Consider the following 144179-nt stretch of genomic DNA (forward strand, 5'->3'; position numbering starts at 1 on the left):
CACCCTGGGGCATGAATCATCTCTGTTCTGCGAGGGAGCATTTCTTTCATTCAGATGGACTATGCACAGCTGAAAGAGTGATTATCATTCTCAGGTTGTGTGTGCCATTGTTATTGTTGAACAGTAACTTCTCCGGGCTATACAGTTGGCGCCAGTGCTCCTCTCCCTAATGACAGAGCGTTTTTTTCAAGAGCTTGTATCTTGGCAACATAGGATTGTTGACTTGGAAGCTCACTGTTTAAAATAAGGCTACATTCATTTCAGCAACTCTGCTGAATCCTGCATCCGTTGCCATGGTAGGACTGGGATGGGAAGCTAACCCTCAGGGCAAGTACCATGTGCTTGCTTCTATTATCAGCATTCTTCCAGTGTGCTCCTTTACTGCCTGCCATTCTGAAGTCTCTAGCAGTATTCCTCCACTCCTATCTCCCCAGAACTATCTTCATGCCCAAGAGAAGCAAGCTGCGACTCCACCCATAAGCAGCTCTTGGTAAGAGGATGCAAAGCGGGACCATGGTACTGAAAGTTAGCCTTGTAATCCTTCCACGATCATAATTCCTTCCTTTGCAGAATGGAGACCAGTGTTTCAGCAAGGCCAGATTGAGGTTGGCATTAAAAGTGCCCTTTGGGGTGACTGGGAATAAAGATTTTTCAGTTTTAAAAGGCCTTCCATCTCCTATCCCTGCAAAGACAGCAATGGCCAAGATTCTCAAACTTGACAAGTCATTTTCGATTGCTTGAATTTTTAGGTGCCCAACTTGAGACATCTTTACAGGGCCTGACATTCAGGCCAGAGCTGAGCTCCCACTTTTGGAAAATCAGGCCCCTTTAAAACGTCTCAAGTTGGGCACCTAAAAATTCAAGCAATCCAAAATCGCAAGTCACTTTTGAGAATCGTAACCTTTTTTGTTAGTCAATAGCTTATGCTGATGTCGCGCTTTTCATTCAGAAAGAGCTCACAGCCCTTCATGTCCCACGCTGTATACATGCAGCACCATTTCTGTGTGGGAGGTGGTAATATGGCAACCAAGTGCTCCAGTCATTCAGGTGCCTATCCTAGGACCTGATCCTGAAACTCTTGCTCAGGCGAGTAAACTTTGCTCAATTGAATCATCTTATTGGCTTCTAACATGGTTAAGAATTATTTATGTGAATAAGGGTGTCACAGGGTGGCTGGCCCCAGTAAATGAAGTCATCTAGCACTTCTGTGCTAGAACAGGTGCTCTCATTTGGCCAATTCAGAGGCAGGGACAGCACCTAGGGGCTACAAAAGATCAGTGAAAGAATGACCCAGTGAAGGGAGGCTTGGTGAATCAGTCAGGAAGGGCAGATGAGAGCTGCCAGAGACCAGGGGGACTGGAGGAATCTTGGAGGGAGGCAGAAGGTGGTTCCTAGGGGAAGACTGGAGGCAAGAGAGCAACAAGAGGAATATGTTGGCTAGTATCCCCCAAGCCAGAGAGGGCTTGAGGGCTGAAGGCTAGGGAGCAGAGGAGGACCTTATCAGCTGAGATCTCCAGAGCTGGACCCAGAGGAACCATGAGAAGGCCAAACTTCATGTTTGGGATTTTTGTTGTGGGCTATTTGAACTATTCTGTTTATAATAAACCAGCCTCAAAGAGGGGTACTAATAAGACAAGAAAGCCTGAAGTGAAGTTATTGGGTCACCTGAGAGAGGAAACTGAAGAAGGGATGCCTGTCATGCTACAGCCTGTCACAGGAGGGTGCTCCAGATGGGACTACTCTATGACAAAGGGTTGCAAGATCACGCCTGTAGTAAGTGCAGTGGGACAGAAACCAAATTTTCCAACTTGGATGGCTAAAGTCAGTCACCTACATCAACAGAAACGCTCTGAAAAAAAGTGGCATGGTTTTCAAAGATGCTGACACCTGCAATTTCAAACCGAAGCCAGTGGAACTAAGCTGGAAGCACTTGTGGCCTCTGAAAAAAAGGTTGGAACAGTGCACCTATATTCCCCCTCTGCGGTCACTTGAGGGCACCCACCCTAGGTTTCTGGTTCTTCAGCTATCACCTCTCTTGGGCAGAGATCCACATCTCTCTCCCTCCTGATCGGGGGTTTTTCCAGGCTGCACAATTCCCTGTCTATACTGTGATATCCCCAGCAAGCCAGACGGCCTAAACAGGCCAACATCTGCACTTTCCTTTCTCTCCAGAGGCTCTGAACAGCATAACTGCCAGCAGTTACAAGTTAGCACACAGCTCATTCTATGCAAGCACATTTATTCTTAAGGTAAACGCATTACAGAGAATGCATATTAAAAACAATAAAAGAACCTACACACATTCTAAAAAACAGAGATTCCCCCCAACTCCAGCCCCGGGCTCTGGTAGGTGTTAGTCCTTCAAGCCCCACAACTAGCTTTTCCCTGTGGTTACAAGTTCACAACTGTATTGGATTCAGAACCAGAACAACCATCAAGAGCTCAGTCTTTTCTTTATACAGCTTGGGCCTTTAAACTGACATCTTGACAATGACCCAACCCCCTAGGGCGTAGCTTCTAAAGGGCTAAGGTTTGCATAACCAGAGGTGGGGAATTTGCATTCACCTCCCCACAGATATTCCCCAGGAAAACTACTTAGTATATTTTGTTCCAAAAATCCATGCTTGTCTGGCACATTGTTCACTATAGTCATGTGAACTCCCAGATCTCACATCTCACAACCCTCTCCAGAAGTTACATATAACTGCAGCCCATAATAATACATAAACCATTCATTTAAGACAATGGACCTCAAAGATACATCAACTTAATTCAGTAAGGTCTCCCTGGGATATTGCAGGAATTTGCCATGTTTGCCACACAGTTCACTTTTATTTAGGAGCGTAAGTGTAGCTTTCGGTGCATGTCTTTAAGTATCAAAGTTAGAAAGCGTTGCCCTGTGTCATTTATCTGTCTGAGAAGCTCACAGCACAGCTGGGGCCGTAACAATGAACCACCTGCTCATCAAGGTTCCTGGCCTGGATTATGGAGCAATTTTAGGGAAATGACTGGCTTTGGGCAAAGTAACTAGATCTGCTAACGCTAACAGCTGATCTCTTTATCTGTACCTGGGATACAGCATGGTTACCACTGTGGCCACAGAAAAGGACTGATTTTTAGCCCTCCTTAGAGTGCAAAGCTTTCAGTTGCTATAAAGACCTTTAATGAGGGAGAAGTAATGCGGGGTCTGTGCTGAAGGGAACGATGTGCTTGGCTGTTCAAACTGAGAGGGAACTGTTCTAACCTGTATTTGTTGACTCGGTGGGTGCAGAAGTGAAGGAGGTTTGGTTAGCACCTGATGTCTATTGTACAAGTCTGTCAGGCAGCCTGCTCAGAGATGACAGTGGCATTCTGGGCAGGATCTGTAGAGTCAAAAGCTGGCTTTCCCTTTTATTATCTCTCTATGAGGCTGTCTAAATTGTCAGGCGCCTACAGGAATGAGTCTCCACGGTATTCAGACTGACACTGGTGACTGCATCTCACTCTTGTAAGATGACAAGACATCAGATACAAACAGGCTGCTCCATCTACAGGCAAGCCAGGCACCTAAAGTGGCAGATTTCCAGGCAGATTTGGCCCCGCCATCCCTCTGTCATGGTTGCAATGTCACTTGTTCAGATTTGCCCTTGCTACACCATTCCCCCGCCCCCATCACGATGAAAGGGTGGCTGGACCAAATTTGAGTGGTGTGAGGGACAGCGTGGAAGATTGTGTTGAGCAGCCTCTGCATACAAAGCAGGGCCAAATCTGTAAAATGTAGAGTTTAGTAGTATGGGAACACCTAGAGGCCCCATTGTGCTAGGTACAGTACAGATACAGAGTAAGAGAACAGTTTTTCCCAAAGAGCTTACATTCTAAACAGAGAGACAGACAAAGAGTGGGAGAAAAGAGGCATAGATCATTTTATAGATAGGAAGCTGGGGCACAGAGATGATTTGGCTAAGATCACATAAGGGATCTGTGGCAAATTGGGGAATTGAACCCAGATCTCCTGAGGTGCAGTCCAATGCCTTCAACACAAGATCATAAGCCATAAAATTCAAATCCAGATCCAAGCTCTGAATGCTCCAAAATTCAGGCATGGTAGGACCCAGGGTTTTGGTTTCATCCATTATAAAGACTGGAGCCAGATCTGGGTTTGCTTATCAAACATCCCCAAAGTTTGGGGACGTTTCGATACCGGATTTAGATTTGAGACCGTCACTAGTAAAATTAGAACCCTGCCTTTTTCCCAAGGTCTGTCTAGTAAGTATGTATGAGGCTGAAACATTGATTAATATGCAGCTCTGATGTAGGTGGGTATAACTCCACTGACATCAAAGGAGTTTTATCGTCCATTTGCTGCAGAGCTGAATTTGACCTGTTAGCTCGGGGTAGGCAACCTCTGGCACGCATGCCGAAGGTGGCACACGAGCTGATTTTCAGTGGCACTCACACTGCCTGGGTCCTGGCGGCTCTGCATTTTAATTTAATTTTAAATGAAGCTTCTTAAACATTTAAAAAAACGTATTTACTTTACATACAACAATAGTTTAGTTATATATTCTAGACTTATATAAAGAGACCTTCTAAAAACGTTAAAATGTATTACTGGCACCCGCAAAACCTTAAATGAGAGTGAATAAATGAAGAGTCAGCATGTCGCTTCTGAAAGTTGCTGACCCCTGTGGTGGGGGGAGGCCTGGTCTACACTACGCAGTTAAACCAATTTTTACACTACGCAGTTAAACCGATTTAAAGCTGTACCCGTCCACACTACAATGCACTTTATATTGATTTAAAGGGCTCTTTAAATCGATTTCTGTACTCCTCCCCAACGAGAGGAGTATCGCTAAAATCGATATTAACATATCGGTTTAAGGTTAGTGTGGCCGCAAATCAATGTTATTGGCCTCTGGGCGGTATCCCACAGTGCACCACTGTGACCACTCTGGACAGCAATCAGAACTCAGAGGCACTGGCCAGGTATACAGGAAAAGCCCCGTGAATTTTTGAATTGCATTTCCTGTTTGGCCAGCGTGGAGCTTTCATCAGCACAGGTGACAACGCAGAGCTCATCAGCACAGGTAACAATGCAGTCTCCTGAGAATAGAAAAAGAGCACCAGCATGGACCGCACAAGAGGTACTGGATCTTATCGCTATATGGGGAGAGGATTCAGTGCTAACAGAACTCCGTGCCAAAAGACGAAATGAAAAAATATTTGAAAAAATTTCCAAGGCTATGATGGGAAAAGGCCACACCAGGGACTCAGTGCAGTGCAGAGTGAAAGTTAAGGAGCTCAGACAAGCCTACCAGAAAACCAAAGCAGCAAACGGAAGATCTGGATCAGGGCTGAAAACATGCCGTTTCTACTCTGAGCTGCATGCAATTTTAGGGGGCTGCGCCATCACTACCCCCCCCCTTGTCCGTGGATTCCGAGGTGAGGTTATAATCTCAACCATGGCTGAGGATTCAGCGGAGGGGGAAGATGAGGAGGAGGATGAGGAAGAGGAGGACGACCTTGCAGCGAGCACACAGCACTCTGTTAGCCCCAACAGCCAGGAGCTTTTTGTGACCCAGACGGATTTACCCTCCCAAGCCACTAGCCCAGACAGTGAAGCCATAGAAGCGACCTCTGGCGAGTGTACCTTTGTAAATATAAAACATGGTTTAGAAGCAAGCGTTTTTTAATGATTGATTTGCTATGAGGGCTTGGGATGCATTCGCTGCCAGTAAAGTTACTGGAAAATTTTGTTAACATGTCTGGGGATAGAGCGGAAATCCTCCAGGGACATTTCCATGAAGCGCTCCTGGAGGTACTCCAAAAGCCTTTGCAGAAGGTTTCTGGGAAAAGCAGCCTTGTTCCGTCCACCACGGTAGGAAGCTTTACCACGCCATGCATGTAGCAAGCAATTGGGTATCATTGCATGACAAAGCATAGCTGCGTATGGTCCCGGTGATTGCTGGCATTCAAGAAACATCCGTTCTTTATCTCGCTCTGTTATCCTCAGCAGAGTGATATTGTTCATGGTAACCTGGTTGAAATTAATGAATTTAATTAAGGGGACAGAGATGGACATTTTCCTACTGGGCTGTTGCTTAAAAGAAAGCCTTCCTTGCACGTAGCAAAGCGGGGGGCGGGGAGGAAGGATAGCGCTGAGCTTTTTAGCGTTTGGCCAGCAGGAATCTTCCCAGCTAGCAGTCACGCGGTGGGGGGGCGGAAAGGGGGGTGATTAGCACTGATCTTCCATGATACCAGCCATGCGGTGGGGGGAGGGATAAAGCAATCCTAGAGAATTGGATTGGGGAGGGGAGGGGTTGGCATCTGCTGCTGCTTGTTAACAGGAAAGAAGCATCAGAGGGCACTGTATATATGAAGGCTGGAGAAGCTGAAAGACAGTGTCTTACCATGGCCGCATGCAAGCTGAATTGTGATGCCCGGACCTGCATTTATGAGATCTGTAACACCAGAGCCGCAGGCACTCAATATTAAAAGATGCAAAATGCGACCTTGTAGTGAAATCACATGTGCTATGTAAGGTGAATAGTGTTGTTCACTGTGAAAGAGTATAACCATTGTTCGGTAAAATGTATCTTTTTAAATACTTCTCTCCCTTTTTTCCCTCCCTCATGCAGCTGCACATTTTTCAAGCCTCCCTACTCCATCCCGAAGGCTAGCTCAGATAAGGCGGAGGAAGAGGACACGAGATGAAATGTTCTCTGAAATCATGGAAGTAACCCACAATCAAAGAGCTCATCTGAAGGAGTGGAAGGACGTGGTAGTAAAGTACAGGAAAGATGCCAGTGAACATGAGGACAGGAGGGACCAACGTGAGGATAGGAGGGACGAACGTGAGGATAGGAGAGACGCTCGAGATGAGAGGTGGCGGCAGGAAGATCAGAGGTGTAGGCAGGAAGATCAGCGGTAGCGGGATGCAACGCTGGAGCTGCTGCGTGATCAAACTGACATCCTCCGACGTCTGGTGGAGCTTCAGGAACAGCAGCAGGGTCACAGAGTGCTGCTGCAGCCCATGTTTAACCCACCCTCAGTACTCACCATGTTGCATATCTTCCTCACCCAGACGTGTAAGAACGCGTGGGGAAAGGCTTTGTGCACCCGCCCACTCCACCCCCATGGACAGTCCAACCAAAAGGCTGTCATTACTTTGAAATGTGCTTAATGGCCTTTTCCTTCCCTCCTATCCTCCTCCCAAACCATACCCGGGATACCTTGTTAATTCTCTGCCTCTTTTTATAATTACTTTTTAATAAAGAATACATGCTTTTTAAACAATAATGACTTTACTTCCTTAAGCAAGCTGTAATCGAAGGGGGAGGGTGGGTTGCTTACAGGGAATGACTTTTAATAAAGAATACATGACTTTTAAATGATAGTGACTTTATTTCCTTAAGCAAGCTGTAATCGAAGGGGGAGGGTGGGTTGTTTACAGGGAAAGAGTCAATGTGGGGGAGGCGTTCATGAAGGGGAAACAAACACAGCTGTCACACCGTACCCTGGCCCGTGTTGAAACTCGTTTTCAAGGCTTCTCTGATGCGCACCGCTTCCTGGTGAGCTCTTCTAATCGCCCTGGTGTCTGGCTGCGTGTAATCAGCAACCAGGTGATTTGCCTCAGCCTCCCACCCTGCCATAAAGGTCTCCCCCTTACTCTCACAGAGACTGTGGAGCACACAGCAAGCAGCAATAACAAAGGGGACATTGGTTTGGCTGAGGTCTGTGCGAGTGAGTAATGTGCGCCAGCGAGCCTTTAAACGGCCAAATGCACATTCTACCACCATCCTGCACTTGCTCAGCCTGTAGTTGAACAGCTCCTGACCACTGTCCAAGCTGCCTGTGTATGGCTTCATGAGCCATGGCATCAAGGGGTAGGCTGTGTCACCCAGGATAACGACAGGCATTTCAACATCCCCAACTGTTATTTTCTGGTCTGGGAAGTAATTCCCTTGCTGCAGCAGTTTAAACAGAGCAGTGCTTCTGAAGACGCGAGCGTCATGAACCCTTCCTGGTTATCCCACATGGATGTTGGTGAAACGTCCCTTGTGATCCACCAGTGCTTGCAGCACCATTGAAAAGTACCCCTTGCGGTTTATGTACTGGGTGCCCTGGTGCTCCGGTGCCAAGATAGGGATATGGGTTCCATCTATGGCCCCCCCACAGTTAGGGAATCCCATTGCAGCAAAGCCATCCACTATGACCTGCACGTTTCCCAGAGTCACAACCTTTCGTAGCAGCAGCTTAATGATTGCTTTGGCTACTTGCATCACAGCAGCCCCCACAGTAGATTTTCCCACTCCAAATTGATTCCCAACTGACTGGTAGCTGTCTGGTGTTGCAAGCTTCCAGAGGGCTATTGCCACTCGCTTCTCCACTGTGAGGGCTGCTCTCATCTTGGTATTATGGCGTTTCAGGGCAGGGGAAAGCAAGTCACAAAGTTCAAAGAAAGTGCTCTTACGCATGTGAAAGTTTCGCAGCCACTGCGAATCGTCCCACACCTGCAAAACTATGTGGGCCTGTCATAACATTTTTTCCCAGATCTGGACCTTAGCGTCCAAAATATGGGTGTTAGCATGAAAACCTCCAAGCTTAGTTACCAGCTTGGACCTGATAACGCTGCCACCAGCCAGGGATTTATACAGTGCCTAGCTCACTGTGGTCTCCCCAAAACCTTCCCTGGGAGACCCCCAGACTCAGATGCCTTGAGTCTTACAACAAAGGGAAATAACCCTCTCCCCTAGTTTCCTGGTTACTTCCTCCCAGGCTCCCCTCCCTGGACGACTCTAGGAGATTCCCTGCTTCCAGTCCTGGAAACACAAGTACCGAGAGAGCTAATCTCTCTTTCCCCTTACCCAGAGGGTATGCAAAGTCAGGCTTAGTAAACCTAACACAAAGAGATTTTCCCCCTGACTTCTTCCTCCCACCAATTCCCTGGTGAGCTGCAGACTCAATTCCCTGGAGTCCCCACTAAAGAAAAGCTCCAACAGCTCTTAAAAAGAAAGCTTTATAAAAAGAAAGAAAAATACATTAAAAATAGTCTCTGTATAAGGTGAAAATATACAGGGTCAATTGCTTAAGAAAAAAAGTAAATAAACAGACTTATCCAAAAAGAATACAATTAAAAACACTCCAGCAACTACACACATGTAAATACAAAAAAACAATATAAACCTATTGTCTTACTATCTTTGTACTTACAACTTGGAAACAGAAGATTAGAAAGGCAGGAGATAGAAAAATCACTCTCAGAGCCGAGAGGGCACAGACCCAAGACAAAGAACAAAGAACTCACACCCCAAAACTTCCCTCCACCCAGATTTGAAAAAGTCTTGTTTCCTGATTGGTCCTCTGGTCAGGTGTTTCAGGTTACTCCTTTCCAAGTGAAAGAGATATTAACCCTTAGCTATCTGTTTATGACAGGTCCCACCAGTCTGTGCTTGTTTCCCAGGCCCAAAATCAGCGTTCAGTGGGTAGAACCTCCCCCATTACCAGCAGGAGCTCCAAAGCGCAGGGGCCCGCGGTTAGGGAGAATTCATTGTCCATGTCCTCATCACCCTCGTCGCTGCGCTGACGTAGCTGCCTCCTCCTCGCCTGCCTTTGCAGTTCATGGTTCACCATAGACTGCACGAGAATGCGCGAGGTGTTTACAATGTCCACGATTGCGCTATTGATCTGAGCAGGGTCCACGCTTGCTGTGCTATGGCGTTTGCTCAGTTCACCCAGGAAAAAAGGCGCAAAACGGTTGTCTGCTGCTTTCACAAAGGGAGGGGTGAGGCTGTACCCAGAACCACCCGCGACAATGATTTTTGCCCCATCAGGCACTGGGATCTCAACCCAGAATTCCAAGGGGCAGGGGAGACTGCGGGAACTATGGGATAGCTATGGAATGGCTACCCACAGTGCAACGCTCCGGAAATCGATGCTAGCCTTGGACCATGGACGCACACCGCCGAATTAATGTGCCTAGTGTGGCCACGTACAATCGACTTTATAATATCTGTTTTATAAAACCGGTTTATGTTAATTTGAAATTACTCGTAGTGTAGACATAGCCTTAGTTCTCTTCTATTTGCTGTGCATCTCAGTGAGTCCAAACAGGCACATCGGTGCTCCTAGCCAGATTGTTCCACCACCATTCTCATGAGCTTCCACAGGGGTACGCCATGGTTGCACACATGGTCGGGAGAGATCCAAATCCAGTTCAAAGGTTGCATGGCAGTGCTGGATACCACAATGCAGCAGCAAACTGATACCCAGAATGTTTTCCAGTTCAAGGCTCTTTCTTAGCAATGCTGATATCTGAGCTCATGGAACAAACTCACTGAGGTGTGTGAATGTGTGAATATTCTTTTCCATGTGTTTAATACCAAGCCAGGACCATATGAGGCTTTCCTCACTTTTAGCCTCTATTCCTTCTATTCAGTTTGGGATTTTAATTGATATTGTTTATACTGATTTCTTAACCATTGTTCCCTGATGATATTTTACACAGACTGTAAAGTCACATAGCACTGGCATAAATCAGGAGTAACTCCACTGACACAAATGCAGTTATTCCAGATTTATTTTATTGTAACTCAGAGCAAAATCCAGCTGCTTGAGTATATGAAAACCTTAGCCAAGCTAAAAGAGACTCTTTATTGGGTCAGAAGCAGACAACATGTAGACAACCATCATGCCTTCTAAGTGATCAGGGAAGAGACTAACTCCAAGAATGGAGAGCATATGAGCAGAAAACGTGTAAGCATGTTCTTAAATCCTTCTAATATTCATTGTTGCTGTAACTTAATGTGCAAAAATGGTGTGTCTTGCACTGATTGGTGGAGACAGAGGGAGTTATGTGCGTTCATTAAAGGGGCAAAGATTTCATCTCCTCATACCACAATTTGCATGACTGAAAGCTGAGAAACAGCTACCGATTTCATGCAAAGTAGGAGAGCAGCAATGTGTGTCTGGTTTCCTGGCAGGAACAGGAGTGATGCTATAGCAGGGACTATTGGCAATTTAACTGTCAATACTGAGAAACTGAAGGAGTTAATGAAATGATATTTGCTTGAAGTTAAATAATTCACCCACTAGATGTCTCTATCTGTTGTACAGCGTTCCAGGCACAGTGTGGCCACTGATGGTAAACAAAGCTAGATCACACTGAACTGGAGCAGTGTGGAAGCCTGTTCCTTAAGTGTCTGTGTAGAGTTACCTTGTTCAGGACCGGCTCCGGTGGACCTCCCGCAGGCATGCCTGCAGATGCTCCACCGGAGCCGCAGGACCAGCGGACCGTCCGCAGGGGCGCCTGCAGAAGGTCCACCGGAGCCACCTGCCGCCTTCCCGGCAACCTGCAGAGCGCCCCCCGCGGAATGCCGCCCCAAGCACGCTTGGCGTGCTGGGGCCTGCAGCCGGCCCTGATCTTGTTTAAGATGATCTGTGATTCCATACATCACAGCATTTCATAAATAAGAGATAAGCTTCTCACCTGATCTGTAGGAAGACCTCTCTACATTTGATTCCCTCTCTGCAAAGCCATCCCTATAAGTATCTAGGTAGATGCCAAGTACTGAACTCTGTTTGACTCCATTTAAAATTCTTACCTGCTCCAGTGTCTGGGAGACCATGTAAAGATTCACAAGGGAGGTAGCACCATAACTAAACAATTACATGTGTGCAAGTGGCTGTGCATCTACCAGTGTGTGAGCGCATCAGTGTGGGTATTGCCCAAGTGTGTGCATACAAGTGAATGAGTGGGAAAGTGTGTGGGTGTGGGCATGCAAGGGGGTGTGCATACCAGTGGAGGTAGGGGGATCTGTGCATGCAGGGGTGTGTGTTGTGTGTGCATGCGAGTGAATGAGTGTGAAAACGTGTGGGTGGGTGCACGCAAGGGGGGTGATTACGAATGCAAGTGTGTACTCGTGCGGGTGTGTGCATGCAAGGGGGTGTGCATATAAGTGGAGGTACGGGGGATCTGTGCATGCGAGTGAATGAGCGTGGAAACGTGTGGAAGTGTGTGCGCGTGTGGCCACACGAGGGCGCCCCGGGCTGCAGCTCCCAGCGAGCAGGGCGGCACCACGGGACTACAATTCCCAGAGCGCACCGGGGCACCCGCCGGAAGAGCTGGGCCGCCGCCGCCGGCTGGAGGGTGCCCGCGGCTCTGCTGCCCGCGCGCCCCGCACGGCGGAGGAGGCGGATGAGGGGCAGCGGGCTGGGCCGGAGGCTCCTGGCCTCGGGGGGCGGCTCGCGGCCGGGCGCGCCCTGGGGCGCTGCGCTGCCGGCCCTAAGGAGAGGTGAGAGGCGCCTCTGCCCGCCCCCGCGGTGAGGGGCCCCCCCATTATCTGCCCCGCCGAGGGGGGTTGGAGTCGCCCCCACTCTGGACGGTGTGCGGCCCGGGGGTGGGGGTTCATTACCCTGAGCTGATAGCCGCCCCCCCCCGTGTCATTGTTTATCTCCGTGCCAAGGGGCTCCCCCACCACGGACCAGGGTCCCAGCAGGGTGCTAGGCGCTGTACCAAAGAACAAAAACCCAGCCCCTCCCCCAGAGAGCTTGGGATCCGAGTCTAAGGGAAGAGTCAATAGGAGGTTGGGGCGAGGGAGGTGCACAGCGAGGCCTTGACACTGCCACTTTACAGCGCTGAAACGTTCTCGCTCAGGAGTGTGAAAAAACACCACCCTGAGTGATGCCCGTTTCAGCGCTGTGATGTGGCAGTGTAGACAGTGCACCAGGTAGCTACTCCCCTCGTGGGGTGGGTGTTTTACAACGCTAGGAGAGCTCTCTGGTGCGAGACTACACAGCCCCATTAAAGAGTTTTAAAATTGGTAGTCAAGTATCAGAGGGGTAGCCATGTTAGTCTGGATCTGTAAAAGCAGCAAAGAATCCTGTGGCATCTTATAGACTAACAGACGTTTTGGAGCATGAGCTTTCGTGGGTGAATGAGGAAGTGGGTATTCACCCACGAAAGCTCATGCTCCAAAACGTCTGTTAGTCTATAAGGTGCCACAGGATTCTTTGCTGCTTTTAAAATTGGTAGTGAAGACACACTGAGACAATACTGGTCAGCATTATTGGCAGTAGTCACTGCCCACCCTGTGTCAAACTGCAGTCTAGGTGGTGGTGTTTTTTTTGGTGGCATCACAGCAAAGAAGGGATTTGAAGGAGGACAATGAGATGGATTTGCAGATTTTTATGAGACTTTCCTTGTAGACATGAGGGGTAATGAGTGAGAAAGCAGGAAAGTGCTCATTTGAAAATATAAGTGGTTGACCGAGAAGACTGGGCTTACTGGCAGACAGAGGTGGGAGTCAAGAGGTCAGTAGTGTATGAGAATTGATAAGTGGCATGTGGGGTGATGTTCAAGCATGTTGGAGGACAGGGTTAGAATTCAAAATTACTTTGACAAACTCGGGAATTGATCTGAATTCAACAAGATGAAGTTCCATAAACATGAATGCAAAGTATTACACTTAGGAAGGACAAATCAACTACAGAATGGATTATAACTGGCTAATTGGTAGTACCACTAAAAAGGATCTGCAAGTTATAGTGAAAATCACAAATTGAATGTGCACGAACAATGTGATGTAGCTGCAGAAAAGGGCCACGTTAACAGGAGTGTTGTAGGTAAGGTCTCAGCTGGAGTACTCTCTCCAGTTTTGTATTCCACACTTTAAGAAAAATGTGGACAAAATAGAGAGTCCAGAAGAGAGCTACAGAAATGATGAAAGATTTAGAAACCAGACCTTTGATGAAAGATTAAAACGAGCGTGTTTAGTTTTGACAAAGGAAGACACAACAATAACCGATTTCAAATATGTTAGAGACTGTTATAAAGAAGATGATGATCAGTTATTCTCTATGTCCACAAGAAGTAATGAGCTTGATCTGCAGCAAGAGAGATTCAGGTTAGATGTTAGGAAAAGAAACCTTTTCAACTATAAGGATAATTAAGCTCTGGAATAGGCTTCTAAGGGAGGTTACAGCATTCCCCTGACAGGCCTTTAAAGTGAAAGTAAATAGCCTACATTTGAAATGATAGAGAAGAGGGAGCTACTGGAGGGAGGCAAAGAGAGAGAGGGGTGAAGTACTCAGTGTGGTGAGCTAGGGAAATGATCTTCATAGGAACATTTTGAATGGCTGTAAGCAGGGCAAGAATGTCAAGGCCAGCAAAGAGGATGTTGCAGTAATGGTGATGTGAACTGAGAGCCTGGATGAGGTTTTTAGCTGTGTGGGTGAATAGGAAAGGCTGTATCTTGGAGCTGTTGTGCAGAAAGAATTAGCAAGATATAGCTGGAGCAGGGAAGCGAGGAGATAGAGTGGGGACTTGTGCAGGGGTCCTGTGGCAAAAATAGTATGCGATCACACAATCTTTATTTATCATAATGCACACAGGCAACCTTAATTCTGACATTTCCTAACTTTTGAGTGCTTGACTTTGCAACCTTAACGTTCTCTTAATAGTTTGGGGGGTGGTTGTTTTTTTTTTTTCATGTAATATTGTATGTTCAGTCCTGGTCAAGAAAAAAAAGCACTGCAAGATCAGAGGGGACTGAGTGAGATAGGCCTGTATAATTAATAGGCTGACCCCCATCCCCATGCTGCCTGGGGCTGGGGCTGACCCCCATGCTGCCTGGGGCTGGGGCTGACCCCCAATCCCCGTGCTGCCTGCTGCAGGGTCTGCTGCCCACAGCTGATGCTGATCTTCCCCTCCCCGAGCTCCATGCCTCCCATGTCTGAGGCTGATCAGCCCGCCCCGCCCCAGCTCTGTGCTGCCTGGGGGTTAGCTCTGAAGCCAGCAAATTTCTCGACTTTCCTGCTGGCAGGCAGTGCTGCCTTCAGCTGATGCCCAGGTAGCAGCCTCCACTCTCTTCTCTGCCTTGCAGCTGGTACAAATGCCCAGTTTTGGCGAAGAATTAGGGCTGGCCAGGACAGAGCTGAAAAAGGGGACTGTCATGGCCAAAATGGGATGTATCAGCACCTTAGCCAGCCCAGGCCCTATTGTTCCTAGTCGGCCCCTCACTCCCAGGACCAGTCCCTGTCATAAACAGATAGCTAAGGGTTAATGTTTCTTTCACCTAAAAAAGGATTAACAAGCAGTGACCTAAAACAGCTGACCAGAGGACCAATCAGAAAACAAGACTTTTTCAAATCTGGGTGGAGGGAAGTTTTGGGTGTGAGTTCTTTGTTCTTTGTCTTGTGTCTGTGCCCTCTCGGCTATGAGAGTGATTTTTCTATCTCCTGGCTTTCTAATCTTCTGTTTCCAAGCTGTAAGTACAAGAATAGTAAGACCATAGGTTTATATTGTTTTCCTTTGTATTTACATGTGTGTAGTTGCTGGAATGTGTTAAATTGTATTCTTTTTGGATAAGGCTGTTTATTCCTTTTTCTTTTAAGCAATTGACCCTGTATATTGTCAACTTGATACAGAGCCTATTTTTAATGTCTTTTTTCTTTCTTTTTATATAAAGCTTTCTTTTTAAGAGCTGTTGGAGTTTTTCTTTAGTGGGGACTCCAGGGAATTGAGTCTGCAGCTCACCAGGGAACTGGTGGGAGGAAGAAGTCAGGAGGAAAATCTCTTTGTGTTAGATTTACTAAGCCTGACTTTGCATACCCTCTGGGTGAGGGGGAGAGATTAGATCTCTCGGTACTTGTGTTTCCAGGACTGGAAGCAGGGAATCTCCTAGGGTCGTCCAGGGAGGGGAGCCTGGGAGGAGGTAACAAGGAAACAAGGGGAGGGGGTTATTTCCCTTTGTTGTAGGACTCAAGGCATCTGGGTCTGGGGGTCCCCCAGGGAAGGTTTTGGGGAGACCACAGTGAGCTAGGCACTGTATAATTCCTGGCTGGTGGCAGCTTTACCAGGTCCAAGCTGGTAACTAAGCTTGGAGGTTTTCATGCTAACACCCATATTCTGGACGCTAAGGTCCAGAGTGCCCCATTGCCCCTAACCGGCTGTTCGCTGTGGGGTTACTCATAGAGAACATGGGGCTGGCGAGCTCAAGCCTCTCCTCCCCTGCAGTATGATGAGTGCCTGAGGTAAAATCCATCCTCCCTTGCAAACAAGGGCTCACTTAGCTGAAGGAAGCCCACCTAGCTCAGTAAAAGGAGGGGAGCCTGGCGAGACCAGTACCAGAAGCCACCCTTCCAGAAGCAGCAGCAAGACACCTTCCTCCTGCGCAAGTTATTGCTTTCTCCTCCCTATTGTCACCCCCTGTCCTCCCAGGCTCTCCTGTCATATCTTACTTCCCACCTCCCCGTCCTTCCCCAACACTGAATGCTTGTTTGTCTGAGTGACTGGCTGAACAAGGAGGCGGACTGAGTGGACTTGTAGGCTCTAAAGTTTTACATTGTTTTATTGTTAAGTGCAGTTATTCTCTTTTAGATACTTCTACATTTGTAAGTTTAACTTTCATGAGAAAGAGATTGCATTACAGTACTTCAATGAGGTGAATTGAAATGTTTTTTACAGTGCAACTGTTTGTAATAAAAAATAAAGTGAACACTGTGCACTATGTATTTTATTGTAATTGAAATCAATATATTTGAAAATATAGAAAACATCCAAAATATTTAAATAAATGGTATTCTATTATTGTTTAACAGCGTGATTAATCGAGATTTTTTTTTAATTGCTTGATAGCCCTAGTTAGAAATGAATGTTTTATAGCATTGGAAAGTTGGGAATTATTAAACTTAAATATTGTATACAGCCACATATGCAATTCACATGCATTTCTTAAATAGAACAATACCTTTTCTCTATCCCAATCATCTTAAATTTAATATAGGCTTTGTATAGATTAGGAAATGAGGTCAGGATTAATTAACCAAAACTCGTTTCCTAGTGTAGATGCAGATTAACATTGACTTTGATTTAGCTGGAGGAGGTTGACCCTATGTCAAATGCTGATCTGACCTCTATTTCTTTTCCTAATCAAAGCCGTGACAAGACTGGGACAACAGTTTGGTGAAGGGAGAGAGTTAGTGGTAGGTAGTAAGGAAGGATTTGTACAAGAAATGGGTTTTCAGCAGGGATTTAGATGTGAAAGACAGGTTTTGCTGGATAGCAATTAGGAGACTATGTGAAACAGGTTGGAGAAGGAGATGCACAGAGGAGTGAAAGAACTTGTAGGAAGTTAGAGGTGCAGGCATGGGTAAATCACAAGAACTGTTAAAACTTCAGATCCCAGTTCTTTATGTCCTCTGGGATGTCGTCTTTCACACAGTAAAATCAATAGTTTTTAACTCAACAAATCTGTGATATTAGGTGTTAAAATCATGTGTCAAAGTCTGTTACCTAATTGGTTAGTTGGTAAACCAGTAAATTCTTCCCAAGCCCTGGCACTACATAATCACTGGTGATTTATTGACATAGCACCCCTGTTTTGTGTGTCACTAGAAGATGCAATACCTTTGCCGATAGGGTGCTGGGAAAGAAGTTGGTGTGAAGAATGCAGCTGGTGGTTGTGTAGTTTTCTGGCAGAGGACCCTCAGAACGATGCTGGTTGTACAACCGCTTCCTTGTTGGCTACATTAGAACAGTTACAGTTTTAAAAGTAGAAACATAATTTAAATACCTTCCTTTTAATAGTTAATATGTTACTCAAAATCATCAAATTATTCAGTCACAGTATTTTGAGCTTTGGTATACCCAGAGTCTTGGCTGTAGCACAAGTCTCTACCTTGGATACCTGAATTTGGGATTGTTTGGGTCCTAGTGGTGGAGCAAATATTTGTAGAGACAGTGAGAACAATGATTAGATTTAGAACATTTAGGGGCAGGAGAAAATGCTGGTTAGACTACTTCCCTCTGCTTTATAATCAAGCTATTGAAGGAGGACCAACGCTCTTTGTTGTACACATATTAGTGCGCTGGGGTCCTCCTTTCCACAATGAAAGATTATGCAGCAAAAACTCTTTAATGTTGTTGATTCCAGGATAAAATTAACAAGGAAACAAATGAGTAAACAGCTTCTTAATGGCTTCTTGCCGTTTTCAGGTTTTGCTGCCACAGCCCCTGTGAAGTCATATGACATGAGAAGAGTTGAAATAACCCCACTGGAACAGAGAAAGTTAACCTTTGATACCCATGCATTGGTACGAGAGCTGGAAGTTCATGGTGAGCAATACCTATTAAGTAACTCAAGTGAAATCAAACTGCTACTTTCCCAAAAGTATTAAGGGGTTCTTATTTGTCATGCTTGTCTGTTTGTAGCTGCTACAGTGTAAATGGAAGCATCCCATGTAGATTGTTGTCTATATGGTCATAAAAATAAACTCAGTAAGGTAACATTTACTTAGCTTGTAGGTTTGTGGAAGCTTATATATAGTGCCTTCCATCAGAGAAATTTAATACACTCTGTAACTGTAAAGTATCACTAAAATATAAAGAATAACTGTGATAGTTGTGTTAAAATATAGATTCCTTCTGCCAGTTACTAATAAACCATTAATTTTATTAAAATTGAAATTTTTAAAAAATCTCATTGACTTTTCCCCCACTTGCTTTTGGTTTATGTTTTTTCATTTCACTCAGCTTAAACAACATAGAAACACAGTTGGTTGTTTGTTTGTTTTAAAAAACAATCCATTTCTAATTCACTAGTATGATAGTGCAGTGTTGGGGATTCAAACACTTCAGAGGAATGCTTAAATCCAAGTGATACAACAGTTGTATTGGAATTTAAAAAAAAGAAAATGTCATAGAAACACTATGATTTTAGGTTTTGTTAAATTTTGCTTACGTCATGTAAGGCCCCAAATTTAGGTTATGTAAAAACAATGTTACTTTAAAAGGTTTGAATAACAAAGGTGGGAGACTGAATATATTGTAGCACCTGCCCTGTTACACATTGGTATCATATCTCGTATAGCCCTCCTCTGAGCTCAAAAGTGATTCATCTTGCATATCACCTGTGCTGCACTGCTTGGGTGCAGTCTTCTAAGATTTAGCTGAACACTTAACATGAGAGAGAAAATGTAAAGTTCATTTGTCTCATCTTTGATGTCTGTTTGTTTTTTTTATGTAAGACAAAACCATATTACAGTGATCAAGCTGTAACATAGAAGTCATCGGCATTAGAGGAGGGAAGAGACCTATTGAGTCCAGCCTCCTTCCAATGTAAAGTATTTACAGTACAAATAGATTTCTTGACATTTCTCAGAACTTCCATGCAGCTTGGGTGTGGATTGGGCTGGTAATTAGAAAAATTAGCTAGTTTTTTAAAAAATTGAGACTCCAGGGAAGCTAAAGCTTTAGAACCATACCAGATTACACACAAAGTATTCGCACTGGTAAGTAGAAGTCCTAACGGCCCAATTTTGATCTGGTGTAAACAGGTGCAATGTTCTTGAAGTCAACAGTGTTTCTAATGCATATGCCCAGTCTGAATTTGCCCCAAAGGATGTGGAGCAATTTCAATTTATGTAGCATTTCCTTATTAATTTCAGTCTTTTTTCCCCTCTAGGATGCACACTCTGTAGCAAAGGATAAACTTGTTTTTTTAAATAGTGTTTGTGAGAAAATACTATACATTAGAAAAAACTAAAGAGCCCATGGCAGTTGAACAGGTTGCAGATTATGTTCCTATTGCATGTAGCACCTGCGGAAAGGTTTTTGTATGTTCAAAATATAATGGATGCGCTTCAGATTCAAAGCTGAAAAAGTTCAGAATTTTGAAAAGTTAGTGATCTTAAACGTTTTGGTAGCTTGGTGGTTGAATCCATGTCACTGGCAGTGTGACCTGTAACTTACCTTTGCACTTGCGTACTGAGCTTTATGCTTATTGTGTAGCTTTTGCTTGCCTGTCCATACAATTTTTCATTTCATCTTAACCTGTCATCTTTCAACTGTCTTCCAGGTTTTGGTAAAGAACAAGCAGAGACCATTGTATCAGCGTTAACAACTTTGTCAAATGTTAGCCTAGACACAGTCTACAAGGATATGGTGACCCAAGCTCAGCAGGTAACAAATCAATGATTTGTTGTATCCTTGTCATTTTATCTGTCCGTGAAGCATCATAAACACAAATGGTGCTTTATAAAATATAGTAGTTTATACATTTTAGTGATACTACTAGTATAATGGATACTTTACTGAGGCAGATTGTCCTAAAATCCTAGCTGAGCTTAAATTAGAGAGGGATAAGTGATATCTTGCATTTACTATAGCACCTTTCATCCCATAGGAACCAAAAGTTCTCCCTTTCCAAAAGTAAGAATGATCTACAAATGCTATGCAGGGATCGCTTCATCTGCTACTGAAAGGCAGCCTGTGGGGTGAGACAGCAACTGTTTAACAACACACAGCAACACTGCACCACAGTTTAGGACAGGAAGTGAATTTCAAGGAAGATTATCCTGATTGTTAATCATGATTTGGATGCTTTAGGTAGGGGAAAGTAGCCTGTGTCTTTTATTTAACAGCAGCATAGATTTACAGCATTGGTCTTGGTTGGTTTCTTTTTGCTAAATTAAAAACCACCAAAACTGGTTCATGATGATCTTGACTCTTTCTGCATATTTGGTTCATGGAACTGGTCTGTTATACAGTTCAAACATACACTGATGCTTCATGCAAAGAATCATATTGATTGTCTTCTTCCACTTGTAGGTTTAAGCTAGTTTTGTAAAATTATGTGATTGTAGTTAGCCAGTAAAATAATCTGGTGTGTCTGGGTGTACAGGGGAGGATAATTAATTTCATCATAACAAATGTGTGAAATTGAAAGGATCTAAGAATTTTACTTTCTTTGCGCAGTAGACAGTTGGGCCAGTGTAACTAGACTCTGATACAAAATAATAGTTTGTTTAATCAAGGAGACACTAGGCTGAGAATTATGTGCCACTAATGTTCAGTGAGAATATGCAGTTAAGCACAAATTACTTCTCCATTATTAAGCCATGGAGTTTTATTGCCAACAGATTTTTTCCCTTAGTTATTTTTTTAATTTTTGAGAACTTTTACCATGATAACTAAATTATGGCAGTAGAGGAGAATCCAGGAACTTGTGTTTTTCCTGTTGTGTTTTTTTTTTTAATCTTTTCATTTAATATGGAAACCCTACTGGCTTTGAGACCCTGCTGTGTCTAAGAAGCATAAATGTCCATTGTCTAACACCTTGATCCCAAATGTAGCTTCCTTGTAATAATGTGGTGTAGCTTAGTGAATGTTCTATTCAGTCTCAGAATTTAAAAATTTTTTAACTTGGCATGTGAAGATAATAGATCCAAACATAAGCACAGCCAAAGTACTGTAAGGAATTGTAAGAAACTAACACTGTGTGTGTATTCAACACAGTAGGGATCAGACCTGATTTTTCCATTGGCTTCAATGGGAGTGGGCTCAGGCTAAACTGTAGGTACAGTAGAACCTCAGAGTTACGAACAAAACATTCTGGTTGTTCTTTCACAAGCTTACAACTGAACGTTGACTTAATACAGCTTTGAAATGTACTATGCAGAAGAAAAATGCTGCTTTCCCTTTATTTTTTTAGTAGTTTACATGTAGCACAGTACTGTATTTGCTCTTTTTTTATCATCATTTTTGTGTGTGTGTGTCTGTCTCTCTGCTGCTGCTGCCTGATTGTGTACTTCCAGTTCCAAATGAGGTGTATGGTTGACTGGTCAGTTCGTAACTCTGGTGTTCATAACTCTGAGTTTCTACTGTAATTTTGAATTGGAACTGAGGAGTACTAACTCCCTTGAATCCTGAATTGGGGCTGGGCATTTTCCTTCTCACTAAACCCAATAGCCTCAAAAGCAGGCTCCTGCATAATTCCATGTCACTAACATTTAAAGGAACAGTATGATAAAACTGTCTAGGACCTTGAAGTATCATAAGATCCTGGGGTCAATTATGTTTTTTGCGCACTTCAAATCTAAGGGTTCCTATTATTTTTTAAAATTCTAAGTTGAAGTGAATGTAGTGCTTGTGAAAGTGGCAGCTTAGCAGTGCTGGAAGCTGAACTCTGTCCACACAATAGTTACGTCAGTGAGATTTCCCACAATGCCTTGCCAATGTGCCTCATCACATTGGGGTGAGAGGGTAATTGGGTATCCATAACCATTCAGTCCTTGGCCTCTTACCCAGCCCTTATAGCAAGGAGGACTCATTAGTGCTAAATATGATGGTATCCACTAGAAAGTGGACTGAGACCATCAGCACATTTCATATGGGCATCAAAAGTAAGTGGTGACTGAAGGTTCAACCAGGGAATTCAGGTCTATTTTATTGACCAACTGTGTGGACCTGTGGCTTTTCTACCTTAGTTTTAGAATAGTTCTATAAAACAGCAAGAGTAATGGTTCTGAATCCCTTGAACAAACTCCAGCTTTTCATTGTCTGTTACTGTATGACTTCTATTTTTTTGTTTTTTTATGCTCGACAGTCACCAGTTAATGATTTCATGCACAACAAGACTTTGCTTTCTGTGACCTAAGCATCTCTCTTTCTTCCTGTTGAAATGCAATGCTTGTAAAGGTCTTAGCATTTCTTAGCAGTTCTGAGTGATTACTGTATTATTTCTTAGGAAATAACTCTGCAGCAAATAATGGCGCATTTGGACTCTATTCGGAAAGATATGGTAATCCTAGAGAAAAGTGAATTTGCAAACCTGAGAGCAGAAAATGAGGTACTACTGAATCTTTGTAACTGAACAGATAAATTGCAAAATATGTTGAGAAGTATTCTTTTGGAACAAACTATTTAGATATAAGCAAGCACTGTACTTTCACCAGTACTGAAAGCTTAGTTGTATTGTCCTTTAAAAATCAACAATCTGTCTGTGACTCTGCCTTGTAAGTGACATTTGTTCATATAAACGTGAGTTTGGGATACAGATTCACATAATTCCCGCAGAAAAAAACAAACCCAAATTTAAATCCCTGAATGGCCTGATGTACTTTCATCTAAGGCCTATTACCATTATTTAATGCTGGAAAAGTGTGTAGGTCTTTGAGACACAGAATTCAACAAAACTTTGTGACTCTAGATATTTTTACTTCACTTTCCTTTTCCTGAGAGCATTTTGTATATTCATGGATGTATTTCCACTATTCTTAGGACATATGAGTCCACATTCAGAATGACAAGATGCTTAGGTGCACTATTCATAGACATTGATCCACTTGGTTTTATCAAATTTCAAATAGATCTAGATATCAGACATAATTGATATTAGAAATTTGACTAATATTGGCATGTCTAATCTGAGACACAGGTCCATCCATAAAAAGATTTTTTCCTGAAATACCATAATTTTCAGTGATCCAGTTCAGTCAGTTTAACAGATAATATGTGATAGCAATGATCTGACTATCCAACTAAAATGGTTAGTCATTTACTAATTCTGTAAAACTGTCTTTTTTTTTTCTTTGTACCTAGAAAATGAAAATTGAGTTGGATCAAGTTAAACAGCAGCTAATGGTAAGTAAACAGCAAGTACCATATTATAGAGTCTAATATTCAGGGAAGTGTGTAATTAGTTTATTTTATCTTTGCTTGTCTTGAAGAATGAAACCAGTAAAATCAGAGCTGATAATAAGCTGGACATAAATCTGGAAAGGAGCAGAGTGACAGATATGGTAAGCTCTTTGTTTTTAAAAGATGTCTCTATCAATTATTTGCCATATTCCATTACTGAGATTGTTATTTCTCCCTTCTTCTTAATCTGTAGTTCACAGATCAGGAAAAGAATCTAATGGAAGCAACTACAGAGTTTCATAAAAAAGTGAGTAAGAGCTGTTCTATAATAATAATCGACAATTTTATATTATGGACTCAGTCCTGCCTTCGTCATGTACCCACAATTCTGACTGGAGTTAGCAGGATTTTGTCTGTACAAGAAATGAAAGATACCATGTGACTTAAACCTGTGTTTCTTAAGCACACATTAAAATATTCATATATACATGTACAAGTAGGAATATCATAAACTGGATCTTGTTCTAATGCATCCAATCTGCTTCCTTTGAAATAAACTCTTTGCATAAAATTTTAAAACATTATTCGACTTTTTAACGCTGGTAAATGTGTGTATTTTAGCTGTATTCTGTATTAACATTTCTAGCACAAATAACTCTCTACAGTTTATATTTATTTTAATGAAGACTTGTACTCTCAACAAACATCAGGAACCTAGGTCCTTCACACTTGGTCAGAATTTTCAAACCTGCTCTCTACCGTGTTCTGTCCTTGGCCACCATCCTTCTCACTCTTTATGCTTCAGTCACTCACGTGGTTGCATCTCCCATCAGTACACCGTTGGTTCACAGGTCTGCCTCTCCACTCCTGACTTGTCTCCCTTCATTCAGTCCTTCCTCCTGTTTTATTAGTTTCTCCTCAGATGTCTGATCATCAAACTCCACACAACCAAAACTGCTCCTGACCTTTCCTCTCAAACCCTCCCCATTCTCTAAGTTCTCTGGAACTGCTAACAACGCTAGCATTCTCCATGTCACTCAGGTCTTTGACTCCTCACTCTTTTGCCTTGCACATTAGCACTGTCTAAATTCCCACTTCATCCATAATATTTCTCATGGAATTTGTGAGTACTTGACACTTGAGAGAAAATCAGACCACTTTTATTTAGGTGCTTAAACATGGTCAGCATTGCAGTTAAACTGATACAGGACTTACTGTACCATGTTTCCACAGTAAAATATACAGGAATTTAATTAATTAAACTCTCTAGACAAAATAAATGGCTGTTATTTCCCTTCCTGCCATGTGTTGTGTATGTTTTATAGCCAGTAACTGCTCTGTGGAAGGTCTTAAATATGCTGTTTGAGCGATGAAACAGGTCTCTCTGCTGAATGAAGGTTAGAAGAAGTGTAATGTTCTAAATCAAGGTCACTGCTAGGTAGACAGTATAACATAAGATACAAACCCTTAAGTTTCTGGACATAGCCAATTGCGACCTGACTGCGGTTAGGAAGAAATTTCCTCTTTTGGACAGATTTCTTAACTATCCGCTGTAGAGTTTCTTATACCTTTCTCTGAAGAATGTTACTGGCCATTGTCAGGGCAGGATGCAGACAAAATGGAGCGTGGGTCTGAATTCATAAGGCAGTTCATGGAAGGGGAGGGGAATATTTTTTTTTCAAGTTAATCAAAATATACATCTATGTTGAATGTGCCTCCTAGACAGATTAGTTGGGGCATTTGATGTGCACATCACGTTGAACTCAATTTTAGCTTTTTCTTTGCTATTCCCCTTTCAGAAGCACTCTTCAGTTGCATTACATACTGCTCTGCTTATCTTGTAAATTTGACATCATCAGCTCAGGATTAAACAAAGACTGTGAATGGCTAGACAACTACAAAAACAGTTTCTCCTCCCTTGATTTTCACACCTCAACTGCTAGAAGAGGACCTCATCTTCCCTGATTGAACTAACCTCATTATCTCTAGCCTGATTCTGGCTTGCATATATATACCTGCCTCTGGAAATTTCCACTACATGCATCTGATGAAGTGGGTATTCACCCACGAAAGCTCATGCTCTAGAATGTCTGTTAGTCTATAAGGTGCCACGGGACTCTTTGCTGCTTTTACAGATCCAGACTAACACGGCTACCCCTCTGATACTCATCTTGTAAGTTCACTTATAGGCTACACATCTTAATTCAACAAGGGTTTTGAGATTCCGCATTTAAATGGATTTTTCTCTTTATGTAGTATAGCTGACAACATTGCCGTATGTTTTTTGTTTTGTTTTTTTAAGTTAAGGGAGCAGGAGATGAGACCCATACATATGCCATGTCTTGTAATGTATTTCAGGATTCGAGTACCAACAGTGCTATTGCAGAAATCAGTAATAAGATTGATACACAAATAGCCTCCTTAAAAACTCTCATGGAATCGAATAAACTGGAGACGATACGTTATTTGGCAGGTACGTTGGTGGGGAGGGGCATTAATACTGTAGTGTGTTTCAGAAACGTAAAATTTGATTCAAAGTGCAAGTTTTAGGAAGCTCAGTTATTGGAAAGCTCCTTTGGTAGCCTGGTCGTAGTTCCCGAGTTCATTCACATTAAAACATGCGCAGCAAACAAAATGAGTATGTGTATATACATAATTATGAAGAAAAGACCATAGATGTACCTCGCAAGAGGACAAATTAAAGATATGGTCTCTAGGCTGAAGAGTTTAGTCTCAGTTTGGGTGTGGCAAGGGATCAAGTAAATGATGGGAAAGATTGAAGCAAAAAGAGGTGAACATCTCTTGTTTAGCTTAATTTACAAAAGGATTATTTGACATAAATCATGGGTCAGCAGAACACTTGAGGGAGTTTGTCGCCAACTTCAGTGAGATCACAATTAGGCCCAAAATTGGGATAGGAGGGACATGAGTACAGGATATAAAAACTGCTTCCAAGGACATTCATCCTTGCCACAGTTAGCAAGCCCCTGCTGCAGAGGTGCCCCAGTGAAAACCATCCTGGGCCCCCCTCAGCCACCAAAGAATTGTTCTGAGTCTTAAAGCTCATCTGTAGGGAATGAAGTGGTATATTTACATATCCATATTGTCAGATGTGGTAGTAGTTTGAGTTAGCTTGCTCTAAAAAGTCTTAAAAGCTTATGACTTCTATTGCAGGGACGTACTGATATGTAGGGAGATTTTGACCTCAATCAGCGTACCTTAACCACAGCAGCAGTAAACTTCCCAGTTAAGTTTTCAAAAAAACATACTTTCAATTTGGTAATTTATGTAAGCTTTAAAGAAAACAAATTGAGCTCAGATGAGATTGGCAAATGAATCTGTCTGTAGACAGGGAAAATTACACAAAATTGGAGGTGGGTGAAAGGGGAATAACCAAACAATTGTGGTAATGAGAAAGCAAGTCCAACACTAAGAACTGAATATCTTAACATAAGAACGGCCATACTGAGTCAGACCAAAGGTCCATCCAGCCCAGTATCCTGTCTGCTGACAGTGGCCAAAGTCAGGTGCCCCAGAGAACCTAACAGGTAATGATTAAGTGTTTTTTCTCCTTCCATCCATCTCTACCCTCTGAAAAACAGAGGCTAGGGACACCATTCCTTACCCATCCTGGCTAATAGCCATTAATGGACTTAACCTCCATGAATTCATCTAGTTCTCTTTTAAACCCTGTTATAGTCCTAGCCTTCACAATCCCCTCAGGCAAGGAGTTCCACAGTTGACTGTGCGCTGTGTGAAGAAGAACTTCCTTTATTTGTTTTAAACCTGCTGCCTATTAATTTCATTTGGTGACCCCTAGTTCTTATATTATGGGAACAAATAAATAACTTTTCCTTATTCACTTTCTCCACATCACTCATGATTTTATATACTGCTATCATATCCCTCCTTGGTCTCCTCTTTTCTAAGCTGAGAAGTCCCAACCTCTTTAATCTCTCCTCATGTGGGACCCGTTCCAAACCCCTACTCATTTTAGTTGCCCTTCTCTGAACCTTTGCTAAACTGCTGGTTCAACTAGTATAGAAAGAGTTGTTGAGATTTCATGCATTCTGCTCTTAGGTACCCTGACATTGTACCAGTTATGTGTATTATTAACTGAGTTCTCTCTCTTGGTTTGAAACTTTTTTTTTTTGTTTAATAAAAATTTGTCATAACTGCCCCAACCCCTAAAATAGTTTTTGTACCGAAAGGGTTGAAACTTAGAAGCACTTTTAAAATGTCTCGGATCATGTAGAGTTCTATGCATTCTTCTGTCTGTGGCAAAAATGAATTCCTTGCATGTAACACAAGGCGATATTGAGTGTTACATTAATTATTTCCTTTCTTTTTACAGCTTCTGTTTTCACTTGCCTAGCAATAGCACTGGGATTTTATAGGTTTTGGAAATAGACCCAGAGGAACTACTGCGCTACAAATAGAGGAAGAAAAGGCTGCTCGCATCATGGAACATCTATTAGGTCATATTGTGTTCGCTACTGCGGGTATTCTTAGTGCCTTTGTTTTTAGATTGATTCTTAATACATACTAAAAAATATTCTCTTCGATAATAAAGGTCATAATAGTTAGGGGCAATAATAGGAACCTTTCCTTAACTTATGGATTCTTCAGTGGCCTTTTTTCAAAAACCTCATACAGAAGAAACACTGAATCTGTGTTTTATATAAAACCAGAAAGTTCTTTGGTATAGGAACCAAAGAACATGTCCAGTGATTAATTTCGGAAAGGTTATGTTCTCACGTCCCTGCCAAAGAAAAGTGGTTACCATCTGATGTGACCAAATGCAAGGAGCTATCCTACTCTGAAACATCTGTGCATCTTAAACTACGGGAGCTGCATGTTTGTGTTCCATCCCAATTCTCCTCTCCCCCACTGGCTGAGGTATGTCCATCTTTATAAAATAAAGCCTTTTCAAAAGGATCCCTTTCACAACATAAAGCTGAATCATATGGATTAAAAATGACCAGTACTGTAAGACTAATATGCCCACCCCTTCTTTGACCGTTTCCTCCACCCATACAACCAAACAATTTTTTAATTCCCTTGTGTAAGGGGAAATGTCACATTGGCAATGTGTGTATAACTCCCTGAGCAAGACAAAGGTGGTCTTTTTGACTCCTTTCCATTGCTGGAGATACAGAACTCACCTATATGGTCCATATCCTTTACCTGAAAGCAGAATCTGCCTTGAAATGTGGAAATGTTACATTTCTTGCATGAAACTGCTGATGCTCCTGCCCTCAGATCCCTATGGAAAGCAGTTGAGCACCACAATCCTTGGGAAATAAATTGGTCCCATTGACTGTCCTAAACCAAACTCAGATCGTGATCTCTTTACCTTCTGCCAATGGCTAATAAATTTCAACATTAAGACATGGCAGGATGGGATGATATTTTTGCAGCGTTTAAGCAACCAATCATATTTTATTTAAGTCCTTGTCACAAGAGAGAATTTTTCGTCACAAGTGTAATCAACAGTGTCGATGCTTAGTTCCGTTCATTACAGGTAACCGTGTTCCTATTGAGCAAATTTTAACTCTGAGTAGTCTCTGTACAGGGGGAAGAGGTTTTGTATATAGTACAGTATAGAGGCATGTTCAGGTGACTGTGTCTTACTGTTTACAAATTGAATTTGCTAGTGTCCTGTGAATTTTACATTCTCTGTATGAAATTCTGGATTTAAACAGTCCCTTGTAGCATAATAAAATTGTTACATTGCTGTCCAAGAACTCTGAGTACAATTTACCAATTTGTAAAACTGAGAACCTCTTACAGTAAGAATAGTTATTCTCCTAAGAGCTTAGGCGACTTTATGTATTTTCCTTGTATGTGTTCTGTACCAAGAGAATTAATTACTTTTTCACCCCTTTGTATGATGGGTTTAGATGTGTTACAAGTAAAGATTTTAGAGAATCACTTGAGCCTATTCTAAACACCATATTTATAGTTAGAGGGTCTACGTAAATCACAGAACAGTCACATTTTTCGCAGGTTGGTCATGGCATAAATAGCAAATTTCACAGATGTTTATGCCGTGACCAACATATAGCGGGTTTCTCCGCAGTGTTTCTCAAACTGGGGGCCCTTGCAAGCCTGTTGTAGGGGGCTTATGGTACTGCCACCCTTACTCCGCAGCTATGCCGCCTGAAGCTGGGCGGCGGGAAAGTGGCAGCTGCTGACTGGGTGCCCAGCTCTGAAGGCAGCTCCCTCACCAGCAGCAGCAGAGAAATAAGGGTGACATGGCATTGCCAGCCTTCTGTGCTCCTGCTGGTGGTGGCGGCACTGCCTTCAGAGCTGGGTGCCCGGCCAGCAGCCACTGCTCTCCACTCTCCCTTAAGACTGTGCAGCCAGAGACTGGATTTCATGATACATGACTTGATTTTCATGGCCGTGAATTTGGTAGACCCCTATTGATAGTATTCATCTTCCAGTGTACCTCAACCATTCCGTTTGCAGCATCCACCTCTAACTGATCCATATAGGGTTCTTTGCAGTGATGAATACTACACAAATATTTGACACCAAAAATGGCTGTGGGCGTATCTGGTGATCACATCTGCGGTTCTCTTCCACAGATCATGATTCATTTGCTCTCAATAGGTAGAACCCAGGAGTTGCATTTCCCCCTGCTATTATCTGCTCCTCAGTAATGGCTAATCAGCTTTAAGATTTGGTATCTGCCAAATACACACTGTAAGGAAAGATAGTTACATGTCTGAATTGGGCATAAGGGAATCTGAATTTAAGGCATCTGGAAGAAAGGGCAAGTTACTCCAAGTTAGACTCTTCTCTGAAATTGGCCCATAATCTTTATTACCCAAAGAATCCTCAAAATAGAGGAATCACCACCCCCTGTTCCTTAAACGTTTCTCCCCCCGTACGTGACTGTTTCTTACGTGAAAGGCAACACTTTTATTTAATTCTTTGATTTCCCCCTTCATAATCATTTGTTAGTCTTCCCTATTGGCATGGAATTGAGTAAATTCCTACTCTGGGAGTATAGGTTTGTTGAATGGAATATGTCATTTCCATGTGCAGTACTCTCATTAAAACCAATGTAAGTTTTGAGAACAGTCTGATGGCAAGCTTGGGCTTAATGGCTGCAGAGGTAAATTGGGATCTAGGGAGCATTAGCTGTTTGGAACTTTGTCTGCTTATTGTATGTTTTCTGTCATAGAACTTTTATTTTATTCACCAGCTTCCCTGAGCTTTCAGAGTTGTCTTCTTCGCTTATTTCTTCCTTGATTCTGCAGAATCTTTGTATATGGAGGGCTTGAGTTAAATTTAAAAGGTCTTTCTCCACTGCTCATCCTACTTTTGCAAAATAAATGGCCATTCCACCAAAGTGGAAGCCAACATGAGTCATTGGGCAGCAAGTTGTATGCTTGGGGCCCATGTTTTATGGTGTATTTTCCTGACATGCTGCTGCTGTGTGCCACAAGGGCCTCTCCCCAAAACTTCCCCTTAGGCTGTGATGAACCTTGCATCCAGGGCAAGTATATCCTCAGACATTAGGGACTGGAGCCTATACATTTGTTTTCCCATTCAAACAAAGCTGATTTCTCCTAACTGTAACTATGGGAGGAGGCAGCACTGCAGTATTAAATGGATTTGCTGGGTGCTTGTGTGTGTGTGTGTGTAGTTTATATATTCCTGAAAACTATTCTAAGTATATTAGTAATAGTATAAGAAGCGAAAAACTGGACACTAAGTTTGGGTGAGGGGGCTATAGGTTGTAGAGTTGCTAGAGGGTTGCAGGAAATATTTTGGAAAATACCTGCCCTTTGATGTATAAAATGTTCAAAAGGCAAAAAAATTTCTCTTTTGAAAGTATTTTGATGACCCCTCAGGAAAAGTAATGTCAACCCCGGGTGATCAGTCAGAAAAGTGAACTGCCTCGAATGCAGGGAAATCACCCTAACTTTCCATTCAGTTTGATGGGAGGATTTTCACAAGAGATCGTGAGGAAGAGCCTCTTTGACCATATTCCTCCTACAATTTAATTCATTTGTAGAGTGAAATCTGAGCTTATATTTAATACCTCTGTACAGACCAGCCAAAAGTCATGATTGTTCCATGAATGTTTTGATTTATTTGGAAGTATAGCTACTTTATGTGACACTTGGGTTATAAAGTATTGCAAATGCAGCACAGTCACAACTAAGGGCCAAATTCTCCTTCCTCAGACTGATCTGGTCTTGTTGGTATCAGTGTTTTTTACACAGCTGTAATTTGGTTCTGAGTGGTCTGGATAGTAAAACTGTCAACTCCTTTGTTCCCCTTTAACTGAAACCTTATTCCTCATGCAGTGAAATCAGCATAAGGAAGTTTGCTGTTAAGTGATGACCATGTGAGGAGTTGGCACAGCCTGATTATTTACACAAGCAGATATTTGTAGCGTGTATATATTGTCCTTAAGTTGCCCCATCTCTTTTCCTTCTGTCATTTGAATTATTTTCATATAAATGACATATGAAAGATGTCAATGTCCATGTCTCAGTGAAGGACATGGAAGAGTTCGGATAAACAAGAATACTTGGTCTGGAGGTTCAGTTAGAGCAACTCTCTGCAAAAGTACTTAAGTCTCTATCTTCTGAGTATATGATGAAAATATGGGTAAAATTTTCAAAAGTGATTTAGGCACTCAAGTGCATAATTTTCATTGAAAGTCAAGGGGACTTAGGAGCCTAGCTCACTTCTGAAAACTGAACTTAAATGCTTTTGAAAACTTTACTCTCTATGACTAGCTAACCAGTCACTACCATGTGCCAATACAGAAAGGAAAAAATCATTCACCATTTCAGAAAACGGAGTGTGTCTCCACACCAAGATTTATCTTTAAGCAAAGAACCCGGTACATAGCTAGTTAAAACTACAAGGATCAGAAACCATACGTGGTATACAACATTAAGCTGCAAATATACTATATGCACACTTCTGTAGTATCTTGAGGCTTGCCTTCTACCAGTGCTATTACATAACATTTCCACTCCCTCTAGTGAAATATCAGAATGTGACTTATATAGAGAACTTTCAGACAGGAATAAAAGATAACCCTTGTTTGGCATGAGTTTAGCTCATGGCAATATTGTCTGAGATGTCCCTGTTCTGTCACTGTTAGAGAGCACTGCATTTCCTGTGCGATCGCCCTTCTTTCCTGTGCGATCGCCCTTCTCTAACACTCAGTCTGACAAGATGGATGTAAAAAAACCAGCAACGCTCCTTTCACGCCTCAGTATCGTCTCACAAACACTCCACCTGGGCTGCCTGGTGGCTTTTTCTTCATTTTCTTTTTCTCTTTGCCTAAATCAGAGGCAGCCTCACCTTCCTAAAAAAAGAATATAAAAGCCATTAAATTGCAGTCACTCACCTACACCTGCTTCCCTAGCAAGGAAGGATTTTAAACCACAAGCTCCTTTGAACAGTCCCAAAATGCTGTCTTACAGGATAAGAGATATAGTAATAGCCAGGATCATGGCTTATTCTAACACCCAGTTATTTTGCCTGTCGTTTAGAAAACAAGCCACTGGAATGACCCGTTTCTTATATCTCACTTTTCTTTCCTTCTTTCCCTCCAGCCATCCTGCCAGCAATGTCTTCACCACTAACTAGCTTATGTGATCTGCCTGCACCCTGCTATTTGCCTAAGGTGAGGAATGAAGCAGATAGAGGTGCCACCTCCCTATTAGACAACACTCCCTTTCTGGGATAGATGCACCTACAACTCATAGATGATCAGCTTTCTGCTCCTGTCATGTGTTTTGAGAGGGCTGAAGACTTGAAAAAGTGTAGTGATGCTAACTGAACAGAACTTTTGTTTCAGCTATGGTATGGTTCAGTGCTGACTGCAGGGCACCAAGAAGGCTGCAGAGTATACTGTAAGTGCCACAGATATAACACTTCATTCTGAACATCATTAATACTTTGGTGTTTGTCCTTAACAACCAAGTCTGTTTCAAACCCAAGCTTGTTCTTTTCATTAGAGGCACTTAAAATATTATAGGCATTTGGGAATTTCCTCAAAAATTACCTTTTTTTTTTTTGGTGTTTTTTTTTTTCATCTTTAAGCGAGAAGGTCTATTGCTGAGTGGGGGCAACAGGGATGTTTGTGTGGCGCTCAGAGATTGCATTATCTCTGCGTATCCCAGAGACTGAAATAGAACTGGGGCCTTAAGCCGTTTTTATTAAACCAGCGCATTCACCCAGCCCCTCAGAGTTAGTGGAGCGTGAAATACCCCTGAAAGTTGAGTCAGGTCTATATCAAAATGAAATATTAGCAAGAATATCAATTTCATGGGTAGCGTTTTGACATTTTGATTCATGAGGCTATGGATAATACAAATGTGGTACTTTAGTCAGGGTACAGCATGTCAAGATTTATAGGGTCGGAATACGCTGTCCTGGTTTACTGCTGTACTTGGGACTGTCTCAGTTGCTTTCTACATTGGTTTAATTCTGGAGACAAGCAGGAGGAGATGAAAGCTCAATCACTCACCTCCGATGTAGGTTAGAGGCAGAGTCATAGCAGTGTAAAACCAGAAAGGACCCCTTGCTCTGGTACAGAGGTGGATTTAAAAATGTATCTGCCTCAGTCGAATAAGTTCCCGCTCCCCTGTCTGAGAAGCTGTTGAAGTGGCTCCCCCTGTTAAACTGCAGCTCAATTGTGCCCTTTCAGAGAACTGATATAAGAGAGTAAAATACACCCCTCATGTAGCTGCGTTGAGTTAAATGGACTGAAACAGCTGCTAGAGTAGCCCCAGGTTTTCCAAAACTCCCTGGTGAGCTGGTGTCCTAGCCCATGCCCCAGGGTTGTGTCATGGAAGCAGAAAGTGGTGGCTTTTCAGGAGCACTGTGGAGAGGGGGCAGCAGGCAAGGAGAAGAGCTTAGATGGGATGCAAAGATTGGGGCAGTGTGTGGGAGCAGCCATGGGTGAGGGAGAGAAGTGGGGAAGCAGCCATGAAGAAGAAGGCACAGGGGGAGGGCATGAGGGGAGTAGAAGAAGTCATGAAGAGAGTAGGGTTGAGAGAAGCTAGTTGAAGAGATGTGGGATTCTCTATGAGATAGAAAGTATGGTGGTTAGCGAGAAATGGGACAGTTATGAATGCAGGTTATGCAGTGGGGTGAATTTAGTTACCAATGGGGCCTGTGGCATAGTGAGATTGAAAGGGACATAGAGTTGGGCACAGACATGGAGCAATTTTATAGCCATTGGTGGCTATGGCATGAGTGGGATTTCCAGGTGAGAGTATACTGTGACATGGTCAGGCCAGCTAGCTACAGGAGAGTGATCAAAGGCAGATATATTAGCCCCAGGTTAAGTAGGTCCCCTTTTCCTGGGTAAGGTAACAGGAAAGGTTCCAGAACAATGAGGGAGCTTTCTGGAAACAATTAAGGCAGACAGGCTGATTAGAACACCTGCAGCCAATCAAGAAGCTGCTAGAATTAATCAAGGCAGGCTAATCAGGGCACCTGGGTTTAAAAAGGAGCTCACTTCAGTTTGTGGTGTGTGTGTGCAGAGCTGGGAGCAAGAGGTGTAAGGAGATGTGAGGGTGCTGCTGGAGGACTGAGGAGTACAAGCATGATCAGACACCAAGAGGAAGGTCCTGTAGTGAGGATAAAGGTGTTTGGAGGAGGCCATGGTGAAGTAGCCCAGGGAGTTGTAGCTGTCATGCAGCTGTTACAGGAGGCACTGTAGACAGCTGCAATCCACAGGGCCCTGGGCTGGAACCCAGAATAGAGGGTGGGCCTGGGTTCCTCCCAAAACTCCCAACTCCTGATCAGATACAGAAGGAATTGACCTGGACTGTGGTTTCTACCAGAGGGGAAGGTCTCTAGGCTGTTTCCTGACCCACATGGTGAATGTGTGAGGTGAGAAAATTCACCAATAAGCGCAGGACCCACCAAAGTAGAGGAGGAATGTTGTCACAGTACCCACATAAAACCCACTCCTTCTTAATTGCGTAGTCTTGCTGTCAGTCTCAACAGAGGCCCATGGAGACTCAGCTAACGTCTCACCATGAGAAACAGTGGGCAGCTCCAAGTTAGGGCTGAGGCCCGGGACAGAGCAGTGTGGGAAAGCTGCTGCTGCTGCTGCTGCAGTCTGTGCAATATCTGCCTTGCGAGTAAATGAAGAACTTGGTCTCTAATGCTGTTAATCAGGCACCAGCATGAAATTGCATATTGATGCTTGACAAAGATTAGGGTGCTGGTGAGTTGAGACCACTCGCTACCATGTAGACAAAAACTGTCTCATTGTTTCCTTGTGTTCCCCATCTGTCTGGATCCACCTGTTGTGTGTCTCTTATAGATAGATTATAAGCTCTTTTGGGCAGGGACTGTCTTTGTTCTATGTCTGTGCAGTGCCTAGCACCACAGGGTCCTGATCCATGCCTCAGAAGCCTAGGTGCTATAATATACAAATAATATTATAGAAGCCATAATGAATTAAATGTGACACAGAAAATAACTGAACATTCTGAACTGCAATTGTGATGTAATATTAGCCTCTGGCCAGAAGATGGCAGTGGAAGAATTAAACCAGGGGTTCATTGATATATGTGGAACTCTGCTGGCAAGTTTCAGGCAAGGCTATGTACACACAAAACAATAGTGAGTAGTACTTAGCCCTTCCGTCCCTGGGGATGAGAGCACTTTATTCGCCGTAGCCAAACAGCAGAGGTGGGAGCTGGGCATGTGGCTGTGGTCTATTTAGTTTACCCTATTCCTGACCCTTCAGTTCTCATTGCTTTGCCGAATGTTGCATTGAAAATGCATAACTCCTCTTAGCTGGTGGGAGGAAGCTGGGGATTTAAGCTGCCCGAATGGGGAGTGCTGGGGCTTTGGCTACCTGAGAAGGCAGATTTGGGATTGTGCAGTAAACACATTATCTTGTTTTTTCTGGTACACTAACCACTAGTGAAATAGTTAATGTGAAATTTAAATCGCCCTAATTGGCTTCAGAGTTAAGACATGGGAGCAGTTCACACGTGACTTAGCTAGTGTAGCAGGCTGTCTACGTGCTCCAGAATACAACACTGCATTGATTTATACCAGAGGTGGGCAAACTACAGCCCGCAGGACTGTCCTGCCTGGCCCTTGAGCTCCCAGTCCCTCCCCTGCTGTACCCCCGCCCCTGCAGCCTCAGCTCACTGTGCCACCAGCACTCTGGTGAGGAGCAGGGCGGTTGAATAAGGGGCAGGGGGTTCCGGGAGGCAGTCAGGGGATGGGAAAGGGGGGAGTTGGATAGGTGTGGGAGTCTGGGGGGGCCTGGTGGGGGTGTGGATAGGGGTTGGGGAAGTCAGTGGACAGGGAGCAGGGGGGATTGGATAGGGGGTGGGGTACCAGGGGGGTGATTAGAGGCAGGGAGTCCCAGGAGGGGGCGGTTGGGGTGGGGAGTGGGATGCGGGGTGGGGGGAAGGCTGTTTAGGGAGGCACAGCCTTCCCTACCCAGCCCTCCATACAGTTTCAGAACCCCAATGTGGCCCTCGGGCCAAAAAGTTTACCCACCCCTGATTTATACTGTTTTTGTGGGAAAGATTTTCTTTGCCTGCAGGGCTAGAAACTAGGGGGAAGAGCGAGAAGAAAGCAGGGATTGTTGACCAGAGTTCTGTAGCAAGGGATGGATTCTGTGGTATATGCCAGGGCTCCCACATAATTGTCTGTTGTTGAGGAGGAGGGGAGTTGGCTTTTTTTCCCTGCACTTTCTGAAGCAGCCTGTGGGGCAATTATCATGTACCAGAGTTCCATGTTGTTCATATCTAGGGTTTGGGTCCAGGCCTATGGCCAATACTAACATCAAGGCAGATAGCTGTGCGCCTGTCCGGCTACAAATGGTGGCTGTAAGGAAGAGCAATCCTTTCTGTCTGAGCATCCTCTTTGCTCTTCGGAGGTGCTGACCCAGGTGGACACAACAGATGCTGCTGGTGTCTTTAGGCAACTGAGCTATATGTTGCTAATGAACCTTGTACCTTTTCATGTTTTCACACATTCCCCAAAGCAGTCACCTGAGGGCAGACACTCACCCCAAAGATGGTGGGTGTGAGCTGCAGTTTCTCCAGACACTCTTTGAGGTGGCTTGTCTCTGCTCGGTATTCATCCAGCTGACACTCCAGCTTCTCTCGACGGACTCGCTCGTATTCTAGCTGGGCCTCCAGCTCTCTAATCATCCTGCCAAATGCAAAAATCAGGCAAGCCAAGTCTGATGAAATGCTGTTAACTATGTCAGTTCTTGCCTCTGTTACTCTGTGGTGGCCCAAAAGGAGGGTGCAGGCACTATCCTGCTGCTACAGGGCAAGATAGCTTATGGGGGCCAGGGGGTGATACACCTGAAACTGCCCTTCTTGCTGGGTCCCCAGCATCTGCTGCCAACACCAGCATAAATACAGGAAGGCCACAGTCCAACCCTTGGTGGCCTTTTATCAGCGAAGATGATTATTTAAGCACCAATAGCATGTTCTGTGTTGTAAAAAAATTTGAGGGAGACATGTTCCCTGCTCTGAGTGTGAAACCTCTTTGGGACTATGGAGAAACACTACACACATTAGCCAGTGCCTGACCTCGCAGTACGGGGAACTCTACATTGGAATCCTACTCAGCTACAGCACTAGGTGGGGAGAAGAGAGAGAGAAGCTCTTTGCTGCTGTAAGAAGCCAGGTCTACATAGATGTAAGCTGGGTCTGAATGAACTCTCCCCTGACATCTAGTGATGAGCTGGGGGGAGAAGACTTCAGGAACAGACTGTATTTGCATAGACGCACTACTCCTAGGTATGCAGCCAAGGCAAAGTGATCACTTTTAAGCAGCGGTGTGTTACAAATCACTTTACATAAGAACGGCCATACTGGGTCAGACCAAAGGTCCAGCTAGCCCAGTATCCTGTCTTCCAACAGTGGTCAATGCCAGGTGCCCCAGAGGGAATGAACAGAACAGGTAATCACCAAGTGATCCATCCCGTTGCCCATTCCCAGCTTCTGGCAAACAGAGGCTCGGGACGCTTCAGATCAAGGCTTTGCATCTCTGCCCATCCTGGCTAATAGCCATTGATGGACCTATCCTCCAGGAACTTACCTAAGTTGGGGTGGTTGGGTTTTTTTTTAAACCCTGTTATAGTCTTGGCCTTCACAACATCCTCTAATGAGTTCCACAGATTGAATGTGCATTGTGTGGAAAAAATACTTCCTTTTGTTCTTTTTAACCTGCTGCCTCTTAATTTCATTTGATGACCCCTGTTTTTTGTGTTATGTGAAGGGGTAAATACACTTTCTTATTTACTTTCTCCACATGACTCATGATTTTATAGACCTCTATCGTATCTTCCCTTAGTCATCTCTTTTGCGAGCTAAGAAATCCCAGTCTTATTAATCTCTCCTCATATAGCAGCTGTTCTGTTCACCTAATCAATTTTGTTGCCCTTTCCTGAACCTTTTCCAATTCCAATATATTTTTTTTGAGATGGGGTGACCAGATCTGCACACAGTATTCAAGATGTGAGTGTACCATGGATTTATGTAGCAAGCATATATTTATATTGAAAGCACTGAAGTATTGAAAGCAGGAGTAATGAAATGTTGTTATTGTACTAGTAAAGGGCAGCAGAACTGTACTTAACCTGCCCTTGATTGAGGGAGTTACCCTAAATTGAACCTCACTCGCTAAGCAGGAGGTAGGGATGATAAATCCCAGTGAAGTAGAGAAAGAGTTGGGATGGGTGTTTCTACCTGGTAATGTTGGCTGTCCCTCAGGAGTTTTAGACACCAGTTGACCCTCCTCTCATCTCTCCACTGTTTAAAGATAGAACTGATTTGACTCCGTTGAGAATCCTTGTTTTGTTCTGTGATCACTGGAGCTGAAATCATTTAGGCTGTGTCTACTCTAGAGACCTTACAGCATCACAGCTGAACCAATACAGGTGCACTGCTGTCAGATCTCTCATGCAGCCACTCCATGTTGACAGGAAAGAGCTCTCCTGTTGACATAATAAAACCACCCCCAACGAGCGGCTGTAGCTACGTCGTCAGAAGAAGCTCTCCCACCAACACAGCGCTGTGCACAGTACCACTTACGTCGGCGAAACTTATGTTGCTTGGGGATGTTTTTTCCCACACCCTTGAGCGACGTAAGTTTTGCCAACATAAGTGATAGTATAGACATAGCCTTAGTCGGGCTGTGGGACAATGGGTGTGGTGGAAGACAGCCTGCTCTAGCAGTGTGATTCTCCACTACCTGCTGCCATCACGGAGAGCTGGGTTGAGTGGTGGAACCTCAGACCATGACGAGGCAGTGGAGAGCGGTGGCAGCAGGATGTTGGCCAGCAGAGGCAGAGACTGACAGTGGTGACAGAGAGTAGCCAACAGCAGGAGGCAGTGACAGCAGAGTGAACCGTGGCCATGTCAGCACAGAGGCACCGCTCCATACCTTCCCCTCACCCCACCCCAGGGTGGGAGGTGAACTCACATGAACACACCGCTGAACTCTGGGTCTTTGCTGACCAAGGATAGCAACTGTGGGTGGGGTGCAGGGAGACGGGAGTGGCATGTTAGAGGAACATTTGGATGTCAGACTTTCACACCACAAGGTGAGAGACTGAGGCAAAGGACACCACCCAACGTAGTCTGGGTGAGTGTTTGCCTAGGGCCATGGGGTTTTGAATTGTGATTGTGGGGTTCTCTCAAATTAATGCTGGGTTCCTTTTCCCTTTTTATTAAAAGTTTTCTTTGCTATACACAGACTCCGTGCCTGTGAGAGGGGAAGTACTAACGCTTAGAGGCAGCTGGGGGTTGTGGTTGGTTTTCCAGATTGCTGGGTGGGGGCTCAAGCCGGTTCTATTTTCTGTGGTTAGGAGAAATGCCTAGACATTGAACCTGGCCCTTGTTGCTACCAGTGCCACCTGGCAGAAGCGTTACATATGTAAAGACTAAATCACGTTCATGGGTGATAAGTCACTGAGAACCTATGGCTGTCATCACAGGCCCGAGCTGAAGGACAATAGCCCTCACCTGGCAGCAGACTAGTACTAAAGTTTATACTCAGCAAAGACCAACCACTAGAGGGCACCATCATCCCACACACTGGAGCAGACCTGACAGCCTGTAGAGCAGTGTTACCCAAACAGTAGATTGTAGGAGGGGTCTAGGTCAGGAGTGGCCAAACTTACTAACCCTCTGTGCTGCATACAACAATCTTCAGAAGTTCAAGAGCCTGCAGGGTTTTGGGGCTTCAACCCTGCACCTGCTGAAGTACCAAGCCCCGGACCATGCACCCTATGGGGCAGAAGCCCCGAGCCCGCCCTCTTGGCTCAGCAAAAGCCCCTACCCCACCACCCCACTGCAAGGCAGAGGTCCTGAGTTTCCTCCCGCCAGTCTGGGAGGTGGAGAGTTGGGGGTGCGTGGGGTGGCTCTGCGAGCCGCACTTTAACAGTAAAAGAGCCGTCTGTGGCTCACAAGCCACAGTTTGGCCAGCCCTGGCCTAAGTGTTGCTCTCCCTGTGTGCTCTCACTTCGTGTGGGGCGTTGGACTGAGCAGCAGGAGTGCGGAGGAAGTGCCTCCAAGGCATGCACAGGGCAGAGCTAGGCTGCTGACTCTGGCCCCTTCCTCTGCGCAGCTGCTGCCTGCATCCCACTGCTCTCACTTCCCCTGGGCAGCAACAGCAGGGAGGAAGCAGCTGGAGCCAGGGAGTGAAGAGTCACAATCATGACCCAGCTGCAGGAGGAGGGGGACCACAGGAACAGGTGGGGCTGGGGGAAGCCAAGCAGAGGCTTGGCTGGAGTAGGAGGCTAGGCTGGAGTAGGAGGGAAACAGAGGTAATGATGGATCCCCAAAAGAGACAAAATGCCATTGATAGGTTGTCTTAGTAAAAAGTTTAGGAGCCTTACAAGTATGTGCCAGGCTGCATGCTCAGCTCCTGGCCACAACTAACAAGACAAGAAAAACAACTGCAGACCCCAAGGGTTAGCACAAAATGCTGAAGGTTCTTCCAAACCGGTTCCTTAACAATGGGCGCTCAGGTGGCAGATCTCGCATGGCAGTAGATGGTTCCCTTAAACTGTTTCCAAGCCTAAAGCTAAACCCCAAATAAGAAAGAGATTCAAAGCTGAACCACAATGTGTGTGTGGTTTACTATTGGTGAAGCTGCAGCAAGAGCTACTCAGCAATCCCTTTTTCAGTTTAGACATTCACATTTCATATCCTAGCGTTCTCATTGTGACCAGCTGTCTAATGTCAAACTGAAACGTCCGTGTCTGAAGTCTGTTCTCCCTCACGCCACCATGAATCAACACAATCACGCTGGGGTAAGTTAGAAACACACAGGCTCTGTAAATTTAAATGGAAGAAATATAGTAAGTATTATCCCCAGTTTATAGAAGGAAGTACTGAGAGTTTGCCTGCCTGTCAGGTATGCTGAGCATCCAGAGCTCCCACTGAAATCAAGTGAAGTGCAGATACTCAGCACGTCTGAAAATCAGGCCATAAGTGACTTGCTCTGCCACTGTGATATTTGGGTCTGGGGACCTGGGGCAGGTATCCTGATGCCAAGTGCCTTGCTGACAAGTGTTGAACAGAAGGAGCCAGATTGTTACCAAGCCCATATGCTGACAAGGGGAAACTATGAGCTTTAGGATGAACTATGGCCTGAGTGGCTCCTTTGCTGGCCTATTTCACCCCAACTATTGAACACTGACTTAGAGCTGAAAGGGACCTTGTTCGCAGTCTCTTGAGTCATATTTCTAATCTCACTGGTGACATCTTTTGCTCCCCACAAAGCAACAGAGTCTCTGCCAGCCCTGCTGTCCACCTGCTGTAAGTTAGTTCCTTTCCAAACACACAGCTTTTATCAGTGACTAACGATGCATTGGCTTGGGGATGCCAACAGACTGTAACAGAAAGAGAGAGAGAGAAGCTCCGCAGGGACTCAGGCCCAGACTTTAGAGATAATTAGGCACTGCTTCCCACCTGGGACATAGGATCCTAAGAGCCTACGTCATTTTTGACAATGACACTGAGTGGAGCAATGCATAACCACCTTTAAAACTCTGGGTGAGTAACCAGGTGTCCAGGAGTAAGTTGAAATAACCTATAAAAAGAGACACCGCCATTTAATATTTCAAAATCATAGCAAGACAGTATTGCACTTCCTTTAAACTCTGGACATTTAACAGAACATTTCTGTACAGTAATGAGACACTGGGGAATTAGGTAAACATTATGGAAGTGGCTATAAGCCCACATATGCCTTTGCTGAGGTTTTTTAGACCTAGTAGCCATCTGATAAGTTTTTTTAACCATAGCTGCTGCATTTGAAACATAATAAATAAATACAATAATAAGTAACACTAATACGTTGCACTCTTCTAGCTCCTTCCATCCATGGATCTCCACAGATTTTACAAACGTTACAGAGTTAATTGAATCTTACTTTTCAGCCTCCCTTTCTTCTTTCTTCTTCTTCCTCTCCTCTATAGTTATTCCTCCCAGCTGTTTGTAGTTGCTGTAGGCAATTTCTAGAAGTTGCCGAAGTTCTTCAATCTTTTGGTAGGCTCTTACTGCAAGACAGACGGTTCTCTGGGTAGCTAACATGAGTATGTGCATGAAGATGCTGGGTTTTCTGAATGTTGGGAGATGTTTTTTGGCAGTGGGATCGATTAGACTGTCGAACAGTCTCTCATAGAAATATAGTTTTAAATGTATCTGACACATCACTCAAAAAAAAGGGGGGAGGGTAGCTTAGTGGAGGGAGGAATAGCACAGTGGCTACTTAAACCCTAGGTTGTGAGTTCAATCCTTGAGCAGGCCATTTAGGGATCTGGGGCAAAAATCTGTCTGGGGATTAGCTCTGCTTCAAGCAGGGAGTTGGACTAGATGACCTCCTGAGGTCCCTTCCAACCCTGGTATTCTAATACTATAAGGAACAATCCTGTTCTGGCTTTCCAGAGAGAATCTAGTCTATCTCCTGTTCTAACTTCCATGATTAAAATATTTTTCTTGATTTCCACAATATATTTTAAAGCTCATTGGTACTGACAAAAGATTCTGCAGCAGTAGGCAGAAACTCTGCAACTAAAAATATTTTGTTCTACGATTCTCATTCCTTCCCACCTGTTCAAGAAACAGTAAAGAGAGAGAGAACTTACTGCGGGCGTCTCTTTTTTTTGCTTCATCCAGAATTAAATCTTCCGTGGTGTCTGTGCTCCCTTCCACGCCATGTCTGTCAAAAAACCTTACATCGTTGTCATCTAATTCTTCATCAGAATCGTCTCCCATTGCCTGTCTCAAAAGCTCCACAGCTGCCAGCTGGGCAAATCTGCACAACACAGTCAATAGTTCATATCCAGTGAAATACACACGCACCTCTGAAAAAGCAGCCCAAGTTCCACTGCTGATTAGAACGCACACACTTGAATATATGTCAAATAGCAGCAGCCCCCTCGTGTTCTAAAATGTTTTTTGCACCATTTTGATAAGGCTACACTTCTGCCTCAGTAATATCCTGTGGTGGTTAGTTGCACAGTTTAATACGTTGGTCAAAATTGTATTTCCTTTTTGTTATTTTAAATTTATTTTGCCTTTTAATTTAATCAAATAAGCACCTGTGTTATATTTAAGGGTAAACAGGAGTGCCCAGCTGGCTGCCTGCAGTATCATTTTTTTGTATACCTCTATCGTGTCTCCTCTCAATCTTCTCTTTTCTAAACTAAACAGGTCTCATTTTGCCTTATACAGAATTTGACCCATCTCTAGTTACAATAGGTATATAAATACCCTCAATAAAACCCTTTGCAACAGCAATAGAGCCAAAAGGCTGTTATAACACAAAGTTGAAATTCATGGGCTTGATTCTGCTCTCATCTACACCAATGCAAATCAGGAGTAATACTACCTGACAGGGGCAGCTCTAGGCATTTTGCCGCCCCAAGCACGGCAGGCAGGCTGCCTTCGGCGGCTTGCCTGTGGACGGTCTGCTGGTCCAGCGGCTTCAGCGGACCACCCACAGGCAAGCCGCGGGACCAGCGGACCCTCCGCAGCCAAGCCGCCGAAGGCAGCCTGCCTGCCGCCCTCATGGCAACCAGCAGAGCGCCCCCAGTGGCTTGCCACCCCAAGCACGCACTTGGTGTGCTGGTGCCTGGAGTCGCCCCTGCTACCTGAAGTCAACAGAGTTACAGTGGTATAAAAGCAGTGAGTGCAGAATCAGTCCCTATACAAATAAATTACAGCTCAGAGATCTGAACTGCTACCTCTTGGCTACATCCTTTGGAGTCTCTCCAGCTTCATTTGTAATGTCACAATCAGCTCCCATTTCAATCAACCATTGCAGGCAGCTTATGTGGCCTTGTCCAGCAGCTAAGGAAAAAGAATATGTACTAAAGTCAATAATACACTCTTTTATTTAAAAATGTCTTTTCCCTAACATGACATGACACGCCCTAAAGTATGAAATAGTTTATACATGTCACTAGGGACCTATGATGGAAATACCAGTTTATAATGGGTCAAATTCTACCGCAGAGTATAAGCCTGTTTTTATTTTCATTTCCTCGTTTATGTAAAATAAATGTTATGGGCCGATCCTCAGTTCTGTAAGTGGTGCAGCTGTACTGAAGTCAGGCGAAAGTTCTGGCCCTATAGCTATCAGCCTGGAGTCTGATCTCAGGATGCCTCCTGAAGGTACAGTATCTAAGCTCATCCACTACAGGCTGGTCTGTTTGGTCCTTATTATCTGGTGTCCCCAGGTATGTTCTCAGCTGCATGAAGTGCTATGCCTCCTGGTTATAGAATAGAATATCAGGGTTGGAAGGGACCTCAGGCGGTCATCTAGTCCAACCCCCTGCTCAAAGCAGAACCAATCCCCAAACAGATTTTTACCCCAGTTCCCTAAATGGCCCCTGCAAGGATTGAATTCACACCCCTGGGTTTAGCAGGCCAATGCTCAAAACCTATGATTAGGCCCAGATTCTCAAAGACAGTGAGATGCCTAACTCCTATTAATTTCAATAAGTTAGGCACCAAAATTGTTCTTGGGATCTGGGCAAATGCTTTTCACAAATGCCAATACAACCCCTAAGAAAGCACCAAACAGCTGCCACATGCATGTTCATTTTATCTGGGTAGAGGCTTTTGGAGAGAGAGTGTGAAGTGCCAAGCAGTTCCATTCTTTTTGGTCCTCCCCAGCCATAGCTTTGTAACCCTACAATATTTCTCTTTTCACAGTTCTTCTAGCCATCAAATTCATGGGATACCATATGTTTGCTCCTTCTGTTGGCTTTCCTTCACCCATCTAGAGCTCATACAAACACTTGACCTGAAATGTTAACACCATTTACAACTTTCTCTTGCTCCTGTTTATGAAGTAACATGTTGGCATCAGGGTGAGGGGAGGAAAGCTTTGTTGGTTCCCTTTGAGAATTACAGCATTGACAGTTATCAGAAGTAGAGAATCTGACTCATAATAAACAGTGCTGCAAAAGGGATGAATCTGAATCAAGCACGTGGTAATGTTCTAGTATATAATAGAAGGAAAGCATTTGCCCTAGTGATAGCATCAGTCTGAGGAGTTACAAACTTAAACATTGTACGACTGGAGAATAATTCCTAGAAAAGATTAAACGTATTTTTAAAAGAAAGTGACAGATTTTATGATTGATATAGAACAATTTATAACAATAAAAACTACTATTGTTCCAATCCTAGGGGCCACAGAAAGGAAAACACAGAGTAGGGTCCTGATTCAGCAAACCACTTAAACCCTTGTTTATCCTTAAGCACATGAATAGTTTCATTGGAAGTCAACAGACCAAGTGCTTTGTTGACTCAGGGAAGGGAAAATGTGTAATGGAAGTTTGTTTGTGTAGACTATACTGGTTGGGGTGTCTGTTTTAGAGCCTTAACCCACTCTGTGCTTCCCTCTAGCTCCACGAGTATATAGGCAACTCCTCCTGGACAGCTGTGACCTAAGCTTAGGATGACCATACGTCCCGTTTTGGCCAGAACAGTCCCTTTCTTAAACTCTGTCCCAGCCACCCTGACTTTTTTGGCAAAAGTGGGCATTTGTTCCGTTTGCTCCTGCCAACTTGCAAGCAAATGGGACAAATGCCCACTTTTGTCAAAAAAGTGTGTAGAGGAACACGTCGGGGGGCGGAGTGGTGATGCCAGCCTCGCACACTGGGGGAGGCAGGGCTCAAATGGGCAGGTAGGGCTCAGGTGAGCAGCAACGCCAGCCCTGCGTGGGCATGGAGGGCTGGGCTCCGGCAAACAGCTTAGGCCAGCCCCACACAGGGGAGGCAATGTGCTTGGGCAAGCCCCATGTGGTGTCCCATTTTCCCTTTGGGAAATATGGTCACCCTTCCTAAGCTGGGTGTCTAACACTGAATAAACCTAGTTATCATTAGCTGCACCTGGTTCTATGGTATATCTGCTTGCCTGCTGACACAACAACTGATGCGCCTTATGCATCTTCAGTGACGTCAGAGGGTTTAACACCTTCGCTTGTGTCTCTGCCAGCTCATAAGCACCGCTCCAGGCAGAGTTGTTCCTGTCTCCCTCTTCACCCTCATTTGCAGTCACTCCATTTGGTCCTTTTGGTCAGTTAGCCCCTATATCTGTGTGACCATAAATCCCCTCCACCCCACACATGCACCACTCCTCCCTCCCCCTCTCCCTCAGCCAAACGATTGAGGAAGGGTGGGAATGTAGCAAGGGAGAGCACGGCACATCTCCACCTTGAGTGCCTATCTTCTGCGTTCAGTTTGGCAGTTGACAAAGAGGTGAATGCAGTCTGTACCGATGCAAACAAAGGCCATGTCTACACTGTGAGTGCTGCAGGAGCATAGCTGCAGTGCTGCAGTGATGCTGCTCTAGCGCCCATGGTGTACAAGCAGACTACAGTGACACAAGGGGATTTTCCATTGCTGTAGAAACTCCACCTCCCTAAGCAAAGGTAGCTAGGGTCGAGAGAATACTTCTGTTGACCTAGCTGCAGCTATACTGGAGTTTATGTCTGTGCAGTTAGAGCAATCAGGTGTGGATTTGTCACATCCCTAAGTGTGTTAGCTATAACACAAGACCTAGGGATCACCAAATGAAATCGGTAGGCAGCAGGTTTAAAACAAATAAAAGGAAGTATTTCTTCACACAACGCACAGTTGACCTGTGGAACTCCTTGCCAGAGGATGTTGTGAAGGCCAAGGCCATAACAGGGTTCAAAAAAGAACTAGATAAATTCATGGAGGATAGGTCCATCAATGGCTATTAGCCAGGTTGGGCAGGGAAGGTGTCCCTAGCCTCTGTTTGCCAGAAGCTGGGAATGGGCGACAGGGGATGGATCACTTGATGATTACCTGTTCTGTTCATTCCCTCTGGGGCACCTGCCACTGGCCACTGTCAGAATACAGGATACTGGGCTAGATGGATCTTTGGTCTGACCCAGAAGGGCTGTTCTTATGTTCTTATAACAAATACAACACGGTGGACCAAACTATTTCCCATAACTTCAGTATCAGACGTAATGCTCGGTGAGGAAATGATACAGTCTGCCAGTATTCAAAAACTGGAGGGGAAATGGTGACAACTTGTTTTATATTTTTCCCAATTTTTAAAAAAAAACTTTAATTACTTTTCTACCAACCTTATAAAGGTTAAAAAAGGGAGGGAAATTATGGGAGTCTTACAGAAAGAATTCCCTTTGTCTTCAAATTTCAAAATTAGAAAAATTTTGATGAGCTCTAATGGCAAACTGCAAAAAATAGCTCACACCTCCTGCATCACTCTGCTACAAAGCAATGTGTTAGATAGTCCTGAATATACGGCATCATAATCCTCTACAGTGTGCTACCGCATGTCTATCCTGTGTTTTGTATAATGCACATCACCATAGTGTCCAAGTGCTTAGAGAGTAACAATGCAGTTCACAGTTCTGTACAGGTCCATAGCTACATACACAATAGTTCTACAGGTTGCATCTAAACGGATTAGAGTTGTTGGGGTTTTTTTTTTTTTTTTTTGACTTCAACTTGATTATTCTCATTTTTAAGCAATTCCCACCTATGCATGCACCACCAAAAATGGATGTAACTTACTGTGGGAGAATGCACTCCGGTATTCACACCCTACACAGTATTGTAATAATCCTTGTACAAAGTATGCCTTATGAGGTATCATTTGAAACTCATAATTTGCTGGTCATTATTGTCCTGATAAAATGTGTATGGCCACATTATATGTGAAGTTATAAGATTCCACTATATGGTGTTAACCCTTGTTCCATACTGAGGTTGGCAAATAGGTCTGTCTCAAAGAAAGGAATGTGTGCTCTGTTTAATTTGCATTTAAGCAGTAAACAGAGTCCTGAAGCAGGAAGGGAAACAAAGGTGAGGAAAAAGCAGCTGGGAACATTCTTTCCCATAGGCTTTTTGTATCTTGGTACCCAGCTGGAAATGTTTTTCAAGAGGGGGACAGAAACTGTAAAAAGGAGGGACAAATATCTCAAGGACCCCCCCTCTCTCCCTCTCTGCATGTCTCATTGATGGCATCTGAAGCAACAAAGGAAGCATTCATTGGCTACAGGGAGAAGGGGTCCTGACCTGAGAAGTTTGGACTGCTGAAAGCATGTGCTGAGAAAACTGTGCTTTGAATTTAACATAGTTTGTTAAGTTAGACCTCAGCACTTTATCTTTGTTTCTTGTAACCATTTCTGACTTTTATGCCTCATTACTTGTACTCACTTAAAATTTCTCTCTTTGAAGTTAATAAATTTGTTCTGTTGTTTCATGTAATCCAGTGTGTTTAAACTGAAGTGTTTGGGAACCTCTGTTTTGAGTGGTAAGTTGTATACATATTATTTTTATTACAAAAATAACAAACTTTATATAAACTTGTATTGCCCAGGAGAAAGTTGAAATTTCCTGGGTGGAAATCTAAGACTGGGAGTTTGTTGGGGTCATCCTGCAGTATAATCCAGGCTGGTGAGAGCCAAATGTGCTGCAGTTACACACAAACACTCAGGTGTGGCTTGCATGCTGGAAGGCTTTGTGAGAAGCCCATGTGGGAACTCCTTCATCAAGGCATTTTAAGGCACCCCAGGTTGCAGGGCAAGGGTGGCACAGCTGCTCATATAGTCTAGATTGTACCCAGATATATCACACTTACATCCAGCTGTTTGCAACCTGAGATGCAGATCTTGGACTAGGCGTAATAGGCTGCTGACTGGAATGGCCAGAGTGGCTGCCACAATGCAGAAATTTGGCTTACTTCAATCTTCACAACTGACTGCAGGGCAACGATGAAGATGATCAAACATGTTAAGGAAATGCATGATGAGGAGATTGGAGGGTGCAATGCACCATCTTGCTATCCTCGGTGATGCAGCAGGAACAATCTAGACATTAACTTGTGACGCATACAAAAGTTGATGACCAGCAAATATTTATTTTTGTCTGCATAATCTCTGCTGGCTGCCCTTTGGAGCCCTTAGGAAAATGAGATGCTGTAGTTCATGAAGCTTAACTGATGAGCAGCCACTTAAATAAGTAAGTGAACAAGTTAATAACAAACAGTAAGGACAGTTACCTGTTCCGTAACTGGCATTCTTCGAGATGTGTTGCTCAGGTGTATTCCACAGTAGGTGTGCGTGCTCGCCACGTGCACTGGTGCCGGAAGTTTTTCCCTTAGCAGTACCCATAGGGGAGTGCTGCTGTGACCCCTGGAGTGGTGCCACTACAGCGCTATAAGGGGAGCTGCGCACTTCCCCCATGCTCGGTTCCTTCTTGCCGGACAACTCCAACAGAGGGGAAGAAGGGTGGGATGTGGAATACACCTGAGCAATACATCTCAAAGAATGCCAGTTACGGAACAGGTAACTGTCCTTTCTTCTTCAAGTAATTGCACATGTGTATTCCACAGTAGGTGACTCAAAGCTATATAGGATGGAGGTGGGTAGGAGTTTATGGGTTTCCGGGACACAGTACCGCCCTACAGAACCCGGCATCATCCCTAGCCTGGGAGATAATCGCATAATGCAAAGAAAACATGTGGACCAAGGACCGTGTGGCAGCCCTACAAACATCCTGGATCGGGACGTGGGCTACATGAGCAGCCGACAAAGCTTGAGCCCTTTTTGAGTGTGCTCTGACGATCGGTGGTGGGGGAACCCCTGCCAGATCAGAACACGTGCGTTTGCACGAGGTGATCCAGAGAGAAAGTCGCTGGGTAGAAATTGGTTGCCCCTTAAAGCTCGGCCGAGACAACAAACAGTTGTGCAGATTTCCAGAACAGCTTGGTCTGGTCTAGACAGAAGGCCAGAGCTATACACACATCGAGCTTGCGAAGACGACATTCCTTGTTGGAGGAATGGGGCTTGGGACAGAGTACCGGAAGGAAAATGTCCTGTTCCATATGGAAGGCGGAGACCACCTTCGGGAAGAATGCGGGATGTGGGTGAAGCTGGACCTTATCCTTGTGGAAGACTGTATACGAGGGTTCCGAGGTCAAGGCCCGGAGCTCCGAGACACTTCGGGCCAACATGATAGCTACCAGGAATGCTACCTTCCATAAGAGGTGAGACCAGGAACACGTGGCCAAGGGCTTGAAGGGAGGTCCCATAAGACAGGTCAACACTAGGATTAGGTCCCATTGCGGAATGGGGGGCCTAGCATATGGGAATGACTGGTCCAGACCGCTCAGAAAGCGGAAGGTCACAGCATGGGAGAAGAATGATTGGCTTTGCACCGGCTGGTAGAAGGCCGATATGGCAGCCAAATGTACCCTGACAGAGGTGGGAGCCAGCCCTTGGGTCCTAAGGGACAGGAGGTACTCGAGGACGAGCTGGAGCGTTGTGGGCAATGGGGAGATTCCCCACTCCCCCACCCACCTAGAGAACCTGGACCACTTAGCCAGGTACGTCCTTCATGTGGACGGTTTCCTGCTTTCCAGCAGGACCCGTCTGACTTCCTCTGAACATTTCCCCTCCTTCTCGTCTAGCCACTGAGCAACCACGCCATCTGGTGGAGTGCTGCTAGATTGAGATGGAGGAGACAGCCCGTGTCCTGGGAGAGGAGGTCCAGGCGAAGCAGTAACCTTCATGGGGGGGCCATTAGTAGGTGCAGGAGGGTCCCGTACCAGTATTGACGGGCCCAGTCTGGGGCTATGAGGATGACACGCGTCCTGTCTACTTTTACTTTTTGCAGGACCTTACCGATGGGGGGAAAGGGCAGGAAGGCGTAGAAAAGCTGGCCTGACCACTGCAGGAGGAAGGCATCCGAGATTGCCCCCCTCCCTAACTCCCCCCTGGAGCAAAACCGGGGACAATGCTGGTTCTGACGGGTTGCGAAGAGGTCGACATGGGGAACTCCCCAGCCTTGGAAGAGCTGGAGAGTGACCTCTGAGTGGAGCGACCACTCATACTGGTGGGAGAAAATCCTGCTGAGGCCATCGGCTTGCACATTGCGGACACCGGGAAGATAAAAAACCCCAAGGGAGATATCTTGGGCTATACAGAACTCCCATAGGCTCTGAGCTTCCAGGCAGAGGGCCAAGGAACGAGTCCCTTGCCTGTTGATATAGTACACCGCGGCAGTGTTGTCCATGAGGACTCTGACCACCTTCCCGCGAAGGTGTGTGCTGAAAACTACGTATGCCAAGTGTATCGCCCTTTGCCCTCTGACATTTATGTGGAGGGACAGATCTGAGACCGACCATCTTCTCTGGATTTGCATGTTCCTTATGCGGGCTCCCCAGCCCAAGTCCGATGCATCAGACACCAGGTCTAATGACGGGGACACTTCCCGGAAGGGGAACCCTCGCAGCATGTTGTTCGGGAGCGACCACCATTGTAGGGAGGCAACTATCAGGGACAGTACTGTGAGGACTTTGTCCAGCCCGTCCCAAGCCTGGGAGAACTGGAAGGCTAGCCAGAGCTGGAGGGGACTCATTTGGAGCCTAGCATGGCAGACCACGTACATGCATGCCGCCATGTGCCCCAAGATCTGAAGGCACACTCTTGTCGTTGTCACCGGGAAAGCCATGACTGAGGCGATGAGATCTTTGAGGGTCTCAAACCTGCCCAGAGGGAGAGAGGCTGTGGCCCTTAGGGAATCCAGCAGCACCCCTATGAATTCTATGCACTCCACTGGAACTAACATTAATTTGTTTTCATTTACCACTAGGCCGAGATCTGCACATGTGGACAGGAGCAGTTCCACGTGGGCCTGTACCTTGGACCAAGAGTTGCCCTTGAGAAGCCAATCATCCAGGTATGGGAAGATCTGCACACCTTCCCTTTGGAGGTAGCCCATTACCACCGCCATACATTTGGTAAAGACCTTTGGCGCTATGGACAAGCCAAACAGGAGGACCGTAAACTAGTAGTGGTCCAACCCCACCAGGAATCGGAGGAAGATTCTGTGCCCCTCAAATATATGTATGTGGAAAAACACGTCCTGGAGGTCCAGGGGCGCGTACCAATCCTCCCCTTCCCCCCCAGTCCACAGCAGGAATAATAGAGGTTAGGGACATCATGCGGAACTTGGAGCGGACCAGAAACCTGTTGAGGGCCCGCAGGTCCAGGATGGGCCTGAGACCGCCCTTCGTCTTGGGGATCAGGAAATATCTGGACTAGAAGCCTCTGCCCTGGAGTTCTACTGGTACTCTTTCGACCACCACCAGGTGCATCAGATGCACCACCTCCCGTCCTAGGAGGTCAGCCTGCTCCGGGTCCCCTGGGCCCAGCCGGGACTAGGGGTGGGAGGGTGGGGGTGAACTGAACTGCAACATGTAGCCCTTTGAAATGGTGTTGAGGACCCATTGGTCTGATGTTACCCGGGACCACACCACTCAGAAGGCAGACAATTGGTTGCAGAACACAAACTTTATTAATTGGGGGGGGTCTCCCTGGCAACAGGTCTGGTGCCCCCCTGCAGACAGTCAAAACCGCCTCTTTCCCTGCCTCTTGCCCTTGGAGGGCCCGGGCTGTGGGACTGAGTGGGACCGATGTTGAGACTGATGCCTCTGGTCTCTCGGTCTCTTAGATGGGGGCTCGTATCTGCTTCACGCAGGCGAAGCTGAAGCTTGCAGCCTGGGCTTGTCCTTAGCCGGAGAGACACCGAGGCCCAAGGTTTGCAGGGAGGTACGGGAATCCTTCATCCCATGCAGACGGACATCCGTCTGGTCGGCAAACAGCGCTTTCCCATCAAAGGGCAGGTCCTACATAAGGGACTGGGTCTCTGCCGATAGCCCGGACAGGAGGAACCACGACACCCTGCACATGGAAATCGCGGAAGCCATTGAATGGGCTGCCGTATCTGCAGTGTCCGATGCCACCTGGAGGGTCACTTTTGCCTTCGCCGCTGCCCCTTCCTCTACCAGAGCCTTGAAGTCCTTTTTGTCCCGCTCTGGGAGGAGAGGTTCATACTTGGATAGGGACCCCAATACGTTAAAGTCACTGGCTCAGCAGGGCCTGATGGCTGGCCACCCTGAGCTGGAAGCTTGCCGAAGAATAAACCTTCTTTCCAAATGTGTCTAGTCTCCTGGCATCCTTATCCTTGGGTGGGCACGAGCTGACCATGTCATTCCCGGTGGTTTACAGGTTCCACCACGAGTGAGTTGGGTGCCAGGTGGGAATAAAGGTATTCATGGTCCTTAGCCAGCACAAAGTACTTCCTCTCCGCCTTTTTGGAAATAGGGGCCAAGGAAGCGGGAGTCTGCCACAAGGTATTAGAGATGTTGGCCACTCCCTGGTGCAAGGGAAGAGCCACGTGGCCCGGTGCTGAGGATGACAGCACATTAAAAAGTCAGTCAGACGGACCTTCCATCTCCTCAGCTTGGAGTTGGAGGTTGGACCCCACTCTTTTCAGGAGGTCTTGATGTGCCTTGAAATCCTCCTGTGGAATAGCGGGCGGCGGTGCCACTATGGTGTTGTCCAGTACTGGGGAAAGGGCCAGCATGGAGCTGAGGGCCTTGGGCAGTACCAGGGGGTCGACTCCCAGGTCAGAGTCTGGGCGTGGAGCCGCCAACCCAGGGCCTGCTGAACTGTCCCTCTGTCGGGAAGGGGAAGCCGACGGAGCCTGGGATGCCCTGGCTACCAAGCGGGTTCCCATCTGGGCGGGCATCTGCAGTCACAGTGCCCCCTGTCACTGACCAAGTTGGGGGCCTTGTGGCAGCAGCTGTTCTGGCTGAGCCACATGACCCGGAGATGGGCAACTGTGTGCCGATGCTGAGGTCACCGTCAAGCGCACGGTCCCATAGGAATGGCGAATATGACGGTGCCCTGGTGCCTTCCATGGGACCGGGACCTACACATTGAGGAGCAGTACCCTGCAGACGTGCTGCTCCAGTACTTGCCCCAGCATCTGGAGCTATGGTGATCCGGTGCCGGTGAATGGTGAGGGGAGCCCCGCGTGCGACATCTAGCCAAGAGGGAACTCGAACATGAGCGTCGATGTCGATGATGGTGGGACCGGCTGCGGTAGCTGCGACGCAAAGAGGAAGGTCTATGGTGCCTGTCCCAGTGCCTGCACCCATCACGGTGTGGCGTGGAAGGGCCTCAAGACTCTCGTTCCAGCGGCAAGCCTGTTGGCCTGACAGGTGTGGACAGTTGAAGCGAGCTGCGAGATGACTGCACCAAACAAAGCAAGGAGCGGGTCTCAGAGTGAGGATTGTGCCACTCCGGGGATGTCTGAGGAGCACCCAGCGGCGGCTTGCCGTGGAACTGGGGGCCTGTTGCCAGCAGTGCCCTAGGTACTGGTAAGCTCATGATGTCTCGCGCAGCCTGTAGGGCCTCTGGCATCGATGTCATCCTGACGTCAGGAGAGGCACCCGTGGACAGTACCGGGCTGCTCCGCTCAACACACGTCAGAGACCTTGTGCCCAGGAGGGGGATCGAGGGCTGCCTGGTGCAGGACCAGCCTCACCCCTCTCTTTCTCTCAGTGCCGCTGTGACATGGACATCTTCCCCTGCTTCTTGGAAGGGGAGCGGTGCCAGCTACTGGAGGGGACCTCGCTACGCACCAAGGACGTGGTGCACGGTGCTGAGTCCGTTTGGTGTGCCGGAGTTGGGGCCAGCGCCGATTCCATCAAGAGACCGCAAAGCCTGATGGCTCTCTCCTTCTTAATCCGCAGCTTGAATGACCTGCAGACCTTGCAGTGATCACTCATGTGAGTGTCTCCCAAACAGCAGAGACACTAAGCATGCGGATCACTTCTTGGCATAGAACGGCAACAGAAGTTGCAGGACTTGAAGCCTGGGGCAGGGGGCATGCCCCGAGCCCACTTTAACAACTGAAACTATTAACAAAACTAAACTAATGGTACCACTAGGGTCAACTAGAAAGGCTGCAGCAAAGCTGGAACAGAAGTTCTGACTACCTTCACTGGCGGCAAGAAGGAACTGAGGGCAGGGGGAGTGCACAGCTCCCCTTATAGCACGGTATAGAGGCGCCGCTCCAGGGAGCGCAGCAGTGCTCCCCCCATACGGGTACTGCTAAGGGAAAAACTTCCAACACCGGTGCACATGGCGAGCATGCGCACCTACTGTGAAATAGACACGAGCAATCACTCGAAGAAGAATGAGCTGCAATGCAGTTCCTAACTACTGACCTTTGTGCATGAGAGTGGATCCCTTTTCATCCCGTTCATTAATATTGATGACTCCACTTTCCACTAATCTTCTAAGCATCACCAAGTCCCCTTTGAAGGCAGCCACATGGGCTGGAAATGCTAAATCTGAAAAATGAAACAGACATGATTCCAAGCAAATGCCAATAATTCCAATAAGCAGGCAAACAAGCTATTTTTTCACCTCACTTTTCATAGTTTCTCTCTCCAAATAATAATTTAAACATGGAAATGTCATACTTGTTAGTGAGGTTAATGCACCCTTAATTGGTTGAAACACGGCTGCAGAACATAGCATTATCATCACAGGCTTCGCGAAGCATGTCTTGGCTACTGGCTACAGGCATCTTATAGTTCTACAGAGAGGAGATTCACTTCATATTTCTGTAGTAATAAATAGACCTTTGGTTGACATTCAATGGACTAATAATGCTGGAAACTGAAGCTGTCTCCTTATTTTCAAGTCAATGGTCCTAGGTAGGATATACAATATTTTAATTTATCTTGGTGGAAAAATTATCTATTGAGGCACTTTGATTTTTCTTGTTAGTTGATATGATTATTAGTAAGAAAAGACTAATAGATATGGAATGAATGCTTGAAAAATCAAGTAAGTCTTCCCTTCAGAATAATCATAATGGGGCAGCTTCTGCTATCCTTTCTCTTGAATAATACCTTACTTATCAATAGTAAGTCCTATTGATTTCAGTGGGACTATTGCCAGAGTAAGGTATAACTCAACATGAATAAGGGAATCAAAATCTGGTCCTAAATATGTAACTGCCTGAAAATTTGTGGACATTACAATATGTGTCAGATTCTAAGAGGAACATGAGCAGCTTTGTATAACTAAAGCAAAAGGACTGCATGGCATGGTGTTGCTGTTTTGTTTTCATTATGAGAAAATCAGAGACATGACATATATGTAAGATCACAATCGGAAATCTAGGCCTTTAAATATCAGTAAAGGTAACAACTATTGGAATCTTCAGCTGATTCTCACACTGATTATACACACTGCTCCACTTGAAAGTTAGAACCACCTGCTGTTCGTTAGAATCACCTGCTGTTCAGGTAATTTGTATCAATCATTTCTACAGAGTTATTGTTGCGTTGTGGCATTTTCTGTTTTACAAGCTAGTATCTTGGAAGCTTTTCAGGCTCCTACTCACTTTCCTGTTCTTCTGGATGATTTCTCTCATGTTCCACGCTGTCGATATACTGCACAATATTATCCTTATAGAACCTCTGTGCCAAGTCCTTTGGGGTCTCCCCATGGTCATTCCTGGCTTTCAAGGTGTGAGACACACTGGCCATTTTACTAACCAAGAACTTAAAACAATGCAGGTGGCCCTCCATTGCTGCCAGATGAGCTATTGCACAAAGGAAGAACATGGCAATATTAAACCTGAGCACAGCCACCTGCCAAATGAAGAGCTACTCTGCCAAGTTGTTGTTACTGTTCAAAGCCTACTGTTAGAGTCTGATTTGATTAGATGTCAGATAACCAAGGGTTATTCAGGTTTTATTAGTCAAAGACAAAACAGCACAGTACAAAAATGTGAGGATTAATATCTCACCAGTCCAGAGAGCAGCTTCTAAGCAGCTTCAAACCTGCTCCAACGTGTGAGCTTAATTCATCTTATTTATATTTTACATACATAGTGTAGTTATTTACAACAAGCAGAAGATTGATCTAATTTCATATCTATTTTTCTAAAAACATCTAAGCCCAACCATAAAAAATAACACTGTTATTCGATCGAAGAGTACAAATAGTGTCAGACCATAGTGCCACAGTTTGTCCTAATGTACCTAGCAGCAATTCACATGTAACATTCCTTAACAGAACATACATCTTGTTTCTGACAGTTCCCACATGTAAAGGAACAAAGGTTTGGAACAGTTTAACTACTAGTAGTAGATTTCCACAATAAAGCGTCGCATGAGTTACACAGCATCCACAGTTCATAGTTATTCTGGTTCAGATATATTTGCTAATACCACTGAGACCCGAATCCTGCCCTGTTCCCACCACACACACAGCTAGGGAGGCTCTCCAGGCAGGTACCACTGCTTGAGAAGTGGGGGCAGGACTCCAAGAGGCTGGACTAGAGATGTTCACACCTTGCCCAGTGCAGAGCTCAGCACCACAGTGTAAAGGAGGCAGAAGGGGGCTGGCTAGGGACAGAGAGAAATGGAAGATCCACTGCTGAGATGATCCAGCCATCGTTCCCTCCCCACAGGGCTGGGGCATATGAGCAATCAGACAGGTTACTTCAGCCACTGCGACAATGTGTTGTCAGGGATGCCATCTTTTGGATGAACACCAGCCTGAATCCTGAGCACCTATGGCTGTTCAAGATCCCCTAGCACTTTTTGTAAAAGTATAAGTTTAACCTTGTTATCCTAGCTCAAGGGTGGCCAACCTGTGGCTCCAGAGCCACATGCGACTCTTCAGAAGTTAATATGTGGATCCTTGTATAGGCCACCGCTGTCCTAGCCTGTAAGAGAGGGGACTCACCCCTGCGGCACCTCCTGCTGGTCGTCCATGGGAATTAGCTCTTTTTCCAGCCCGGAGCGCCCTCTGCAGGCTGGTGATCCACTACTGCTTCGCCCCTGTGTCCATCTCTGGACTCTGGTGCCCTGTTAGTTAGGGAATCTGCCTCAGGCTGATTTTTGTTGTTGTCATTTAATTTCAGCCAAATTATGTTGGTTTGTCCATTTAAAAAATTCTGTTAAGGTTTTCTTTGAAAAGGCCTAGCACTCCCACACTTTGGAGCAGGGATTTGAAATTAGGCAGGTGGGTTGCCTTTGTGTCAGGGATATGCCTTTTGCCATCCCTGCCTTGTTCTAACCACTCCCCTTTCCCCCGCCGCCCCCTGAATTTGGCCAAGTTACAAGCCTCTGAAAAATCGCAGTTTGCACATGTAGAGACTTCTTAGATTTTAGCAGCTAAATTCCCTGAAGATTCCGTCCGTACTGGGCATGCTCCCATCCAGGGCTGAGCAGGACTTTCCCGGCACCTGCAGTTGCAGCTCTGGGCTGCTGCAGGCCATGCTGATTCTGGCTCCAGATACCTGAACTGAGAACTGGGAGACTGTTTCTCCTGTGCTCTCAGTGACTCCCCATCATTGGGCCAAGGCAATGTACATGAGGAAGCTGCCTGATTCAAATGCAGAAGGCACAAGAACAAGATCTGCAGAAGGGCAGGAGGAGTAGACTGGGACAAGGAGCCCGAAAGGGAAGACAAAGATTGGCTGGGCCAAGAGACTGGGAAAAGGAGCTGGCAGGGGGTGACACTGATATTTGATAAGGCGCCTGGGGAGGGAGACTGGGGCTAAGAGCAGGGAGCCAGTGGGAATGTGTGTGGGGTGGGTGAGTGCAGGTTTGGGTGGGGAGAGAGACAGATCAGAGGAAGACCAGGTGATGGAAGACCGGGAGTAGCTGGACAAGGGGACTGGACATTGTGGGGAAGCTGGGACAGGTATTTGGAGGGGGTGAGACTTGGAGCTTTTATAGACAAATAGTGTGGGACAAGATGGAGCATAAATCTACTTCGCGCTTGCCTGCCATGCACGAACTCTCTGTGTGAGCCCTGCCACCACGCACTAAAAAGTTCCTAATGCGCTTTGTTCTACTTCTGTTTCAAAGCAGAGTAGATCATAGTGCACTAGGGAACTTTTAGTGCATAGCTGCAGAGTCTATATGGGCAGTTAGTATGCAACATGCTAGTGCAAAGCAGATTTACACCCCAGCATACTGTGCATTAAATGTTCATCTGGACAAGTTCTAGGACCTGCTGGGCAAGGAGACTGGTGCTAGGATGAGACACCTGAGAAATGGAGACTGAAACTTCGTACTTGATGAGAATGGGACTTGGATGAAGAGACAGAACTGGGACAAAAAGCAGATGGGCCGGAATCTGATCTCAGTCAAATGTAAATCTGAAATAACTCCGCTGAAGTCATTGGGGTACTCCAGATTTATTCCAGTGCCACCGAGTTCAGAATATGACTCAATAGTTGCAACTTGGGCTATAGGAATGGGAAAGTGCCATAGAATGTGTTTGATGAAACTCATCACTGGCTACCATTACAAAAAGTCAGCATTAGCTAACAGTTCCCAGGCATCAGTGTTACAGATAATAAAAATTCCCCCAATTCTTAGAAGGTAACTGTGGCAACTGTGTGAAATCTGTTAGCAAATATTGCTAGTGTATATGACTTGTCATTAGCTAAATATTCACATAACCGAACAACTAAAAGCCAAAAGTTAGAGCTGTAGACTCCCCCTGACCCCAAGGTACCTGGAAGATTTCCATTGTTATCCACGTCATTTATAGTAGCTCCCCATCTAATAAGAAGCTGCAAACAACCCAAGCGGCCATGAAAAGCAGCATAATGAACTGGCTCCCAGTTATTCTTATCTGAAAAGTTTGCGTCCTAGAATGAAAGAAGCAGGTTCATTAGTTTAGTTCCTTTATGTTTCAGTGGAAACAACATGTACATCAGAGATCACATCTGTAAATAGAAATCAGGTATTTATAGCAGGTGACCAAAACAGTTATGAAAACCTATATAACTTTTAAGTTACTTTAAACAAAGATGCTATGAACAAATGTTTCCCATTTATAGGCATATAGAGACATACTTTCCCCGATGTTTTTTTGTTTTATTTCAAAAATTAAAACACATACACATTAGATATATAACATTTTTGACGTACTCTGGCCATGTTGCTGCTCACAATATGTTAGATATACATTTGCATTTTTTTAAGCTAAAAAAAAATCAAGATTGAAAAAGATCATGATAATAAAAGCTTCTGATCTCTATTTAACTGTCACATCAGCTAATGAAATGTTCTACTTTTCCAAAATATTCATTCTCTCTAAATTCTTCTATCATTTTCCTTATGTGTCCAATAATAAATAACATTAATTTAAACTAAGTTTGCTCTCACCAATAGCACACAGCTAATAACTAAACTACATGTCAAATCCTACAAAGTCCCATCAAATCAATGGAAGTTTTTGTTTGCAAAAGTATAACATGATTTGGCCCTACTGTAGGGAGTTGTAATGATATAATGCAAGTGTACTGTGTCCCCAAAAAAAGAAAAAAAAAACCCTCAGAAGACAAAATTTCCTCACCATTCCACTCCGCAGGATGGTTTGTAAAGTGTAGGATTGTCCATGGGCTGCAGCTAGGTGTGACGGAGTGCATCCTCGGTCATCTTGAGCTGTTAAGTTTACTCCATTCATTACAAGGGCCTAAATAAATAGAAAGCAGAAATTCAGTTTACAAAATTAAAGAGCAAATGTCGCCTGGGAGAATTACTTTATACTGACAGCAGGGTAACTTCTGAGTGAAGTAGGAAGGAGTTCATGGATGTTGTCTTTTCTCATAGTGATGAGTGCAGTATGTTGTGTGCCCCAGCTTTCTGTCTTATATCTGCCTGTTGTGTCTTGCCTTACATTTAGATCATAAGCTTTTTGAGGTACAGACCATCTTTGCATTCTAGGTTTCTACAGCAGCTAGTATAATGGGGTCCTGGTCCCTGACTGGGGCTTCTAGGCATTGTCACTATGCAAACAATGAAGAACATAATAATAACGTGTAGGTAGATCTATCTTGTGTGTTATTTACAATCAGACATGTTTCTAATTCTGAAAATATCTAGCTGAGGTTTCCAAAGCCATCTAAGGCAGGAGTTCTCAACCTTTTTCTTTTTTAACCTCCCCCCACCCCCCACCACCACCATCACCACCACCCAAAAGTGCGATAAAAACTCCATGATCCAAACATGGTACAACAGCTGGTTTTCTGCATATAAAAGCCAGGGCTGGCATTAGGGGGCAGCAAGCAGGGCAACTGCCTGGGGCCTCATGCCACAGTGGCCCCCGTGAAGCTAAGCTGCTTATGCTTTGGCTTCAGCCCCGGGTGGTGGGGCTCAAGGCCTCGGGCTTCAGCCCCGTGCGGCGGGGCTTCAGCTTTCTGAGCTGAGCCCCAGCGAGTCTAATGCTGGCCCTGCTTGGAGGATCCCTGGTTGAGAAACACTGATCTAAGGGATACAGACGTCCAGTTGGCATCTAAATATCTTATACAGCTTTGAAAACCCCAACATAGTGTACAGTATGAATCTTGTTATAACTTCTTTTCAGGACACTGGAGTAAATCCTCAGCTGGTGTGAACTGTCACCGTTCCACAATCGGGGAGGATCTGCCCTATTTACTTTTGATATAAATATTTACTCTTACCTGCATACAAGCATCATGACCTCTGATAGCAGCAAGGTGAGCAGCTGTCCAGTCTCTTATAGCTAAAGCTGTTATATCAGCCCCATGCCAGAGCAGCCAGTGAAGACACTACCAATCAAATCAAAGACAAAGACATTAACATTTGTTTTAAATATAGGTAATTATCATGGACCCAGTATACAGCTCTAAGAGAGAATTCACTGCAAATTGTCAGTTGATTTTACGTTTTGAAGCATTATCGGAATTCTTCATTGTTACAATAAGCCACAACGGGGAATGTATTAGTAAGTTGTTGCTGCATTAGTAAACTACAGCTTTCTTCATTCCTTCATCCATCCAAGAAATGTACCAATAGCCTACTAAAGCAGACCCAAGCACACCTTACTGATCTTACAGTATGGCTTATGTCATTTTACATTTCAATTTTAAAAGATTTAAGATGTAAACTATAGGGCTATTTGTGTAATGTATCTTTCCACTATGAAAGTGGAAGGATACATTTAAAAATTGGAGAAATGGGCACAAACATCCTTCTGTACAATTCTAATTGTGTTTATTGCAAACAAAGAAAACAAAATCAACTCTTTGTCTTCCTACATTTTTCTATTTAGACTCCCTAGACTTGTGGTACCCTTTCTCTCCTCCCATCCTCCCACAACCAAGCCTCACTTTCAGAGGTATTTTGTGCTCTAGTGGTCACTTCTGGCAGCTCTAGGTGCTCTCCAGAGCATCAGATAAAACTTTCTTTGTGAGGTATACCACATTTTCTCCAGCGGCAGTTTAAGCCAGACTCCATCACTGGTTCCTCTGTTGTCTCTATAACTAGGGCATTGGTGAAGGTTGGCTAGATGAGACTCAACCCAAACAAGACCACAACCTGACTTACAGGGTGGGGGAATCATTGGAAAAATCACAGAAGTTATAGGAACAGCCCAGACTGATGGGATATGAGCACAGTTTGTTTCTAAAGACCAAAATCTGGGGGGGTCTTGTTAGCTCCCTGGTGGTTTCTGGACACGTGGAAAGCAGCGATGTATTTCTTATTACTTGCATTTAGCAAGAAGTTTGCTTTGGCATATGGCTGTTACCATACTTACCCATGCATTTGTCGCTTCAAGGTTAGATTGCTACGGTGCATTCCACATGAGGTTACAACATGATACAGCAGCTTGCTCGGAATGTGGCAGCCCAGTTTTTAATCTCTGGAAGTTCATAACACTGGTGCAGGGGTTGTCAAATGAATTACAGGTAAATAGTTAAGGTGTTGATTTTGACCAGTAAACTCTAAATGGTTACAGTACTCTCAAGTCCTTCTTCAGTCACCTGATGTACTCAGACTAAGATTCCATCGGTATCAGAGAGAACTGGGCTGGTGGCACACTTCTCAGTTGGAATCAATGGCTCTTAAATTCACTTTTCATCTAGTTGGCCAGAGCTCAGATTTGATTACCTTTAGGACCTGCTGTAAATGTTATATATGTCCCTGGGCTTTCCCTGAAGTGACAGGGAGGTGGACTGAACAGGGTTGCTTGAGGGATGGAGGAAGGCATGAGTCTGTAAGACTATAAATGGAGCCTATATTAGGACTGGGAAAGTCTCCTCTGGGTTGTTCTGTAATGTACTAGGAAATCCTGCGACGCTGAATACATGTAACATGCCTAAGGCATGGAAAAGGCACAATAAGTCTAGAAAACTGAAAAATAAGATATTAATTTCTGCATCATATATAAATTGTATATTCATCATGATAAGTGTAGAACTGATAAATGAAATTGTTTTTAATTTATTAATGTAACTTCTGTTCACCATCCACACTACACTTGCCTGCACTGTAACTTCTGTTCCATATTGTAATTCAAACCCCATTTTAAAACGCTCACTCCATTTTGTAAAAGCTTCCTCCAACCTTCATTTTTGCAAACCCTGCTGTAATCTTATTAGTTTAGTTTAGATGTGTGAATGAGGTATGTATGGATGACAGAATCAACCTCCAGCCCCAGCCTGTCCTGATGAGATAAAGTTCAAATACCAACAGCTGAAGACCTAGACAACAGCCCTAAAAAAAGTAAGAAGCATCCACCCTAAAAAGAAAAGGACAACAGAACAACAGAAGGAAGATCAAAGCCAGGTTCAAGGCTGAAAGTCACGCCTGCAATTGGTGGGTGATCAATCCAAACCCAGAGGCAGCGTGACACAGCAAGACCTATAGACTTTGAATCCAAACTAAAAGCCTATAAAAAAGAAGGGTGAGATGAGAGACTCTGGGTAACATTCTGCTGCCAACATGGAAGGACATCAGTGCCTGCCCAACAGAGATCCAGCTTGTCCTTGTACCCGGCTTTCCTGGCCAGTTAGCCGCCACAAGCTACGAACCCAAGCTACAAAATCAAGCTATGAACTTAAGCTATCTTCAGGACTGGTAACTATGCAGCAGCTGCAGAACATCTGATGGATATGTGTGTGTGTGTGAATGTGTGTGTGTGTGCGTGTGTGTGTGTGTGTGTATAGGTATTAGGTATAATGTGTGTGTATAAGAATTAAGATATTAGTTATTAGTCATAAATCAAATTGTTATCATAATAAATGTGGTATCTTTGTCTTGCCCCTGAAAAGATCCTGTGTGGTTTTGTCTGTACAACATAAGTCCCTGCTTTACTAGTGCTGAATGGATTTACTAAGCAATAAATAGACAAAGCGATTATTGATTCAGCCAGATCAGCATGAGTTTGCAAACCTGTGTTCAGTCCCCTGAGAAGGAAAGCACTGATCCATAGGAACCTTGTTGTGTCCTAGATCTAAAAAAATTTTTTACCTCCAGGCTTCCAGAGTGTGCTGCACAGTGCAAAGGTGTAAATTTATGGACTAAATCCACCTCATTAATACTGGCTCCACTTTTTACCATTGATGCAAGTTGTTCTACATCACCAGCTTTCACTGCCTCATGTAGGTTAGCATAATTTGGCTTCTTCTTGACAGCTGTTGAAGAATAACAAAGGGTCATTAACCAAGTGGATACATTGTGGGGACATGAACCATGGAATGAATCAGAAGATGCTGATATGGAAAGGTATATTAGTTTTGAAGATGCTTAACAGCAATATGATGAACCTGATCTTTACTCTGACGGAACTCCCCATCCCTAGTAGCCAATATGAACTTTTTCAGAATACAGGCTGTAGGACTGGACGCTATGTCTGTGAGAATCTTTATCACACCGTCAAACCTACTGAAACATCAAGTTATCCTTTAGTACATTTTTATACCAGAATGACGACTACTGTAGAGAGTGATTCTTTGTCCAGTAATAATGCTTAGCTCTTACATAGTGTTTGTCATTAGCAACTCTCCAAACACTTTGCAAAGGAGGTAAGCATCATTATCCCCATTTTTCAGATGGAGAAGCTGAGACACAGAGACAAAACCAAGGTCACCCAGCAGGGGAGCCAGGAATAGAACCCAGTTCAGTGCAGAATCCATTAGGCTACATTTACTTTATTAATCATCCTGTGTGGCTTGCTATTATTAATACCTATGGCATTTCTTAGGTAGCCATCAGCTTGTTATTATGACCTGACATCCTGCTCCCATTGATGTCTGTGACACCACTCTAAGAACATAAGAACGGCCATACCAAAGGTCCAACTAGCCCAGTATCCTGTCTTCTGACAATGGCCAATGCCAGGTGCTTCAGAGGAAATGAACTGAACAGGTAATCATCAAGTGATCCATCCTCTGTCATCCATTCCCAGCTTCTGGCAAACAGTCTCAATGACTTTGGTGCTGCAGGATCAGGCTGTAAATTTACAAACAGCATCATCCAGAGAATCTGGCAGTGGAGTGGGAATCAGGCAACATCAGTTCTCTTCTGGGATTTTCCACAAACTAGTTGTGTGACCTTGGGCAAGTCACTTAGGGGCAAAATTTGCAAACCTAAATAAATGGCCTGGTCTGAGCCCACGTATGGTTTTAGATAGTTAACTTCAGACAGCTAAGTTTAAAAGTAACCCAAAATGGCTAATAAGTTGTCAACAAAGAACCATCTTCCACAGCAGTGGTATCAGAGTGCACTATTGTGTTACTTCATTAGGTCTGCCAAGGTGATGAGGATCCTCACAGATACAGGGTCTAATACTACAGATCACACAAGTTTCAGAATGTGGGCCTTGACTTATTTGTACCTCAAATTCTCCCTATGCAAAGTAGGAATAATAATGCTTAGTCTACACTGTAAAGCAATCTGAGATGTGAAAGAGTATACATGCTAAGTAGTATTAGGAAAAGCACCAAGCAATTTATGTAAAAAGTGCATGAATGTCCTTAACATGGGAGGAGGGATAGTTCAGTGATTTGAGCATTGGCCTACTAAACCTAGGATTGTGAGCTCAATCCTTGAGGGAGCCATTGAGGGGTCTGGGGCAAAAATCTGTCTGGGGATTGGTCCTGCTTTGAGCAGGAGGTTGAACTAGTTGACCTCCTGAGGTCCCTTACAACCCTGATATTCTATTCTAACCAGTGTTCTCCTCTCACTAGCTCCCCATATTATTGCTATTTCGTTATTTGTATTGCAGTGGCACTGAGAAGTCTCAGCTGTGAACCCAGAGCTACACTGTGTTAGGTGCTGTACAAGCACAGAAGAAAAAGATGGCTTAGGCCTCAAAGATCTTGAGGGGTTATTTTTGGCTGGTGGTTTTAGGGGATTATTTGTTTTGTTTTGGAGAGGGGTTATTTGTTTTTGTTTGTTTATTTTCAGAAACAGTGTCAGCAGTATCATTAGGACAGTAACCCAACAGACCTCAATGGAACTATACTGATTTACATCAGTTCAGAATCTGACTTACTGTATTCACTGAGAAGAACATGTAGGCACTTTGACAATGTTAATGCAATGAGTTTGGGTTAAATAATCTTTTCCATAACAAACACACACAGAAGGGCTGGAAAACATGGTGAATTTTGACTTGTGGCATTTCCATGGAAACACCTAATTGGTAAAGAGGGAGAGGTTTGCACTCCCCATTTTCTATGGAATGGACAGTGACGCTCTAAAACTGCAGATATACAGAGATCCACAACCTGAAAGAGTAAAGACATTCCAGATGCCCAATACCTCTGTACTACATCCCAGCTGCCCTCCCAATTTGTCACATTTTATTGAATTTTTTACTGAAACCATTATCAAAGAAATTATTCATTAACAGAAAACCAAGTTTTCAGCAAACAAAAAAATCAGTAACTAATTTGGTGAAAATTTCAATACCATTCTTGAGGTTAAAAAAAAAATCAGAAAACAAAAATCAAAAAATGAAAAATAGTTTCATTCCTAATCCTAAAAAGAACAGGAGTACTTGTGGCACCTTAGAGACTAACACATTTATTTGAGCATAAGCTTTCGTGGGCTACGGCCCACTTCATCGGATGCAACCACCAAAGCTTGTGCTCAAAAAATGTGTTAGTCTCTAAGGTGCCACAAGTACTACTCTTCTTTTTGCGAATACAGACTAACACGGCTGCTATTCTGATTCCTAGCCCTGTGAAGGAGAAACAATGCTGATACTTCAATTTTTTTGTTAATTAGTTAAAAAAAATTAAAATCAGCCACACACTGAACCTCTAAGGGGGTATTTCTGAGTGCACAGAAGGAAAGATCTTATGATAACAGCAACCACAGCCTCTGTGTCTGAGCCACTCGCAGACTTTAATCAGGAACCTCACTGAGCCATCAATGGCACAGCCAGGATTAGAACCCTCCATGCCACCCCCCAAAGTCATTAACCCTTTGGCTCCAGCCCTTGATGAAGCAGCATCGTATGTGCTGGGAAGGGGCAGGAGCTGAGCCAGGCTCACCAGCTGGAGTGGCAGAAGCAGAAGCAGCAGCAGCGTTGGTAGGCATGTTGGTTACTCAGGCAGGAGGGAGCCTTTCCACACTCATCCCCTCCTCCTCCTCGTCTCTGTGCCTGCCTTGGTGGCTGCAGCAGAAGGGTTGCTATAGAAACAGTGTACACTTCCTGTGCTGATCACTTCCTCCCTTTGGGGCCAGGGGGGCTGGGTGTCTATGCAGCATGGCTGGGGAGGGGGGCCTAGGGCCAATGTCACACGGGGGAGGGAAATGTCGGGCTGGGCTGTGCGTGGCTGAGGGGAGGCGAGGTGCAGGTCTGGGGTCTCTCAGTGGGAGGAAGACTGTCTTCTGGGGAGTATTAGGAGTTTGTGAGGAAGAGAGTAGGGCAGTGTCAGCGTGTCTGTGAGGGGTGTAGGTACCCTGGGTCTGTGAGCAGAGGAGGGCAGCATCAGGGTGTCTGTGAGGGGTGTAGGTACCCGGGGTCTGTGAGCCAGGGAGGGCAGCGTCAGGGTGTCTGTGAAGGATGTAGGGTACCCAGGGTCTGTGAGCCAGGGAGGGCAGTGTCAGGGTGTCTGTGAAGGATGTAGGTACCCAGGGACTGTGAGCAGGGGAATAGGGCAGTGTCAGGGTGTCTGTGAAGGATGTAGGTACCCAGGGACTGTGAGCAGGGGAATAGGGCAGTGTCAGGGTGTCTATGAAGGGTGTAGGTACCTGGAGTCTGTGAACCAGGGAGGAGGGCAGTGTCAGCGTGTCTGTGAGGGGTGTAGGTACCCAGGGTCTGTGAGCCTGGGAGGGCAGTGTCAGCGTGTCTGTGAGGGGTGTAGGTACCCGGGTCTGTGAGCCGGGGAGGGCAGTGTCAGCATGTCTGTGAGGGGTGTAGGTATCCAGGGTCTGTGAGCCAGGGAGGGCAGTGTCAGCGTGTCTGTGAGGGGTGTAGGTACCCGGGTCTGTGAACCGGGGAGGGCAGTGTCAGCATGTCTGTGAGGGGTGTAGGTATCCAGGGTCTGTGAGCCAGGGAGGGCAGTGTCAGCGTGTCTGTGAGGGGTGTAGGTACCTGGGGTCGGGGAGGAGGGCAGTGTCAGCATGTCTGTGAAGGGTGTAGGTTGAAGGATGGCTACTTTTAAATCTGTTATGGAATGTCCGGGGAGATTGAAGTGTTCTCCTGATGGCTTTTGGATATTATCATTCCTGATATCTCATTTGTGTCCATTTATTCTTTTACGTAGAGACTGTCCAGTTTGGCCAATGTACAATACGTGGCCTCCATAGACACATAAGAAATCATCACTGTGTTCATCAGTTAAAACATTTACTTAACACTAATATTTAACATTTAACATCCTGTGAATGATCGGCCAGTCACAGGATGGGTAGGAGAGATTTCACTCAAGACACAGGCATCCAGCTTTATTGACAGACACGCCAAGCATTTCTTAATAAGAAATGGAAAATTAGACTTACACTCTCTTCACAATCCCTCAGATTCCTCTATAGAAAGGTATACTTCTGCTCTGTCACAGGAAAGCTGGTGTCAATGTTGTCCCAGGGGGTTGCGGATTCTGCAGCCATTATCTGCCAGATCTAAGTTGGTTAACTGCTTGTTCATTGCTGCTGCTAAAGTAGCTTGGTGGAAAGCAGTTGATCATTGCTACGGCAACCTTCGAATTCTGCTGCTGCTCCTGCTGCTTTTCCAGGTATCTGCTTCTTCTTGCAGGTATCCAGGGCTGTCCTTAGCCATAGGCAAAACAGGCAGCCACCTAGGGCACCACTAGGTCTGAGGGCACAGACAGGAAGCAGTGGAGCATGTAAGAGAAGGGCTGCTGGGTCCTAGAAAGAGCTGAATGCAGCACAGTCTGAGGTGGGGGATTGGCTGCTGGGGTCTCTGGAAAGGGGTGGGGGAAGGAACTCACCTGTAGGGTGTCCAGATGTCCCGATTTTATAGGGACAGTCCTGATTTTTTTATCTTTTTCTTATATAGGCTCCTATTCCCCCCCCCCCCCCTGTCCCGATTTTTCACACTTGCTGTCTGGTCACCCTAGGTGGGGTTAATTGGTACCTACATAAGACAAAGCCTCAAATATCGGGACTGGCCGTATAAAATCAGGACATCTGGATCTGGTCACCCTAGCTGGGGAGCGTGTCTGTCCCCCGAGCTGGCAGTGATCCATCTCATCCGAGGGGAGCTGCACAGGGCAGGATGAGCTGCTGTGGCTCCATGGGTGCCCCGTCCCTGAGATCAGATGCTGTGCTAACTTCACCGTGGTCCATTGGGCTGGCGGTGGTGCCCATTGACGTGTGATCGGAGCTGAAGGTTTGCTGCTACTGTTGCCACTCTGCACCCCAAGAGGTGGATTTTGGGATCCTGCAGTTTTCCACCTATCTCCTTCTCTACTGCAGCTCTTGGTCCAGCAGGCTGGGGGGTGAGCCAAGCATGGAAGCAAATTTGTTCGCCAAAAATGCTTGCTAACAATCCTGAATTCAATTTCAATATTTAAAAAAAAAAACAGAAAAAACAGAAAATTAAGTTGTTGACAATTATTTGTGACAAGTTTGGTATGAGGAAGGGAGTGGGCCAGTTTTCATCAGAGAAACAAAAAATGTTGACTGACTTTCCTATAGCCCCGTTACTGCTAAATAGAGCCCTCCAACAACTGTAATATGCTCATCTTCTTAATAGTGTATAGAGCAGGGGTCAGCAACCTATAGCACACGTGCCAAAGGTGGCACGCGAACTGATTTTTGATGGCATGCGGCGGTGGACTGAGCGGCTTAGCCCACCGCTGCTCTGGGGTTCCGGCTGCTGCCTCATTGCCACCCAGCATCCCAGCCGCCAGCCCCACTCAGCACCCATTGCTGATCTGGGGACCCCCAAGGAACCCCTGGCTGGCAGTGGGCTGAGCAGGCCGGTGGCTGAGATCGTGGCTGAGCCACTCAACCTGCTGTCGGCCTGGGGTTCCATTCACTCAGCTGGTAGCGGGCTGAGCAGGACTAAATTCAACGAAATAGGAAACAAGTTCTACTAATGACAAAGTGCAAGAACCTAGAGCAGTGGACGAAGGACCGTAGTAGTGGACAAGCATCCGCCGAAATGCCACCAAAATTCGGTGGCATTTCAGTGGCGATGCCTCTGAATGACACTGCTTATCGGTGGCAAGCGGTGTCATCCAGAGGCGTCGCTGCCAAAATGCCGCCGAATTTTGCCGGCATTTCGGCAGATGCTCATCCGCCAGCCAGTACGCAGGTGCACTGAGAGTCCCCTGTGGGCGCCATGGCACCCTCGGGCACCACGTTGAGGACCCCTGACCTAGAGAGCCTCCTGAAGCACGGCAATCGTTTTGATTTAAATGGACTTGAACTGTATGAAGAATTGAGTACGCTGTCATCAGTGTTGCCACGTGCAAAATCGATGATGGACTTTGTACAGTTTACTCATACCAGCAAACTTGTTGACATATATCCTAATGTGTACGTTGCCACTCGTATTCTGCTGACAATTCCTGTAACAGTAGCATCAGGAGAATGGAGTTTCTCAAAACTAAAGCTCATTAAAAACTATCTCCACTCTACAATGAGTCAGGAACACTTGACTGGTCTTGCTATTCTTGCAATCAAACAAGACATCACTTTGTCTTTGTCATACGATGACATTATTACTGATTTTGCAGCCAAAAAAGCCAGAACGATTGCTTTTAATTAAAAACAAATCCTTGTTTCAATACCTCTTCATAGAAATTTCCAATAAAATGTTGACAAATTAGAAAAATTATATTATTTGCATCATTCTGTCAAATCAGAATTTTTTCTGTAGCACTATTTCTTTAGTGTTAGTCCATCAGTATTACAGTGTGCTTCATTAAGTTAAACTGGTTTTAATAACATGCATGTGGCAAGTTTTCCAGTAGTGTAAGCCTATGTTTGTGTTGCTAAGAGCAAGACAGGCACAGGGGCACCAATTTAATAATCCCGCCTAGGGCACTATAAATCTTAAGGACGGCCCTGCAGGTATCTTGTGGTTTCTGTTCTCTACAAAACCCCAAACCCCAACAAGTTCTAGCCTGCTGGCTGTTAGCCTGATATACTGGTTGCTCTCTGAAGATCAGCCAATCAGCTTTCAGAAATTAGCATATTTCTAGATTTTTCCCAGTTTATTAGCATATGTCACTCCTAGGCAGTGCTCTTCCCTCATGTCATCCTCCTTATTTTTAGGTAGGAAAGTCTCTCCCAATCTTGGATTCTAGAATTTTCTACGACATAAATTTAGACTTCGTCATCCTCATTGCCACCATTTTGGTCAGCCATGTTTGATTTTCTAAATTTAAACTATCATTAATTTCTACTTAATTAAAGCCCCAATCTTAAAACTACTTACTATTTTATGCAAACCAAAGTGTTCTGATACTGTCACCACCTTAATTATGTTAATGGAGTGAATTTTTGCAATATTTAAACCCCTTCTAAGGTTTTTCTGTGAGCCTTTATTAAGGTGCTGTGAGGTATTTCAGAACATTCAGAGCAAAAATCTTTCATTACAGAGATACAATGACAAGTTGTGACTTGCAGGATACAAGCATTGTCCTCCATGCAACAATCCCCTTCTAAAGTTCTACAATCAATGAATCTTGTTGATTTCAGATCAATTCTCCTATTTGTCAAGGGCATTTTGAATTCTAATCCTGTGCTCCAAAGTGCTTAGTGTCAGCTACAAATTTTATAAGCATACTCTCCACTCCATTATCTAAATCATTTATGAAAATATCAAATAGTGCTGGACCCAGACTGACCCCTGCAGAATCCCACTAGATACGCTCTTTCATTTTGACAGCCAAACATTGGTACCTACTCTTGGAGTATGGTCTTTCAACCTGTTGTGCACTCATATTATAGTCATTTCATCTAGGCCACATTTGCCCAGTTTGCTTATGACACTGTCACATACGACTGTGTCAAAAGCCCTATTAACACCAAGATATATCATGTCTATTGCTTCCCCACATTCACTAGGCCAGTTACCCTGACAAAGAAGGAAATGGGGTTGGTTTGGAATGATTTTGTCTTGGCAAATCCATGCCTACTAGTCCTTATAGCCCTATGTGCTTACAAACTGATTGTTTAATAATTTGTTCCAGTATCTTGCCAGGTATCGAAGTGAGGCTGACTAGTCTGAATGTCCCCAGCTCCTCTTTGTTCTCCTTTGTTCCCCTTTTTAAACATAGATACTATCTTGTTAATGGATGTGGAGATATTCTTTTTCTAGGATCTCAGAAGAGAACTGCTGTATAGCACTTGGTTTGTTAAGGCAACAAATGCTGAGCCAGGAACCAATGGTTAAAATTTGTCCCTGACCATTTCTTGTTCCTCTAGACAAGATATTTTAGCAAATTTTATAATGCCTTGGTGCTCAATACCTTGAAACAACCCTTTCTCCTCCACAAAATGCTTTATGCCCATTATCTCACCCAGACTCACTACTGCCAGGAGTTAGAGAAGTGTCTCTCTTCCCATTGGACAGATTGGGACCCTGAGGTACACAGAGAAGGGAGATGACCTGCACAGCAAGGCGATGGCACAGCCAGAGAGAAAAGTCAACTGTTATCACTCTTGCTCTAACCAACAGATAACAAACCCAGCAGAGGCAGGGATAAAGCCGAGGAATTGAGATGGTGGGAAATTTTTCATCGAAACATTTTTCTGTTGAAAAATCCATTAAGATTAAATAAATATGTTTTTTTAAATCATAAATCAATTTGGATGAAATTTCTTTGCAAAATTTTTTTTTGCAAAACAAAAACATCTCCTATTTGTCACATACTGTTAAATTGTCTCATTGCACACAAAGAGGAGACACTTGGATCTAAAAAAACTAGATGAGATGGGCTAAGAAGTTGCTCCTCTTAATGATTTAAAATAATAAAATACAAATAAAATATAATATTTCTGCTATTATACAGCAGAACCCCGTTTATTGAATCTAATTGGAACTGGGGCCGGATCATATAATCAAAAATTCAAATAATCTGCAGAATGGGAAGGTGTGAGACTTTGGCTCCATCTAGTGGCCACAGGAGAAATCGCCTAATTCTGGACCTGTGTGTTCTGGTTATTCAGTTAATATGTAAAGCTGGATAATGGAGGGTTGGATAAATGGGGTTCTACGGCATTACGTCATAATCTGCCATGACTCAATATAAGACATCTCATATTAGACACTGCTACTAGTGACACTCTCAAATAGATTTTCACAGCTTCCCAGCCTCCACTCACCATGAGGTAGGTATAAGAGGATTGTTATCCCTAATTGACAGAGGGAGAAACTAAAGCTGAGAAAAGTGAAAGGACTTGTCTTATGTCACACTGCCAGTGACAGAGTTGGGAATAGGACCCAGTAGTCCTGACTTTGAAACTAACCATCAGTCTTGAATTTCATATACTGGATGAACAGAATAAAGTGATCTCAAATGAGATTCAGACCAATACCTGTTCATAGTTATTATTCAGCAAGTATTTTAGAGGAACTAGAGTATTAAAGAGAATCATGAACTGCTCAGAGACAATTAATGGAGAGAAGCAGCAAAACTCATCAAGCATCTGATTGATTATGACTTATTTCCTTGATCTTAAAAGAGAACAACAAAGTCCTGAGTCTCCTCCTGTCACTAGACCCCTAGTTCAGCCAATCACTGTTGCGATTCTGAGGGGCAGGAGGCTGAGGGTTCTCACCAGCTGGCCCAAAGGATGGCCAAGGTCACCAGGGGGAATCACGGTCAGAGCACTCTTTCAGTCCTGGCTCTTTCTGAGGGCCTCCCACAATGAGGGCTGGAGAGCAACCCCCTCCTCACCAGTGGCAGGAAGGAAGAAAGGAAAAGGGAAACCAAAAAAAGACAAACCCCAGTGTTCCCAGTGATTCTAAAGGACAATGGCCTATGTGGGCAAAAAAATTCTCCCATCTTCCCCTGGTGTTTTCCATGCTGGCCAGGACCAGATGGATCAGGTTGAATAGCTAGCAGACTTCTTTGAGGCTCTTACCTTCTCAACAGGGATGTCTGTTTTCTAGCAAAATTAGTAGTGGGAAAGGGAAAAACTCCAAAGGGGCTCCTCCTCGCGCTCACGTATGTGCACCTGAATTCTCTCTCAGTCCTCAAGGAGAGACCTTGAGAAGGAGACATGCTGCAGCAAAGCCATGGGGCTCTCTGAGATCGCCCCTTCCCTGCAGCCTGTCCTGCCTGGCCACTGTTAGGGTCTCTCTGTGAGGTCACCACCTCCATACTATTTTGACCAATAAGCTGAGGTCCTACAAAAGGCACTTGTGATGTCACTGCCACACCCACCCTGCCCTACGGGGCTCACATGTTGCTCCTAGCCAGCCCCTTTGGATGTTTGAGCTGCTCCCTCTGCATCAACCCACTCACTCGCTGTTAGTTCTGGGGATCAAACAGGGTACACAAGAAAACATCAGAAGCTGCTCAATAGGCCACACTCATTTTTTCAGAGACTTGTACACTTTAAGACCAGAAGAGACCGTCAGATCATCTAATCTGACCCCCTGCATATCACAGGCCTCTGTTATAGCACAGGAGCTAGTTTTTGACCAAAGCACACTCCAGAAAGGCATTTAGTCATCTTTGGAAGACATCAAGAGATGTAAAAGCACCATTTCCCTTGGCAATTTCTAAGGAACTGATGCATTGTGGGGAAGAGAATTGACTTCAAGGCCACATTTGTGAGTCTTAATACCTATATACACACAGTGGCGAATTAACAAATTTGCAGCCCCTAGGCCCTCAAAAAATTCCTGTGGCAGCTCACCTCGACTCCCCCACGGCAAGCCTGGGAGGGAGGGGGGAGAAGGGGAGTTGTGGCCCTCAGGGGATGGCGTAGGTGGAGTGATTGTGAGGTGGGGCAGGGAGCAGTTCCCTGCCCCCCTACCCCGAAGAGTTACTCCCCGTGCCCACTGGCCCCAGTCACGTCCGTTATGTCCTGAGCACCTCGCTACTCACTTCTCCCTCCCTCCCAGCGCTTTTGCGCAGCAAGCCTGGGAGGGAGCAGGGAGAAGGGGAGTTGTGCCACTCAGGGGATGGCAGCAGTGGAGCAGAGATGAGCTGGGGCGGAGAGCGGTTCCCGGCCCCCACCCCGGGTTACACCCTGCACCCACGAGCCCCAGCTAACCTCTGCTCTGCCTCCTCCGAGTGCACTGCTACTCACTTCTCCCTCCCTCCCAGCGCTTTCACACAGCAAGCGTGGGAGGGAGGTGGAAGAAGGGAAGCGTGGCCCGCCTGGAGGAGGCGGCGGGCTGGAGATTTGGGGACAGGGTGGAGTTGGGGAGGAGGTGTGAGCAAATTTACATCCCTGCAAATTTGCCACCCTAGCCTAGGCCTTGTTGGCCTAGGCGATAATACGACGCTGTATGTGCAATAGAACTGCACTAAGGTTGTACAAGCAACCCTAATTCTGGTGTTTCCTAACATTTAAAAGCCTGATCTACACATCGTTCTTTGTACGTATATAGTTATTTTGGGTAGGAATGCATTAATTTATTTATTTTTAACCTAAATAGTTGTCCCAGCACAACCTCTAGTGTGGACACAGATATAGCTTTATAAAAGTGCCATACACCAATATATAGCTTATTCCCCTCCCTGTACTAAAATAGCTACACTGGTAAAAGCACCTTTACACTGACATGACTGTGTCCACACTAGGGGGATTGTACTTCTTTAACTATACTAATAGAGCTCAAGCAGCACAACTTTCTAGTGGGAACAAGCCCCTGCTCACCAACACTCATGCACCTTTATGTTGAATTAAAACAAAATGTCAAGCTCTTAAGAGAGAGGAGATATTGCCTCTCACAGGAAAAATGACACTCAGATACTTCACCCTCAGACACTGTGGTGATGGGGACCAACTGAAAAACCTAGATAAATCGCTCCCATATTCCATGTAGACTAAGGAATGTCAGCGCAGAGGTGTCATGTGGTTGCTGGTCCCTTTAAGGGGAGCCAGGGCCCAGGCTACATGTGGGAAGCTAATTTAAAAGGAAAGACAATCAACCGCCTACATGGGCTCTATCAAGCACCTGGCCCTTACCAAAGGCCATCAGGACTAAGTTGCAAGGAGGTGCTTTTGGGGACATGAGCTCTCTGTAGCTGCAGGAGAAGGAGACTTACAAGCTGTTAAACTCTTTAAGCTGTCAGGTAAAATGATATAGTAGAAAGGGCACAGCTTTAGCCCCCAGCTCAGCCAATCAGCATTGAGACTCTGAGGGGCAGGAAGCAGACAGTTCTCACCAGCTGGCCCAAAGGATGGCCAAGGTCATCAGTGAGGAATCACCGTCAGAGCACTCTTCCAGTCCCGGCTCTTTCTGAGGGCCTCCCACAATGAGGTCTGGAGGGAGGGAAGCAGAGAAAAGGGAAACCAAAAAAGACAAACCCCAATGTCCCAGGGACAAAGATCTAGGTGGGAAAAAAATTCTCTCACTTTCACTTAGTGTTTTCCATGCCTAGAATTTGAGGGGCACCAGATGAATCAGGCTGAATAGATACCAAACTTCTCTGAGGCTCTTACCTTCTCAACAGGGACATCTGTTTTCTAGCAAAATATGCATGGGGAAAGGAGAAAACTCTGAAGATGCTCTTCCTTGCGCCCATGTACGTGAACCTGAATTCTCTCAGTCCTCAAGGAGAGACCTCGAGAAGGTGATGCACTGCAGCAAAGCCATGAGGGTCTCTGAGATTGCTCCTATGCTGTAACCTGTCCTGCCTAGCCGTTGTCAGGGTCTCTCAGTGAGGTCATCACCTCCCAACCTCCTTTGACCTACAAAAGGGTCTTGTGATGTCACTGCCACACCCACCCCGCCCTGCAGGGCTAATGTTCTGTCCCTGTCCAGCCCCTTTAGATGTTTGAGCTGCTCTCCCTGTATCACTCCACTCATTCATTGTTACTTCTGGGGATCAAGCAGGCTACATGTGAAAACATCAGCCGCTTCTCAATGTGACACTCAGTTTTTCAGAGATTTGTAGACTTTAAGGACAGAGGAGACCATTAGCTGATCTAATCTGACTCTCTGCATATCTCAGGCCTCCTATATAGCACAGGAGCTAGTTTTTGACCAAAACACACTCCAGAAAGGCATTTAGTTTTTATTAGAAAACATTAGGAGATGGAGAAACCATTACTTCCTTTTGTAGGTTGGAGGAAATTGATACAGTGAGGGAGAGGAAATTGACCTCATGACCACACTTGTGAGTCTGTATCATAATACGTATGCACAGTGGAACTGCACTAAAGTTGTACAAGCTGCCTTAATTCTAGTGTTTCCTAATGTTTAGAGGCCTACAGCGTCTTTTGTACTTATATAACTATTTTGGGTAGGGATGCATTAATTTAGTTCTCCTAGCACAACTTCTAGTGTGGACACAGTTATATCTTCACAAAAGTTCCTTACACCGATATAGATTATTCCACTAGCTGGACTGGTATAAAGCACCTTTACACTGATATGACCATGTCCATACTAGGGGGATTGTACCACTTTAACAATACTAGTGAAATTCAAGCAGTACAGCTTTCTATTGGAAACAAGCCCCCTGCTCATCAACACTCATGCACCTTTATGTTGAATTAAAACAAAAAAAAGTCAGGCTCCTGTTAAGAAGAGAGATTGGCTCCCCACAGGAAAAATGACACTTAAATACTATGGTGATGGGGACCAACTAAAAACCTAGATAAATAGCTCTCGTATTCCATGTAAACTAATGAATGTCAGTGCAGAGATGTCATGGGGTTGCTGGTTCCTTTAAGGGGAGCCAGGGCCCAGGCTGCGTGTGGGAAGCTAATTTAAAAGGAAAGAGCCCCTGTAGGCAGTTGATTGTCTATTAAGCACCTGACTCTGATCAAAGGCCATCAGGACTCAGTTACAAGGAGTGCTCCCAGGAACAGGAGTTTCTGTTGCTGCAGGAGAAGGAGAGCAGCCTTAGCCCTTAGCTCAGCCAATCAGTGTTGAGACTCCAAGAGGCTGGAAGCTGAAGGTTCTCACCAGTAAGTCAAGTCATCAGAAGATCTGATAATGAAATGAACATATCATGGATTAGCTTTGGCTGTAATGCTAGCATTTAGATGCATCATTTATAAGCACAATAATCAGAAATGTAGTCACTTCAAAGGACTTAGAATAACCTACTGAATTGCATTCACTATAGTTAGTTTATGTTGTTTTCCGGAGTTGAAGGGCACTCTGCCTCATCTCCTTTTTTGCAGTTTAAATTAAAAGGTCAGACAGCCCAAGTTTTAAAAAGCTGTAGTCCTCGTTGCTTTAGCCTATTGGTCATCCTACTCTGAAATTGTATTTTGGAACAATTCATTCCCTAGAGATATTATAATCATTTTTCAGCTACAACCACTTTTCATTCATTTCCTTTGGAACTTCTTGGTTCACTTTCAGCCTGCCAAGTACACATGTAAGATTCCTTTTCAAAGAGGCATGTAGCCCCTTGAGGAAATGCCCGGTCATGGCATGGGAGAAAACTGAGCAGCCCTGGACCGGCAGATGGAACGCCCAAATAGCCGCCAAGTGCACCCTGATGAGGAAGGGGCCAGGCCTTGAGTTCTAAGGTGAAGCAGGTACTCAAGGATAAGTTGGAGTGGGGAAGACGTTGGGGAGACACCCCGCTCACCCGCCCACCTGGAGAATCGGGACCCCTTTGCCAGGTAGGCACGGCACGTGGATGGCCTCCTACTTTTGAGGACATGCCTGACCCCCTCCGAACATGTTCTCTCCTCTGCATCTAGGCACTGATCAACCACGCTGTCAGATGGAAGCTGGCCAGATTGGAGTGGAGGAGATGGCCCTGGTCCTGGGAGAGTAGGTCCAGGCGAGCAGCAACAAGTAAGCCTAGGAGGGTCCCGTACCAATGCTGTTGGGACCATGCTGGGGCGATCAAAAGGACGCTTGCCTTGTCCGTTTTCACTTTCTCCAGGACCTTGGCAATGAGGGGAAATGGGGGAAAAGTGTAAAGGAGTTGACCCGACCATGACAGGAGGAAGGCGTCGGAGATCACGTTCCTTCCCACCCCCGGAACAGAACCCATGGCAATGGGTCTACACAAACAAGTCTACTTGGGGAGTGCCCCACTCTTGGAAGAGTTGATGAGTGACCTCCAGGTGAAGCAACCATTTGTGTTGGGAGGAGAAAACCCTGCTCAAGTGATTGGCCTGCGTATTGTTGGCACCTGGCAGGTGGAAAGCCTTCAGGGTCCAGGGAGATGTCGTGGGGTATACAAAACTCCCAGAGGCTGAGAGCTTCCTGGGAGAGGGCCTCGCCCTGCCTTGCCTGTTGATATAAAACATCGCAGCAGTTTGTCTGTGAGTACTCTGACCATCTTGGCACATAGCTGCGAGCTGAACGTCACGCAGGCTAAATGTATCGCCCTGAGTTCCCTGACATTTATGTGAAGGGATAGCTCTCCAGTGGACCACAAAGCTTGGGTCCATGAGGTCCCTATGTGTGCCCCCCAGCCCAAGTCCGACGCATTGAACACTAGGTCCAGCAACGGAGTTGGGTCCCAGAAGGAAATTCCCTGGAGCAGATTGGCCAGGCAGAACCACCATTGTAGTGTGGGGATCACCCGCGCTGGTACCGAGAGGACTTTGTCCAGTTTGTCCCTGGCCTGGGAAATCTCTGAGGCCAACCAGAGCTGGCGGGACCTCATATGAAGGCTGGTGTGGCAGACCATGTACGTGCACATTGCCATGTGGCCCAGGAGCTGTAGGCATGCCCTAGCCATAGTAATGGGAACTCCGTGACTGAGGCTGTAAGCCCCTTCAGCCCCTGCACTGGAACTAATGTCAACTTGGCCTCGTTTACTAGGAGGCCTAGTTTGGCACACATAGCCAAGAACAGGTCCACATGGTTGTGCACCTGGGCCCGTGAACTGCCTTTGAGCAGCCAGTTGTCTAGGTAGGGGAATACCTGTACCCTCAGTGGCTGAGGTAGGCCGCCACTACTACCAAACACTTCGTGAACACCCTGGGTGCGGTGGACAGGCCAAAGGGGAGGACCGTACATTGGTAGTGGTCCTGTTCTACTAGGAAGCGAAGGAAGCATCTGTGCACCTCAAATATGTGGATATGGAAGTATGTGTCCTGAAGATCCAGGGCCACATACCAATCGCCAGGGTCCAGAGAGAGTATGATACATGGCAGAGAGACCATGCAGAACCAGCATTTTGCCATGAACCAACTGAGGCCTCGCAGATCCAGGATGGGTCTCCTTGGGGATCAGGAAATAACAGGAGTTAACCCCTTTCCCCCAGAATTCCCACGGAACCTTCTCCACAGCTCCCAGGCTGAGGAGCCGACCCACTTCCCGCTGTAGCAGGGGTAAATGTGATAGGTCCCCCATGCCGTCCAAGGGAGGAGGGAGGGAGGGCAAGCGTGAGGCAAATTGTAGCATAAAACCCTGGGAAACGGTGCTGAGGACCCATTGGTCCAATGTTATTCGGGACCATTCCGCAAGGAACGGACACAAGCGGTTGCTAAAAACTAACTTTATTGGTGGGAGGGTCCCTTCAGGGGTCACCGGGGTGCCCTCCTGCAACCCGTCAAAACTGCCTCTTGCCCTGCTGTTTGCCCCTGGAGGGCCCAGGCTGTGGGGCAGAGCGAGACTGTCTCTGAAGTTGCCTCTTCTGAGTTTTGGACCTCTTGTAGGCAGGCTCATATTTTGGCTGGGACGCAGGGATGGAGGCTTGTGCCTTAGGCTTTTCCTTGAGCAGGACGTAGAGCCCAAGGGTTTGAAGGGTGGTACATGAATCCTTCATGCTGTGGAGCCTCGCATCTGTTTGTTCTGCGAACAGGTCCTTGCCGTCAAAGGGAAGATCCTGCATCGCAGACTACGCCTCCACGGAGAGCCTGGATAGCAGTAGCCACGATGCCCTGCACATGGACACCGCCGAGGCCATGGATTGAGCAGTCGTGTCAGCCGCATCCGATGCCACCTGCAAAGCAGCCTTTGTGGCAGCAGTGCCCGCCTCCACCAGCAACTTGAATTCTTTCCTTTCACGTTTTGGAAGGGAGGGCTCGAACTTTGGCAGTGAACCCCACAAGTTAAACTCATATTGACTGAGGAGGGCCTGGTGGTTGGCTACCTGGAGCTGGAAGCTGGTGGACCAATAAAGCTCTCTGCCAAATGAGTCCAGTCTTTTGGAGTCTTTATTCTTGGGTGCAGGTCCTGGTTGGCCTTGTCTTTCCCTGTGGTTCACAGATTCCACCAGTAGCGAGTTGGGGGCCAGGTGAGTATAGAGGTATTTGTGCCCCTTTGTGGGCATGAAGTATTTGCGCTCCACCTTTTTTGATATCGGGGCCAGGGTGGCAGGTGTTTGCTAGAGGGCATTGGAGATGTTGGCCACCCCTTCATGGAGCGGGAGGGCCACTGCCTGATGCCGAGGATGAAAGCATGTTAAACAGCGAGTCCGAAGGTCCCCTCCATCTCCTCAGCTTGAAGATGGAGACTGGATGCTACTCGCTTCAGCAGCTCCTGATGGGCCCTGAAGTCCTCCTGAGGTACAGAGAGGGGCAGAGCTGCGATCTTGTCATCTGGTGTCGGGGAGGGGGCCGGTACCAGGCTCTGCACATCGGCCGGTGCCACAGGGTCCATCCCTTGATTGGACTCCTCGTGCGGTGCCGAGGAGCCGTGATCCGCCGGTGTGTCCCTTGGAGGTCTGGACAGAGCAACTGACGGAGCCTCTGAAGCTCCCGCTATCAACCGAGGGCCTTGCTGGGTATGTATGGGAGACCAGGGGGTCCACTGACACCAGTGGCTCTGCCACGGGGGTTCCTGCTATTGGCTCTGGTGTGGCACCGATGGCACCAGGTGGACAGGTTGGCCTGGCTGGAGCATAGAGTGCTGCGTGTGGGTCAAGGTCTGGGTTACCGACCTGTGGGTGCTGTACGCGCAGTGGTATCGAGCATGGCGTCTGCCATGGGACCGGGACTCTGACATCAATGAATGGTACCGCCTCGAGCTGCTACTCCTTGAGACTCTTCGACGCCTGGATCCGCGATGACGTGGAGCTGGTCATCCCCGCCGGGAGTGGTGGGCATGGTGCCTCAACGCGCGAGAGCTGGAGCATGACCAGCAACAGCATCCGTGCTGGGAGCGGCTGTGGTAGCTGCGCTGAAAGCGGGAGCATCTACAGCATTGGCACCCATCCAGCCGATATTTTGTATTCAGCGTGGAGTGGTGCCTAGAACTGTGCTCCGATGGCACCCTACCGGACAACCTGGAGGGTGATGAGAGTGGAGACTGGGAGCCCAGGACGCTAGGTGACGAGCGGTCCCGAGAGCGGTCTCCTGACCAGGATCTGCAACAGGTTGGCATTGGCTGACGAGACCCCAGCAGCAGCTTGCCTCTAGAGCAGAGTCCGCAAGCCGGCAGTGCCCTGGGCACCTGCAGGGTCATAATATCTTTGCCCGCCTGCAAGGCCTCCAGTGTTGAAGGCATGTGGACTTCAGCCGGAGAAGTCTGAGTTGACACAACTGGGCTGCTCTGCTTGACCTGAGTAGGAGCTCTAGAGACTGGGGAGGGGAATGGGGCTGCCCAACGTGGATCTAGCCTCCCCTCGTGCCTTCTCTCTACGCTTCTGAGATGACAAAGCCTTCCTTTGCTTTTTCGATGAAGAGCGGTGCCGGCCACTGGAAGGTGCCAGGGGATTGCCATGCACCGAAGACAAAGTACCCAGTGCCGATTCCGCTTGGTTCACCGGGGTAGGAGCCAGTGCTGACTCCATGAGAAGGCCCTGAAGTTTAATGTTTCTCTCTTTTTTCGTCCTGGGTTTGAAGGACCTGCAGATTTTACAGTGGTCGCTGATGTGGGATTCGCCCAGGCAGCGGAGACAGTCGGTGTGCGGGTCACTCCTGGGCATTGAACACCTGCAAGACTTGCACGATTTAAACTCTGGGTCACGGGGCATGCCCCGACCCGAAGAATAACTAAACTAGAACTTTTACTAACTAACTGATACGGGTACTACTGAACCACCAATGAGATTTGAGATGAGCTGCAGCAAAGCTGGAGCGAGTAGTTCCGATGCACTGCCACTGGCAGCAAGAAGGAACTGAGGGTGGGGGGAGTGTGTAGCTCCCCTTATAGCATGCGATAGCGGCACCACTCCAGGGGTCGCAGCATTGCTCCCCTATGGGTATTGCCAAGGGAAAAACTTCCAGCACTGTTGCACATGGTGAGCACGCACACCTACTGTGGAATACACATGAGCAAGCACTCGAAGAAAAAACTGCACATCCTTGAGGTAGTTACAGCTCTTTTGTGTTACCTTGACAGGATATTGTCCTTCGGGAACTGCCCTATGCTGTTAGTAGCATTTGCAGATACAGTAAAAGGCCAGGCAGTATTTACCCAAAGATTATCTAAATGGGTTTCCAGTTGCATTAAATCATGCTAGATTGCATTCGCGCAAGCTGGTTAGATCCAACTCCACCAGGGTTCAGGCAGCCTCTGTAGCAAGAGGCATACCCATTGCAGAGATCTGCAGAACAACTATATAGGGATCAGTCCACACTTTCACTCAACACTATTCCCTCTACAAAGCCTCCATATCTGACAGCTGCTTTGGCAGTGCAATCACTGAACAGGCCCAACCTCCTGATTATGAGGTCACTGTTTCTAGTCACCAGAAGTGGAATACATGTAGACAGGCACTAGTTAGTTACCCAACAGTAACTGGTTTTTTGAGATGTGTTGGCCACGTGTATTTCACAATCCAACCTCCTTCAGCGCTCCTGCAGTCTTGTAATACCTGGATTCTGCATTGGTAAAGGAACTGAGCAATGATTGGGCCCACTCCATTTATACCTTAAGGTAGGGTGTTGGGATGGGCAAGGGCACTGGCATTGGCCCAAATGGCACTTCTGGCCAAAAGAATCCACTTGGGTGGATGAGGATTGTGCACACCTGGGCTGGAATTCAGGTGGACAATTACCCCAAAACGAATTACCCAAGCACCCTAAATACATCCATGGTCAATTACCCACTGTGTAACAGAGGCATGTCAGATGTTGGAGAGGTTTTTTTGTCCAGAAAGGTTGTCTAGATTTGGAATTGATGCCCTCCATTAGTAATTTGCAACTTCCTTGGGAAATTGTATCAGTTCATATTATGATTTAGTAATGTGCTGGTAGTGTCTTTTGCCCCTTGTGATTAATACAAGTGACCATGAATAGACTGGTCGCCATGGGGGAGAAAAAATTTTTTTAATGTTCACAAGTCCAACAGTGATTTGTAGATTTAAAAATTCCAAGCACTTCTACAATTTTGAAGTCACTTACATCTTTATATAGCTAGGAAAGCCTCATGTCCAGGGTTCCTTTTAAATAATGAAAAACATCTCCTCAAACTCAAAGGGATTAAGGGGGAAGTGCCAATCAACTGTGGCAAGAATCATGACCTCAAGTTGTGAAAGAGGTTACCCCCCTCTTAAAAACAAAACATTCCCTTCTTCCTCCGCCCCCCCAAAAAATGTTTTAAATGAAGCTGAAATTGTGACTAACAGCTTCAACACTGGGTTCTGGAACAGCAGAAGCTTCATTTCTCCACAGTGGAATGTACTAGTACTCCACACTCAATGGGGAGGAGAGGGGGGAAATTATGTCCCCCAAGTCTCGGAAATATCCTTTTTGAAAGGCAAATTCACTAGGATTTTGCAAAGTGAACCTGAATTTGGCCATTAGTGTTTAAGCCTAGCTTAACAGTTTTAAAAGCATGCAGTGTAAGTTCCTTAATAAATAATTCCTTAAGATGTAAAATACTTCAATTTCCACTCACAGTCAAATTAGGTTGATGTGGTATATCTTGACTTTAGTAAAGCTTTTGATACAGTCTCGCATGACTTTTTCATAAACAAACTAGAGAAATGCAACCTAGATGGAGCTACTATAAACTGGTTGCAAGATCCCGACGAGGGTGAAGAGTTGCCCAGACCTCCCTCGCACCCAGTCTTATCATTTCCTTTGTGGGAGGTTGGAGATTGACCTAGCACCATCTTTTTGGGCTTCTTGGTCAGAGCCACGGATGGGCACTGGTGCCGGCCAGTGATGGCCCCGGTGGGGCACTGCATACCGAGATCATGGTGCTTGGCACCAAGTTGGAGCATTGCTCCAGTGCCAGGGTGAGAGCCAACTCCGTAAGTAGCGCTAGCAAAAGTATCATGCTCCTTAGTCCTTGGCTTGAAGGACTTGCAAATTTTGCACTTTTCACTGATGTACCCTTTCCCCAAGCAACAGACAACTGCTATGTGGATCACTAATAGACATGGGCCTCTTGCAGCAATCACAGGGCTTAAAGTCTGAGGATCGAGGCATGCCCCGTTCGGGACCTATAAAGACTAACTATAGCTAAGGGATTTACAAATACTAACAGAATACTATGTACACTGTAATACAAGAATTAACTAGTTCGTACAAACGAGCAACAAAGCACTAGATGAAACAGCAATGGTTCCAGCACTGTCACTGGCTGCAAGAAGGAACTGAGGGTTGGCGGAGCTGGCGGCGCCCTATATACCGTAGCATGTGCGTGTCACTCCAAGGGCGCTGGAGCCGGTCCCCTACGAATACTGCTGAGAGAAAAACTTCCAGCACCGGTGCATGTGATGAGCACACCTAAGTTGAATGGACATGAGCAAGCACTTGAAGAAATTGGGTTTATTTAGTCTGGAAAAGAGAAGACAGAGGGGACATGATAACAGTTCTCAAATATGTGAAAGGTGTTACAAGGAAGAGGAAGAAAAAACATTTTCTTAACCTCTGATAGGACAAGAAGCAATGGGCTTAAATTGCAGCAAGGGAGGTTTAGGTTGGACATTAGGAAAAACTTCCTGTCAGGGTGGTTAAGCACTGGAATAAATTACCCAGGGAGGTTGTGGAATGTTCGTCATTGGAGATTTTTAAAAGCAGGTTAGACAAACACAGTCAGGAATGGTCTAGATAATACTTAGTCCTGCCACAAGCACAGGGGACTGGACTAGATGACCTCTCAAGGTCCCTTCCAGTCCTATAATTCTATGATTACCCAAAAGCCCCTCATGAAAGAAAGAGATTCAAACTCAAAAATGCTTCATTCTTTCTATTTATTACATGTTAGAAATATTAACATCTCATGGTATCCGGTTTATCATCTAAATCCAGTCATAACCAACAAAAGAAAAATGTTAACCATGTTTCAAAATGAGCACTCTCACATTCATTTTCTTCCCTGTAACTTAAAGAAAAAATTGTTCAGCTGTACTAAATTCTTACGTTTGACTATTTGAAAAAAGGCATTAAAAATCTGCTTTAACAAGCAATTATACTGGTTTGTTAATCAAATGTATGTTGGCAGTTGTAACCACAATCAAGCTCACAGGTTGTTTTACTAATTTTCCCTTCTATCCAAAACCGTGTTTTTGGTTACTTTTATTTTTATATCTGGATATGTATGCACGTTTGTTCATCTAAGTTTAATAAGAAAAGAAATTTAGGGTTCGCTGTTTGAGAAAGTTCCTGCATTGTTTTCCTTATAACCCTCCTATGAATCCAAATAACTTCCTTCAGCTATTTTATATTTCAGAATGCTACTTAGCTAGAGGTTTAAACTGAGGTCTCTGTTTAATTCCACTTAAGCTGAAAAAGGTACAGAAACTCTTCATTCGATGGTGTGCATAAACATTACACTCCATATATAGCAAAAATATCTTTTATTTATAATTTACATTTCCACAAGTGAAAATTGTACATTTTTTTTACATATACAATTCCATTCCATTAAATTTGCACGCATCTACAGAACTTTCACACAATCGACACCTGAAACTGTGCAGGCAATAAGAAATTCAAATACAAAAATGTATTTATTAACCAAATAATAGCTGGGGCCCTGCCCCATGAGAACATTTTATTTATATAAAAAGTATTTGCCTTCTAGAGTCAACACAGCAGCTCTTCTGTTCTGTAAAAAAAATCATACCTCTCAGTTTAGTTAAACTGGTTCAACCTTATCAGTTTCTGTTTTAATATCTGTAGACGCAGGTGTGCTCTCTTCCATACAAGTAGCAGGGGTGTCGACAGCTTCTTCTTTGACTTTAGGACTGTTACAGGGCTCCTGTATTTCTTGTTTGACAATGTTCAACATAATATTTAGTGGGTTTTCCACAGGGGTCTTGCTGGGAGATGGTGTACAATCAAATGATGACGTCTGCCAAATGAAAATTAACAATATATAATTTTACATATCACTAAGACAGTTATTTCCTTCGTGACAAAAGGAGAGGGAGAAACGTTATAAATGTTGCTTCACAGGATGTGTTACTTTGGTTACTGAAAATGTAAGTTTCCCCGCTCAAACAAGATTCTTAAGAGAGCTGGTTTGTTCTGTAACATTCTTACCTTAGCAAATATAGCTTAAAAACAAACCTAATGCTCCCTAAATTAAAATTATTACGTCAAATAAATAAGGGACAAATATGCAGTACAGTGGTTTTCAACCAGGGATCCACAAACTGTGTCTAAGGGGTCTAAAAAAGGTTGTCATTACCATATAACAGTGGTTTTCAACCTGTAATAAGTCTGTGAACCCCTGGGGTCTGCTATATCTAAGATTTCCAAATCGGTTCGCACATCCATTTGAAAATTTTTTACAGGTCTGCAAACCAAAAAAGGTTGAAAGCCACTGATGTAGTACATTGTCATAAAGCACAGTACACTCCTCACTAATCCCAACCCAACAATTTGAATTCCTATATTCATTCACAGTAAACAGCTAATGGAAGTTAGAAACTAAAAACACATCAGTATTAAATTTACTCCATTTAGCAAATTCTTCAGATTTAAAAGCTTTAACCCCATGTACTTGACCTATATATTCAACTAATGGCTTCTATTTACTGCTGTTTGACATGTAAGATGACATGTTATGTCACAACATCAGAAATAAGCAATAAGCTTCCCAGCTAGTTCTGAATTATAAATTTGCCATTACCATCACTCCTGCACTTTCTTGTCTAGTCACATGTGACAGAAATGGGTAGCATGCTCTGAATACATTCTCTCCGCACAAAACTATAAATCTCTCAACACAAAAATCAACCTCACAATAAAATGTTTGAGCAGAAACAAAAATAGAGATGCACTTGCCTTTTGGTAATCTTCATAACATGATGGATGGTAAATCTAAAAAAAGAAAAACCATGTGACTTCTCTACATATTTGAACACACAAATGCATATTTTATAGCAGATGCACAGGTTATGAAATTAGGTTTGCAGAACAGTTTTGATTATGCACTTCATTGTCTCATCCCTTAGCTTCCCTAAACATTCACTTTTGAACTAAAACCTTCCATGCTTAGCTTCTAATGCCCAAAGGTAATCTGAGCAAAATATATCTTGTCCTTAATGCTGACTATAAATCTAATTTCTCAACCAAAACTTAATGGTAAAGTTATCAAACTACATTTTCCACCAACACAAGGCATAAAGAGCAAGGAATGCAGTTTAAGCAGTTAATTCTCAAGATCCCAAATCCACTTATTCGCACCCCTTGTCTGCCTCAATTATCTCCCTTCCCCCATCCAGAGACTCAGATAGTTAGAATGATTGATATAGTGTTGGTGTGACTTTCATATGTACTAACTACATATAAATATAACTTAAGAACGGCTATACTGGGTCACACTAAAGGTCCATCTAGCCCAGAATCCTGTCTTCCAACAGTGGCCAATGCCAGGTGCTTCAGAGGAAATGAACCGAACATTTAATCATCAAGTGATTCACTGTCACCCTTTCCCAGTCTCTGGCAAACAGAGGCTCAGGACATCATCCCTGCCCATCCTGGCTAATAGCCATTGATAGACCTATCCTCCAGGAACTTATCTAGTTCTTTTTTGAACCATTATAGTCTTGGCCTTCACAACATCCTCTGACAAAGAGTTCCACAGGCTGACTGTGCACTGTGTGAAGAAATACTTCCTTTTGTTTATTTTAAACCTGCGGCCTATTAATTTCATTTGGAGACCCATATATTTCTTGTGTTATGAGTCAATAACACTTCATTATTTACTTTCTCCACACCAGTCAGGATTTTATAAACCTCTATCATATACTCTTAGTCGTCATCTCTATTCCAAGCTGAAAACTCCCAATCTTATTAATCTCTTCTCACATGGAAGCTGTTCCATACCCCCAATCATTTTTATTGTCCTTTTCTGTTCCTATTCCAATATATATTTTTTGAGATGGGGCAAGCAGATCTGCACCTCATATTAAAGATGTGGGCATACCATGGATTTACACAGAGGTAATATGATGTTCTGTCTTATCTCCTTCCTAATGATTCCCAACATTCTGTTAGCTTTTTTGACTGCCTCTCCATACTGAGTGGATGTTTTCAGAGAACTATCCACAATGATCTCAAGATCTCTTTCTTGAGTGGTATCAGCTAATTTAGACCCATCATTTGATATGTATAGCTGGGATTATGTTTTCCAATGTGCATTACTTTACATTTATCTACACTGAATTTCATCTGCCATTTTGTTGCCCAGTCACTCAGTTCTGTGAAGTCCCTTTGTAACTCTCTGCAGTCTGCTTTGGACTTAACTATCTTGAATAGTTTCGTATCCTCCGCAAATTTTGCCACCTCACTGTTTACCCCCTTTTCCCAGATCATTCGTGAATATGTTGAACAGTACTGGACATGGATTTATATCCTGGTGTAAGTGAGGTATGGTGTCAAAATATAAATGTTGACTATGGATTTTTTCATAATGTTAAGGAAAAATTATATAAAGGGCTGAACTACGTTAGTGATCATTGTAAATTGGTTAAAAAAATTTATCTACAAGTTACTAAACTTATATCTACATGTATTTTATTTATGGTGCTGCTGCATGCTGTGCTGAAGCCAAGTATATCTGAGCTAACAGATCAGCCCTTTAAGGGTACCCCCCCATAGTGCTGATGTTTTGGTGCACCACAGAACCTAAAAAGCAGCAGAGTAAACTCTTCAAGAGTGAAGACAGACTGGGCTGCCCTCCACCACATGCCTATTTGCATTTTCATGCTATTTCTTCATTTACCCTGGCAATTAGTAACCCCAAATGTCACACATACAAAAGTAATATGCTCACAATACCTTTTCCTCTACTCTAATAGCATTCTTTAGATGCCACTCTTCCTCTTCCTCATCCCAATATTGTTCAAATTGCTCTTGGCAAATTTCACAGCTCTGAAAGATGGAAAAGACACAGCTATGTAAATTTATAAACATTTATATAATACTTTTGTGCTTACCAGTTTCTAGAGAAGCAGCTAACTACAGTTTACTAAGAAAGGGGGACTTTTTGACAATCAAGGTAAATATACTGGAATACACTGCATTCCTATGTATGCACTGTACAGTTAAAAGGGTAACATAAATGGACACTAATTACTTATTTCATTGCAATTTGCGAACTATGGACTAATTGTAACTGACAACTAGATTCCACATTCTCGATAAACTGTTAGCATCACACAAAGTTACTATGTTTTCTAAATTAAAAAACGAAATCTCCAAGTTTAGAGAAGCTTTCATTCAGGGAAGGGATAGCCATCACAATAGTTCTCTGCAAATCCTGTATGTAGCCAGTAGCCAACTGTTACGAAATTCAAAAGTATCAGCTAATCCAGGTAACAAACTTTTGTCCATCTTGCTATTTTGCCAATTAAAACAGCTCATATTTGATTACATAACTTCCCTCCCTAAATAGAATTCAGAGATGTGTGTCATGATTTTGTTGCTATTTGGTTAAACGTTTAGGTACTTAGTTCTTACTCAGCCTTTAATAAGGCCAATTTCTATTGGCCTCAATGGGAATTTCTCTGAGTAAGGCTTGTGATTTGGCTGACTGAAAATTTTTTCAGTTTGTTTGTCTCTGTCATCTCTCCTACTGCAAGTCTGCTAAATACAAGCTTCAGCTTCCACATAGGTACATTCTAGCTTGTATTTGTTAGATATAAGGATGAAACTTTACAGTTTACATAAAATACTTAGGGATTTAAAAAAAAGCCGTAAGACTGCTCAGAAAATAGACCTTTCCCCCTATGTGGGCTAATCAAAGACTAATTAAATATGCAAATTTACCTCATCCACTCCAGCTGGTCCAGCAGGAACACTTTGAAACTCTTTCTCTTTAGCAGCTTCTTGTGTCTTCAATACAACTTCTTCATGTACTTTTTCAAAGAACTGGCTCTTTGCACGTTCCTCTAGATCAGCTATTTCTTCAAATTCTATCCAGTCCTAAGGAAGTTAACAAAAATAACATTCAAGCCATCTTTTCATTAATCATAACTTTTACACATTTAAAAATACAGTTCCCCAAATTTTATATCTGAGAAGGTATGTGAGCATTTTTAATAAAAGATGTCAGTTTGACTGGACTGGAAACTGAAGCTCTCTCATTACAGATACAGCATAACAAGTAGCAGTGCAAGTTTCCCAACACTGCTCCATTGTGCTTCAAGCCTGTTCTAAAGGGACCGCTCTTTGGAGCAACAATGTAGTTTAACATCCATCCCCATTCTTATCATTGCTCTCCACTGAGATTATCAAAAGAGGCGTCAACGGTCTTAGACTATATTAGTTCCCCCATACCTTTCTTTTATACTTTTATAGCCACTGTCAGAAAAAAAGAGGAGGGAGAAATCTGAGAGGATTAATTACCAAAGGCCGAATTCTGTGCTGATTTACATTCCATGCAACACAACTGAATTCAGTGCAACTGCACAGGGAATAATTTTACCTTCTATTCATTCAGGCACATACAGAGAAAGATATTATTGCATTACTTACTGTTAAACTGTAGTACCACCTCCTGTGAGTAACTTTTCTGCTAATGTCCTTTTCAGTGCGATTTTGTCGGTAATGCCAATCCAAGTGATCTGCATATACATCAGTCTGTGAAGTTGTAAACCTCATTCCACAGGAGTAACACTGAATACCAGTGTACAGTCGATTTATAACACTATCATAACGGCTACAAGAGAAAAAAATTGTAAAGGCTTAACATTTACCAGAAAAAAGTGATTAATTTTTTTTTAAAGGGTGAGAAAACATTCCAATAAAGTATGCTGGATTCTCATTGCCAACACAGAAAGGAGTGAAGCCATTATATAACTAAAACAGGTGTCCGGTAGAGTGTAGGCTTCCATCGCTTTCAAGTTTGTGACAGACCTAAAATGGATTGAAAGGTTGGATATTAGGAAAAACTTTTTCATTAGGAGGGTGGTGAAGCACTGGAATGGGTTACCTAAGGACTGGTGGAATCTCCTTAGTTAGAGGTTTTTAAGGTCAGGCTTGACAAAGCCCTGGCTGGGATGATTTAAGTTGGGAATTGGTCCTGCTTTGAGCAGGGTGTTGGACTAGATGACCTCCTGAGGTCCCTTCCAACCCTGATATTCTATGATTCTATGACAAGCATACTGGCACATAATGTTAGCCAATTCAGATCTACTGGCTCCAATGAGCTAAAAGCAAATTGATGTGAATCCTAAACATACTGGGCCCAGTTCTGCAAACTTTTGTGCACATGAACAGTTCCACTGACTTCGACACGCGTTTAAAAATATTAGATCCAATTAAAAAAATAAGCATCTTGCCTAAGAATTAAATGTTTATAATTATTTCACACGGAAAGGCTTTTATGCAAATGATATGACATTAATGAATCCAATGATGAAAATGACAGTTGTATCCCTTCTCCCTCCTTACTCTATTGTGATGTCTCACAATCTTCTACAATTAAGTTCTCAAATTGTCTTGAAACAAAGACAATTAAACCACCTATATATTAGCGTCATGATTACCCATAGCGCACACTGAGCCCACATTAGAACACGTACTGTTTTAGTTCTTCAACTGTAAAGTTAGTGAGGTCTGGGATGTCTTGATCCTCACTCTGCTCTTGGTCATCCTCCTCCTCCTCAGGAGCTGGTTGGGTAGAAGTTTCATTCACTTCTAGAAAGCACAGATGGAAAACTGTCAGTTTCCCAAGATGTCCTTCTGAAACAGTTCCACTTATTCAAACAATAAAATGAACATGATAACGCCAAACACAGCATTAACCAATTCAATCCAGTGCTGCAACAGCTTAAATCAAAGGTATACAAATTAATAACTAGTCAACAATTTGAATTTGGGCAAGTGGTTTTCAAGTGACTTCTCTAACTCATCCATACTCTTGATTTGGAAAGCAATCTATGAAAGACACAAGCTAAAGCAATTTCAAACACAGACACATTTTTAAAAAATTGTTTTGATTAAAACAAACAACTGGGGGATGGTACCAAAGGCAGACAGACTGATTTATTTGCAAGTCTGGCTACATTAGTCAGTTAAAATCTACAAAGTAAACTGTTCAATAGTGGAAGTTTTAAAAGGAAGTTACCAAGCACAGTTCACTTATCATGTGAACCAAAATGGTCACTTCCAAATTATGGGACATCATATAAAAACAAAGGCAAGTTCTTGGTTTTATTTGCCATAAGAAAATCATTAAAATGCATATTACATAGAAAAGTAGAGTACTTGTATATCAAGATTTTTACTGGGAGATTTTCACTGCACTCTTGTGTTAAAATGGACAGCAAGAGCATAAATGCTATACATACGTGCTGAAGTGGAATCAGTAGGTTTTGACACTTTGAGGATTCCCGTTGAAAGCAGTTTAGAGAACAACTCATTTACATCAAGCTGGCCAAGGTGATTATCAGGATATGAAAGTGGAAGGGACCCTAAGGGAAGAAAAATAGCAATGATACAATATTTCTGATGCATTCAAGAAAATCAAGCCTTAATATATGTCATCTTGTTTATTTTAATGATACTCATTTAAAATAATTTTTTTGAAAAGTTAATGCTTTAAAGAAATAGAAGTTGCTAAACACAGTTCTCTGTGGTTCATTTCTTACTCAACTACATTCCATTCTATATATCACCAAAGAATATTTATCACCCAAGCCACATGCTGAGAGAAAAGAGTAGCCCTCAGACAGAAGCACCTCTATTTTGCCATCCTATTTATCTCATCTTTTTCTCTCCCCTCACTGCTATCCCCATTTTTCAGCTTTTCATTTACCAAATTGTTTCCCTGTCTCTTCTCCTTTTGTTTTGTGCCTTCCTGGTCTTTTTTGTTAGCCAGCTTCCCTTTACAGTCCCTCCGTCCCCTCATAGTATTAAGATTTCAAAGTGCTGATCTGTCTGCCACTCAAGGTACAGCCAGCCATACTTGTTCTACAAGTTTTTGGAATGTGTTATTTTCTTAGTCTGAATCTAGTAAATATTTACGCTTAATTATTTGACTTTGTTCACTTATTACATTCTGGAAGCCTTTAATTTTGGGCTCTGATGTGCAGGGGTGAATTGCATAACTTGGCATATGCAAATCAGCCCTACTGTGTGTCCCCATCTGTCTTCTCATACCCACACAAAAGCAGACCATTTTCAGCATCATGGCATACCAAAAACATGTGGTTACATAAACTAATCAGGACCGGGACTGATTGACACTTGAATGGGAGACCTCCACAAAAGAAATTCAAGTATTAAAGAAATTGTACTTATTAACAATTAAATGGCAATCTTTCTTGAGTTAGTAATGAACCAGGACCCCAGAATAGTGCTAAGTGGCAACATGCTGTTGAAAGTACTATGCTGTCCTTTAGATGAGATGTGGATTACCTGAGTAGCTAAATTCTGTGATTTCTGATTAATAAAGTTTGAACACTAGTTTAAAATAGCCAGTACAAACTGTGTATATACCTGCTTGATTCTGAAAGTTTCCAGGATTTTGTGCAAGCACTGGTAAATATGTTTGTCCTTGACTGTAAGGTCCAGGTTGAGAAGATACAGATAGACCAGGAACCTGTAAAAGTAAAAAGTTATGTACTTTTCTCATAGCTATTTGAATTACAAAATGTTCTTACATTTTACTATTAATTCCGAAAGTGTCCCCAGTACAGAACCATAGAAACGTAGGACTGGAAAGGACCTCAAGAGGTCATCTAGTCCAGTTCCCTGCCCCAGGAAGGACTAAGTATTATCTAGACCATCCCTGACAGGTGTTTGTCTAATCTGTTTTTAAAAACATCCAGTGACAGATTCCACAACCTTCCCACACTACCCTAATAATCTGGAAGTTTTTCATAAAGTTCAACTTAAATCTCCTTTGCTACAATTTAAGCCCATTATGCCAGTGGTCCCCAAACTTTTTACCTCACGCCCCCCTCTTACCCCTGGTTTACCTCCCTTTCCCCTGAGCTGGGCGCAGGAGCGAGACCATGGCTCCAGGAGGGGGGGACACGGACAGGGGTAAGGGGGCTGGGGCCGGTAGCCGGGGCCAGGAGCGGAGCTGAGTGGCACTCCCTCCCCGCACACCATGGGGGGCTGGCCCAGGCCCCAGCTGTGCCACCCTGAACATTCTGCTCCACAGTTTGGGATCCTCTGCATTATGCATTTACCTATTTATATCCATGAAGGGGTAATGCTGCCGTACATTTTTGAAGGCTCCTTATAAACTGACACCACAGTATTTCAAACTATATTTTTATTGCCAAGCACTGGGTGGGTGGGTAGGTGGGAGAGACCTAATGAAATGCACAAGTCCTTCCATGCTTACTTATTTAATAAGGGATATTTGTTTCTTTTAGCCACCAGGCCTGCACATTTTAAATTCATTTTCCAATACTGACTCATCATTGCTTCTTTTAAATTGTTCCTTTTCACCCAAATTGGACTCATTTTTAAGTAAAGTAAACTCCAACATGAAGTAAATATATTCAGATTTTTTGCTGAAAATGTAAATGGTACCAGTTATACCAAAAAATAATGAAATCCAGGATGTCTCCAAAAAAGAAATAAATGCTAGTGAATTTCAGAGGGGAAAAGTAATTTTTTATAATTACTTCTGCTACAGTTTTGCAGAAGGCAGTTGATTAGTAAGTTCCTTCAGCATATATTTCTGGATTCATGCCTGTTGGCTTTGGTGTTCTTTAAAATTTTACCACTATAAGTGGTATGAGAACACCTAACTATTTGTATTCATTTAATTAGTAATTCTTCATATCGCATTCAACTTATACCCTCAGAATGAAGAATGCTTGTAGAATTCAAATTTTCTAATCAACTGGCTTTGTTAAAGATGTTTAACACCAACTCCTCCTACTGAAGAGGATTTTTGCAAGACAATAATCAATACTGAAGCCAAGTGACCTCACCCATGGATGAAAGATGTCTGCTAAACAGGAACTTTTTGTCCAACAACTAGTTTGAGTGTGCCAAAATCCCCTATTTCCTAACAATCTTCCTCCCTCATGAGGGTACTAAATTCTACAGCTCTAATAGGGCTAGCTGAAATAAACCCTGTGTGCACTACATACCCTACACATATCCACACCAGCTTTGTCCTACTTATCTACACTTGTTAGGTAGCATTTGGCCTTTACTTCTTTTGCAGAAATATCAGGAGTGTTTATATGCACCTAAGTTTAACGTCTTCCATGGAATTCATTTTGTGCAAAGGGTAGTTAAAATACTGCACATGATTTATAACTCCAATCCCAGCTATTTTTGCATTCAAGGGCGTAGTGGAAATAATGACTGTTTTGATCAGGTTACACTTTCAGGTGTACACACTGCAGGGGAACTTCTAAAACATGCTTGGAAATACCTGAACCTATTAAAAAAAAAAAAAAACTTAAAATTTTTTCCTAATAGATTAGGATGTTTCTCTAAAAAAGCTTCAATTTGGAACCAAAATTATCAGACTATGTCATTTTAAAATTATGACTGTAGACAATTATGGAATATTCAAATTAAGACTTTTTAAATTTGAAACCATCTGTAGGGGTGCTGTGTCCTAAGCCCTCATAAAGTCATAAAATTTTGCTATACAGATGTAGGCAAGTTTAATATTAAACAATCTTACCTGCTGTGGTTGCTGAGTATTTCCTACTGACATAGAATTAGGCATGGTATTGAAGTTTCCATATTGAGGACCCTGAAGATTCTTGTCATCAAAATAATGTCCAGATGCTCTGTTAAGTGGATTGGGAAAGTTCTGTGCCCCAGGGCCAGGTGGCCCATTAAAATTTGGTCCTTGAGAGGCATCAAACATTTCAGGTCTCTGGAACTGCATACCATGGGACGGTCCATTGTAAGTCTGATTGGGATGTTCACTGTATGGACCAGTTTGCCCGTAAGATATTGTTTCCAGTCTTGAGGCAGGAGTGTTAGCTACATTTTCAAACCTTGGACCTTGAAGACCAAGGGGCATTGCAAACCTTGAACCTGGCTGGTGTTGAGGACCATCAAACCTTTGAGGTACTGGTGTATCAAATCGTGGCTGCTGACCAGGTGGTCCATCAAACCGAGGAGGTGTCTGTTGACCAGGTGCCCTTTCAAATCTTGGGCCAGGTTGTCCATGTAATCCATCAAATCTTTGCAAAAGTGATAGCTGACCAGGCTGACTATCAAATCTGGACGAATGACAGCCATCAAATCTTGGACCAGTCTGACCCAAAGGCCCTTCAAATCTAAGTCCACCTCCCGTCTGGACCGATGGACCCTCAAACCTAGGACCAAGCCCTGGCTGGACATGTGGACCTTCAAATCGGAGACCACCTCCTCCCTGGACATGTGGCCCTACAGACTGACCATGGGGCCCCTCAAAACGCAGACCTCCTCCTGGTTGACCATGTGGCCCTACAGGCTGACCATGTGGCCCCTCAAAACGGAGACCACTCCCTGGTTGACCATGGGGCCCCATTGGCTGGATATGTGGCCCCTCAAACCTGAGACCACTCCCTGGTTGACCACGAGGCCCCATAGGTTGACCATGGGGTCCCTCAAATCTGAGTCCACCCCCTGGTTGGCCATGAGGCCCCATAGGTTGACTATGGGGTCCCTCAAACCTGAGACCACCCGATGGCTGACCATGAGGCCCCTCAAATCTGAGACCAACCATAGTCTGGCCTGCAGGCCCCTCTAACCTGCGACCACCCACAGGCCCCTCAAATCTTAAAGTACTCCCTACTTGCCCCAGAGGGCTTTCAAACCTTAGTGCACCCCCTGCACCCACTTGCCCAAGAGGCCCCTCAAACCTGAGGGTGCCTATCTGCCCTGGTGGCCCATCAAATCTTAAGGCACCACTCCCCCCTGCCTGTCCTAGTGGCCCATCAAACTGTGAGGCAGCTCCTCCTCCCACCTGACCAAGGGGCCCCTCAAACCTCATAGGAGCCTGTACAGGTGGCCCTTCAATTCTAGGGCTTGAATTATTAGACGACCCATCAACAAAATGACCAGCTTGTCCATCTCCCCCTCCCCTTGCAGCAGGCTGTCTAGGTGAACCATCAAATAGTGGTCTGTCTTCCATGAGTGCACCTAATCTCTGCTTTAAGTCAATGCCCCCAAATCTTGATCCTGGACTCTCTATAAATGATGTTTTCTCTGGATCTTCATATCTAGGTCTCTTGAAACGTTCACTGAATGGGGATCTCGGTTCTTCTCGAACACCTAAAATTAAAAAAAATAGTTACTTACTGAAATTCTGCAAGATACCTAACCTCAAGAATTTAAAAAGAAAATATGTACCACTTTGTCCAACCATCTGTCTTTCTTCACGATTATCAAATTTGCAGAATCCATCTCCATCAATTTTTTGAAACTCCGGTATACTTTTCCCTTGTTGCCTGAGTGCATCTCTAAATTCATCTGATTCTCCCCAGCTATCATAAGGATCGAAGTTTTTAGAACTTCTTGTTCCTTTGGAAGAATTTTGCTCATCATGTCTTCGCCGGCTCTCGAGTGGTGAAAGATCATCAGCATACGGTCTACTGCCACTTATAGGAGAATGCCGTCTTGACCTTTCTCCAAATTGCTCTTTTCTGTCAAATTGTCCTCCACGTTTACCTTTTGTTTGCTCACATTCTATTCCAGAAAGCAATGCATTAGTCAAATCATATCCTAAAATATCTTCAGGATCTAACAGATCAAGTCTTGGAAATGAATGCTGAACTTGTGTTCTTTTCAGTTTAGCTTTATGTTCATAATACGTTAATTCAGCATCAGACAGAAGGGGTTTCTTCTTCATACCACATTTTTCCTCTGTAGGACTATCCCACACATTGCATCTGTGCTTTCCTTCCTGATACTGGAACAGTTGACGAATCTGATGAGCCACAACAAGAAACTCATCTTGTGTTATTTCCCCAGATGTCAGACGTTCATTTGCCTATGTACAAAAAAATGTAAACAAATTTTAGATTTAAAAACACCTTTTTTTAATGTAACTACACAAAAAGACAGGTCTAACAAAGGAAATGGTGTTGCATTATACATCAAGAATATAAAAATTTGTTCTGAGGTACAGAAGGAGGTGAGCGGTAGACAGCTGAAGGTCCCTGTGTAAAGATAAAAGGAAGAAAAATTAGTGATGGTGTCATGGAAGCAGTCTACTATAGACCATCACTGTAAGAAGAGGAGGTGGATGAAGCATTTCTAGAACAAACAGATATCCAACTCTCAACATGTGGTAATACCCAGACATCTGCTGGAAAAGAAATATGAGAAACAAAATTTCCTGTAAGTTCTTGGAATTAATTTCAGAAAGTAAGGCAAGTAACTCAAGGGGACAGCCATTTTAGACTTAATACTGACCAACAGAATATGAATATTAAGGTGGCAGGCAATGTGTGTGAAGGTGATCACAAAATAACAGATCCAGAGGAAACAAGGCATGAGAGCAGCAGAAAATGGACAATGGACTTTAAAAAAATCAAACTTTAACAAACTCAGAGAACTGGTAGATAAGGTCCCAAGGGAAGAAAATCTAAGGGAAAAAGTTGTTCAGGAGAGCTGGCAGTTTCTTAGAGAGACAATACAGGGGCAACAACAAACTATCCCAATGAGAAGACAGAAAAGATAGGAAGAATATTAAGGAGCCAATATGGCTCCATCTGGAGCTCTTTAATGACCTAAAAATCAAAAGGAATCCTACAAAACGTGGACATGTGGACAAATTGCTAAGGAGGAATACAAAAGAATAGCACACGCATGTAAGGACAAAAACAGAAAGGCTAAGGCCATGTCTACAACTACTGGCTAAATCAGCACAGCTGCAATCAATGCAGTTGTGTCGATTTAGTGGGTATGATGAAGACATGCTAAATCGATGGGAGAGCACTCTCCTATCAATTTGTGTACTCCACCTCCCTGAGAAGCATAAGGGAAGTTGGCAGGAGAGCATCCCCCATCAACACAGCACAGTGTAGACACCACGGTAAGTGGCTCTAGCTACACTGACTTCAGTTTTATTATTCACGTAACTGAAATGGTGTAACTTAGATCGATTTATTGCGATAGTGTAGACCAGCCCTAAGTCACAAAATGAGTCACATCTAGCAAGGGACAAAAAAAACAATAAGAAGAGGACCTCTGACAAGGTTTCTCACCAAAGGCTCTAAAGCAAAGTAAGGAGTCATGGGATAAGAGGGAAAGTCCCTCATGGATCAGTAACTCGTTAAAAGAGAGGAAACAAATGATAGGAATAAACGGTGTTTTCAGAATGGACATATGTAAATAGTGGTGTCCCCCAGGGGTTTGTACTGGAACCAGTACTAATTAACATATTCATAAATCATCTGGAAAAAGGGGTTAACAGGGAAGTGGCAAAATTTGCAGATGATACGAAAGTATTCAATATAGTTAAGTCCAAAGCAGACTGTGAAGAGTTACAAAGCGACCTCCAAAACTGGGTGATGGCAACAAAACGGCAGATGAAATTCAATTTTGATAAAAACAAAGTAATACACACTGGAAAACATAATCCCAATTATACATATAAAACGATGGGGTCTAAATTAGCTGTTATCACTCAAAAAAGAGATCTTGGAGTCATTATGGATAGTTCTCTGAAAACATCCACTCAATGCGCAGCAGCGGTCAAAAAAGCTAACAGAAAGTTGGGAGTCATTAGATAATAAGACAGAAAATATCAAATTACTTCTATATAAAGTCATGGTATGCCCACATCTTGAATACTGCACACAGATGTGGTTGTCCCATTTCAAAAAGATATACTGGAATTGAAAAGGTACAGAAAAGGGCAACAAAAATTATTGGGGTATGGAACAGCTTCCATATGGGGAGAGATTAGTAAGACTGGGAGTGTTCAGTTTGGGAAAGATGACAACTAAGGGGGGATATGATAGAGGTCTATAAAATCATGACTGGTGTGGAGAAAGTAAATACAGAAGTGTTATTTACCCCTATTCATAATATAAGAACCAGGGGTCACCCAATGAAATTAATAAGCAGCAGGTTTAAAACAAACAAAAGGAAGTATTTCTTCACACAACACAGTCAACCTGTGGAACTCCTTGCCAGAGGCTGTTGTGAAGGCCAAGACTATTACAAGGTTCAAAAAAGGGTAAGTTCCTGGAGGGTAGGTCCAGCAATGGCTACTAGCCTGGATGGACAGGGATGGTGTCCCAAACCTTTGTTTATATATAAAACATAACATATGCATAATGATTATGATGAATAATGCAAATAAGTCAAACCATGGAGAAAAGTGTAATGAAACAACCCACCAATACTATTCAGAGGTTTGTGCTACTGTAGATACAGATTTTGTGTTTGCTGCTGTGTAGAAGAGCTAGAAACATAACCCAAAGAAGCAGGGGGGGGAAAAAGAAGATTGGGAATGGGCAACTGAGGATGGATCACTTGATGATTACCTGTTCTGTAACTGGCATTGGCCACTGTTGGAAGACAGGATACTGGGCTAGATGGAGCTTTGGTCTGACTCAGTATGGCTGTTTTTAAGAGGTTCCTAAAATATATTAGAAGAAAGAGAAAGACGAAGGAATGTGTAGGTCCTCTACTTAGCGGGGAAGGAAAGCTAACAACTGGTGACATCAAGAAGGCTGAGATGTTTAATGCCTATTTTGCTTCAGTGTTCACTGAAAAGGTTAATGGTGACCAGATACTCAACACAATTAATATTAACAAGAGAGAAGGAACACAAGCCAAAATAGGGAAAGAACAAGTTAAAGAATTTTAGATAAGTTAGATGTGTTCAAGTCAGCACAGCCTGATGGAATTCATCCTGGGGTACTTAAAGAACTAGTTGAAACAATCTCAGAAATGTTAGCTATTATCTTCAAGAATTCATTGAAGATGGTTGAGGTCCCAATCACCAGAGAAAGGCAAACATAGCATCTATCTTCAAAAAGAGGAACAGATAAGACCCTGGGAATTATAGACCAGTCAGCCTGACTTAGATACCTTGATTAATACTTTGTTCTAGTATTTTTCTATCAATTTGTAAGCACCTAGAGCAGGCCTGCACAACTCGTACAGCAGCGAGGGCCATATTACTCCAAAGAAAACAGCTGAGAGCCGAACCCCCCCCTCCACCCCAGCGCTGCCGAAACACCTCCCCGCAGCACCGCCCGCCCTGCGAAAACAACCTCTCCAAGCGCCACCCAGCCTCCCCTCCTCCCAAAACGCCACCCACCCCACGGAAACAAACCCTCCTTCTCCAGTGCCGCCCTGCTAAAACAGCAATATTGAACCTTGGTAGTATGTTATAGTGAGCCCCTAAGGTAGCATAATTAAGGTAAAAGAAAAATGTCTTCTTGCTAAAAATAGAATAAGATCTTCCCCCCACTTTGCAATCAATGGCCCTGTTGAATGAATGAGGTGTGACTGAGGAAGGCGTGGAAGGCAGGCACCTCCAAACAGCTGCATCCCTTGCAGAATGGGAACCAGACCAGATCAGTAGAACAGGTCAGCCACCAACTCACAGCTTGTCTCCTCGCTCGCCTTAGCCCCTCACTCCCTGCAGCTCACCTGCCCCACCGCCACTGCCCACTTGCTTGCCTCCTCAGACCCCTACTCCCCCAGCTCACCTGTCCCCCCACTCGCCTTCTCAGCTTCCTCCTCCACGGCTCGCATATTCACCCCCTGCCACCTCGCCTCCTCAGCCTCCCACCCCCCCCGGCAAGGGATGAGCTGCCAAAATCTTAATAGCCGGTTCCCTCCTAACCCCACAAGGGGGTTGTCGCCTGCCCTTGCCCCCCAGGACTCCTGCCCCATCCAACCCCCCTCCCTGTCCCCTGACTGCCCCCTACCACCTCTCCTCTCATTCCTGATGGCCCCACGGGACCCCTGCCCCATCCAACCACCCCTTCTCCCTGTCCCCTGAGCGTCCCTGGAACCCCTGCCACTGACTGCTGACTGCCACCCCGTCCAACCTCCCCCTCCTTCCTGATGGTCCCTTCGGGACCCTTGCCCCCATTTAACCCCCCTGTTCCCTGCCCTCTGACTGCCCCGACCCCTATCCACAACCCCCCGAACTCCCCTGCCCCCTAAACAACCCTTCACCCCTGCTCCCTGCCCCCTTACCGCGCTGCCTGGAGGTGGCTGGCAGTGCTACAGCTGCACTGCTCGGCTGGAGTCGGGCCGCACCGCTGCCGCGCAGCGCTTGAAGCACTGTGTCAGGCCGAGCTCGCAGCCTCCCTGCTTCCCACGAATCAGCTGTTCATGCGGGAAGCCTGGGAGGGCTGAGAAACGCTCAGGCCCAAGGCCCAGGGAAGTGGAGACAAGCTGGGGCAGGGAGCAGTTCCCCTGCGGCTCTCCCCTTCCCCCCCAGGTTACCTGCTGCGGCGCAGGCGGCCCTCTTCGCATCCCCCCATCCCAGCTCACCTTCACTCCGTCTCTGCCTCCCTGGGCCTGAGCACGAAGACGCCGCACTGCTTCTCTGCCCTTCCAGGCTTGCACAAACAGCTGATTCGGGGGAAGCGGAGGGGAGGAGGAGAAGCTGGGTGGAGCATTCAGGGGAGGGGGCGGAGAGGAGGGGAGAGGGCGCCAGCTGCCGGCTCACCTGTCCCCCCCCACTCATTTCCTCAGGCCCCTCCACCGCCGCCAGCTTACCTGCCCCCCTGCCACTGCCCGCCAGCCTCCTCAGCCCCCCTCCCTCATCCACCGCTTGCCTACTCTCACATACCCTGCTCCCATGGGCAGTACACTGTGCAGGCCTGACCTAGAGGATAATAGGGTTATAAAGAAAAGCCAGCATTGCTTTGTCAAGAACAAATCATTCCAAACTAGCCTAATTTCCTTCTCTGACAGGTCTAATGGCCTAGCCAGTGGATGGGGGCAGAAACAGCAGATGTGCTATATCTTTATTTTAGTAAGGCCTTTTTTAACTGTCCCACATGACATTCTCATGAACCAACTGGGGACATGTGACAAATGAAATTACTATAAAGTGGGTGTACCTAATGGCCTAGCTAGTGGATGGGGGCGGAAACAGCAGATGTGCTATATCTTTATTTTAGTAAGGCCTTTTTTAACTGTCCCACATGACATTCTCATAAACCAACTGGGGACATGTGACAAATGAAATTACTATAAAGTGGGTGTACAACTATTTGAATGACAATACTCCAAAAGTAGTTATCAAGGGCTCGCTGGCAAACTGGGAGGGTATATCAAGTGGGGTTGCACAGGGATAAGTCCTAGATCCGGTACTATTTAATATTTTCATTAATAGCTTGGATTATGGAGTGGAGAGGATACTCATAAAATGTGCAGATGATAACAAGCTGGGAGGGGGTTGCAAGCACTTTGGAGGACAGGATTAGAATTCAAAATAACCTTGACAAATTGGAGAATTTTTCTGAAATCAACGAATTGAAATCCAATAAAGACAAATGCAAAGTACAACACTTAGCAAAGGAAAAAAATCAAATGCAAAACTACAGAAGGGGGAATAACTGAGTATCTTATAGTACTGAAGAAAAGGATTTGGGGATTATAATGGATCACTAATTGAACAGGAGTAACAATGTGATGTAGTTCCAAAAAAAGGCTAACATCTGGAATGTATGAATAGGAGTGTTATATGAAAGACAAGGGAAGTAATTGTTCCACCTTTATCTAGCACTGGTGAGGCCTCAGCTGAATTACTAAATCCAGTTTTGGGCACTGCATTTTAAGAAAGATATGAACAAACTGGAAAGAGTCCATAGGAGAATAACAAAAATGATAAAAGGTTTAGAAAGCCTGACCTATTAGGAAAATGTTAAAAAATAGAGAAAATTTAGTCCTGAGAAAAGATGACCAAGGAGGAACATGAAAACAGTCTTCAAAAAACTGTCACAAAGAGTACAAGGATCAATTGTTCTCCATGTTCACTGAAGGTAGGACAAGAATAATAGATAATCTGCGGCAATGAAAATTAGATATTAGAAAAAAATTCTCACTAAGGTTAGTTAAGCTCTAGAATAAGCTTCCAAGGGAGGTTATGGAATCCCCATCATTGGAGGTTTTTAAGAACTGATTGGACAAATGTTCTAAGTTTACTTGGTCCTGTCTCAGCCTGGAGGGCTGGACTTAACCTGTTACAGTCCTTCTAGCCCTATATATGATACTAATTATAATAATACCCTTTTAAGTAGCTCTCGTTTGCTTGCAGAAGTCAGTTCTTTGGGAATCTGCAAATTGGCATCCACACTTAATCGATGCTGTTGCTTTGGGGCTCGAGGTGACAAAATTCCTTTACTGGCCGCCCAGATCTCCCTGTGCCTCTGATGAGGAGATTTACTAGGTCCTTGATGTTCGTCATTCTGTTGTGGACTGAAAATAATAAAATCAAGTTAGTTATAATATACATTGTTTCTTTATACAAGAAACATTATTTACTACATTCACATTAGAACTGATTCCATTTAGATCTGATGTGCTGCAGCCACAATGGAAACTGAGCATCAATGATTACACTATATTGCCAGTCAAAACGTTTAAAGGACAATCCCGCTGCTTTGATATCTGAATACTGCACACCAAATCTGCTCTTACTACAGTCAATAGCAAAACTCCCACTGATTTCATCAGCAGGATCAAGCTCAAAATCAGTAACTTACTTTTTACTTTCCTCCCAACCAGATTTCCATCTTTTGCTTGATTTGGAACCTTGCCAATTTTCCACATTCTCCTTTGGTTCTGAAGCGGACTTTATAGAATGCTGACTGGCAGTTTCCTGTGGTCTGTCTTCTTGAGTTTTTTTCAATCTCCTTGGATCTCGTGCATCCTGTTTAAGGTTCCTCTTATTAGAATTTCTTTCTTCCCTTGTAGTTAGTGTAAACTCTTCAACATGAGATTGCTTAGGCCCTGACTGACGGAGCTTTCCAATTTTAGGAGTTGAGGAAGTAGGAGACAAACTCCTCAGTCTTCTTTTGGGTGATCTTCTCTCTCTTCTCTTTGGTGAATGGGTAGATGGAGATCGAGACTTAGGAGAGCGTGATCGGGACCTTTTCCTATTACTTGACCTCCCAAGTTTTCCACTTTGTTTTTCTGACTCTTCTGTAATAGAGTCCTGTTTTTGAACAATGCCATTAATTACTTTATTTCTGCTGCCAACAGGTCTGTGATCAGATGTCTTATGTTCCTCTTTTTCTTTTCTCTCCATACTTTTTCTCTTTTCTTTTGTATCATCATCTTTACCATCTGGTTTCTCCTGAAGATGCTTTTTTAATCTTGGATCTCTTTTACTAATTTCAGATAGTTTCATACTTTCACATTCTTGGCTTTTAGCATCTTTAGTATGGGATAACTTGCTTTTCAAAGGGGATGGTGATTTAGATTTTGCATCTAACTGATCAAGTTCTTTCTTCTGTGTTTTCTCACTTGATTTTAACTTTTCTTGCTTTGACAAATTTTGTTTTTCAGCCTGCACTGTTTTGTTTGCCTTGATATCAGATAGACTTGTGGAAGATAGAAATTCTTTCCTATGACTTTGATCTTTTGCATGAGAAGAATGTTGAGCCATCCTATTAAGACGAGGATCTCTGTTTACTACTTTGACATCATGAAACTGAGAAGATGGAGATGGTCTGTTTTTTTCAGTTTGCATGGAAGCCTGGTGAGGAGCTTTGACTGTCATATGAGGAGTCTGTGAAACATGTTGTTTGGAAGAAGGTGCTTGAACTGAACCCATGGTGGTTGCCCCTTGTTGAACACTAAGAGAAACTGCCTAAAATGGGAGGGGAAAAGAGTTAGCATGTAAAATATAAGCTCTACAACAGTGTTACTCAGCTGCACTGCATCTTGAAAATCAACGACAGAAGAAAAAGCTTTGAAAGTTAATGATTATTTTGAATTCACAGGACAAGTCCTCTAAGCACTTGTTCTGAAATGCAGTAGCATTACAGAAAACAGAAATGAAGATCAAGTGGAAAAACAATGCAATATCCATGCTATATAAAAGACTAGTTAAAAAAAACTATTATAATCTTTCAAAACATGAAGATTCTCATTATTGTATTTCAGGGTTTTTCCATCTGATCCCAAGAAATCAAGAAAAAGCAGAAATTCAGGATACGAACACATGATAGGCATGGTGAGACTGACACATTTGGGTTTTGGGAGACGAACCTGACATGACTTAAATTTATATAGGCTTCCTGCTCCAGTCTCACTAGGTTAGAAACAAATGTTTTGTTTTTAAAGAATGACTGGAATAAAGATTGCTGAAAATGCATGGTTTATGTGCTTTTAGCATATATATATATATAGCACAGTGACTACTACAAAAGATGAGAGGGTTAGCGCTGTGTTGCCAGATATACATCATTTTGGGAAAGCAAAAACAACAGAAGTTGAAAATTGTAATAAAAAGTAAAGTTGCAATAAAGAGCCTTCCATCACTCTAGGTTTGAATAAAAACACACTAAGATATTTTGAAGTAATACATATTGAAACCTAAAGCCCCTAATTTTACAGTTAGCTCCTCTTTGGAAAGTACCACTGCAGGAGCAGGGTCTTATTCTAAGACAAGTTGGCTTTCCCAAAAGGGAGAAAACTGCCATGTTCCACTACATATATAGCGAACAGTGCAGCCAAGATACTGTTTTATAAATAATTCAAAAAAACAAAAAAAAAATCCATTTGTCTTGTTCAAAATAAAATCCTCCATGTATGGCAAAACTCTAACTCACTACTCACCAACTGTGCTTTAGTCTGCTCTAGCTCCAGCTCTAATTTTTTCTGTTGAAGTTCCAACAATTGTTTTTGCTTTGCCAGCAGTTGTTGTCTTATTAGTTGCTCTTGGGTCAAATTCTTTTGTATTTCAGGAACAGCTGGAGGAGTTGAGGTACCAGATGAACTGACTGTACAAGTAGGTGCAGGAGGTTCCTCAGGCTACAAAGAAAAAATAATTTTAAGGGCATTACAACTCTTGGAGGGAGAAACAAGTGGGAGAGGTTCAAAATTGTAACCGAATTGCATTTAACTGCTGAATGGATACTTTATTTCATTTGTATTACAATTTACCAACTATAAATTAGTTTTTAAATTTCATGAAAAAATTAATTAGAACATTTTAAAATATTGCGCAATTCAAATTTTCAAAGTGATTGCTTAAAAAATATAATTTAATACAATTTATAGGCAATGAATATTCAGCGTTTTAGTTAAACTCCAATTTTGACACATGAAAGATAAACCCAATTAATCTTCAAATAATTGAGAACTTTGTCTTACCTGTCTGCCTATACAGAGCCATCTACTTCAAAATTCTTTAATAATGGCTTAAAGTGTCAGCAAAATGGGACACGTAAATAATAAAAACTGTGCATCACCATCTGCTCATGCAGAAATCATATTAAAACTTACCGATTTATTTAAAAACTTAGGATTCACATGGATGCTAGAAGTATTCACATTTGGGGGTAGAGGTTTAATTGGCCAAGCAGGATCTAATGAGTTGACTCTGACATCAAGGGCATACAGTTTCTTCAAAGGGAAAATTTCATCCCATGTGGAGCGTAATTTAAATAAACTTTTCCTAGTATTTTCATCCACCTAAAAACAACAGAACAATTCTATGGCTTGTTAAGTTAATATAAAACAACTTTCGCACACGTATAAAAAAATTATAATTTCAGAGTTTATTCTATACCTGCTCTAGCCTGGAAACTTTATCCTTTCGTTAAATCTTTAATGAACACAGCTGAGTATTTAAAACTAAGCAATTTTTCTAAAAAACATACAAATATACCAACAGCACCTGTCCAAGGTAGGTTTTAACTGAAGTGCATATGTCAGTTATTCTATGAAAACCGTAAAGTAGCAAAAATGTGTATGTGGATTTGCTGCTTGAAAGGCATTTGAGGGTTTCATAGCATATTACCATCCTCCTTAACAGGTTTTTCATTTTGTATATCAAGGTGCTAAAATTTCTTAATTTTGCCCAATTTCTGTAAAAAAAAAATTTAAATACTGACAGCCAAAAAAACTATACAATATATAAATCTAAAGATATTTACAAAGTGGAAACTGCTAGCAAATCAGAGAACAGCTTTCTAAATATTCTAATTTACTGAGCTTTCAAGTCATTATTTACACATTGGGCTTCTACATCACAATGTTTTGACACAGTTTTTGCTCAACAACATATCATTGGGAAACTATTTTTGAATAAATGTAGCAAAAATAAAAATTACCTAGAAGTCAATTAAAGTTTTTGTTTAATTGTATAAGGACATGGATCTATAGAGTCATAAATCTCTAGTGTACCTATATTTTTATAAGCTCTTTCAATCGTTTCAAATATTCTACGAGGTGAATTAGACATTTGTATTAAAAATATTCAACTAGTAAGTTATTTGCTTAATTAATACATTTTTATAATATGAAGACCCTTAACTCAATGTACCTCAAAAGCTGTCCCACAGTCCATGTTATTTAAGCCAATATATTTTTGCTTTTTAGACAATTTTTACTGCAGTGCTAAATTTTTCAAGAAAAATTAATAGAAGACATACTATAATTTGGAAGGTTGTTTTAAGTTTCAAACTAAACTGAAGCATTCCAAAGAATTCCCATCAATAGTGTACTCTGTAATCCTTAAAGGAAAGATCTATTTTTTCTTCCATACAGTAGTTTGAAATTCACAGCAAAAATAGCTGCAAGGACAGAACTGAACATCTGACTTCTCTTGCTAGTGAGCATCTTACTAATAAGCAAGATTTATAACAATGTTAACACTGGAATCCAAGACAGTTATCAACTGGCTTCTATCCATTTTAATGCCAATTTAACTATTAAATGAGATATCCATTTAGTATTTAGGCATTAAATAAGCATTAAAACATAATATAATTGGGAGTGGTTCAAAGTAAGGGATGATAAACCTATGAAACTCAGAAATGTCAATTATAATCCACAGTTCTAGGTTCTGTTGCACTGGAAAAGCATAGACAGAGCTTTTACTGGTGACATATCATCATGGTTTAACTCACAAGACTTTACAGAACTTGGAAATGTTCCTTTAAATAGTCTACATTCACCAATGCAATCTATTCAACTATTCACACACAAAGTAAAAATTAACACTTAAAAAAATACATATGAATTGAAGAGTTAAAAGAAACACTGAGATCCTCAATGGGATGTAAAACCTGAACAGAAAATGCTAAATATCCACCAAAATGTTTATTTAATTTTATCTGCTAAATTCATGGGATGCTATTTTAACTTGATATGCCAAAAATTACATAAGGTAACCACCTAATTTCCAGTTTGATTTATATCCATTAAGACCCAGTTCTTCAAAAATTTTACTCAGGTTTGCCTTTCTTCCTTGGGAGCATAATCCCAATTATTTCTTGTGATTAAGGATGACAAACATGAACAAAGTTTGCAGCATTGGACCCATAACTTGGGTACAATACTGACTGTAACAAAACACTCATTTGTAACATAGTAGCTTTACTTTCTTAGAAAGCCTTTCACCATAGGCCACTACAAGAATGTGAATGTGTCAACGACTTGCATGCCTCATAGTTAAGCATTCATTTTTGCGACTCAGGTGCAAAAATGTTAAAATGAACAATAAAGTCAACTTCAGCTACAAAAGGCAAAAATAATTGCCCTCTTATTAAAAAAAAGTGAGAACAACATCCAAGTACTTTCTTTGCAGAAAGGGCATTCACTAGCTTTAAAAAAAACCAAAACCACCATTTAAAATAGATTAACTTGTACTACAGCAATAGATCTTACCAGATAAGTGTTATATTACATGACAGAAAAAAAATGCTAATATGAACTTCTCTAGTGAGATGACAATGTTTTCACCACCAAAGTATGTTAATTTAGCAAAACTTCACTTGATAATTACCATGAGTTGATAACCTCTATCTTAAGTACTTCTAACAGCTTTTCTTTTTTGATACATAACAGTGTAGTAAAAGACAAATTAAAAAAACATTCATTGTTATACCTCACCATGCAAGAAAACCCAACACTGAAAGGCAAATATTTATTTATACAGGAGACAACTTTGATTAGACTACAGAACTTTTCTGAAAGCATATGTACCTTTTCAAATACACAAATAAATGTTGCAACTAGGTTTTTAGTAAATGCAGTAAGATACTCTCTTCCAACATTCTTGACAATGGAATCCATAAGGTACATAACAGGGAGCTTCTCTGTAGAAGGAGCCTGAAGTAATAAGAAGAAACTGAGAAGTTTAGTATAACAAACAGATTAAAGGATAACCAATCCCAAAAATACAGGTCTCTATTTTTGGCTGACACTACAAATCAATGGATTATTTTGTACACACTGAACTTGGAAAGTTTATCATCAACAAGTACCATGCTGTGTGTCTACCAAACAAAAACCCAAACCATTCATTTAACTTTGTGTATGAAATGACTTGGGCAAAAAAAATTAGCACGAGTGTTACTATTAAGTGTTTTGAATGTAACTGTTTCAGGTACATTTGATAGATTATAAATTAACATGAAACCACTATTAGCTAGTGCTGGAACTTCTAATAATTGTGACTTGTATCAACTTAAAGCTGTTTATCTAGATTTCACATTAACAGAATTGAGATTTCTAGCAGAAAGGCCCCAAAAATTTAACTCCGTAGATGTAGATTATATGTTGAATACGACAGTCTTTTTGTAACCTACATTTGGAATAGACTAAAGTTACTTCACTGCAATCCAAACGAACGTGAGGAGTCTCAGCCTCCTACAGCAGTTGTAGTTATTCAGTCGGCTTTTCGAGATGTATGCAAAAGTTCTAAACCCAAACAAAATTCAGCTATGAGGTTGGTCATGGGAGTACGGATGAGCTTCTCTGGAAACCAAGATTTTCACGGAAGGTAGTCTTCGAACTCTGGACTCTCCATTGTCAAAAGAGCACAAATTTTATTTTTAAGTTCATACACAAGATTGGTACGGACTTTGTGCAGTAGGACTATGTGGTGGTGGTGAGATTGGTATAGCAGCTTCCAAAGCAAATGAAGCCTTGTTGGCCTAACCCCCAAAAATTAATTTTAAATGTCTCCCATTGGCTTTCACAAGCAGAAGGCACAGCAAACTTTCAGAAAGCATCAGCAGGTACACAGACTTGTTGAAAGGACAACGTAAAAGACACATGTTGTGTTAACTGTGCTCCTCTTCCACAGGAACATCCATTGACAAAACTTTTCCCATCTGCCATCCCACAAGTCCAGGTATAAAAGTCAGTATATTTACTCATATTTAAGTTTAGACTGGGTTGTCCAATAGGTCCATAAATCATTATTGACACCTCACTTCACAAAACCCATTGTCCAGACAAGCATGTGGAAGTGCTCTTGCTTTACAGTTTTATATTTAGTACCTTTCCCGTTAGAGTGGCTTAAAAAAACTGCAGACAAAAGTAATATGTCATTTTGAGTCTACAAGTCTTGTATATGGGTAAATCAGAGCCAAAATATGTTGTGTTTTTACTCTTAAATGTATTTTTATTTACATTTTCAAACCATTCCACTACCATGACCTGAAGAGTGCTCGAAGAGGCAATAAGGGGTAATTTCGTATTAAACATAGGTAAATATTCAATATGGTAGCGGCCTATGCTAACTTGTATACATAGTGAAAAATTAAATTAGTAGATGGCATGTCTTAATATGTATTAGGAAGGTGCAGTTAAAACACAAAAACTGTGGTAAATGCACAATATGGCTTACATCATCAGTACACTCTCTAATCAGGGTATTGAAAATGTGCACACTTTAACACTATCTGAACTTTAAATATGAGCTAATACAATATTGTGTGAAACAGATACACCTCTGGCCTTAGTAAGCCAAAGACTAAGTGTCCAATGCTGCTTGATATTCAAATGGCTGGGATGGTTTTGGTTTCTTCTTAAGGTAGCTTATTAAAAAAACGTTTTTAATTCTGAATGCCTTGTTTAAAAAGAAAACAGGAAGATTTAATCGAAGTCAGATTTCAGTGAAACACAACACAGCTGTCTGACCAGCCCTTATTCCCCAAGAGCTACTTATACAGCAGGAGCTATATATTTTTCCATTTCATCAGTGAGTGTGTTTGCACACAGGCTCAATATACTCAGCTACGTTTAAGTCTGAGATCTTCTGGATCCATTTAAACTAGTAGTAAAGTCATTTTAAAAAGTGTTATAACGATCACTTGCATTACACACCAGGTTGTGAAGTAATCGCACGTGGAAGTACTTCAATCTGGTAAGGAAGTCAGCCTGTTTTAGCATTGACTCATGTAATTTAGAGGAGTTATATAGCAAACCCAACGCTGAATACTTCAGTCATTCAGGTATTACATTTTAAGAACCAGGGCTTAGATAAGTCTGGAATTTTTAAGTCTTCATTTCCGGAAGTGTTTATTAGGTCAATACAGCTATCAAGTACTCCATTAACCACAAAAGTGAATCCTAGTTTGGAATGTACTTTGGTTTTCAGATGCCAATACAGTTAGAATACAGCACAGAACTCTATAGCTGAACGATACCACAAGACACTATCCAAAAGCCCAGGGAGCTCAGCATAATAAGGAGAATATTGAAGGATACTAAGTATAAGCTTGTTTGCATAGAGGAGTTTGGCCTTCATTACAGAATGCTTGCTGTTCTCTTTCAATTTATGTATGAAATTTGTTGCTGAAGATGTGCATGGGGGGGAGAGAGGAGAAGGGGAATTAGTTTTCTGAAGGATATGAACCTTAAACTCATTTTGATATCTGAACCCCCAGACGTCACTTTTAAACACTTAACAAATAACCATGTAAATAATAATGATTTTGGAAACAGATTCTGCACTAAACAATGGTAAATAAAAAGACAAATACACATTTCATACATTTTATTTACAAATTTTATAATACCAGTCACACAGTTCAAAACCATTTATTAAAATATAAAGCAAACCACTCAGTTTTACACTGAACAGAAACTGTCTCCAGGCAACACTTTTTTTTTTTTAAAGTGGCTTAGTAAAGGAGGTCAATTTCCCAAGAAGAACTAAAAACTTGCCTTATATAACCAGAGTCACTAACAGTAACTAGGCAAAACTAATCAAAAAGATACAGGATTTAAAACATCTTTAAAAAAACAGGGAGGCTCTAAAACCACCCAAAAATGAAAAAATTCACAGCATTGGTATTTATGACAAATTATTTAATATGCACATCCATTGCCCCGCATTAGATATAATGATGAAATCCATTAGATTGTGAAATCACCTCCCCAAAGAAAAGGCAAAGCCCAGCCCCTGAAGACATTTAGAACTAGTCTGGACAAGGGTCTGGAGAACCCACTGAAGGAAGCCATCCTGCTCTGACTGAAAGACAGATTAAACATAAATAACTTTAGAAACCTTTCCCTCCCCCACATAAATTTTACCATTTTCCCTATGATAAACCTCAATTTAAAGCTAAATACAAAAGCCCTAGACCACCTAACAGTGGAAGGAACAGGGGAGAAAGAGGGTGTTGTGTTGATTCGGGTGGGGATGAAAAGGAGCTATTTTACTGGAATTAAATTCAGGGCTAGTTAAAATCCTCTGCTAAAAAAAAATGAAAACCCCCATGTGCCCATGGCTGACTGATGTCAGCAACTGCCTGGGTTGGGCTTTGAGAGAGCATCCCTTCTACTCCATTGTGTCATGTGCTCTCAGGCGCCATGTTAGGATCCTACGAGCTGCATTTCTTGTCCCCTGCCCTGACCAATAAGCTTCTCTAACCAAGTTAGATTACACACCCCCACCACACTAAGCTTTAGTCAGAGCAGATAGTGTATAGCCTAAACAGCCTCCCCACACCAAAATAAACTTCTCTAAGGAAACAACCCCATCACCCCCCCCCCCACACACACACACACGCTTCTCTAACCAGACCAGATGTTCGCCCTTGCTCTGCCTAAATAAACTTCTCTACCTCAGGGCAGATTCCCTCCCCCACCCCGGATGCCTCAAAAAGAAAAAGGGGGAATCGCCCTGTGTTTAAAACTACGAGGAGCTGCATTTAGTATCTAAGAAACTGGAAATCTCAGTTCCGATCTATTTTTATTTAAATTACCCAGAAAAAAAGCTACATTTTTTGTCCCCCGGTCCACCCGCCCCAGGACGTCGTTATAATTACACTACAAATGACTGAACTGAGGGGTTTAAGCGTCAAAACAGAGACACTGAGGATCATCCCCACGGCCAGGGCACGCCGGCTGCAGGGCGAGGTGGTCCTACCGCCCAGTCGCTGCCGGGCCGCCATGTTGTGTCTCGGATTTACACGGACCTTCATTCCCAGTATCCAGGCTCTGCTCGGAGCGGCTGCGGGGGGGCGATTCCCGACCCCTCCCTGGACGTCAGACTCCCTGTCACAATCCCCCCCTGCTCCCCCGCCTGCCTGGAAGGGGGCTCTGGTGTGAGAATGAGCCTCGCTCCCTGTCCGCGTTTGGCACTGCGGCTCCCCTGCTGCTGGCCCCGGAGCCCCTGCCCGGACTCCCCGAAGCCGCCCGCCCCACGCCCCTCCTGGACTCCTGTTTGCTCTGATCCGTCCCTTCCTCAAATCCCCAGTCCCCCTCCTGTCCTGTCCTGCCCCCTATCCCCCACCCCCAGGGGCAGTCACCTGTCTGTCGCCCCCACCCCCGCCTCCATTCCTGCTACCCCCGCCTACCCCCTCCCCCAGCCCCCCGCCCCGGGTCTCCCTGTCTCCCCTCCACGCACACACACGCTACCCCCCAGCCGGCCTCGCCCCTGCCCGGCCTGTCCCCCCAGCAGTATAGGTAGGAGTAGTAGTCGGTGGAATATAAAAACCTTGGCGATTTGCGCCTCGATCAGGGAGACGATGTCCTTGGCGAAGGGCACGTTCTCCTCGGCCAGGATGGTCAGCATGTTGATGTGCGGCTTGCTGTTGAACGTCAGGTCCTCCAGCGAAGACTGGTAATCGCGGCACGCGTCCTCCCGGGCCTCGGCGCCGCCGGCGCTGCTCTCCGGGCCCGACATGCTCCTCGGACCGGGGCCCGCGCCAGGACCCGACCCACCGACCGAAAGCCCCCTCCCCGCGATCCCCCGCCGCTGCTGCCGCCGCCGCCCCTCCTCGATGCTTTCGAGATCTTCTACCGCATCCTCCGGGCCGGGGCTCCCGCCGCTGGTGGTGCCGCCGCCGCTGGTACTGCTGCCGCCTCCCCAGCCGCCGCCGTCTCAGTCTCACACACACAAAATGGCGGCGGCTCCGAGTCCCGGACTTCTTCTTCCTCCAACCGTTGCGTCATGTGAAATTGTTCTAAGGGAAGGGGGGGCGGGCGCTTGGGTAGCCCCTTTTGTTCCCTTACTGTGTTCTGGTTGGCTCACTCTTAGTCCTCGCTTTTTCTGATTGGTTCCCTATCGTCTATCTGTTTGTTATTGGCTTTTCTTTCTCCTGATTGGTCCTCGCATTAAAACCCGGGTTCCCTTTTCGCTCTGAGTTACAATTGGTTGGTTTATTTCTTCTCTCCCTTCTGATTCGTTGAGATTTTTAACCCCGCCTCTCTTTACTGGTTTTCTTTTTGATTGGCTCTCCTCTGTAAGCCCGCCTTTCACCGAAGTTCTAAATTATGATTGCTCCTTCCACGTAACTCCACCGCCTACACCCCTAGTTTCTTTCAACTGCCTCGTCAAGCGCTGTGTACGATCCGAGACCTAGTTTCCTATTGGCTTGTCCATTCGCTCAGCTGTTGGCATAGCAACTCGGGCTGGTCTGAGGCCTATTTAATCACCCTCGAGCCTGGTGGCCTCAAACAACACCAATGAAGACAGCCAAGTGTGTGTTAGATGTGCTGTTATCCTAACAACGTCCTGTGTGGTGTCAGTCACCAGGGATGAGGGAGACACAGACTATACAGCCTGCTCTGTCCTATTGTTCTTTCATAGCCCAAGCAGGTTGGGATAGCGCCTACACTGCTTCCATGTGGCACTAATCACAACTCCATTCCAACAGCCCCTCAGGCTGGCCAGAGGTGCTGCACACGCCCTGCAATTGTCCCTGTTTCAGTTGAACAATCTCTCTTTTCCAGATCGCCTTTTACCGTAATAACAGCACTGTAAATGATTGTAAAGAAACTGCGAGAACAGCCCATAAGGGAATCAATTCTCGTACAACAGGGTGCGTGTGTTGGTGGGAAACAAATTTAAGTATAAACACATTTATACCTAGGACAATGGAATACTGTTTATGTCAACCTAGCTTTGCAGTGTATACCAGGTCAGAGAATACACCAAAACTTGAATAGCTAAAGAAGTGCTGATGGGTGGTACAGGTGTTACAGCACCACACATGCAATACTACTATGCTTATGGATGAGAAGTCCCTGATCTTAGGCTACGCCTGCACTGCCGCGGTAAGTCGACCTATGCTACGCAACTCCAGCTACATTATTCACATAGTCGATGTACCTTAGGTCGAGTTACCGTGGGGTCTACACTGTGGGGGGTCGATGGGAGAAACTCTCCCTTCGACTTACCTTACTCTTCTTGTCAAGGGTAGAGTACAGGGGTCAACTGGAGAGCGATCTGCTTTCGATTTGGCAGGTGTTCACTAGACCGCTAAATCAACCGCCGGTGGATCAATCTCAGAGTGTTGATCCTGGCTGTCATGTAGACCTGCCCTTAGATGCTTCTGAAATGTTTACATACTGTAGTTGAAATGTCTCACCTTTTATGCCTGAGTTTAATTTTCTTGGAAAGTTTAGCAAAATTATTTTGGTCTGTTTTGGACATAGGCAAGTGAATAAATGGTGATCCGTATGCATTCAGAAATAATCCTGTTCTTGTTTTTCAGTCAGGTAACTCTTAACTGGTTAAGTGTTAAAACATTATTGAAGATAAATAATGTGTTTGACATATTTGAAAGTGTGATGTAGAAGTAACAAACTTTACTGAATGGACTAGATTTTTTAAAAAATGGTTCAGAGAGGTGCTCATTACCTCTCTCCCTATGCCAGTTAAGCCCCCGGCTCTGGAGTGGAATTTTCCCTGAGGGAGGCAGATAGTGTTTCCCCCACTGCTTTCCCTTGCAGTTCCTACCAAGAGGAGGGAAGCTTTAAACTCATATCAAGACTCTATTGAAGCCTCACATTCCTTAGTGGCCTGACTATATCCCCTGTCAGCAAGGCCACTTTGCATCTTCCTTCACATTTAGGCCTTGGCTACACTGGCGCTTTACAGCGCTGCAACTTTCTCGCTCAGGGGTGTGAAAAAATATACCCCTGAGCGCAGCAAGTTACAGCGCTGTAAAGCGCCAGTGTAAACAGTGCCCTAGCGCTGGGAGCTGGGCTCCCAGCGCTGTAAGCTAATCCCCACGGGGAGGTGGAGCACCTGCAGTGCTGGCAGAGCTCTCTCCCAATGCTGGCGCTGCGACCACACTTGCACTTCAAAGCACTGCCTCTGATGACCCTTGACCTGGCCCTATATGTTTGAAACTGATTACATTAAATAAAAGCAACAACAAACTCGTATAACTAATTTATCTTACTTCTAGATCTAAGCGCCTGATTTAATCTGGATGAAATTCATACAGTGAGTATGCAGTGAGTAAATATTTGTTTTCATAATCACAGCTGTTTGTATTTGGAGTTGACAATGTAAGTTATTTCAATACTCAAAAGCCTGACTAATGGTATGGTGCACGGCACTGTAGTTAATGCCTTGCACTGCTAAGCAAGAAACATGGGTTTTGCTTCTTGACCTGGTCTGTGACTCCATCAGGTCACCAGGACCTAGGAGCACTGTGAGGCAGTCTAATCGGTTTTGGGGGAAAAGTATCTTATGGTCCTTTGAAGTAACTTGTAGCTAAGTGAAAAGCAGAGCTGAGGGGAATCCCATCCAGTTTTCCAGGACTGCTGAGGAAATGTAACTATGGAGGCAAGATTAATGTGGGTGGGAGGCATGTTCTGGGGAATATAGGAGCTTTTTGGTAGAAGTGCTTGTGAATTTGTGGGTGAATAGTAGTGTTCCAGCATTTTGAGTGGAGTTTGATTTGTGGGCTTCTCCTGAGACCTGACTGAAGGTTTTAGTAGCTGGAAGATCCCATATAAACACTGATCCCAGCTTCGTGACAGGTCTACAGCTTTTTGTAATTTGCAGTCTTATTTTAGTGCAATGGCCTTTCAAGTGAATGGAACATCCACTATGAATAGACCATCCATTAGCTGAATGTTTCTGCTTTTATATAAAAGACATTTAAATTGACATAATGAATAGGATGTTCATTGAGATGGATAAGGTAGTTCACACCCTCCGATTGTCTGCAAAGTTTGTAAGGACTTGTCTCCAGAACTGTTTTAAATCAGTTTAATTACATCAGTGCAAACCCTTACTAATTTTGATAAATCAGTGGAAGCTAAACCAATATATAATTGTAAACAAGTACCTGGGGACACTAAGGAAAATTAACCTGAATTAATGAAAGGGCTTATCTACACGGTGGGGTAATGCGCTCTAAGGGGGAGTGTTTTCGAAAGTACACTAATGTGTTGTACATTAATTTGTCCTTGTAGTAGCCATGCTGCTATGCTGTTTGAAACAATGGGCTTGTCTACACTTAAATCGCTAAAGCAGTGCCAGTCAGTGGCACCGGAATAGAGGGGCCAGGGAACCATGGCCCTCCCACTTTTTGAAAGTGAACGGGCCTGACCCATCCAATTTTCTGCAGGGGCCATGCCCCCCTTCCTCTTTCCCCCCAAGACCCCACTTCCCCCAGCCAGGCTGGCAGCTGTAGCCTAACCGGGGAGTCCGGGCAGCTGTGGGGCACTTGCCGTGGACTCTCCACTTGCCTGGGGTTCAGGGATCAAGAGCAGCTCCCGGCCCAGGGCCCTTCCCCCCTGCCAGGGCAGGAGAGTCTGCGGCTCCCCACAGCTGCCCACACGCCACGTGCCACACATGGCTCTTACCTGGACCCAGCTCCAGTTAGGGGGCCACAACCCGGCCATAGTAAGCCATGCAGGCAGCTGTGACGAGTCGTGGCCCCTCCACCTGCCCTGGGCAGGGGGACTGCGGAGGGTGGGAACACAGGCCAGGGGCTGCTCTTGACCCCCCACCCCGAGCAGGTGGAGGGTCCATGGCTCCCAGCCTGCTCTGGCTTCTGACTTGGCCGGGGGCGGGGCCTTGGGCAGAAGAGGAGGGGTGAGGGGGTTCTGCCACCCCACACATTTTTGGGCAGGCTTGCCACCCTTGGCTGTAGTGCTTAAGTACTGTGTAGACACTACCTACGGTGAGGGGAGGGTTTCTCTCATTGACATAGGTAATGCACCTCCCCAAGAGGTGGTAGCTAGGTCATTGGAAGAATTCTACATGAATAGGTTATCTTAACTACAGCGCTCAGGGGTGTGGATTTTTCTATGGATTTTTCACCTGGGCAACATATTTAAACCAACCTAATTTTCTAGTGTTGACCAGGACAGTATTACATTAAAGTTCACTGAGGCTATATCTGTTCTACCACTTATGTCGGTATAACTTAAGTTGCTCAGAGGTGTAAATAAGCCATCCTCTGAGTGAAATAAGGTACACTGACCTAAGCGCTGTAGTGTACAGCACTATGTCAGCTTCTCGCGCCAACATAGCTACTGCCACTCACTGGGGGTGGATTAATTAAGTCAACAGAAGAGCTCTCTCCCATCAGCTTAGAGCGGCTACACTGGAGAGTTTGCATCAGTGCAGCTGTGGTGTTGTAAACACTCCAGTGTAGCCATAACCTAGAAACCTTATAGTACTCAACAGCAGGATCTGCACGTACGTGTGTGTGTGTGTGTGTGTGTGTGTGTGTGTGTGAATTTAAAGTGGATTAATTAAACCTAATTAAACCCCTGTGTGGATGCTATTATTCAGAATTAAAGTGACCTTAATTTGATTTATCTTAATTCATTGTTAAATCAAATTAAGGCCTAAAAGGGCCTGAATAACAGCATCCACATAGAAGCTTAATGTAGTTTAACTAATCCAATTTAAAAATTAGTTTGTATTAATTTTCCTGACTGCCCTTTGTACTGTAGACAAGCAAGTGTGTCAACACTAGGAAGTAGCAAACTGATCCAAAATCGGTGTTCTGTGAGAGTGCTGCATTGATTCCTTCACAGTCTGAAGTTCAGCTTTGCAAGCAAATGTATTAGACATTTATTTTTAAAAAGAAAACTAACATTCTGTAGGAAATGTCAAAGATACCAAAAACTAAATCTTCAGACTGCAAATAAATTGCTGATTTCTGATTATGAATGATTGGTCTTTACAAGACTGATTGCCAACAACCATGACCCAAGGCTGAAGGCTAACAAAATCCCAAATGGGAAAAGACCTCTTGGATTCACTTGTCCATGCTCTTGTCAGTCCAGAATTGTCAGTATTTTCTTTTCTCCAATCTCAGAACACTTAACATCCCATCTTACTATTTCTGTCTTCACTGCTATGAGTTATATCTCTCAATTTAGCACCATCTGTTTGTTTAATTGCTGTGCTATTTGCATTGTCATCCAGATTGTTAACAGAAATATTTAATAAAATATGATGTGAGAGTGATCTCTGTGATATCTCACTGAATAGCTTCCTTCTTGAATCAAAAGCAGCCCATTATTCATCTTTGATAACTTTTTTTTGGCTCTTGAGGGGATAGGGAGGGGGTCAAGCCAACATACTTTTCCCCTTGGGACTTCTATGGAACTCCCAGCTGTGCATGTAAATATTTTTGGCTTTTCTGCATTACCTATGACCAGTCAGATGACGTTTTCCTGGGCAAGAATCTGTGTTGCTACAGAAACTGTCTGTACAAATCCATTCGATCAAATGAGGCTCTACTAACACCACTCATGGTTTCAGCAAGAAGGCATAAGTAATTCACATTTTCCCTGGGCAGCTCTTCTCTTCACATTGAGGTTAAAGGCTTAGAGGAAAACACCAGTGGTTAGATGGGCACAGGACAGAACAGATAGGCACCACAGTAGTCTATCCTGTATTTATGGAAGATGCTTTTAGTTCAGTTTCTAACTGTGAGACTGCAAACTTCAAAACAGTGCTTTGGGACACAAGAATCCAGGGGACCTTGAATGAGCTATTTCTGTTGCAAGGGGAAGAGGTGTCCTCCAAGATGTGAGGAAGGGCCATCAGGAGTGGAGAGCGTAGCGTGGGTTAGGAATGAATAGATATTTTGGGTGGATTGAAAAAAGGGCCACACTGGAAACGTCTCAAAGTTACATGGATGGAACCCCATTTTGAATTTGTGCTTTGAGGGACCTTTGAATGTTGAATATGCTACTGAGTCAAAATTGAAAGGCATCAAGTTTGTAAAAAATGTTGCAGGGAAATAGTCAAAAGGTTTCATTTTTATAATGTTGAAACATTTAGTGTGGATAAGGTAAAAATATGTTGTTTCAGCTTAATTCTTTAGATCATTTTCATTTCTACTTTTACACCATATTAAAATATATTAATACATTATGCTTATTTTATATAATACCTTTTATGTAATATTTTACATTGCAACATTTCAACGTTAATGAAATATAACATTTTTACTTATTGAAATGAAAAGATTTGACACTGAAACAAAATCTTTAATTAGAAATTTTGACATTTCAACTTTCCCGTGGAACAGAAATTCCATTTTCTGATCATCTCTAGTCTTACCTTTTTCTTATTTCTATCTATCATAGGCTGGCTAGCCCTTTAAGGCATGCCTATTAATTTAATCAGGTGATCGCTGGTTATGTGAAAGGGTAAATAACACTTCCCTATTCACTTTACTTTCTCCATAATATTCATGATTGTATAGACCTCTATCATATACCCCCTTAGTCATCTCTTTTCTAAGCTGAGGAGTCCCGTTCTTTTTAATTTCTCCTCATATGGAAGCTGTTCCCTACCCCATATCATTTCTGTTGCCTTTCTCATACCTTTTCCAATTCTAATGTATCTTTTTTGAGATGTGGCAACCAGAACTGCATCTAATATTCCAGGCATGGGCATACTATGGATTTATATAGTGGCATTATGATATTTTCTGTTTTATTATCTGTCCCTTTCTGAATGGTTCCTAAAAGTCTGTTAGCTTTTTTGATTGTCCCTGCACATTGAGTGGATGTTTTCAGAAACCTATCTATGATGTCTCCCAGATCTCCTTCTTGAATCGTAACAATTAATTTAGACCCCATCATTCTGGATGTGTAGTTGAGATTATTTTTTTCCAATGTGCATTACTTTGCACTTATCAGCATTGATATTCATCTGCCATTTTGTGGCCCAGTCACCCAGTTTTGTAAGATCTCTTTGTAACTCTTTGCAGTCAGCTTTGGACTTCACTATTTTGGGTATTTTTGTATTGTCTGCAAATTTTGCCACCTCACTGTTAACCCTCTTTTTCAGTTCATTTATGAATATGCTGAACAGTTAGTTCTGAATGAAACTATGAGGAGAACCTGATATTCCCGCATGGACATATCTGTGAGAAGTATACTGTGGCTCTTGGTTAGACATTCTTCCCCTCAGTGCATGTACTCCTGGGACAGCTAATTTCAGGGTCCAGTCTACACTACTGAAATAACCATATCTATATGAGATGGTGAAATACGTTTGTGAGTGTGCTATATTCTAAGAACTTTTAACCCTGTTAGAACAGAATCTGTTGTAAGCATGGTAGAGGACTGTATTTTAACTCTCATTTACCTCACATGGTTATAACACGTTTTCTTTCCTGTCCACACAGATAAGAAAAACACATGCTTGGGCCATAACCATGGGTTATGACACTGTTGAAACACGGTTATTTTTGTAGAAGCCTGTGTCTGTATAGGCATTAAGCAAACTGTTTATTATCTCAGTAGTGTGACAGCTTCTAAGAAACCTGATCCCTTATTGAGCCTACTTCTCTGACAAGACTCATGATGATCCAAATTCTGCTGTTATTTACATACGGGTCACCCTACTAAAGGCACAGGTGTAACTGAAGGCAGAATTTCTCTGTGCTGTCCCTCCTCTTGTTTTCCAGGATGGGATATTTACTTACTCATTCTTCAAAACAAGATTTTCCTGTTACACTGCCTGTGCTGAAGGATTTAAGCACAGTTACTTTCTATTGCTATGGCCATGGCTACACTAGAGAGTTGCAGCGCTGGTGAGGGGGTTACAGCGCTGCAACTTAGGATGTGGCCACACTTGCAAAGCACGGCCAGCGCTGCAACTCCCTGGTTGCAGCGCTGGCTGTACACCTGGTCGAGCCTCGGGTGTAGGGATTCCAGCGCTGGTGATCCAGCGCTGGTCAGCAAGTGTGCACGCGCACTAGCGCTTTTATTGACCTCCAGGGTATAAGGAGGTATCCCAGAATTCCTGTCCACAACAAACCGGAAGAAAGGGAGAGCTCGGAGTTCAGCCAAACTTCTTATTTAAAAAACAAACACAGCTCCTGTTTGCTGAGCGAGCGGAGGCAGGCAGGGGAATTACTTTGGAATGTTCACAGCTGTTTGCTTGAAGAGAGAAACAGCACGCTCACACGGCGGAGGGGGAGGGGGGAGTCCGTGTTGAGCAGTTGCTTATCTGGTCTGACGGGTATTTAGAATTACATAATTTGCATTTAGTGAATGAGAGAGCAGTGGGGGAAGGGAGTTAGAACTTTTAAAATGATTGAAGGTAGGCCCTGTGTGTCTTCCAGTCCTTAGAACTTGCAAGGCAGGGAGCTGAGAACAGTGTCAACACCAAAAATCCATTTTGTCTATCTCCTCCACGCTCTCTGTCACATTCCACCCCACCCCCCTCTTTTGAAAAGCACGTTGCCGCCACTTGAATGCTGGGATAGCTGCCCACAGTGCACCACTCCCAACAGCGCTGCAAGTGCTGCAAATGTGGCCACACTGCAGCGCTGGTAGCTGTCAGTGTGGCCACACTGCAGCGCTGGCCCTACACAGCTGTACGAACACAGCTGTAACTACCAGCGCTGCAAAACTGTAAGTGTAGACATGGCCTATGATTGCAATCAGCTATCATGGATGCAGAGACATATTTTTTCCAGATGAAACAGGATGAGACTCAATGGCTTCCATGGAACCAATGGTCTTAGTCCAGGTCCTAGTTGACATGCGGGCATATTACAAAAAAATCACTATACTAAAAAACATTTTTGACTCAAGTCTATTTTGGATCTTTTAAGAAGATTTAAAAAGTCAAAGAGAAAGGAGCTGGACTTTACCTGAAATGGTGAAATAATCTGTGACCTTTTTACTAATAGGCTTGTGGTGTATAATTTAGTCTTCATAGAATCACAGAAAGTAAAAACGTCAAGTAATGATAACTGGCCAAGCTTACAAGGGCTTACCCTCAATTCAATGGCATTTCTCTGTCTGTCTGTGTGTCTGTTTATAATGCAATAACTTTTCCTTGCTGTTCCAAAATTTCAGGGAATGTTGTAGGCACCAATGGCCAGAACCCTATTAATTTTGGGGGACAGTTGGAACATTGACAGAGGTAAAATGGGGAGCCACCTGGAGCCACTATCATCTGTTGATGGCACCCATTCACACCTTGCAGCATAACAATACCCCTGCTCATCCTCCCAATAGAATGTAACAGGTTGACACTCTGAATGACCCAAGAAAAATAATTGCTCTCCCTAATGGGAGCCTTGGAGCAATTACTAGCAGGAGCAGCCGGAGGGAGAATAGAGAGAAGCTTCATGTATTGCTTCTTCTTTCCTAACATCCTGTTTTCTTAAAGCCTGCTCTAGCTGGGGAAGAGAGTGCACCAGCCACCCATCCTTTCCAATATGGGGAGAAGAAAAGTGCTTTGGTGGAGGGTGGAGGAAGAATGTACACCACCTTTGGCATGCCGTGGGGAACTGGGGACACTAATGTGTGGGGAAGAGAAAAATGTGAGAGGAACAATGCCTCTGGCATGACATGGAGAATGGGGGACCCTGCTGTAAAGAGAGGAGGGAAGTGTGAGGAACAGAGCCCTTGGCATGATGAGTAGAAAATAGGATCCTGACATGCAGGGAGAAGGGCATCTAAAACTGGCAGTGTGGGTTGAGGGACCCTAGTATAGGGGTGTGACGATGCGGTTCTGGCGGGACCCAACTGAGAGTGCCAATTCAGGACCAATTGCTTAAACAGGGCAGTTACAGCCCTAGGCTGGGGTTTTTCCACCTCTAAGGCAAACCAAACCAACCAGACAAAAATGACTTCGGTTTTACCCCACTGGCTAACCACAAGTCAAACAAGCAATTTCCTTAGACACTCCAGTCTCCTAGTATCACCACCAGTTCCACTCGTCCTGGGGTGAATGGTTATGAAAACCAACACCCCAATAAAAGAAAAAGGTTCTTTCATTCCCACAGGACAAACCCCCAGACCCAGGTCAATATACACATCTGATCTTACCCACAAATTACGCTGTTGCCAATCCTTTAGAATCTAAAATCTAAAGGTTTATTCGTAAAGGGAAAAAGGTAGAAATGAGAGCTAGAATTGGTTAAATGGAATCAATTACATACAGTAATGGCAAAGTTCTTAGTTCAGGCTTGTAGCAGTGATGGAGTAAACTTCAGGTTCAAATCAAGTCTCTGGAGAACATTCCCCGCTGCGATGGGTCATCAGTCCCTTGTGTAGATCTTCAGTTTGTATCAAAGTCCCTCCAGAGGTAAGAAGCAGGATTGAAGACAAGATGGAGATGAGGCATCAGCCTTATATAGGCACTTTCAGGTGTAAGAACACTTCTTTGTTCTTACTGTGGAAAATTACAGCAAAATGGAGTCTGCAGTCACATGGGCCAGTTTCTGCACACTCTGCTGAGTCACAAGGCGTATCTGCCTCCTCTTAATGGGTCAGTTGTGTAGCTGATGGTCCTTAATGGGCCATCAAGCAGGCTAAGCAGAGCTAACACTCACTTGTCTGGGATTTTTCCCAGTAACACAGCATAAGTTTGAAATATAGACAGTATACAGCCAATACTTATAACTTGGACTACAAAATGATACAGACATACAGACAGTATAATTATAACCAGTAACCCGTAACCTGGTCTTGGACTCCTTATATGACTCCCTTTACATAAGATCTGGTGCCACTACAGGACCTTGGTTGCAACCCATGTTCTATATGGTCCCAGTTTAGATCAATAACGTCACAAGGGGATGGGGAAAGAGAGGCATGTGAGGCACCTCTGGTGGTGGTGGGAACTGGGGACCCTGGAAGTGGAGATTGGGGGCATACAGAACCCCTGGTAAGGAGTGGAGCTTGAGGAGCGTTCCAGGGAGCCTCTGAAATAGAGGGCAATGGGAACATTGCACACAGGGAGCTGGTGGGGTGGAATGGAGGAATGCAAGTAGCCCTGGGCATTTTCAGTAAATTCAGCAGCCTGCAGAAGCTATGAAGTATGCACCTGACTGTTAATAATCCCTAGTATGATGAATTATAGAATTGCTTTGATTACATGAGTCTCAGTGGATAAATCTGAATACATTATTATAATCATAGTATGGATACATTGTAAATGAGATGGGATCCAGATACATTCCTAGCCGGATCCTGACTATTTGTTACTTTGAGTCGGTAGGGTTTATACTTGACCATATTTTATTTGGGTAGTTTGGGATAACTTTTAATGTACTTGAGTAAAGGATGAAATGGGAATTCCATCCAGTCTCTAGTGTATCACTTCAGTGCTGTGAAACTTACTAGGAGCAATCCATGGAGCAAAATCTACCTCGGCCCCATTGATACCATGTGCACATTGCTACTGGAGAGCTTTTGGAGGATTTCTGGTGCTTTAAAAAATGATGTTTTCTTGTGTTGCAGAACAGGAACTGCAGTGGAACACATCGGCAAAGCAGTCACATTACTATACTGTTAAAATTTAATCCCTTCATGTTGTCTATAGCTGGCTCTTCCTTTTGGTTTACAGAAACTCTTGATTCTCCTTTTATACTTTTTATTTTCACATGTTTCTATTTTGATGCTGCCATACAGAGGTAAGCAACTGTAGATATTTGGTCCACCCACGCTATGTGGAACAGGCACAAGTGAGGTACAGATACATTAGTAAATACCAGGGGCGGCCCTAGACTAGCTGCCAGCAACTGGCGCCCGAGGCAAACCATGCAATCAGCGCCCCCCACCCCCAAACCCCAAGGATAGATCTAGCCTGAGGTTTTTGGTAAACTGGGAAACATTGCCCCTTTTTTCCTTTTAATGTTATTTAAGCATTTTTATTTAAACAGAGGCTTAATTATTTGCTTTGTCAATCCATCTATCTCTTCAACCAATGTTTCTGAGATCAGATAAAATAGAGACACAAAATTTTCAGAATAGGTTTGTACATGACAGCTAGATGATATTTCAGTCTGATTTCAAATAAAAATCCATTAATGTTTTAATTTTTATTATTACAAATCCAAAATCATCCATTATGCTATCCTGCTTTAACTGCCATTACCACTACATTTAGAAAGAAATAAGAAAACTCTTCAATGAACTTTAGCCTGTATTTACAAAACACTCTGAATACAAAACACTCTGTGCTCTTAAAACATGACTTTTCTTGCTTTAAATTTTGAAAATTCAGTCCCTAGTTCTTTTAGATCCCATTTTCCAGCTATTTCATGACATTGTGGCAAGTCCAACAAGTCTCCCTTGCACCATTGTTGAACGCAGATGTTTTTATCAATTTTAACTTTGAGAAGCTACATTCTCCACTAGCTACGGAAACTGGCAAAGTTAAAAGAATGCATAGAGATATAAAAATGTTTGGAAATCTGTGTTTATTTTCACAAACAAACTTCAGCACTTCTTCAGGAGTGGAATGTTTCCTAAGTCATCTTGAAAAAGCCTGAAGCTCACTTCACATATCTGTAGCATCAAGTCTTTTGAATTTTCATGAGTCAATTCCGACTCCAGTTTTATGCAAAATTATCTTATCTGTTTTGCTGTTTTCTTTTGCAAGCTATGGATATCATATAGAAAGCCAAATACTGACTCTAGCTTCAACCTATGTTGAAATCTTTTGTCAACCAAGTGAATAGCAGTATCAAGGATTGTGAAGTAGAAATTCACCCTAAACCTTTGTTTTGGGTTCTGAATGAGTGTGTCTCATCTTTCATATGAAAACTAATGTTTCTTTTGCTGAATGCGAACTGGCTCTGGTTCAAATTCTGTCAGAAAGTCTATTTCTTCAGCAAGCCCAAGAGAATGTACCAGTGTTCTTTTGAACCCTTCATCACTTCGGAATTCGTCCAGAATATTTTTAGTTTGCTGCAGTTTTTGAATAGCAGAATGTATGTTCAAGTTCTTTTCCTGAAGCTGCTTACTAGTGAGGTTAATCTCAAAATGGATATTATACCACAAAATGAGTGAAGTCACAGATTTGAACTTGAAAAGGCCATTTGCAAGAGCTTCTGCATCTGAACGTGCTGTATTACCAGATGATCCAGTAAAGGTAGTATCTTCAGAAATTTCAATTAAGGCATCATAAATGTTTCCAAGTTCATAGTGAAAAGGCTTCAAAGCATCAATGCAACTCTCCCATCTTGTCTAAGTGGTTTCACAGTTAGAGAATTCACATGGTGAGTCAGAATCTCCCAAAAGCGTGTTGAGCCTGAGAAAAACACATAAACATGTTGCACCAGGTCAAAGAAACTGCTTGCCTCCAAACAGCATCTAGCAGCATCATTGACAACCAAATTCAGAGAATGCACACTGCAAGGAACGAAAAAGGTCCTTGCACATCATTGTCTTTACCCTTCATATAACTCCTGTTATCATAGCCTTGGCCATGTACGTTTTCAAAATATAATGACATTGTTTCAAGCTCTTGTAAATAGTTTCAGTCATAAATGCTCCTTCAGTGGTACAAAACCCAAAAAATGTTTCTTTATGAGCACTTCAACGTTATCTTTGTCTGCAGACTTTTCATCCACAAAATAAATGATCGTCATTTGTTCAACATAACTCCACATCTGGTGTACAGTCCAGTATTATTGAAAAGTATTTTGCAGATGGGCAGCTTCTACAATTTTCATTTTAATGGCATTTGCTAGAATTTGAATCAGTTCATTCTGCATATTTTTTCCTAAGTAATGAACCCGTGTTTCATCGTCAATTATTTTACACAGATGCTCTTTCATGACTGGATCAAACAAAGCGACGTATTCAACAAATTTAAAAAAGTTTCCATTACCTGGAGTATATAATTTTTCATTTCTACCGCGGCCGCAGAATACTAAATTTTGCCCACTCACTAAAGAAATAAGATGCTCTAATATTTGTTGCCAATATTCTTCTTTTTCCTTGATCACACATACATTTTCTGAATCGATAGCTTTTCCTTTTTTCAATCATAATTCAAGTACTTTCCAATTTTGAAAACATTCCAAATGTTCTGTCCTTCTTTCATGTGAAGAGATAATTGAAGATTTGTTTTTTCAGTCATTTGAACCATTTTCAATTAATGATGTACCAGCTGCTTGATTTCTAAACAACTTGCAGCAAAAGCAAAACACAAAGAGTCCTTCGACACTGAATATTGTAACCAGTATTAATGAATTTCTTCCCCATTAATGAATTTCCTCTTGTAATGCTGAGCAGAGAATTTTCTTTTATTTTCATCCTTAGGGAAGAGAAGTTCATGAACTTGTTCGGGTCCATATTATCACATCTGGGCCATGAAGCTGAGTCCCCATACTGTAATTTATTTTTAACTTCCTCATCCTTTCTTCCCTCTATTTCATTTTCTTCAATTTCTGCATATGTCTCTGAAGGCGAATTGATTTTCTCCACTTCCATATCAGTCTGATGCTGTTAGCTGCCTTGATCTAGAAGTAAGTTTCCATCATCTTGAGTTTCTAAACTGCTTTTTTGTGGATGTGAGCTACCCTCAACTCTAAGTAATATACCTTCATCTTGATGTTCCAAACTGCTTCCATGTGGATGTGAGCTAACCTCCTCTCCAAGTCAAATTCCTTCATCTGGATGCTGTGAACTGCTTCCATCTTTATTTGGATTAAAGAGAAGATATTTCAGGAAGGACCCTTGCTGTTTTGCGTGGTCTTTTTCCTTCTCAGCCTTTTGTTTATGATACTCAGCTCCTGAGGGTTTTCTCTTTCCTTTTTCTGCCATGGTGCATTTGAATATTGTTATGTACTAACTGTACTCCAGACTGCAAGCATTATAGTGTTAAGGATGGCTGACACACCTCATGGTTGGTGATTTAAACCACATTGCAGCCATCCCAACACATCTTTTCACCTCTTAAAGGTTCAATTATTAGTAACATACACTGACTTGCCTATTAAAACAGTTACAGCGGTTACACGGAAACAAAATGTCCTTTTTTGACGTCATAACCCAACACTGGTTGTTTGGAAAGTAATCCCCTTCCTCGTGGTTACCCACTTGGAGTGGGACGTCATCACTTTTGTAGTCTATTAAGCATTAATGCTGTTACTTTTCTTTTGTGGACCTTATTTATTACATGTGAACCAGTTATAACAAAGAAAAGTTCATAATTATACAGCCTGATAATAACGTTAAGGTTTAATAATGCTTAAAGATACTCACATTTTGGATTTATAATGCTGAAAGATATTATTCTTTATTCTTTGGCACTAAGAAACACAATTTTCCACAGTATTCGCTCGATTCTTAACCATCTACCTGCAACATGTGTTAAAATGACCATTTGACATGTATCAACTTGTGATATCGCCGCTCTGCATGAATTTCTGGTTATGCAACCTTGTTGTATATTTTGAGTTAGGTGTCACTAGCATTGCAGCTCTTGCTGCTGGTGGGTGTATTTCATTGTGGCTGAGTTACTGCTGATCAAAACTGCGGAGTGGGTCATTTTGACCCTAGGTCGCAAATTGAAAAAAAATTTGCTAAAATATTATTTATTTTTGCAGTAAATAAAAGATTTTACATATTAATAAATTCTCAGAAATGTAGAGAAATAAATTATCATTCATATTCCCTCCGTATGCATGTGGGAATTGAAATAATGACATCTTTGTTATTTTATTTGTATTTTTTCATCTTTTTTTAAATTTTTTTTTTCATTTGATTTTTTCCCTCCAATTTGGTGCCCATTTAACTTGACAACCTACATGACCACCTAGTTCATCTATATGGAGGGTAAATACATGTACAAGTACTATATTTGGCAACTTTGGAATCCTGATGTGTAATAATGGGCCTAGTACCACACTCTTTACAAAGACAAAAATCTTGTTAACTTCCACAGGGACTTTGAGTAGAGACTACTGGATATAGCCCATTTACAATCTATAGCACTTGCATAGCTTTATAAACATGTTTCTCCTCTGTCTTGCACCTTTTATAGTCTTTTACACCTGTGCAAAGTGCATATCAATCCAAATGATAATGTTTTATGTTCTCCAATTACTCTGCAGCATCAGTCTGCGACTACACAAGGTGTAAGGCAGTGACAAACCAGGCCCTACATTTTCAAATATTAACTAACTACTTCTCACAACATCCTTATGAGGCAATAAGGACAGGACATGTAATTTTGCAGGTATTAGCATATAGGTACTTTATGGATTTAGGAGGATGTTTGGTATATTTGATGTGTATACATGTAACACTTTAGACAGGTAAGTATAAGCATGCAGCTCTGTATGTATCACACAGTACAAGGCTATAACACAAATATATAACTGATAGACAGATACATCTTTAGTATTGCAAGAGGGATACACTATCTTTGTATCCTTTGTGATCAGTGATGGGTTTGTATATATTGTTATGGTAGGCCGGTCTTCCAAGTTCTTTTCTTAGTGTGAGCAAATGTTCAGTCTTGAGATGACATATGGAGTTGTTATTAATTTTGTTCATGCAAAGTTTTGGGCAGAGGGAGCTGTGTGAGCTACAAGAGAGTTTGCTCTCTTCCTTGGCCTCTGATTGGAGTCAGTTGTTGGGGAAGAGTTCCTCCATAGGAAATGGGCACTGGCACTGGACTAAGAATCCTGAAAAATGAGATTGTTCTGCGTGCTGTATAAGATCACCACTGTTCCAGGACTTGTATATGTGTGTAAATAAAACAAATTACACTTAGAGCATATCCAAACTCCATGTTACTGATTTCTCCTCCACTTGGAAGCCAATCTGCAAGACCCCTCACATCTGCTGATGTTCATTATATGGGAAACTATATTTTAGATGTGTTTGTCATGTCACTATGTGTTTTTTCTCTCCTTTATTTTAGCCACTTTCGTATGTGTATTGGTTGTTTCGCCCAAAGTCTATAACAGCTGAAAAGATCTATTGTAGAAGAGTAAATTAAAATCAGTAATAACAAGTGATCATTAGAATACTGAGCAACAAGGTGGATGAAGTAATATCTTTTATTGGACCAACTTCTGTTGTTGAAAGAGACAAGCTTTTGAGCTACACAGAGCTCTTTGCCAGGTGACCTGTGTGTAACCTGAAAGCTTGTCTCTTACACCAGAAAAAGTTGGCCCAATAAAAGCTATCATCTCACCCACCTTGTCTCTCTAATACCATGGAACCAGCATGGCTAAAACAACACTGCAAACATTAGAATCCTGGTTTGTTCCATTGGGTATTTTAGCTCTGCATTATAAAATTATTGGATTATAAAATATACAACCATAAGACATTTCTGGTTTGGTAAATCTTCATGTGAAAGGCCAAGAAAAAGAGAAACATCTTAATTTTGAGAAAAAGGCATCAGCAGACAGTGTGATAGAAGGATAAAACTTGTTTTGGGGTTAACGTGGATAACAAATTCATTTTCTAAGCAGAACTAGCCACTCCAAAATTCTATTCTACTATGTCATAAGTCCCCTATTGCTAAAGCTCACTCCTATGACTTCTTCCTCACTGACTTTGGCAGAAAGTTCTTCCAATCAAGTAAGATCCTGCTGTGAAAGTTGAATGTGGCTTTTAAAAGGAAAAAGCAGCATATCATATGCCTATTTCCCCTTGTCAACAACGCTGAAAACTTCCACATTTCAGTAAAGCAATTGTGAATTGTCAGCATCTCTAATTCAACCCATTCAACATAGTGAAAATCTCAAGCTGCGTGGAAAATTGCTGACTCTTCCCTTCCAGTGATGTCACACTTTCCCCATTCCATCATCTTTCATTTTTCCTGTGGGAGCGGCTCCTGGAGCCTTTATAGAGGCCGCATCTCATAACTGGCATCTGGATTATTCTTGAATTCGTATAGATTCAGCTACATACACTCCAATGATCAGCAAGACAACTGGTTTAATCATGGTATCATTCAAGATATGAATCAGAAGGTCGTCCCGTGGCTGCAAGAAATTAACAACCACATGTCTGGCATTGGGTCTCCAATGATTGCGTCGGTTTGCGAAACAACCTTGCTGCCTGTGTTCACACGCTAAATGCAGCCCTAGAACCAGGGCGCTATGGAAAGCATGATTTTTACAGTGTTTAAGGTAAGCTGAAATAGGCAATTCTTGAACAGAGATGAGTATCCACACAAAGTTTGCACCTGTTTTGTTAAACCAGTGTAAATGTGTTTGAAGACAAAGGATACAATTTTCAAAAGCGCATAAAAGTGATTTAGGAGCTTAAATCCCATTTCAGAAGTCACTTAGGCACTTATCACTGATTTTGAATGAAAGTTTGGCTCTTTCTCTTGAAAGTGCTTCTTGAAAATGGGACTTTGGTGCTTTTGAAAATATTACTCAAGGCCTTAATCTGCTAAAAAATGGATTTAGCTAACATGATCTAAAAGCGTTTACATGCAAACTTGCACCGTTAATGTGTAATTAAACCAATGCAAAACCCCGTGTAGACACTATTATTTTGTTTTTACAGTGGCTTATATTGAGTTAGCTTAAGCCAAATCCTTACCAATTTGAACTAAACTAAAATAATAAACTGAAATAAATGAATCTACATAGGGTTTTGCACAAATGTAACTAAACTTTTTTAAAGCTATTTAATTAAACTGTTGCAACTTCCTCATGTAGACTCCAAGTTGGTTTATATTAGATGACATGATGCTGACAACTGTCAGTGGCTGATGACTGTACTCCCAGTGTTGCTAATAGTGGTGCAGCTGATATTAACTATCAGTGTTATCAACTACAGGAATTTTTTCAAATGTTTCCCTGGTGCAGACAAGGCCTTTGTGGAATGAAAGCCATATACAAGGATCTAAAGTCATTTGGAACTTGCATCCCATTTTCTCTTTATCCAAATTAATCATTAGTAATAAGTTCCACAGGATTCAAGTATGGGCATAAACTGTCACTGGAAATGAGATAGTGTGACATCTTGCACACTGCCAGAAGATCGAAGTAAATGACTGAATCGATCTTTCCAGGTGCTACTTGCTGGGGTGCAGGTCTCCACAGGTGAATTGTCTATGTTGAATAGAAGGATCAAGATTTACACGGCATTATAAAACAATTCAGTTTGTCTGTGCAGATGGTACAAAGTCATGTTGTAAGAATGTTTTAGGGTTGGGTTTCAATCCTAAAAGCAAGTTCATCCTTGATATAACTCCATTGATTTGAACGAGTTTAGTCCTAATCTTTACAGGCCCTGTCTACCTAGCCAAGACAATCTGTGCTAACATGATTGAGATGCTAGAACACAATTCCCTGACACACTCAATCTGGCTTTGTAGAGGGATCTATGATTCCATGACAAAACTAAAACAACATCTGTAAACAAGAGTCTGCCTCCTGAAAGAAAGAGGAAAAAGTAAAACAGTGGCATCATTTAACCTTGCTTGGAAAACTAAAGACCAGAGCTCGTAATGAACGCCAGTAATTAGTCACAAGAATTTAGTAATTCAGACCAAACTGCACACAGCTTGTTTCTAAGCAATTTATTATAGTTAAAATCAACAGTAGTGTAACCCAAACAATTTTTTCCTGGGAAAAGGCAATAATTCATTCCAAATTCATAAAGTTGTGGCTTATTCATTGAAAAATTTGTGGCCCAACATCATTGAATCAAATGTTGTAGGTCTTAATGTATATAAGGAACAACCTGAACAGGGATGACTAAAGGGTTCATAACTGACCATATACTTCATAACTGCCAATGAAAAGCAGGAATTTTATAAATCACAGAGCAGGTCAATAACCTGAAAGTTGATGTATATTAACAAGTCATCAGGGCAAGGGCACACAGAAAATATCCTCTAGTTTATGAACAGGAAACAAAACCAAAGTGCTGAACCAGTTAAAATATTAAATGAATACTGTAAATACTGCTGCTTATTTTCCATAGGTCTCTTTGGAAAACAATTCTGGAGGTGTCATTGCAAATTTGGATGCAAATTATACCCACTGTAACCCCATCACATGCACTTGTCTCTACTATAACCTTGATCTCCTGTCCCCTGCTCCTCCTATTTATCTATTTATTCACATTTTGTATTTTGTTGTCTAAATCTTTGATTGTGAGCTTTGTGGAGTGGGTCTGTCTTTGTGTAATTTGTTTCATACAATGAGATCCAAACCACTGATTGGGGTCACTACTACCATAGAAATGAGTGATCAGTCAGTTATTTTCCTAGCTTACGTCTACTCCCCATGTGACCATCTGTATCCCTATGTTCACCCTTTTTACAAGACTGTGATACATTTTGTACAAAGTGTGTCTTGTGAGATATCATGTGAAAACTCATAATTTGCTGATCATTATTGTCCTGTAAAATATGTGTGTAAAGTTATAAAATACTGTTGCATAACATTATTGAGACATGCTCCAAGTTTAGAAAAGTTTGTCTCATTTCCTTAGAGACAAAAGGCAAAATGACACCTCAGCAAGTCAACAAAATCAAATGGATCATCACCTTGTTAAGCGGCCATTTGTTGGCAGGAAAAAGAGTCTGAGTAAGAAATCTACATTTTGGCACAGAAAAAGCTGGCAGTTTCCATCCTCACAGACTTGCTGTCTCCTGAACCCCAGCTGGAGATGATTGTCAAAGAAGAGGAAAGGATATATAAATGTAGAACAGATGCCCCAAATCACTCCTCCCTTTCTCTCTGCTCAGTGCTCACACCATCAAAAACATCAGAAGGACAAGGAAATTAACACAGAATTGGGGGAGGGATCCTGGCTGAAAGGAGTACAGCCAGTAATACTGCTAGAGCATGTGACGAGAGAAACATTTTCTTTGAATTCATTTAACTTAAGTTAGATATAAATTGCATTTTATCTTTTATTTTCTAGTAACCAATTCTGACTTCTATGCCTTATTACTTGTAATCAGTTAAAATCTATCTTTCAGTAGTTAATAAACTTGTTTTATTATTTTCTCTAAACCAGTATGTGTTTGGATTGAAGTATTTGAGAAACTTCATTTGGGATAACAAGATTTGTGCATATCATTTTCTATTAATGAAATGATGGACTTTATATGAGCTTGTATTGTCCAGGAGGGTGCTAGGCACTATAAGATACACATTTCTGGGTGACAGTATAGGACTGGAAGTTTGCTGGTGTTGTCTGGCAGTGTAATTCATGGCTGGCTGGCTATCGCACTACAGACTAGAGCTGGGAGTGCTTTACATACTGAATGTTGGGTGTGTGTGAGCTGACCAGGAGTGGTTGCTCTCACAGTGAAGCAGTGTAAAAGGCACCCCAGATGGGAGAATTGAGCGGATACAGCTGTTCAACAGTCCAGATTGTACCCTGGGGACTGTCACACCTCACAATCCCAAATTGTGGTCCACTAACCATTGGCAGCTTGTGGAGCATTCACTGGTGGTTGGCAGAGAACTAGGTAGTCACATGGGGCTGGCTTCTCCTCGTTTCAGCTGCTTTTACAGGTGTCCACTCTCTTTAGTACAAAGACATCCCTGAGAAGAATGCAGGTCTTACCTGCACTATTTCTACCTAGTACGTTCTGTCTATACAGATCTTCAACCTGCATATGTACCAGCAGTAGGAAGCCAGCAGAGCAAATGGGCTGCTGAAAAGATACAGCGCAGGATGGCAGGTAGTGGAATGAAATGGAGAGCTAGCGGAATGAAATGGAGAGATTATTTCCAGTTACTGTGAATGAGATGCTGCCAGCAGAAGCAATGGGAAACTAGGTGCAAAAGGGTAGAAATCCACAGAAGAGGGAAAACAGTGACTCCATAGTTTGCTACCTTTGAAATCCCATCCTTGTATAAGCAGTTGATGCTCCTCATGCTTTGTGGAATGTAGAGCCAGAGCACAGCTGCTGTCTGCAAGCAATGTGGAGGGAGCACTGTAGTCTCCAGTATGGTGCCTGAATACTCTGTGTTAACAGACCTATTCCTGACATGAATACGGAATGAATGTGATCTGCTACAGCAAGTTTAAAGTTAAGGGCCAATTTTTGCTATTATTACAACTGAGTCCGTACTAGTTGCCCACAATGGGAGCCACTGGATGCTCAGCCTTTTTGAAAATTAGGCTGATTATTTAGATACCTAAATATGGATTTAGGAGCCTAACTTCTGGTATGAAGTTTTGAACACGTTGGCCTTAGCTTTTTGTGTAAGCGTGGCCAATCTTACAGCTTCTTGTGCCCCCAATTATAATGGAATTTAATTACCACAGTTGGCATCTAGTATGGAAAATTTAGCAAATTTATTGCCTCTTCCATGCTGGTAACTGGTAACTAAAATGAAATGTGGCACGGGTATCTTTGAATCTTTGCTTGAATTTTATTAAAAGACTTAAATTTTATGGAGAAAAATCCTCAGTGAAACATAATAGATTATACTCTTTATAATAGTATGTGATCAATTCTCCAGCAATGGTTCCTAATACAAAATGCTTTAAAACAGAAAAGCCAACTTTCTACCAGCTCACTAGCCATGAGGAGCCGAATCCTGCAAATAGGTACTCATGCATGTAAAGTTGTGGATTCCCACTGATTTCCAAGGCGAATAATAGCAATATGTGCATGAGGAAGTGTATGCAGGACTGAGCCCCTGCATAATAAATCTGGCCTCAGAAGATGATTTTTACAATACTTCCTCTTGGACTACAGTAACAATGAAAAAGTGTTTATGGAGATAATCACCCAATATTATTGATATTATAGGGGGGCTGTGTGTATAAATGATTTAATAATAAAGTACTAGTATCTAAGTTTCATTCCCTTATGAGCTGGAATACTGAAGATTGATTTCCTTGTTGCATGGACATATATCATGCAATTATGTTAGCCCCTCAATAAAGTAACTGATGAACTATATCACTTATCAACAGTCTCTTCCTAAATTTTCAAGTCTAAAATGTTTAACTTGAGAAAGTTTCTAGTCTTAGCTTAAAATGTCACTGTAACCATAAAGTCAAAAGTAACAAAAAGTAGAAAAAACACTAGGAATGTTACACTTAGAAATACTTAATCTTTTAAAGGAAAAAAATTAAGGTAATGTACATAAACTTCATACATCCTTACAGCTCCGCTCTGACAATCATCTGCTGGTGTAAAGTCCCAAAGGGACCATACACTAGTGGTGTAAATTACAGCAACCACTAGCCTATTCTAATGTCAAGGCTGGCTTAGGCTGGCTCCCTGATCCCTCCTTCCATACACCCCCGCCCTAATCAGAACTCAGATGTAGGAAAGAAACTAACACTATCAGTTTTAAAACCTAATGACACATCTCTGGGAAGTGCTTTAGCCTGGGGAGTTGTAAAGCTCTATGAGACGATATTAAAAAGAAGATTTATGACTCTTAAAATGATCCATGTTCTCTTTGCTCTGTGAGGCTGGAGCTGGTTCCTTGCCACTCTGTTAAGCAAATCAAATTGAATAGTAAACAGCCCCGGCCTTAGTGCACTGGCTGTGTAAACTAGCAGTCACCAGGTCAAACTTTCATCTTATTTGAAAATGCATCACCAGCGTCCCTAGCTTTAAAATGTCAAGGCACATTTTATGAATCTTACTGCATGTTTTTAAGGCCCAAGATTTAACAATGGTGTGAAGCTATGCTATGCATGTTCTCATATTCAAAGTGACATCCATAGTCATTGTCCATAGAAGATGAATTTTATGGGCTGAGCCTTATGTCTCAATTGTTGGTCAACTTTTTATTTTGGTGAGGAAAAACACCACTGATCAAATTCACCCCAGGGCAGTTTGTTTATTGACCTCCCTGTAGTCACCCAAGGGGTGAATTTGGCTCTGGAAGGACCTGAGCTGACTAATGAAGATGTTGACAATTGAGAGGATGATACAACAATTTGAAGAGCTTGAAAAAGCAAACACTATGTCTGTAGTGGTGCCACAAGCCCCCTCTGAAAATAGATCTTTGGCTAGTTGAAACTGTGACATTATAGGGAAGTCCATGCTGTACAATTCTTATTTGGGGGAATGGGATTGCTTCCGTGATAAACTTTGAATAAAAGGAGGAGCTGTAGTCATGCATTCTCATTAGTGTATTATAATAATACCCAGTCATTTTATGATTTTAATTCCTTTCTCTTGGTAAATTATTTGAAAATATTTGTATGGACTGCAGTTGTTATGCACCATACTGTATGCCTGAGCCCACATTAAAGAGAAGCAACTATTGAAAGCAAGGCAGTTTGTACAGTCTAGTGAAAACTGATGCACTGCATTGCAGCATCTATGGTTGGTGAGTTCCCAGCAAAGGTAGTTATACTGGATCTTGACATTATAAACAGAGGTTTGCAAACCCTTTTAAATCAAGTATATGTAATATGTCATCTTATTTCCTTTTTGGGTGGTGCAGCAGGAGTGCATAGAATAGAATTTTGATCTTGCCATGTGTTTTAGTGGTGTATTCATGCTCCATCTTTGGTAGAAAACCAGACATCCAAAAACTAAAGCTGAAATAATTACTCCTACTGTCAAAGAAACCCCACCCAGACCCTATTCATCAAAGGTTGCCTCAGCATAGCTTTATAAAAAGAACATCTAAATCTCTATAAACTGCCACTGATGATCAAGCATGAAACTAGCTCTGAAAAATAAGGCCAATTAAAATTCTCATGGTCTATGTACAGAAAAGAAGCCAAGTGAACATTAGGCAAGAAACATTGTCTTCTAGAAAAGTGGGGGAATGATTCCAAATGACTGGGCAATACTGCATAAATATCTGAAGTATTTATAGTGGAGGTATTATGCCTCTGGACACTGGAGTGATTGTTCTACTTTGTGTTTGTCTTTTTTTACATGAGGCATTTGAAACAAACAGTACTAGAGTTCTATTTATTGTCAAGAAAACAAGCTTCTTCTTCTCCTCACACAGGTATCTCCAGTTAAAGAGCTGGAGATGCCACTATGGAATGTTTTTGATAGCCCGATTCCAAAGATGCAAGGACTTAAGATACGCAAGTCCTGGTCTACACTACAAACCTATGTCAGTATAACTACGTCACTTAGGAGGCGCGGATTTTCCACACCTCTGAGCAACTGTCCAAACTCCCAGTGTACACAGCAAAATGTCAATGGGGGGGCTTTTCCCATCGACTACCTACCATCTCTTGGACAGCTGGAGTACCTACGCTGATGGGAGGTTTCCCATCCATGTAGGTATTGTCCTTCACTAAGCACTACAAGAGCAGAGCTGCACTGTAAGTGTAGACAAGCCCTCAGCACATACATACCACTTTTTCATCTCCAAGTGTTTTTTCAAAGATGTTTAAGCATTATTAGATTCAGTTTACAGGGAGGGTTAATGAAATCCAGACGCCAAATTCTTCCATTAAAGAGATGCAAACTTGGAATAAAACAACTGAGTTCAATAGAGTAACTCTGGCTTTACATTGGTGTCACCAAGAGCAAAATTTGGCCCAGCAAGGTTTAAAGGACTTGCCCATAGTTAAGTCTATGACAGTTGGGAACTGAATCCAGCTCTGATTACTCTCAGCTTTGCACTTCACTACTCCTGTAATGGCAACATTCAGTATCCAATCAGCCCTGGTCAATACTACAAATTTATGTTAGTATAACATCGCTCAGACATGTGGAAAATCCACAACCGTGAGCAATGCAGTTATACCAACTGAACTCTCAAATGTAGACTGTGCTATGTTGATGAGAAAGCTATGTCAGTGGAAGAAGCTATCATCTTGGGGAGGTAGAGTACCTACACCAATGAGAGCTCTTCCATTGACATAGGTACCATCTTCACTAAGAGCTACAGAGGCACTGCAAGTGTAGACAAGACCTTACTCTTCACCTATCTAATGTGGATACACTTAGTTGTGATATAGAACATGAAAGGAAAATGCCTAACTACTAAAAAAATTGAAAACATACAAATCTATTTGCATGAAAATAGTCATGTGGCAGGGTGGACCAGGCCATGAGGGCCCCTGCTGGTGGCCTTGAAGCCCTGCCAGACCCTACTCCAGAAAAGGGCAGTGGAGAGGGTCTTCCAAACTGCCTATAGTGGCTCTGTGGGACACAGCCAATCAGAAAGGAGCTGCAAGGAGCAACCAGTAAGGGCCTAGCTGGCCTCTATAAAAGGAGCTGCAGGTCAATTTGAGATCAGTTCCATACTAGAGCTGAAAGAGTATGGATGGTGTGCCTGACTGACTGAGGGAGACAGACTGACTGCTCTATCCTCAGACAGAGCAGTGCTGGCAGAGACTGGGGGGAGCAAGAAGGAGCTCTGGGCTGGTGGCTGGGACTCAGGGCTGCCCAGAGGATTCAGGGGGCCTGGGGCAAAGCGGGGAAGCTGTGG

General features: G+C 43.4%; 3 protein-coding genes and 1 long non-coding RNA gene across 8 annotated transcripts; 2 read left to right on the forward strand and 2 right to left on the reverse strand.

Annotated features, from left to right (window-relative positions):
• Positions 1-12103: 12103 nt before the first annotated feature.
• On the forward strand, positions 12104-29145 carry CCDC90B (coiled-coil domain containing 90B). The gene is made up of 9 exons (XM_050942339.1): positions 12104-12272; positions 17975-18094; positions 19836-19939; positions 22506-22607; positions 23360-23401; positions 23488-23559; positions 23652-23705; positions 25757-25871; positions 27753-29145. Exons 1-9 carry the CDS (start codon positions 12176-12178, stop codon positions 27806-27808), a joined length of 762 nt encoding a protein of 253 aa, XP_050798296.1. The 5' UTR covers positions 12104-12175; the 3' UTR covers positions 27809-29145.
• A 3429-nt stretch (positions 29146-32574) lies between these two features.
• Positions 32575-69873, reverse strand: ANKRD42 (ankyrin repeat domain 42). Of its 5 annotated transcripts, none has more exons than XM_050941631.1 (12): positions 69568-69873; positions 65170-65246; positions 62271-62378; positions 61163-61282; positions 60317-60452; positions 57180-57380; positions 55990-56115; positions 44643-44748; positions 43542-43711; positions 42827-42953; positions 37420-37582; positions 32575-32744 (listed from the first exon to the last, which is right to left on the reverse strand). In XM_050941631.1, exons 2-12 carry the CDS (start codon positions 65170-65172, stop codon positions 32649-32651), a joined length of 1356 nt encoding a protein of 451 aa, XP_050797588.1. In that variant the 5' UTR covers positions 65173-65246; positions 69568-69873; the 3' UTR covers positions 32575-32648. The 5 variants fall into 5 exon arrangements, with proteins under 5 accessions (XP_050797588.1, XP_050797568.1, XP_050797599.1 ...); XM_050941611.1 differs by lacking the exon at positions 69568-69873 and adding an exon at positions 68115-68247 and having other exon boundaries at positions 65083-65246; XM_050941642.1 differs by lacking the exon at positions 69568-69873 and adding an exon at positions 68115-68123.
• On the forward strand, positions 62797-64873 carry LOC127046093 (uncharacterized). The gene is made up of 2 exons (XR_007772959.1): positions 62797-64748; positions 64779-64873. It is a non-coding gene; the product is annotated as an uncharacterized LOC127046093 (long non-coding RNA).
• A 17347-nt stretch (positions 69874-87220) lies between the features above and the next one.
• PCF11 (PCF11 cleavage and polyadenylation factor subunit) lies at positions 87221-117797 on the reverse strand. Its single transcript, XM_050940326.1, has 16 exons — positions 117317-117797; positions 112567-112692; positions 109861-110049; positions 109192-109386; positions 107112-108220; positions 106635-106824; positions 99772-100411; positions 98108-99693; positions 95944-96046; positions 94794-94916; positions 94026-94140; positions 92977-93160; positions 92269-92424; positions 91279-91371; positions 89281-89316; positions 87221-88342 (listed from the first exon to the last, which is right to left on the reverse strand). Exons 1-16 carry the CDS (start codon positions 117503-117505, stop codon positions 88127-88129), a joined length of 5250 nt encoding a protein of 1749 aa, XP_050796283.1. The 5' UTR covers positions 117506-117797; the 3' UTR covers positions 87221-88126.
• Positions 117798-144179: the final 26382 nt, after the last annotated feature.

Source organism: Gopherus flavomarginatus, chromosome 1 (genome assembly GCF_025201925.1).
Source record: "Gopherus flavomarginatus isolate rGopFla2 chromosome 1, rGopFla2.mat.asm, whole genome shotgun sequence".
In the NCBI taxonomy this organism is placed as follows: domain Eukaryota; kingdom Metazoa; phylum Chordata; order Testudines; family Testudinidae; genus Gopherus; species Gopherus flavomarginatus.

Coding starts and splice junctions, on each gene's coding strand:
- PCF11 (XM_050940326.1), bottom strand. CDS start 117,505: ATGTCGGGCCCGGAGAGCAGCGCCGGCGGCGCCGAGGCCCGGGAGGAC. Junction 108,221..109,191: donor AGCAGACTAAAGCACAGTTG/GTGAGTAGTGAG, acceptor CTCCCATTTTAG/GCAGTTTCTCTTAGTGTTCA. Junction 91,372..92,268: donor GACCAGCTGGAGTGGATGAG/GTAAATTTGCAT, acceptor TCCATCTTTCAG/AGCTGTGAAATTTGCCAAGA.
- CCDC90B (XM_050942339.1), top strand. CDS start 12,176: ATGAGGGGCAGCGGGCTGGGCCGGAGGCTCCTGGCCTCGGGGGGCGGC. Junction 19,940..22,505: donor TGGTGACCCAAGCTCAGCAG/GTAACAAATCAA, acceptor ATTATTTCTTAG/GAAATAACTCTGCAGCAAAT. Junction 23,402..23,487: donor AAGTTAAACAGCAGCTAATG/GTAAGTAAACAG, acceptor CTTGTCTTGAAG/AATGAAACCAGTAAAATCAG.
- ANKRD42 (XM_050941611.1), bottom strand. CDS start 68,160: ATGCCTACCAACGCTGCTGCTGCTTCTGCTTCTGCCACTCCAGCTG. Junction 61,283..62,270: donor GTCATGATGCTTGTATGCAG/GTAAGAGTAAAT, acceptor CTATTTATTTAG/GCCCTTGTAATGAATGGAGT. Junction 44,749..55,989: donor ATCCACTCTCATGCACAAAG/GTCAGTAGTTAG, acceptor CTTTTTCCTTAG/CTGCTGGACAAGGCCACATA.